This window comes from Bufo gargarizans, chromosome 8 (genome assembly GCF_014858855.1).
Source record: "Bufo gargarizans isolate SCDJY-AF-19 chromosome 8, ASM1485885v1, whole genome shotgun sequence".
Classification (NCBI taxonomy): Eukaryota; Metazoa; Chordata; class Amphibia; order Anura; family Bufonidae; genus Bufo; species Bufo gargarizans.
The window spans coordinates 140,517,733-140,625,698 of record NC_058087.1 but is presented as its reverse complement, the minus strand read 5'-3'; the positions used below and the strand labels follow the sequence as shown (position 1 = coordinate 140,625,698).

The window sequence follows — 107,966 nt, the reverse complement described above, 5'->3', positions numbered from 1 at the left end:
AGCCGATCTTTTAATTGCTTCTAAAATACATTGCACTATTCCCGTAGTGCATTGCATTTTAATCTCAGTGCTATACTAATATTGATCAGCAGGCGGCCCCAGAGAGGCACAGCCTGCTGGGAAACGCTGGAGGCAGGCTTGGGGCCCTGACCTGACTTTACTGGCGGGGTGCCGATGGGAGACAGAGAGTCCACTATCTCTGTAGCTACTTTCATATGGTGGGCGCCATTTCCCGCGGCATGTAAGGGGTTAAACGGCCGTTAGAGACGGAGCGAGGCTCTCATGTGAAAGCCGAGCCCCCGCTCTCTGCAGCATGGGGCAGTCATGCAGCACTTAGACTGGGCTGCCGTAAAAAAGCAGCGGCTCAACCTAAGGCCCCTTAGTGACCTCCGTAAAAAGACGAATGGATGGTCACTAAGGGGTTAAATCCACTGCAATACAGTTTTACTGCAGAAGAATTCAGGGGAGTGAAGGCAAATACTTTTTATAGGCTTTTTATAATCTTAATGATCTTTGTTCTGGAGATTTATCAAACTGGTGTAAAGGAAAACTGGCTTAGTTGCCCATAGCAACCAATCAGAATTCACCTTTCATTTTCCAAAGGAGCTCTGAAACATGAAAGATGAAATCTGATTGGTTGCTATGGGCAACTAAGCCAGTTCTACTTTACACCAGTTTTGATCAATCTCCCCCTGTGTCTTTAGTCTTGATGTGAGCCTGCTATCTGAAGGACGAGGTGCACAGTTTGGTTTGGACATCAATACCTTACGGGGCTGACTAAAGTATTAGCGTGAGAACAGCTGCAGTACGAATTGTCAGACACCAGCAAACGGCCCCCCGTTGATGTTTTAACACAGGAATTGCCTATCTGATCACAGTGACACAGTGAATGTCGTTTTTGGCAGGATTTAAAACACATAGGTCAACATATATGAAGCTTAGAAAGGGCAACAGAGGCTTAGCGTGGCTTTTGAAAACGTTCTTCATGTTGTATGGCAGCACTTCTGAACGTCTCTATATCACGTCCCATCTAATGAAAGGTGGAACAAACAGGTCGAAAAATCAGCTACAGGTTTACATATATATTATATATGGCGTTAGGGTGGCCACCCGGCCGCTATCTCACTGGCAAGGCCGGTATTTTAGTGGCCCTGCCAGTGTCGGTAGTTTTTTTCTGCCGGCAATATTGCCAGTATTTTCCTGTGCAGACTGTTAATAATGAGCGCTTCCATTGTGGACGGCTCATTAGTAAAGCCTTTACCTCCCCCAACTTGTGTTAATAAAAAAAAAACATCTCACCTCCTCCATTTGCTTGTGCCGCTGAGAACGCTCACTGCTGACTGGATGTGCAGGACAGGACCTGACGTCATCACGCCAGAGCGCAGGTCCTGTCCTGCACATCCAGTCAGCAGTGAGCGTTCACCGCAGAGCGAGCAAATAATTACTCTAACTGGGGGGGCACTAATGGGGGGCATTACTCTTACTGGGGGTCACTAATGGGGGCATTACTCTTACTGGGGGTCACTAATGGGGGCATTATTCTTACTGGGGGTCACTAATGGGGGCATTATTATTACTGGGTGGCACTAATGGGGGCATTATTCTTACTGGGGGGCACTAATGGGGGCATTATTTTTACTGGGGGTCACTAATGGGGGCATTATTATTACTGGGTGGCACTAATGGGGGCATTATTCTTACTGGGGGGCACTAATGGGGGCATTACTTTTACTGGGGGGCACTAATGGGGGCATTACTCTTACTGGGGGTCACTAATGGGGGCATTATTCTTACTTGGGGTCACTAATAGGGGCATTATTCTTAATGGGTGGCACTAATGGGGGCATTACTCTTACTGGGGGGCACTAATGGGGGCATTACTCTTACTGGGGGTCACTAATGGGGGCATTATTCTTACTTGGGGTCACTAATAGGGGCATTATTCTTAATGGGTGGCACTAATGGGGGCATTACTCTTACTGGGGGCATTATTCTTAGTGGGGGGGACTAATAGGGGGCATTATTCATTCTGGGACACACTAATAGGACCATTACTCTTACTGGGGCACACTAATGGTGGCATTACTATTACGAGGGGGCACTAATGGGGCATTACTATTACTGGGGGCTCTATGACAGCGACTTCACACTAGTGTTAAGCCACGCCCCCCAACCACACCGCCTTTGGGGTGTGGCTTAACTTGGCCGATATTTTATGTTGGGAAAGGTGGCAACCCTACATGACGTGCTGTTTTACTGTATACTTTTGCTGTTCTCCTTTAAAAGACTTAAAGGGGTTGGCCACTTTCTGGTTACTGTTGACCAATGTGTTTGTGAGATAATTATAAGGCACTTCATAATATAGCCTCTGTTAATATTCTGTGCCATTTTCTATATTTTTATAAGGTATGCTCCCTTGTTTACAAAATCTTGTGTTCTGTCCACACAGAGGTCCTGTCCGTAAAATGGCTGCTGATGGAGGATCATGTGACCAGGACAATCATGTGATGTCGCCCCCATTCAAACACACTGCACCTGAAGTCTACACTTGTTCTGTTAGGGGTTTATAGCAGGTGCAGTGTGTTTGAATGGAGGAGACATCACATGGAGGTGATTTGCCTGGTCACATGACTCTCCATCAGCGGCCATCTTATGGACATGACCCCTGTGTGGACAGCACAAAAGACTTTGTAATCCAAGGAGCTTATGAAATATAGAAAATGAATACTATGTTAGTAGGTGCCATATAATCATCTCACAAACACATTGGTCAACAATAACCAGTAAGTGGGGAACCCCTTTAAAATATATGAGGAGATGAATTCATACCTCCCAAGTTAAAAAAATATAAAAAAAAAAGGGGGTCAGGCTGTGGGTACCTCATAATGTAGTTTTTAGGTGCATATTGCATTAGGTAGCATAGCCCAATAAGCATCTGTACGCATCTTTTGTGGCCCCATTGAAGTGAATGTGTCCACATCTGAGCAGCAAAAAATGCGGCTCGGATGCAGACTCAAAGAATGTTCGTGTGCCATAAGACTGGTCATTCAGCCATGAGACATTGCAGGATAGGCCATCACCATCTGACCGTCGGGGATCTGACACACCGTCCCCCCAGCTGTTCTGCAGTATCTGACTATCCCTGATGTGGGACCTACATGTTGTACAGTGCTGCTTCCATGGATGGAGCTATGTATTTCCAGCCCTGAGTGCCGGTGCCAGAGCTTCTGCAGAAAACCCTTTTAAATACTGGAGTAAATGCTATTTGCTGGTTAAAAAAAACCCACAACACTGAATTTTACTTTTAATATTTTTGCAAACTTAAAGGGGTTGTCTCATATGAGACAATGGGGGCATGTCGCTAGGATATGCCCCCATTGTCTGATAGGTGTGGGACCCGCACCTACATTGAAAAAAAGAGCCCCGACAGTGGTGGAAGGCGCACTGCGCATGCGCAACCACCCTCCTTTCATTTCTATGGGGTTGACGAAAATGGCCGAGCGCTGGCTGGACTATTTCTGTCAGCCCGCTAGAAATGAATGAGAGTGGTGGCCGGTCTTGCGCGGTGCGCTCTCATTCACTACTATGGTGAGATCGCTTGGTGGTGGCCAGACCGGAGTCCTCCTGCCACCACTTTGTGGGGCTTCGTTCTCGATATACCGTAGGTCGGGTCCCAGTGGTAAGACCTGAACCTTTAAATAATTGGGGCATATCCTAGCGATATGCCCCATTGTCTGAGATGAGCAACACCTTTACCCTGCTTTCACACCTGAGCGTTTCTCAAACGTTTTTATGCGCGTTTTTTGTAATAGTAAACGCGCGTTTGACGCGCGTTTGTGTGATTGACTGCAGTGTCCTATGGCCACAAACGCGCGTCAAAACTCCCCAAAGAAGCTCAAGAACTTGATTATGCGTCAGGCGTTTTACAGCGCGATCGTACGCGCTGTAAAACGCCCAGGTGAGAACCATTCCCATAGGGAAGCATTGGTTTTCATGTGTTGAGCGTTTTACAGCGCGTTTGAACGCGCTGTAAAACGCTCAGGTGTGAACTTACCCTGCACCTTGGCTAGGCTTTAAAGAGGTTAGGCTTTTTAAACTGATGATCTGTCCTCAGGATAGGTCATCATTATATGATTGACTCCCGGGACCCCTGTTTGAGGAGACAGTTGCTCTCCGGTGAACTCTATGGCCTCCTTACTGTTTACCAAGCACAGCGCCGTACATTTGATAGCACCCATGCTTGGTATTGCAGCTCAGTCTCATTCGCTTGAATGGGACTGAGCTGTGTCTAGACCAAGTGACCGATGAACATGATGTCACTGACCTAGGGTAAGCTGCGAGAAGGAGCGCTGCTGCCCCCTCAAACAGCTTATCCATAGGGGCCACGGGTGTTGGACCCCTGCCGTTTAGATACTGATGACCTATCCAAAGGATAGGTCAGCAATATAAAAAAAGTTGTGAAAACCCCTTTAACCCTCAAACAACATTTATCACCTATCCAAAGTATGGGTAATAAATGTATGATCACTGGGGGTCTGACCATGGGGCCCCTGAGGCCCCTGTGCAGTATGAGCATGGTGCACATCTCCATTGGACTATTGGACTGATGGAGATAGCTGAGCTCTGTACTCAGCAGCCCCAGTCATTTAGGGAAATCAGGGACCCTTCTTCTCCTGATCAGGGGTCATTAGGACTCAGGAGCTTCAAGTGAAGCCTTTGTATATTCTGATTTGGCTGCTGAATGGTTAAACAAGCCCGTTTTATATTCATTCGGTTCTGCGGAGAACAAACACTCATCAACCTGTAGCAATGTCAATGCCATTTGCAGTAGTTTACCACCAGCATCTGCGTGCCTGCATCAAAGCCATTAATTCTTCCTCGGCTTACAAGATCTTGACAGAATGCAGCTGTCGGTATTTACTAGGAGTTCTGAAAACTGACAAATGAATTGAACCCTCCAGCCTCAATCACCCGGTTCGGGAGGCTTGCCAAAGCCATTAGATCACGCTCCCTCCCTACCAGCACGACTATAAAGGTCAAGTCACAAAATTTAACTACCCCCAGCATTTGTCATAGATTGCCAACAATGCACGACAGTACAATGTTTATCTACTAACGGGGCCAAAACCTGGTCCTCAGGCACCCTTGTGGGTGGCAATGTATGGATGAAAAAAAAAATCATCCATAATTCTGTCTTTGGACTATTTTATATGAGCGTATTCAGTCCATGAAATACGCTTTATGTGAGAGCCATATTTCCCGAGCTGACCACTGCTCCTGTGACAAGAACTCACGGCATTATAATGAATTATAATGCTGTGAATTCCAGTCTGAGCATGGTTGTACTGAATTGTATGCTGAACATTATGTGAGTACAAATCAGGAAATCCAAGATTGGGCAGGAACACACAGAATTATAAATCATAATGCAGTGTTCAATCCAGGAAATACTGCTCTCACACGGAGAGTATTTCATAGGCTGAATACTCTCGTGTGAAACTGCCCTTTGGGGCAGATCTGTAATCAGACTGAGTGCCCCTATGTAGGAGCACAGTGGTGCAGGAGATGGGAGTGAAGGTAAATGGGAGTATGCATTATGAATAAGAATGCTAGGAAGAGGGAGCAACATTGGGCAATTGAGAGTCACTGTCCATCAACAATTACTATGCTTTGGTTCTGGGCAAAAAAGTGGTGGGGTGTATGCCATATCCTCTACCATGGGCACCAAGAGAGCTGAGCGTGCCACTGTCTACTTACAAGGCTATTTTTATTTTGTGAAAAAGGTGAAATGCGTCTCATATCTCTTGAAGAAGATGTAAAAAGTCCTGGACAACTGTATCTGGATGGCAAGCCACATTGTAGTGTCCCACTAGGTAAATGTGGGCACTACACAAGGGTCAATTGGGCCACGTTGTCCTCCACCTCCTGTGGAACAGGGTCATTGAATTTTATATGATATTTTATGTGATTTTTCCTGTGTATCAGGCCTGTTAGGGGTAGTTCCTCCTCCTAGACAGTAGAGGGAGCTAGGGAACCCCTAGTATATATTGTCAGGTTGAGGACAGGAAAGAGGCAGCCTAGAGGGTGTGTAGTCAGTGTGGACTTTAGCCAGAGGAGAGCTGAGGAGCAGCTTCTGACATGCAGCTAGATAGCCCAGGCTCCTAGCTTGCCACCAGGGGAAGAGTTTGCCTTCTGAGAGACCAAGTTCCTATAAAAGTGCAGTGCAGAGACAAGGTTTATTCCAGCCAAACAGAGAGCTGAAGGGCAGAAGGATATTATACAGCAAGGAGACATATACCAGAGGAAGGTTTCCCTACCCAAGGATAAAGCCAGCAATAGGGCATACGGGCCTTGGAGTAAGCCAGACAGGATCTGAGGAAAAGTGCAGCGTGATCTGTAAGTGTGTATGCCCTCTGAGTATCTTGCAAAGACTTTGCCTGCCGTTTTATATAAAGCCTGCCTGTTACACTATTTTACATATGGAACCAACTAAAGACTGTAAATAGTTGAACTGTTTCAGTAAAAAGGAAGTTCTGGTTCACTACAGCCTTGTGTACCTCAATTATTACTACAATATATCGGTGTGCCACCGTTACCGGCACTGGCGTCACAAACTTAAAGGGAACCCGTCACCAGGATTTTGGGTATAGAGCTGAGGACATGGGCTGCTAGATGGCCGCTAGCACATCTGCAATACCCAGTCCCCGTAGCTCTGTGTGCTTTTATTGTGTATAAAAACCGATTTGATACATATGCAAATTAACCTGAGATGAGTCAGAACTTGAAAATATGACTCTTCTCTGATCACACAAGTAAGATATGACTCTTTTATGTTAATTTGCATATGTATCAAATCTTTTTTTTACACAATAAAAGCACACAGAAAGCTATGGGGACTGGATATTGCGGATGTGCTAGTGGCCATCTAGCAACCCATGTCCTCAGCTCTATACCCAAAATCCAGGTGACAGGTTTCCTTTAAAGGGATCTTGCCACCTGCACATTAAAAACCTGCAACACCCAGGGCACCTCACCTACCACCCGGCCTAGTCCCTATACATAGAGAGTGCCCCAGAGGATCCATGTGCCAGCCTCTCCATCACTGCTGTACGCCTGCCCAGGGTATATAAAAACTGTGAGTACCAGAAACACCCTCGTTTAGTAACTACCCCTGTGACCTCACCATCGCTCACCCTTCAGGGCTGCGTACTGCAACATGTTCTTACTCATCAGAATTCTAGGCCTGAACTCCAGAGGACCACTATCTCTGAGAAAGCCACCTAGAGAAAACCATCTCTACTTTACTGTACTCTAGAAGGAGAAGGAAAGAACCAAGAAGGTCCAGAGTCTGCATGGCCAAGCACTGGAGTATACTTACCAACATTTCACTTGGTAAAATCTGGGCACATGAGCCCCATCCACAGGAACACCCTGAACCCGCCTAGAAACACCCACTTATGGGTGGGTTTTTGTTTGCCCCACCTATTTTCAGCACAGGGCAGCGCAAATTTGCTGGGATTGTCCAGTTGGCAAATATCCTGCAGTCAAGTCAGTAAGGTATTTGCAGTTAAACATACAACACCAAGGGCACCCCAACTACCATCTGGCAGGAGTCCCAACATCAAGGTGTCCCCCCAGGGAAGAAAGGGCGAGCCCTCTTGTCACTGCCCGACCCTAGGAAGCATGGAAGCATCGGTGTGAGGATTGCCACTGTGAATGATTATTGCAGCCAGAGCCGCTACCACTCCTATCCTCCAGTCCTGCTCCTCTGGGGCTTGCAGTAGATGGATGCATCATTAGATGTATGTCGAGAGTTCTTCAGCTAGCTGGCGTATCTTGATGACATATTTCTTGCTGTGATATGACACCTGAAGAGGTATAGCCATTGGTATCGGTGATGTTTTCATGTGACGCACATGGTCTGCACTTACCGTATACAACATTGAGTGTGTTCTTGTAGGGCAGATCTGTTGATGATTGTCTCCAGTGTATGACAATATACATTTTACAGATGATCCCTGAGGGTCAGTGGGCTTTGTTTTCAGTATCGATGTCTAGTGAGGTCTTTCGACTGTCATGGCATTGTATAGTGCTCTCGCCATGATATCTGGATGAAGTGGCATTCAGACAGCACAATTATCACCAATCCACTGCTAAATGCTACGGATGACGTCCGGGTGCATTTCATATTGCGGACAAGAATAGGACATGCTCTATTTTTTTCCGGAGCTGCGGACCGGAAGATCGGGGCCGCGCTCCGGAAATGCGGATGCGGACAGCACACTGTGTGCTGCCTGCATCTCTTCAGGCCCCATAGAGAATGAATGGGTCTGCACCCGTTCCGCATAATTGCGGAACGAATGCGGACCCATTCTACGGACGTCTGAATGGAGCCTAAAACAGTAAGTACATTAAAAAAATTGGGCTGGGCATAAAATTATCAATAGATGGTTCTGCAAAAGTGGAACGGATATGGAAGACATACGGATGCATTCAGTTTTTTTGTGGAACCATTCACTTGAATGGAGCCACGGAATGTGATTTGCGGGCAAAAATAGGACATGTTCTATGTTTGAACGGAACGGAAATACGGAAATGGAAGGCATACGGAGTACCTTCCGTTTTTTTTTGCGGATCCATTGAAATGAATGGTTCCATATACGGTCTGTATACGGAACTCAAAAAACGGAACGTAATCATAAAAAAAGGCCTAAGGCACACAAACGTTTAATTTTTTTCCCCTTTACGTTCCGTTTTTTGTGTTCCGTATACAGAACCATTCATTTCAATGGATCCGCAAAAAAAAAACGGAAGGTACTCCGTATGCCCTCCGTTTCCGTTCCGTTCAAAGATAGAACATGTCCTGTTATTGTCTGCATAATGAACAAGGATAGTACTGTTCTATTAGGGGCCAGATGCTCTGTTCGCATTTTTTGGGGATCCGTTTTTTTTTCGGACCGCAAAATACTGCAAAAGCCATATGGTCGTGTGAAGGAGGCCTAAGACATAGACCTGAGTTGCTAGTGATTGGATCCAAAGGCAACTGCAAATGCAATTTTTCTCTTGGACCTTTGGGGCTCATTATGGCTTTATAGACTGGGCCCACCAGAGGATCGGTGGGCCAGTCCAACCCTCCCCCCACAGATCAAGTACAGTATTTATCACCGATCCATTGTATAGTTGATAATTGCTTCTGACCAGAATACCCCTTCAAGCTGTCTGCAAAGGCTTCTGCATTTGTGATCAAGACATTTTGCATACTCTTCAAGGCCATTTTAAGGCCTCATGCACCCGACCGTTGTTTTGGTCCGCATCCGAGCCGCAGTTTTTGCGGCTTGGATGCGGACCCATTTACTTCAATAGGGCCGCAAAAGATGCGGTCAGCACTCCGTGGGCTGTCCGCATCTGTTGCTTCATTCCGTGGTCCGCAAAAAAAATATAACCTGTCCTATTCTTGTCCGTTTTGCGGACAAGAATAGGCAGTTATATTAATGGCTGTCCGTGCTGTTCCGCAAATTGCAGAATGCACACAGACGCCATCCGTATTTTGCAGATCCGCAATTTGCGGACCGCAAAACACACAACGGTCGTGTGCATGTAGTCTAAAGGGAATGTGTCATCAGGAAATGCCATATTGTTTAAATCATGTTTTTAGAATTTTTGAATTCTTAGTGATTTCTTTTAATTTTTTTTCTCCATGTCCCTATCTATATTTAAAAAATAATAATCCTAAAATCTTGCAGTTTTCACACTGTCCACTAGGCCTAAAATATGTTAAGACTTTTCCTGTACTTTGAGAGCAGCCACGTGGCCGAAATATGGATGACATCCGTGTGCATTCCGTATTTTGCGGAACGGAACAGCTGGCCCCTGATAGAACAGTACTATCCTTGTCCGTAATGCGGACAATAATAGGACATGGAACCAATAATAGAGAATATATGGATCAAAATTTAAACAAACAACAATTCTACCACTCAATATATATTCAAATAATCAAAATTTTTATTAAACATTTCATAAATACAAAAATCTGGCTTCACATGATTAAGAGCATTTAAAATCTCATGGGTTGGAGTTGTGTAGTGTACGGGAGAGTAATACCCCGTCACTACAGAAGGGTCACTTGGGTACTGTCGTTCCCCCTGTATTTATGGGGAGGTTGGTATAAAACATCTTGTCAATGTACTGCTATGTATTTCCCTGTTACTGTGAAACGTGCATGTGCCGGCCGGCTAGGGTGTTATTCCAGCTCTGAGTCACTAGAGGGAGCTAGGGAACCCTAGTTTATATAAGGCCCAGTCAGGGAGTAGTAAGCAGGCAGACAGTGGGAAAAGGAGTCAGAGATGATCCTGTGTCTGAGTCAAGGCCAGGCTATGGGCCTGTGAGAGTAGTGCAGGCCTGAAGCCTGCCGACTAGGAGAGGGTAGTAAGCCCTGTAACCGGGTTCCGGATCCAAGGAAAAGGTTCCCCTCCTGAGTCATCATCCATTTTAGCTTAAACATCATAAGCAACCAGCCGGGACACGGAATACAACAGAGGCCAATCTGATAAAGCAAGAGGTACTCAAGATAACAGAGGAGGTACTAGATAAAGACAGCTTCAAGGATACGCCAGATATAGGGCATTAGACCTTTGAGAATAAGTCACATGTTTCAGGACCAGTCAGGAATAGTGTGCAAGCCGCCTGTACTGCATCTCCTGTAATTAACACTCTGTAAAGAACATTGCTATAACCGGCCAGTCTGTACTTCTAAGAACCAACTGTATTCAAATAGAAACCAACTGTCTTCCATGGAACTGCGCTTCCAACTGCGTCCATGTATGATTATCACTGACATTCAGTAAAGTTCCAGTTTTGGTTGGCTATCCCGTGGTTGCTTCATTCTTCTACATTACTATACACGGCGTGTCACCGTTTAATTGACACTGGCGTCACGAACATTAAATACCTGCCTGTTCCAGTATTTGCCCCAGATTGAAGACGACAGTGGATCCCAGGTTAGTGGGTTACTCTGCACTACAAAGCCCAGCTTTCTCTACTGACCCCCTGGGACACTGCAGTTGTATGGTGATATTAGTTCATCAATATAAAGTGCAAGTGCAAAACATATCCATAAGGTAGTATGAACAGTGCATACATATAGTATTATTGCTAACCACAGTATATAAATATCAGAGATATCAATGTTGCTACTACTAGACTTACAAATACTCTATAAAGTGCAAAAATTGTTCAATGGGCATCACAAGAATGTGTGTTGCATTGATGCCCAATGCTAGTGTTATGCAACAGATAGTACTGCAAGATCAGAACATTATACTGAGCTATACCAAAATACAATATATGGTTAACATAATGCAGTGCATACTGACCCAAGTTAAACACCACACCACCGCCAAACCGTACCCTGACGCGCGTTTCGCCATCAGCTTTTTCAAGGGGTTAACCTTTTTTATGGTATTCACCTGAGGGGTTAGGTCATGTGATATATTTTTATAGAGCAGGTTTTTACGGACGCGGCGATACCTAATATGTGTAGTGCATTTTATTTTTTTAATTTGTAAGGCTACTTTCACACTTGCGGCAGTGTGATCCGGCGGGCAGTTCCGTCGTCGGAACTGGCCGCCGGATCCGCCAATCTGCTGCTGCCTGAAAGCATTTGTGAGACGGATCCGGATGCGGATCCGTCTCGCAAATGCATTGCAAGGACGGATCCGTCTCTCCGCTTGTCATGCGGACCGACGGATCCGTCTTGTACATTTTTCGCATTTTTACCGATCTGCGCATGCGCATGCCGGAACGACGGATCCGGCATTCCGGTATTCTGAATGCCGGATCCGGCGCTAATACATTCCTATGGGAAAAAATGCCGGATCCGGCGTTCAGGCATGTCTTCAGTTTTTTTCGCCGGAGAAAAAACCGTAGCATGCTACGGTTTTCTCTTTTGCCTGATCAGTCAAAACGACTGAACTGAAGACATCCTGATGCAAACTGAACGGATTACTCTCCATTCAGAATGCATGGGGATATGCCTGATCAGTTCTTTTCCGGTATAGAGCCCCTGTGACGGAACTCTATGCCGGAAAAGAAAAACGCTAGTGTGAAAGTACCCTTATCAGTGATAAATGTTTTTTTTTATTTTTACTTTTTTTTCACTTTTTTTTTACCGTTTTTTGACCCAGACCCACTTGGTTCTTGAAGATCCAGTGGGTCTGATGTCTGTATAATACAGTACAGTACACTATATAGTGTACTGTACGGTATTTTCACTTTACACTTAGTCTGATCAGACTTCTGCCTTTAGCAGAAGTCTGATCAGCACCATGGAAAGCCGGAAGCCTGTGAAGTCGCCCGGTTGCCATGATAACCATCACCCGCTGCCACAACAGAGCAGCGGGTGATAGGAAGGGAGGGGGGCCCCCTCCCTCTGTGATACCATCAAGAATCGGGGGCTGAAAAGGCACAGCAGCCCCCGCTGGGAGAGGGAGGGAGCTCCCTCCCTGTTAACCCCTCCCATACAGTGGTCCGGTCCCTACGGACCGCGGCATGGAAGGGGTTAAATGGCTGCCATCACAGCACAGATGTCAGCCGTTTCAAGCAGAGTGTCAGCAATGTGCTGACACTCTGCTTGCAAACCGCTCGGCCATCCTGGAAATGAGGGGGGGCGGGCGGGCGGGATGATTGCGCGAGAGCCCGCCCCCCCCGGCACCGCCCGCACCTCCTCCCCTGATTGATTTCAGCAGGCACCCAGTTCCGATCACCGCCTGCCGCACGGCGGTGATCGGAAATACACATGACGTACCGGTACGTCATGTGTCCTTAAGTACCGGAACATCATGACGTAGAGGTACGTCATGTGTCCCCAAGAGGTTAAATTACCTGAACGAGCAAACTTTGCTCTTTCATCGGGTAATCAGCGGCAGTGTTATACTGCCAGATCATCGCTAACGAGCATTCATACGAGCGCTTGTTAGCGATGATCTTATGGATTAATGCAAAAAATGAAAACCAGACAATATACAGAACATGACAACCTCTTTCTAACAAAGCTAGAACCAGCCCTGTACTTCACATGAATCCAGAGATCTCCACATTCATTGCTAGATTTACTATATCAAGCTGGCAGCTCAAGAGGAGTGTCCTTTCTGCTGCAGCTCAGGGGGCTTGTCTCAGCTCTCCCTATCACAGCTCAGGGGGCGTGTCTCAGCTCTCCCTATCACAGCTCAGGGGGTGTGTCCGTGCTCTCCCAATCACAGCTCAGGGGGCGTGCCCATGGTCTCCCTATCACAGCTCAGAGGGCGTGTCCATGCTCTCCCTATCACAGCTCAGGAGGCAGATGAAGGATGAAACTGAGCATGTGCGGCCTTCTCAGTGAGCAGGACAAAGAAATTAGAAAAAAAATATGGTGGAATACTGTGTGACACAGTGGGGTAGGGCAATTTATTATGGGAGGGATGGCAATGTGGGGGACACTGCAGTGTGGGGGACACTACTGTGTGGGGGGCAGCATGGGGGACACTACTGTGTGGAAGGCAGCGTGGGGGACACTACTGTGTGGGGGCAGCGTGGGGGGACACTACTGTGTGGGGGACACTACTGTGTTGGGGGCAGTGTGGGGGAAATTACTGTGTGGGGGACTACTGTGTGGGGGACACTACTGTGTGGGGGACACTACTGTGTGGGGGGCAGCGTGGGGGACACTATTGTGTGGGGGCAGCGTGGGGGGCACTACTGTGTGGAGGGCAGCATGGGGACACTACTGTGTGGGGGGCAGCGTGGGGGACACTACTGTGTGGGGGACACTACTTTGTGGGGGCAGCGTTGGGGGATACTACTGTGTGGGGGGCAGTATGGGGGAAATTACTGTGTGGAGGACACTCCTGTGTGGGGGGGGGGGTAGTATGGGGGAAATTACTGTGTGGTGGACACTCCTGTGTGGGGGCAGTATGGGGGAAATTACTGTGCGGTGGACACTACTGTGTGGGGGGCAGTATGGGGGAAATTACTGTGTGGTGGACACTACTGTGTGGGGGGCAGTATGGGGGAAATTACTGTGTGGTGGACACTACTGTGTGGGGGCAGTATGGGGGAAATTACTATGTGGTGGACACTACTGTGTGGGGGGCAGTATGGGGGAAATTACTGTGTGGGGGGCAGCATGGGGGCCTTGCTATTAAGGAGGCACTGTAGGGGCCATTCTATTATTTCTGGGGACACTATACAGGGATTATTACCTGGAACACAATATAGGGTGTTATTATTACTAGGGTACTCTAGGGGACATTATAGCTGCTGTAGACAATATAGGGACATTTGGGGTAATTTATCAAACTGGTGTAAAGTAGAACTGACTTAGTTGCCCATAGCAACCAATCAGATTCCACCTTTCATATTTGAAAGCTCTTTTGGAAATCCAGTTCTACTTTACACCAGTTTGATAAAGGACTCCAATTATGTCTATTCCCCAATTATGTCTATCAGGGTCACTATTTTTTCAGCAGTATAGTACCTGGGGCATTGGGGGGCACAATGGGCACAGTATTAGGGGTGACAGCAGGATGACACTGTGGGGACACCAGGATGGGGAGGTTGATGGAAAAATTTAGAAATCTAACGTGTCTGTGTTACAAACTCTGTAGAGAGGAGATGCGGCTGAAAGAATTTCTCATGGCGGTCTAACGGAGGAGAAGAGGAAAGAGAAGGTCTACATGACAGGAGATGTCCCTGGATGTAAGAGGTATGTGGTCAAGTATTGGGGGGGTGACAGAGAAATGACCCACCCCGGGTGCCAAACACCCTGGCACGCCACTGCTGAGTCTGCCCTCACCTACTATGTCCTTCTCCATTCCCTTGTAGATTGTAAGCCCTCGCGGGCAGGGCCCTCTCTCCTTCTATAACAGTTTGCAACTCGTCTTGTTCATGTATATTGCAATTCTTTCATATTATGTATGTACACTCCTATTCATATGTACATCTCCATGGAATGAATGGCGCATTAATAATAACAAGCTTGTGGAATGCTTCCAGTGATAACCAGCAGAACTATGAATGCAGCTCTGTACTGTAATACAGGCCATAGCTCAGGACCAGTACAGAATAAAGAAATAATGATATGTATTTACCAAGTTAGGCCTCGTGCACACGACCATATGTATTTTAAGGCCAGCAACATATGTATGCCGTCTGTGATGCACCCGCATTTTTTGCGGATGCATTAAGGCTACTCGGATCCGTCATGGATCTTCACAAACGCATCCGTTCAGATAATACAACCGTCTGCATCCGTTCAGAATGGATCCGTTTGTATCATCTTTAACATAGCCAAAACGGATCCGTCTTGAACACCATTGAAAGTCAATGGGGGACGGATCCGTTTTCTATTGTGCCAGATTGTGTCATACAAAACTGACCTGTCCCCATTGACTTACATTGTGTGTCAGGACAGATCTGATTGGCTCAGTTTCATCAGACGGACATCAAAACGCCGTAAGCAGCGTTTTGGTGTCCGCCTCCAAAGCGGAATAGAGGCGGAACGGAGCCAAACTGATGCATTCTGAGCGTATCCTTTTCCATTCAGAATGCATTAAGGGCAAAACTAATCCGTTTTGGACCGCTTGTGAGATCCCGGAACGGATCTCACAAACGGAAACCAAAACGCCAGTGTGAAAGTAGCCTTAACTTTAATGGGTCAGCGGTACGCATTTTAAGGCCAAGTATAGGACATGTTCTATCTTTTTGCGGAACGGACATACAGATAAAGAAAGCACATGGCTCTTCCGTATGTCCATTCCGCAAAAAGATAGAATAGGTCTGCAAAACGCAGACCACTTCAATGGGTCCCTAAAAAAATTGCGGACGGCACACGGACCGCATCGCTATTTCGCAGACCGTGTGCATGAGGTCTAACTCAACTTTCTATGTTGCTACTTGTCTAAAATGGTATTCACGGGCGGACATACCCTTTCAATGATGTGTCCGTCCCCACTGTCAGGGTTTTTAATAGGTTTAAAGGAACAATGTCTATATACACACATATCAAATAATGAGAAAGATGAAAGTATTATTCCCCAGCCGCTTTGTACGAATAAAACATAAAAGGAATGTTCCTTTGTACCATACAAACGGTCGCTGCTGTAATAGATACATTCACATCAAAGTGCTCTTTGTAAATATTTTTTCGCAATCCAGGTAATCTTCAACTTATACCGTGAATGTGTTTGATGCTTGGCAGCCGGCTCGCTAGTATTGTAAACAAATGGGCAGACAACTGGCGCATTCTTCAGCCATTATTATGATCACTTCAAGGGAGTCTATTTTTGTAAGGATCCAGGCTGTGTATGTGAAGGCAGGCGGGGGTTAGGCTACATACAGTAACAAGTGCAACGGCTTCATCCTGACGACATACGTCGCTTGTGAACGCGGCTGACGCTGTAAAGCTGTCATCGCTACGATAATCTGACTTTCAACGTTCATATCAGGCTTTTCGCCTCCACTGGACGGCCTGACGATATGTTAAATGTTTCTCATTGCAGGATCCACTACAAAGTGCTAGGTGCGGCGTTGGCCGTGTGGATGAACAAACGGATCGCAGGTGGTGATACCTTTAAGTGGATATTGTACAAGTTTATTTCATAAAGGCCCGAGCATTACACGTCATGAGAACATTCAATCATCTATCAATATGTGCACTGATACTTAAAAAAGCAATACGCATTTCGTTCAGGTGACTGCTAAAGACTATCACTGGCTTCAGTGGTTGCATGAATTGGCCGTGAAAATGTAAGAACCCCATACATGTTACTGCACACTGATGAGGGGCAACACCCTGAAACAGCTGTCTGTGGATGGATAACTGGCTTAGGTCTTCCCCGTCACATCCTTAAAGCTTGTAAAAGAGCGGAATCTTGACATAGGGGCCACTTAATATGGTGGATTTGGTGATCTCTGTAATGGGGACACCCCTTTGCTCAGTTTTCCTTCCTTTGAGGGATATCTGGCTTTCACTGTGTTGAAGACCCATAACTGGGGCTCCACGGTTATTTTGCATATTACTATTACTGCATTGTCAGCTGAACCCACTGAGAATGGCAGGTTCGGTCGACAGTTTCATGTGTATGAGTATTTTCAACCAATCTTCTTGTTCCCCGTGGGAGATTTCTCCCCTCTCTACATTATACACGTACACGTTTAGTTGTTTTACGCAGTGGATGACGTTACGTAGAGTGTGTGGAACCAGACAGATTTGATTTTGGGATACTCCTACGGGCACTATCCTGGCAGTCCCCTGGTTATCACCCTTTAACCACTATACAGGGATCTGGACTTCGTTGTAGGGGAACCACCAGGCAGCCACTTCCTGGAGTACTTCTTACTTGTCATACACCGGCGCTTACACTGGTTTAACCTGACGCTGCGGTACCGCAACGGTATCGCCACCGCTGAGAATTAAAGAAATGATGTATGCAATATATCTATTAGGGTACTGCGCGACGTGCTCCCTGTCTACTTTCCCTACCTGTCGGCACTCAAAAATCCGCAGTATACAGTAATACAGAAACCCACAGATTGGTAAATACCTGATCCTGGGTGTTCATCTGTTTTGGCTACTTGTCCTGCGTCTTTTTCGGTTTTCTTTTTCTTTGGTGCCGTCCGGGATGAAGGGAAGTACAGGGGGCTGGACCCTATTGGTTTTTGTTTTATATGGAGCTTGTCCCAGCCGGTGGCACAGTTCAATTTTTGGAAAGGCCGCTTGTTCGTGCTCGCTGCGTGACGTCACGGCAGAAGCTACGGTAGGCTAGGAGGACCAAAATTACTCCAACGTGTTTCGAATAGTACGCTATTCTTCCTCAGGGATGCTTCTTCTGGCTCCTAGTGCTACTTTTAAAGGTCCGTATCTCCTCCCTTATTTAACCCCTCCACCCCTCGTGCATTGGTTTTATGTCATTCAAAGGCAAATAATTTAATCTCTGAATTTAACCCTGAAGGTACCAGAGTGTTAAGATTAAATATCCAGCGGCTTTCTGCTCTGGACAATTTTTTTTATAAAGATGAAAGGGGAGAAGATTTTATAAAAAAAATGCCCAGAGCAGAAAGCCACTGGATATTTAATCTAAACACTCTGGTACCTTCAGGGTTAAATTCAGAGATTGAATTATTTGCCTTTGAATGTCATAAAACCAATGCACGAGGGGTGAAGGGGTTAAATGAGGGAGGAGATACGGACCTTTAAAAGTAGCACCAGGAGCCAGAAGAAGCATCCCTGACGAACTATTCGAAATGCGTTGGAGTAATGTTGGTCCTCCTAGTCTACCGTAGCTTCTGCCGTGACGTCACAAGCGCGAACAAGCGGCCTTTCCAAAAATCGAGCTGTGCCACTGGCCGGGGCAAGCTCCATATTAAACAAAAACCAATAGGGTCCAGCCCCCTGTACTTCCCTTCATCCCGGACGGCACCAAAGAAAAAGAAAACCGAAAAAGACGCAGGACCAGTAGCCAAAACAGATGAACACCCAGGATCAGGTATTTACCAATCTGTGGGTTTCTGTATTACTGTATACTGCGGATTTTTGATTGCCGACAGGTAGGGAAAGTAGACAGGGAGCACGTCGCGCAGTACCTAATAGATATATTGCATACATCACTTCCTGGAGTAGTCTCTGTATGGTTGACATCACAAGACATCAGTGCCAAGCACCAAGGCATCAGACAAAGCCATAATCAGGGAATGGTAGAGTATGTGTAATCCAGTAAAGAGTCCGAGGTCAGGGCGGGTAGCTCAGGGTCAGTACAGAGATCAGACAGAGGTCAGATCAGGCAGCAAAGGGTCAGATCCAGAAAATGGGCAGTAATTGGTCACAGGCAGCAGACAGAATTATGGTGCACCTTTGCAGGGAACTAGCAAGCTATACAACCTATTGCTCAGGCACCCTGCTATAGGGAAAGGTGCCTTAAATGACCAAAAATGAGGGTGAGCATCAGCTGGCCTCAGAGGGAGCACACATGCATGCCCTACGGGCAGAGAAGGAGGGGTCTTGCCGGCAAGCAGGCCATAACCTGTGTGGAGGGACCGAGCTCCCCCAGCGGCCAGGAAGAAGAGACAGAGGTGTGTCCGCACCACCAGGAATGGGAACACTGGGCAGATGAGCAGAACGTGTATGTGTATGAGGGTAGTTGTGAGATATTTGGGAGAGACAGCTGTTGGATCTATCTGTCTTTAGATTCTATAAGCATCAATGTTCTCCAGTAAGATAGTGTAAATGTTACAGAGATGTAGCTAGGCCAACGTGGATCCAAATTCTTACCAAAGATGGCTGCATGCTGCACAGCTAAGTATTCCTTTCACAATGGACCAATTCCAATGCATGAACTAAAATCCAGTCTTTCCTGTGGGACTGCCAATACTACATATCCTAATCTATGCCATAACCATGTAAAAAACATCCATAGGGGTACATGTGGTACCGCTCATTTCCATTTGAGCCTGGAGCCTAATCTGAGCTGGAGATGTTCACTTCCATTGCTGATAGTTTAGCTCCTTAGTTGGGCGGTATGTGTGTATAGTGTATATATGGTGTATGTATGTGTACCATGTATATGGTGTATTTTTGTGTATTGCATATACAGTCAGGTCCATAAATATTGGTACATCGACACAATTCTAACATTTTTGACACCACCACAATAGATTTGAAATGAAACGAACAAGATGTGCTTTACCTGCAGACTGTCAGCTTTAATTTGAGGATATTTACATCCAAATCAGGTGAACGGTGCAGGAATTACAACACTTTGCATATGTGCCTCCCACTTGTTAAGGGGCCAAAAGTAATGGGACAGAATAATAATCATAAATCAAACTTTCACTTTTTAATACTTGGTTGCAAATCCTTTGCAGTCAATTACAGCCTGAAGTCTGGAACGCATACACATCACCAGACGCTGGGTTTCATCCCTGGTGACGCTCTGCCAGGCCTCGACTGCAACTGTCTTCAGTTCCTGCTTGTTCTTGGGGCATTTTCCCTTCAGTTTTGTATTCAGCAAGTGAAATGCCTGCTCAATCGGATTCAGGTCAGGTGATTGACTTGGCCATTGCATAACATTCCACTTCTTTCCCTTTAAACTCTTTGGTTGCTTTTGCAGTATGCTTTGGGTCATTGTCCATCTGCACTGTGAAGCGCAGTCCAATGAGTTCTGAAGCATTTAGCTGAATATGAGTAGATAATATTGCCTGAAACACTTCAGAATTCATCCTGCTGCTTTTGTCAGCAGTCACATCATTAATAAATACAAGAGAACCAGTTCCATAGGCAGCCATACATGCCCACGCCATGACACTACCACCACCATGCTTCACTGATGAGGTGGTATGCTCAGGATCATGAGCAGTGCCTTTCCTTCTCCATACTCTTCTCTTCCCATCACTCTGGTACAAGTTGATCTTGGTCTTATCTGTCCATAGGATGTTGTTCCAGAACTATGAAGGCCTTTTTAGATGTCCTTTGGCAAACTCTAATCTGTCCTTCCTGTTTTTGAGGCTCACCAATGGTTTACATCTTGTGGTGAACCCTCTGTATGCACTCTGGTGAAGTCTTCTCTTGATTGTTGACTTTGACACACATACACCTACCTCCTGAGGAGTGTTCTTGATCTGGCTAACTGTTGTGAAGGGTGTTTTCTTCACCAAGGAAATAATTCTTCAGTCATCCACCACAGTTGTTTTCCGCGGTCTTCCTGGTCTTTTGGTGTTGCTGAGCTCACCGGTGCGTTCCTTCTTTTTAAGAATGTTCCAAACAGTTGTTTTGGCCACGCCTAATGTTTTTGCTATCTCTCTGATGGGTTTGTTTTGTTTTTTTCAGCCTAATGATGGCTTGCTTCACTGATAGTGACAGCTCTTTGGATCTCATCTTGAGAGTTGACAGCAACAGATTCCAAATGCAAATAGCAGACTTGAAATGAGCTCTGGACCTTTTATCTGCTCATTGTAATTGGGATAATGAGGGAATAACACACACCTGGCCATGGAACAGCTGAGAAGCCAATTGTCCCATTACTTTTCATCCCTTAACAAGTGGGAGGCACATATGCAAACTGTTGTAATTCCTACACCGTTCACCTGATTTGGATGTATATACCCCCCTCAAATTAAAGCTGACAGTCTGCAGTTAAAGCACATCTTGTTCGTTTAATTTCAAATCCATTGTGGTGGTGTATAGAGCCAAAAATCTTAGAATTTTGTCGATGTCCCAATATATATGGACCTAACTGTATATGGTGTATGTATATGTAAACATGTGTCGTGATGGCATGTGTCCACCGTTGAGTAGGAAACCTGTTAAAAATGTGAATCCCACCCTTGAGTAAACTCCTTGGAAATACCTGGATTTCAACACTGGTTGCTACTTACTGTATATGTGCTCTGATTGTGTTTCTCTAGAATTATGACTAAGGTACAAACTGCTGTTCTGTTCATGTCTTCTATTGAGCACATTGAGTCCACACTGCAGGGAAAAAACTATGTAAACCTCTGTATTAGGGCTCGTTTACACGACCGTGTGAAGCCTGTGTCCGTGCTGTGGAAAGCAAATTGCGGTCCGCAATGCACAGGCACCATCCGTGGGGAAGGTGCATGGGGATCGCAGACCCATTCACTTGAATGGGTCCGCGATCCTTCCGTTCCGCAAAAAGATAGAGCAAGTTCTATCTTTTTGCGGTGCGGAAGCACGGAACAGAACCCCAGAAAGCACTCTGTAGTACTTCCGTAGTGTTCCGTTCCGCATCTCCGGATTTGCGGACCCATTGAAATAAATGGGTCCACATCCGTGATGTGGAATGGCCACAGAACTGTGCTCGTGTATTATGGATCTGCAAATGCGGTCCGCAATACGGCAAGGGGCATCAAACGTTCGTGTGAACGAGCCCTTAATGTGTTATCTTACAGCTAATTAGCAGCTAGTTTGAGTGTTTTAATTAAGGAGATGAGATTGGCCATGTAGATTTTCCAGATTCTTTGCCTATTAAATAAAGGCACACAAAGCCTGGTTACTGACAAATCTGTTCTTCTCAAGACAGATTGGTTAGTGTGAACCATGCCTCCACGGAAAACGGAGAAGACATGTTATAAAGATGCATGAAGCCGAAAAAGGCAATGGAATATACTGTGGTAGAGATTTATCGAGACTGACGTTCCCATATGCCAGTCTTAATTCCTGTGCACTGGAGTAAGATGCCCCTTATTTAAGATACTTCTTAATAAATTAGTTGCATCTCTGAAACTCCATGTGCCAGAAACTCAAATCTCCTGGCGTAGACTTGAGCTATAAGTTTCCCCAGTCTCTGGTGTAAGTTATGGTAAATCCAGTGAGCCGAGATAGGCTCTGCCCCCTTATATCGCTAATTTAGAAAAAGGGCGAGAAGTTAAAAAACTTGCAAATGAAGGCGCAAATATGGCATGCACCATAATTTTCAACTTTTTAACTCTACATTAAAGGTGCAAACATATTGATGAATTCCCTTCTGTGTTTTTCCCCCATATGAACATAGCCTTAGAGGGGTTCTCTGGGCTTTTGATATTGATGACTCATCCCCAGGATAGGTCATCATTATCAGATCGACGGCGACCGCCCGGCACCCCCGCTGATCAGCTGTATGAAGGGGAGGCACGTGCAGTGCACGCGTGCCATCTCACTTCTCACTTCCTGCTGCCATAAACATAGCAGCAGCGAGCAGGAAGAAATCATACAGCTCATCAGCGGGTGTGCCGGTTTCGGTCCCCCGCCGATCTGATATTGATGATCTATCCTGAGGATGGGTCATCAATATTAAAAGCCCGGAGAACCCCTTTAAAATACTGTGGCAAATTAAAATAAGGCAAACAAAAGAGAAGAGGAGCAAGATGAAAGCCAGGACCTGTAATGACTATAGGCGCGTATGACTTTTTAAAAGCACATGGGAGAAGGAGTTGTAGCCTATAGATAGCCCCCAGAAAAATGGCCAAGGTATCAGAATTATCCCAACTTATTACTACTAAAATATGTACAGCAATACAATTGATATCAATAATTCTGAAGAAATTGGGGAAAGACATTCACGAGGTCCACATGGAAACACAGGGGCCCGGATACTGCTGTGACACTGGAAACACCAGGGGTACACTAGTCTCAGCCATATAAATGTCACAGACAGCAATAGGGATATTACAAGGAATCACTCATAGAATATCACTATCTCACAATTATATGCAGACTTTTGGCTGCGACTAGTGTACACCTGGTGTTGCTTCCAGTGCTATAGCAGTATTAGGGTAAATGCACAGGTTCAGGATTTATGTGCAGACAATCGGCACTGAAATCCGCATGTGATTGCAGGGAAATCCGTGAGGACAATCCGCATCAATTGGTGCGGATTTACATGCAGATTTTACTAAGTGAATGGAGAAAATCAGGAAAAAGAAAATAAATTGATATGCTGCGGATTTTAAAATCCACACAGAAAAAAATCTGCATCATGTGCATGAAAATTCTCATAGAATACAATGTGCATGACCTACAGTGCGGATAGTCCGCACGCAAATCCGCACACAATCCTGATTGTGTGCATTTAGCCAGGCTCATTTGTTTCTTTTAGGCACTCATGTATTTCACCTAATTTCACCCTTTTTTGGAATAGTTGATATAAATTGTATTGCCGTATATTTTTTAGAAATAATAAGTTGTTATTTTTATGATACCTTGGGCATTTTTTTCCACGTTTGTATTTGGGAAGGAGAGCCGCGTCAGTCAGCAGCTCTCCTCCAATCAGTCCTTGGAGGAGTTGTTATGGATTTGCTGTGAAATTCACCGTGATATCCATCTGCAGCTGTAAAACTAAAATTCAAAAACGGTTACATATTTACTCAGGTTTAGGGATTAGTGGACCCGTGGATGTTCGGGTTCGCTGAGTTCGGCCGAACTTCGGGTTCGGGACCCGAACTCGAACCCGAACCCCATGGAAGTCAATGGGGACCTGAACATTGGTGCACTAAAATGGCTGTAAAATAGTCGTAGTAAGGGCTAGAGGGGTGCAAAAGGAAGCAAAATGGGGGTAAGAGCAGGACAGTTGCCCTGCAAACAAATGTAGATAGGGAAATGACTTAAAATAACATAGAATATAAAAAATAATAATCTTGAACTAGGAGGTGGAGGTCAAAGTGGAGTAGGAGGTTAAGGAGGCGGTGGACGTGGCGGTGTAGGTGGAAGCGGCAGTGGATGAGGTAGCCAACATTGTTTTTTCACGTTCGGACAATACACAGGCTGCAGAGCAGGCCAGCACCTCCAAGGCGTAAAGGGCAAGGTCAGGCCATGTGCCCAATTTGGAGACCCAGAAGTTCGTGTAGGCGTGTGCACACGTACTGTTCCACCATGTTGCTGGAATGCTGCCTCCTGCTAAGACGTTCTGTATCAGCTGGTGGTGCTGGTTGTTGTGGCGTGCTGACAAAGCTTTTCCATATTTCGACCATGCTAACCCTCCATTCTGAGGTGCTGGCGATGCCCCAGCTGCGTTGGCGACCTCTTCCTCCTCCTCTGCTGCCTTCGCCTTGTGCTTCCACTGTGTCCCCGCTGTCAGGTTTGAATGCCATCAGCAGCACGTCTACCAGCGTGTGCTTGTACTCGCTCATCTTCCGATCACGCTCCAGTGACAGAATTAAGGACAGCACAGTCCTTGTAGCGGGGATCCAGCAGGATCCACTCTTCACACACTGATAGCAACACCGCAGGAGAAATGCTAGCACAGGGTTCCAGTATCCGTAGTTTCAGGTGCTGCACATCTCGTATCTTCACAGAATATGCAGCACCTGAAACTAAGGATACTGGAAGCCTGTGCTAGCATTTCTCCTGCGGTGTTGCTATCAGTGTGTGAAGAGTGGGAGAAGAGGGTTGCATTGACAATCCAACACAATGGGCAGCACATTGAACACATTTTATAAGTGGTCAGAAACTTGTAAATAACTCATGAAAGAATAAAGTTACGTTAAAACCAAGCACATCATTGATGTGTCACATGACCCTCTTCCTATTGAAAAAACTAAAGTTGGATTCAAAATGGCCGACTTCAAAATGGCCGCCATGGTCACCACCCATCTTGAAAAGTTTGCCGTCTCACATATACTAATGTGCCACAAACAGGAAGTTAAAGGGAATCTGTCACCTGCTTTTACCATTTTAAGCTGGCACCATCGCTATGTTGACTAAAGAACCTTATTTCCAGCAGTCTTCTTTTTACTTTATTTCGTTTTGTAGTTTTGATATAAAAGCGCTTTTTATGTTATGCTAATTAGGGTCCAAGGTGCCCAGAGGGGCGTTTTTTTCACTCTCCGGTGCCCAGTGACGCCCCCCTGCAGTGCCCAAGAACGCCTCCTGATCATCAAATAACCTCCCACAGCCCCGGCAAACGGTTCCGCCCCCTCCCCACGTCATAGTCTACCTTATAGAAATGCCCCGTCCTTCTTCCTGTCTGCGGCCAGAAAACTCGCGCAGGCGCAGTACCGCCTGCGCGATCATCAACGTCCTGAGGGCAACAGCGCTCAGGTCACATCACTGGGCTCGGCGCATGCCCAGTGAGACTTTTGAGGCTGTTGCCCCCAGGAGGTTGATGATCGCGCAGGTGCAGGCCGCAGGCGGTACTGCGCCTGCGTGAGTTTTCTGGCCGCAGACAGGAAGAAGGACGGGGCATTTCTATAAGGTAGACTATGACGTGGGGAGGGGGCGAAACCGTTTGCCGGGGCTGTGGGAGGTTATTTGATGATCAGGAGGCGTTCTTGGGCACTGCAGGGGGGCGTCACTGGGCATCGGAGAGTGAAAAAAACGCCCCTCTGGGCACCTTGGACCCTAATTAGCATAACATAAAAAGCGCTTTTATATCAAAACTACAAAACGAAATAAAGTAAAAAGAAGACTGCTGGAAATAAGGTTCTTTAGTCAACATAGCGATGGTGCCAGCTTAAAATGGTAAAAGCAGGTGACAGATTCCCTTTAATATGACCAACCATTCACATTTTATTAAGGTGCATCCATATAAATGGCCCACCCTGTAGATCCGATTTCTCCAGATTAAATTTTCAACCCAAAGGCTGGAGGGTGGATATTACTGTCTGCAGATGACTCTGGAGAAGATCTTTTGACTGGGCTGAGATCAGAATATCATCCAGATATGGAATAAATAATATCTCCTTCTGATGAAGATGGCTTGAGATTTCTGCCACCAACTTGGTAAAAATCCTTGGTGTTGACGAGAGACCAAAAAGGAGGACATGAAATTGCAGATTAACCAGGCAATTTTTTTTAGAAACACCGCAAAAAGCAGGTACTTCTGATGACTGCCATGTATGGGTACAAGATAATAGGCATCTGCTAAGTCAAGGGTTATCATGTAACAGTCCTGAGCCAGCAGGTTGATGGTTGACTTGACAGTTTCCATTTTGAACTTTTTGTATAAAATGAATTTGTTGAGGTGTCTCAGGTTGATATTGGCTCGGAAAGAGCTGTTTGGTTTTTTCACAAGAAAAATTGGGGAGTAAAATCCCCTCTCTCCTTGATCCCGCGGGACTGAAATAACCACTTCTTTCTCCAGTAATAACACTATCTGGGCCTCTAGAAGATGATGATTTTGTTCTTTTAGTTTTTTGTTTACCGGGAATACATCTGGAGGGGGGAAGGAGAATTCTAGCTTGTAACCCTTAGGCCTCTTGCACACAAACGTGTGCGCCCCGTGGCCGCAAAGCACGAACACCGACCGTGGAGCAGCTGTAGTGGATCGCGGACCCATTCACTTTAGTCATGTGGGTATCTGCAGTTGCGATTGGGCGCTTGGGGTATTTAAAGGGAGGGGGCAACTCAGGATGACTACATCAGACCCACTTCCTCACACTGCTGACGACACCATGTAAGTTTCTGACAAACATTTTTTCATTGCCTGTATATGGTCTACCTCGGAACCTAAATTTAGACACTTATATATCTTAGGTATTTCTTTGTTGGCTAGCCCCGCATCTTGGGCGATATAAACCAGGGCACCTCTATCTATTTGTTCTGGTGCATGCCAGCTGGGAAGACCCATGTACTTATCCATGAGCCTTCCTACCCATTTGCCAACCTCAGGTATTTACTTACCTTAAACACTCAGCATCATGGGCATTCATCTTTCGTTGTCTTACTTACCTTAACCGCCGTCCTCTATCTCTATTTTTGCAGTGTGTATCTAGGCAGTCGAGTTCACCGACCATGCTGCCGAGTAACCGTATGTAAATTGCCTTTGGCAATCGTTTATCTATTCTGGGTCTGATGTCATGTCACAAAGGATTATTTATTTCTGTATTTATCTACGCACGTATCATTGGACTGGGACAGCCATAACCATTGGCAAGGGTCCCAGGACCTAGTATACCTACCACATATAACCCCCTGATGAACCCACTGGTATGGGTGAAACGCTTCGGGACTGTAGCTATCTATTTCAGTATATCCGTGTTTAATTGTGCGTGTAGTTGTTTGTATTAATAATTTTATCCTCTTGGTGTGCCCTGTACCTCTTGGATACGCCATGAGGGCGGTATACAGTGGACACCTTTTTACCTAATTCTTTCATTGTTGTGCTAGTTTCTCCGTCAGGACACCACGTATTACCTTTCTCCCTCCACCTGCCACCTCACCAGGGACAGCTAGGAATTTGAGAGTAGGTACGTGGACAGGGCGCCCCCACCACCAGGAGACGTCCCTGGGCAGAGGATCAGTTTAGGGAATTAGTGCTAGGGGTTCTTTCCCCGGCCCCCCGCCTCTATCCATCATTTATCCTGTATACCTGACTATACTCTGGCCTCTCCTTGCATTAACTGTAACAGAACCCTGTGTATATGTATATTCTTATATTTCTATTAAATAAATTTAGGTATCTAACTAATGAACAGGGTACCCTTGCTGGACTGGTTGTTTCATACACTAATACCCCGTTTTTGTATTTCTTGATATTTGTATTGCTGGACTTTCATATTTTTGTCTTTTACTATGGCTACATTCCTAACGGGAACTATCTTTACTGATGATCTGATAAATGAAGCAAGGGACGTCTTCTCGGATAGGGGCGTTCCCGCGCTGGACCAATCAGCATCAGGTAAACAGGTATTCAGTGATCTATACACCTATTATAAAGACAATATCAAATCCTGGTGGGAGATTAAGTCGCTTGAGAGTTATCTCGAGCAATAAATTGTACCACGGGGACTTCGTATTCGTATACGGCCCGGCGACAGAATCTCCTCACCAGGATTTTTGGTTAGATGGGAAGACACCCTGACTCATAACTCTCTGTCTCTTATGAAATTACTGTTGGATGAAGAGAGATTATTGTTTGAAAACACTTCCAAGAAACTGAAGGAACAAATTGACACGGCCCTTAAACTCAAGGAAGATCCAGAATTCGCCAGAAGGGAGGCATCCCTACAATCGGCTGTAGTCAGGTTCCAGGCGCTCATAAAAGAACGCAAGCACAGACAATTTGTGCGGGACCTGGGTGACTTTAGAGAAAATCGGGCCTATATTGCCACACAGAGTCAGGTGTCTGAATCCGAACCGTCATCTTCGGACGTAGACACTTCTGACACCGAGTCTCGACCAAAACCACGATACGTGCCCTTGAATCGGGGTCGCCCTGACTTCAGACGACAGGGCGGTCGGCGATGGCCAGGACAAACCAGTTATCGCGGCAGGGGCGGAGGCTATCGGGGTCAAGGGTATCAACAGCCCCTCCCCGTTTATCAACCGCCCCCTCCTTCCGGCCCTTCTCAAAACACCATATCTCAGCAGCCGCCACCTTCCGGTACCTCTGCTTCCTCTTCATCCTCCTCATCTTTTTTAGAGAAGGGGGTGGTCCCTTACTCGCTGCGGAATTGCTAAGAAAGGTGCCTGCAGATGATCTCCAAATCATCAATCTCTCTGCCCGGACCCTTCGCCCTGAAGAGGTGGAGGTCCTCAGGCGGGGACTGTCGTTCGTACCCACCACGGACTTCAGTATCTTCGCCTGGACTAAGGACCTCCACCTCTTCTGTAGGAGGCTCAAATGGCACAAGTTCTTTAAGAACTCCAACAGAGACACATGCCGAAGATTAGGTCTGGAAGAGACGGACTTTGGGGACCTGCAGGACCTTGTTGACCTCGACAGTGAGCATAACAGAACCCCTGGCACAGGCCCGTTTACCAAGTTAAGGCCCAAAAGTAATAGAATGCCACCCCCATCGAGTTCAGAACACATCGATCTATTCCTTCAGCTGGTCACACGAGATCTCGACCAACTGGGTTATGTGAGACCTAGGTCCTTTAATCTATCAGTTTCTGAGATGGAGGCACTTAGGTCATTGGAGAGGGATGAGACGATTGTGATCAAGCCATCCGATAAGGGTGGCAATCTTGTCGGGATCCACCAGTTCCACAAAAAGATAGAACATGTCCTATCTTTTTGCAGAATGGAAGTACGGGACGAATGGAAGTACGGGACGAAACCCCACGGAAGCACTTCGTAGTGCTTCCGTAGGGTTCCGTTCCGTGCTTCCGTTGCGCACCATTCCACATCTCCAGATTTGCGGACCCATTCAAGTGAATGGGTCAGCATCCGTGATGCGGAATGCCCATGGAACGGCGCCCGTGTATTTTACTCTGAAACACTGTGGCATTTCAGAGAAAGCATATATTATTTTTTTTAGAGTCTGGCATGGAGAGAATTGTCTGCTGGGTGGCCGATCAGGCCGAGCATGGTTAATCCATAGGGCAGCCATCCAGCAGACACGTCTCTTCTTGCCCGGAGCTGGATTACACCAATATGTACTGCAACAACGCCTATTACTGGCTGTAACATAGTGTCTTTTACCCATGTAGGAAAATAAAATAAAGGGAGGAGGTGTCATCCCCGTCACTTTGAAATACGGGTTTAGTATCTGATCATGGCCGCCATGTGTTTGGAGTTTGTTCTCCCTGTGTTTTTGTCGTTCCCTCCCACACTCCAAAGAAATACTAAATAAGCCCTAATTCCACACTTGTCTTAGAGAAATTAAGATTGTAAACTCCACTGGGAAAAGGGGCTGATGTGAGTGATTGCAGTCTTTGTACAGCGCTGTAGGATATGTTGGTGCTATACAAGCAACAGAATTTGAAAAAAATAAAATAAAAAAACGCAACAACAACTTAAAGCAAAATGGTTTAATGGCGCCATAGGGGTTAACACATTCAGATTCAAAAATGTTCCACTACTATCCTTAGACCAGAAATCTACACCGCCACCTAGTGACCGTTTATAAGAAAAGTTCTCACCATGACTGTAAGGCAGCCGTCTCCTCTCATATGTAAAGTATAAAAAGGTTTCCATTTTTTCACACAGAAATAATTCTCATTATATTCTCTTCTGTGTTTTTTTTTTTTAAGTCCTTTACCAAGTCCTTTCCTTATACGCGCTCTGATAAGTACACAGCGGCTCGGCATCCCACTTGTATGGCGTTCTTCAGCAGGAAATAAGCTGGGGCCTGCAGGCAACACAGACAAAAATTACTACTTCAAAAATGACAAGTAGTTTGATAAGCCCAGGTTTGTAGGCCAGCAGAGTGACAACCAACGTGGCTGCAGTTACAGACGGTATATGGGTTCTACTCAGCTTTCTTAGGCCCCCTTCACACAGACATCGCGGGTGAGGGGGGGAAGCGATGCAGGTGCGTTTAGGGAAAATCGTGCGGGTAGGCACGCAATTTTAGTCAGTTTTGACTGCGATTGAGTTCTGTTGTATAGTTTTTATTGCGCGGGTGCAATGCGTTTTGCACGTGCGTGAGAAAAAAACTGAATGTGGTACCCAGAACCGAACCCTGACTTCTTCACTGAAGTTCGGGTTCGGTAGATTTTATTATTTTCCATTATAACATGGTTATAATGGAAAATAAAAAAATCGCATTCTTTAATACAGAATGCTAAGTATAATGTCAATTGAGGGTTAAAAAATAATAAAAACATAACTCACCTCATCCTGTTGTTTGCGCAGCCGGGATCCTCTTCTTTCAGGACCTGCAAAATGACCTTTGACGTAATCGCGCTCACCATGTGGTAAGCGTGGTGACGTCAGCACAGGTCCTGCTGAATGAAGATAGAAGGATCTCAGCGGGGCCTGCGCGGACGTCACCAAAGGTCCTTTTGCAGGTCCTGAAAGAAGAAGAAAAAAAGATGATGTCGGCTGCGCGATCAAGTGGATGAGGCGATTTATGTTTTTTGTTTTTTTTTTAACCCCTCAAGGCACATTTTACTAAGCATTTTGTATTAAGAATGCTATTATTTTCTCATGTTATAAGGGAAAATAATACAGTAAATAGACTTTAATGGGGTCCGGGGTTGCTCATCCATATCATCTCCTAGCAACCATGTGTGAAAATCGCACCGCATCCGCTTGCGATTTTTCACGCAGGCCCATTTATTTCTATGGGGCCTGCGTTGCGTGAAAAACGCAGAATATAAAACATGCTGCGATTTTCACACAACGCACAAGTGATGCGTGAAAATCACTGCTCATCTGCACAGCCCCATAGAAATGAATGGGTGAGGATTAAGTGCGGGTGCAATGTGTTCACTTCACGCATTGCACCCGCGCGGAATACACGCCCGTGTGAAAGGGGCCTTAGACTTCTACCCAGCAAGGGAAGATTAAAAAGAAGGTCCGATCTACTTCAATCTTAGTCTGCTGACAATAGTTAGAGGGGTATTCCCATCTCAGGATAGTCTACTAGGTTGGGAAAGGGACCATTTTATAGCTCCGACCGCCTCTGGCCACTGCATCTGGGCCGGAGGTGTTCGAGGAGGGCCTATTCTAAAGATAGGCAGGGGTTCTAGAGGTGGGGCCTGTTTGGGAAGGGGGGGGGGGGGGTGTCATCTTAAGAGCTATATCTGCCTTTGCAATCATTTTTATTTAACTTTCAAAAGCACTTAAAAATAAAAAATGAACCAATTTTGCAAATAGTCTTAATCCCAAAGTATATGGCACTGGCAGAAAACAGATGAGCAGGGCACTATAATCGCATGCAAGGGCACGTGCTTGACTTATCTCCCCATCAAACTCTTCCTAGGTATGATTTTTCAATGGGGGCCTCCACCGATCTAGCATATATCACCTATTTAGTGGATAGGTAATAAATGTTTAAAGGGGCTAACCGCTATATTTATATTTATGACCTATCCACACATCCATTATCAGATCAGTGGGGGTCCGACTCCAGACAGCCCCGCCCATCAGCTGTTTGAAGAAAAAGCCACGCTCGTACGAACGCAGCCTTCCCTTCATTGTTTACCTGCTCGCCATCGCAACCGCGGCAGTGAGCAGGTGTAATTACGCCTCAGCCTTCCCAGTCACTTCTATGGGACGCTCCTTCCTGTGCACTTGAATACTACAGAGCCGCACCATTGAAGTGAATGGGACGGCTTAGCTGTAATTAGACCTGCTTACCACTGCGGTTGCAACGACGAGCAGGTAAACAATGAAAAGAAGGCAGCACTCGTACGAGCAGGGGTACCGGAAGTCAGACCCTCACTGATCAGATGCTGATGACTAGAGATGAGCGAATCGCATAAAACTACGTTCTAATACTGTACAGAGCAGGAGCTCCGGACAGTATTAAAATGTATTGGCTCCGATGAGCCGAAGTAATTACTTCACAAAGTTTTGCGAGACTTCGCATAATAAATTCATAAATGAATTTCTACTGTAAAAAAAACATTTCCTGATCTCGGGTTCGGTTGCAAGTGGTACCTTGGAACCAAACCTGAGTTCGGGAAATGTTTCTTTACAGTAGAAATTCATTTATGAAGTTATTACGCAAAGTCTCGCGAGACTTCGCGAAGTAATAACTTCGGCTCATCGGAGCCAATACATTCTAATACTGTACGGGGCTCCTGCTCTGTACAGTATTAGAACGTAGTTTTATGCAAATCGACCGGATGTTTCATTTGAAGTCGATTCGCTCATCCCTACTGAAGACCTATCCTGAGGATATAAATAAAGAGGACAACCCCTTTAGGGCAGGAATACCCTTTTAATTAAAAATTTCCTGCAGCTTCTAAAACACACCTATATGTTGCTATGGTAACAGACTAGAAACAAAACCTGTAGTCCGATTGTGACATATTACTATCTGTCAATCTCTCACTTCTTGCTAAGCTGCCATCATTTAGTAAGAATTAGGGGACTGCTTGAAGAAAAGTATGACTGCGAGTTTAGACTATACAGAGTTTACGTGTGGTCTGTAACCATGGAAACACATAGCCTGCGTAGTAGCTGTATACCAAAAATGACATTCTGATTATTTGTAAAGTTTTACTGTTCGTTCAGATGCATTGGGACAATACCATAAGATAGTTGGGAGAATGGACATGTTTCTGCTCTGGTTTCCATAGTATACAAGTCTCTTACCAGTTCTGCATCATGTTCCAGCCCTGTATCGTGGTGCTCCAGCTCCTCATCCCGAAACTTCTTGATCGTCTATAGACAAAAGGACTAAATGTTACCATACATTATGGGGGAGTATTATACTTTACCCAAAAGTAGATACAATAACTGGGAATGTATGTAATCAATTATGTTTTTTGGGGGAAACCATGCTCCCCCCCCTAATTTCCGTCCATCGTTGTATGAATACCTGTAGTAACTCCTTGTGCTTTTCAGGATCCCTCTCCATGAGTGCTCTGATCTGGTTGTTATAATGATTAGATATGCTCTCTTCTACGGCCACAGTGCAGGCCATTGCACCTTTCCTCCCCAGCAGAGCCGTCCCAAACCCTAAGGAAAAAGAATGAAATTCATTGTACGGGTTACTTAGAAGGTAGAAACATCTCATCTGTATCTTGTTCAATCTTCCTGACGTACAAACCTCAGGAGAAAGCAAATCTCAGCCTTGTAGGAGACGGTGTGGAGAACCTCCTTCCTGAGAGCTTATTTCTCTTCAGACAGATCCCTGGATTGATACTATATATTATAAGTACCAGTGACTGTATATTCTGTCTTCAAAGAACAATAACCCCTAAAGTTATAGTGACAGGCCATACGGTATTCTTACAGACAGGGGCGTAGCTATAGGGGGTGCAGAGGTAGCAGTCGCTACCGGGCCCAGGAGCCTGAGGGACCCAAAGACCCTTGTGCCACATAAGACACTAGCATTATAGAAAGTGCATATTGGTCAATTTACACCTCTGTCTGGAGGGAAGGGGTTAGGTTAAGAATTTGGCATGAGGGGGTGCCCTTTCAATGTTTGCCTCAGGCAGCAGGAAGGCTACGTGCTCCCCTGCCCCTTGCCAACAAGCACTGAGGGACGGGGCCCAAGCTGAACTCTTGCACCAGGGCCCATGAGCGTTTAGCTATGCCCCTGCTTACAGACACCACTATCAGCAGCTCTCCAGATTACATCTCCATCCATAAGGCTGTATTACACTGGCCGATAATCGCTAACAAGCATTTGCATGCTCTGAACCTGGACATATCCCCATTTTCACCCAGGCAGCCCCTCATTGGATGCTCTTATGCTCGCCCTTGCACTGTTCGGTATCGCACAAGTCAAGGGCTGTTTTTTTATACCTTTTACACTGCTAGGAGGAGGCTTCCGCCTAGCAGTGTTGCCGGTGAGGACAACGGCACTAATGGGCAGGCTTTAACTCTGCCCTAGCCTGTTTACAGGCTAGGGCAGCGCTAAAGCCTGCTAGTTAGTGCCAGTGATGGCAACTGGCTCACTGCTAGGCCGAAGCCCCCGCATAGCAGAGATCCAGTACGTCTCTGGATCTAATGAAAAAGGGTTAGGGCAGGGCGAGGGCGAGAATCGAAGGATCACAATCATCGCCTGCTGTTGGCAGATCGTGCTGTCTAATAGCGATCTGCCACCAGCAAACCACTAGACCAGGCATGCTCAACCTGCGGCCCTCCAGCTGTTGCAAAACTACAACTCCCAGCATGCCCGAGCAGCCTACAGCTATCAGTCTACAGCAAGGCATTGTGGGAGTTGTAGTTTTACAACAGCTGGAGGGCCGCAGGTTGAGCATCCCTGCACTAGACAGTATGGGGACGAGTGATGGCATAGGGATCGCTCCTCCTCATGCTGCGGAGGAAATCACTGCATGTAATAGCGGTCTCCTCCGCTAGCTAGCAAGCAATTGCCGGGATGGAACGCTTGCCTCCCGACAATCGCTTGCAGATCTGCCTAATACAGGCTCTACTGTACCTGTGGTTGTAACAATGGAGATATTTAAATCTTGTTAAGTATGTTGAGCTGGGAAGGAGGAAAACCACCCGACCGACATTTCACTGACAGGTTCCCTTTGAACTTGCGACCCACTGCTTCATTGTGGTGAAAAAGGACTTTCAATCCATATGCAAATAAACAGTTAAGTGCACTGAGGACAGGCCCAAGCCACTGTGTGCACCCGTGCTCCTCCTGCTTCCTCTGCCAACCCCCGTCCTTCCTGGTGAGATGACAATGCAGGAACCTGGTCCTGTCAATGAAGAAGCGGAGGGAGGGGTTGGCAAAGGAAGCCGGGTGCACTTGGGTCCGCCCTCGGTGCACTTGGGTCATTTGCATATGGATTAAAAGTATTCTTTGTCCTGAATTAAGTAACGGATCACTAAGTGAAAGGTATCATCACATTCAGCTAAGCTAGCCCTCTGCGCTCATCAAAGCTTTGGGTAAATTTGCACAAACCAAGCCCCGCTTTCCCAAGGCTGATGACAGCTATGGACAAGATAAGGCTAAACCACTGCTTTATAAATGGATAAAAGGACTCACCCAAAGCAAACCCGGCCACGTTCCAGAAGGGCAGCAGAGCCGTAGGCCGCACTCTGTTTGAAATCATTAATTCAGTAAACTTTTTCAAATGATCCTTCTCCTGATCCCACATATGCTGCAACAGAAAGACACAACTGCACATTACACTGCGGGAACGAGTGCAGGGAATTTGTGGCTTTAAAGGACATCTGGTAGCAGATTTGCACCTATGAAACTGGCAGACCTGGCATCTGTGTTGGTCCCATAAATGTGCCCGCATTGCTGAGAAAAATTATGTTTTACTATATGCAAATTTGCCTCTAGGAGCAACGGGGGCGTTGCCGTTACACCTAGAGGCTCCACTCTCTCTGCACCTGCCGCCCCCTCTGCACTTTGATTGACAGGGCCAGGTGTGATGACGTTTTCACTATCTGGGCCTATCAATCAAAGTGCAGGGGGCAGCAGTTGCAGAGAGAGCAGAGCCTCAGGGGGCGGGGAACCTTTTTGCTGCCAAGGGCCATTTAAATATTTGTAACATCATTCGGGGGCCATACAAAGTTAAAAATGTGACGGCTATATTTGGTAAAAAAAAAATCCAGAGCGCTGTATTGTTGCAGCCCAAAATGGCGCCTGCACACTAATATAAATATATATATAAAAAAATATAAAATTCCGCAGCACATCCAGAAAAAAAAACGTGAGTTTATTAACTCACTCTCCCTGGTCTTCTCGCCGCGCTGGACTGTGACCTTACGGCGCACAGTATCAGGTCATAGTGCGCGCCTACATGCTCTTGCAGGGCGGCAGAGAGCCAGGGGCCACATGAAACAATCCTGTGGACCGTATGTTGCCCGTGGGCCGGAGGTTCCCCACCACTGGTGTAATGGTAACACCCCGGATGCTCCTAGGGGCTCATTTGCATATATTAAAACTTTTAAAAATATTTTTATCAGCAATGCGGGCACATTTGAACATGGGACCAACACAGATGCCTTCAGCTGCCAAGCGCACATGTAACGGGTCAGCCAGTGTCATAGGTACAGATCTGCCCTTTAAAGGCTATAGTAGGTCTACCTTGCAGTCCCAACTGAAGTGAATAGTGGTTAATGCGTATACGTGTGCGATGTGGACGGTGAGAAGGATCCACACAAGGGGGGAGATTTATCAAGAGCGGCATGTGGTACGCCATTCTTGATATCCCCTGCGGTGCTGGAGGGTGCACTTAATTTATGTTGGGGGTACAGGTCTTCTCATAAATTAGGCGCATCCTCCGGGTGTCTAAACTGAAATCTTTCCTGGAGTAAATGAAGACTGAAATCTACGGTAGCTCGGAGCGGTCGTAGATTCCAGTCTTCATTTATACCAGAAAACTGGGGTAAAAGAAGATAAATGTTGTGGGCCAGCTGGCCCCTGCTCTTTCCCTCTTGTCAGAAAGTGGCGAGGGTGGCAAAGAAATGCCATTTGGGACTAGTCGCAACAGAGTTTAAAAAGTTGCAAACACGGGGTGTCCGTCTTTTTTTTCCCGCCACACAGCGTCTTATGTGTGGACAGGAAGTCAGTTTCTCCATTGATTGTTATGGGAGCATCAAAGTCAGTCTCATAGGAATACATGTCCACACATAAGACGCTGTGTGAGAGTGCTGGTCACATGACACAGCTGAGGAACAGAATGGAGAGGATAACTTACAAATACAGTCACTGGCACGACAATTACCATCACTGCTATTTACATCATGTACCTTTCTGACAGGCCAGAAGTGCTTCTATAGCCTCTTAGTGACCACCAATACACCTTTTTACAGCGGCCCAGTCTAAGCTCTAACGTGCAGCGGAAAACGGGGCCTCAGCTATCACATAAGAGCCGGGCTCCTGCTGTAACGGCCTGGACCAACAGAAGCGCCGATGGATGCTGCCACTAATTGCGACTGTGTCATCTAAGTGGTTACAGAGGGAAGGGACTCCCTCCTTCTCCCATCGGCACCCCACAAATGAGATTGCAGGGTGCCAATGTCTGTACATGACGGTACGGTCCTAATGAAAGTCCCAGCCATGCCTAGCAGGCCGTATCTTTCCTACGCAGCCTGCTGGTGGATATCAGTATAGCACTGCATTGCATTGAAATGTATTTTAGAAGGGATCAAAAGTTAGTCTATTATAGTCCTCTTGTGGGACTAGTAAATAGTAAAAAAAAATGTTAAACAGTTTTATATTAAATTAGAAAATTCCAAGTTAAAAAAATACACTTATCAAAAAAAAAATTATTATGTACCCCAAATAGATACCGATGTACAAGTCGTCCTGCAAAAAAAAAATCAAGCTGTTACACAGATCTTTAGGGTGAAAAATAAAATAAAGATATATTTTTTTTTTTTTTAAAGGGTTTTTATTGTGCAAAAGTAGTATAACGAAAAATATGTATTTGGTATCAGTATCATCATCTTAATCCAGAGAATAAAAGATAAGGAAATTACTGGTAAGTAATATGGTTTTCACAAATCCTCCATGACGGTACACCATGAGAGATGACCCGCCTCCATCCAGGTAGGGACAGGAAGAATAAATTTGACCCTCCTCTGGCTCCTCCTCAGTGTCTTTCTGACCCGACAGCCTAGAGTTTTTTTTATTTGTATTATTTTTAAAAATAAATAAATTGGGGGGGGGGGGGGGGGGAGGGGGGCGGTAACCCTCTCAGGGTTCAAGCAGCCAGATGCAATTTTTCTACCTTGGGATGGAAAACTGGTCCCTGGGACAACAGATCTTGCCTCCAGGGAAGAATCCATGGGCTCTGAACTGAAAGGAGCTTAAGAAGAGGGAACCAAGATTTATTCGACCATAACGGTGCTATCAAGATAACATGGGTTCTGTCCTGAAGAATCTTTTTTAGAACCCTGGAAATCAGACGAAAGGGAGGAAAGTCATATGCCAGATGAAAATCCCATTTTTGGAACAGCGCGTCTACCCCTATGTTCCCGTCGAAAGGGTTTACGGAAAATAACTTTTTGAGCTTCATGTTTTTTGCGGAAGCTAACACATCCACTTGGGGAGTGCCCCATCTGTCTGCTATCTGGAGAAAAAAACTTGTTCTTTTAGGCTCCATGCCATTGACCTTAGAGATACCATGCTTAAAAAAAATCAGCTTTTTTTATTTAGGGATCCCTTTAAGTGTACTGCAGACAGATGAATCTCTGCCCAGGAAAAAATTTTCTCCGCCATCCGATTTAGGCTTACACTTCTTGCTCCTCCCCTGCCGGTTTAGATGGGCTACTACTGTCGTGTTGTCTGATCTTACTTGAATGTCTTTCCCTTTTATAATTTGGGATAGAGCTTATAGAGCTTCCCAGACCAGGGTTAACTCCCTCAGGTTTGAGGATAGAGCCATCTGTTCTCCGGCCCACTGGCCCTGGAAAGAGAGATGAGAGCATTGAGCCCCCCATCCCCATTGCATCTGTTGTAACAATCTTTAGGTGCCTGGGACTCCAGGGAACACCCTCCCGCAGATGATCTGGAACTAGCCACCACTACAGAGACTGGTATACTGACAGGGGAACTTGAATTGTTTCCTCTAATGAATCCTGACCTTTGTTCCAGTTCTCTAGTAACCACTGCTGAGAAACCAGAGTATGGAAATGGGCCCATTTTACCGCTGGGATACATAATGTTAGAGTGCCCAGAAATTTCATAGCTTCTCTGATCGTACAAGCTGAACACCCCTGGAAGCTTGAAACTTTCTCTATTACCCCTGCCACTTTTGAGCGGGAAGGAAGGTTTTTTGATGTGTAGAATCTTACAGAACCCTTAAAAAGGTTAAACTTTGGGATGGACAGGGGTTAGATTTTTCTGAATTTATCAACCAGCCTGTTTGATAAAGAGTTAGACAGGTTTGGAACAGACTGTTCTCTAGAAATTCCGACCAATAGGAAATCATCTAGGTAGGGGATTACTATGATGTTCTGTCTTCTCAGGTGAGCCACCACCTCTATTATTACTTTGGTAAAAACACTCGGAGAGAAGGTAATCCCAAAGGGGAGGACTTGGAACTGAAAAGGGTGTAGATTTTTTCCCAGAAAAATTGCTATACGAAGGAAACATTGATCTCTTTCGCATACCGGAATATGGTAATATGCGTCTCCTAAATCTATCGAAGCAAGAAAGTCTCCTTTTTTTTAGCAGATTTATGGTGGATTTTATAGATTCCATCTTGAATTTCTCGTATTTGATGAATCTATTCAGACTCTTGAAGTTTATTATCAGACGTAATTTTCCATTATTTTTTACAAAAAAAACTTTGAATAATTACCTTTGCTGAAGAGCTGGAACCAGGATAATAGCCTTTTTTTTATTTTTTTTAATCAATTCTTTATTTTCATATTTTCAAATAATCAAGTAGTCAAATTGTATGGGATTGACATAACAAAATAGCAGTTACGGTTCATGTACATGCATCATACAATAGCAGGTAATTGGAGTTGCATAGATTACATACATGTGACCAAACATATAACTTAATAACTAGGCTAGTGAGACTTATAGTCCGGAGGAGGAGAGGTTGTATATTCTTTTCTTGTTTTCCCCAGTGTTCTAATGTCATTCTCAGTCCAGCCATGAACAGTAATGACAAATAATGTTTGGGCGCACAAAAGAGATAGAATTGTAAGAGAAATAAGGAAAAAGAATAAAAGTGAAATAAAGAAGAGAGAGAGAGGGGGGGGGGGGAGGAAGGATGGGATTGGAGGGGGGGAAAGGGAGAGGCCTTTCAGTGTCCATATCTAGGGCCTCAGCCTGTTATGTCTGAAGGATAATAGCCTTTTGAGCCAACAGATCCAAGATACCCTCCTCTACTTTTTCCTGTAGAAGAGCACATTTCTGAATTGAAGTTACCTTGAAAATACTTATGGGTGGAGAAAGACGGTAAGAAATATCGTAACCTTCTGATATAATATCTAGAACCCAAGGGTTCACGGTAATTTCTTCCCATTCTTTTGCAAAGAATCTTAGTCTTCCTCCCACCTGAAGCCTGGTGTCATTGCTTGGAAGCTCAGAATTTTTAAGGTTAAACAAGAACCCTCTACCAATCTTCTGACTTTTTCCCCTGGACCATTGTCCCTCCCCGTCAGATCTCTTGGACTGGAAGGAGGCTCCTTTCTTAGCATTCCAAAAGAAAAAAAACTTCCTTTTATTTGTTTCACAGGGAAAGGATTTTTTAAGAATCCGAAGCTTTTTCTAAAATACTTTCCAAATCTTAACCAAACATTAGGTTTCCGTGAAAAAAAAGACTGCATAGTTTCATCTTTGAACTGATGTCTCCCGTCCATGGTTTTAACCATAGAGACCTTCTAGCCACAACCGCTAACCCAGTGGTTCTTGCCGTCATCCTTACAGACTCTGCGGTGGAATCTGACAAGAAATCTACTGCCTTTAGTAAGAGAGGGAAGGAGTCCTTTAAAGAGTCATAAGGGGTGCCTTCTTTCATAAGGGATTCCAACTGTTGTAACCATCTTCTAAGAGATCGAGCGACGGATGTGGCAGCCAGATTTGGCTTGAAAAGGGCTGCAGCAGATACCCAGGTTTGTTTCAGACAGGAATCTACTTTTTTTTATCCATGGTGTGCTTTAAGGACCCCATGTCTTCAAATTTTAAAGGAAGTGCATTAGATCCTTTAACTAATTTTGAAAGGGACGCATCCACTTTTGGACAGGAGGTTAACAATGCTTCGTCCTCTTTACTAAAGGGAAGTCTACGTCTATTGTTTTTGGAATAAATAGCTTCCTATCTGGAGCCTTCCATTCCCTTTTTATTAGGGGTGCACCGAAATTTCGGCGGCCGAAAATATCGGCCGAGAATGCACCTAATCTGTTTCTGCCGATATTTTTACATATCGGCCGGAAATAGCGGGGAGGGACTGGGAGGAGGAGCTGGGGGCCGGTGCGTTCACTGTGCTCCGGCCCCCAGCTCCAGTAGTTATAAAATGTTGTACAATTAATAAGCATTCTATTCATTTGGCCCCCCTCTGCAGTATTACATTCAATACAGCCACATCCTACTCACAGGGCTGTGCTGGCCGGCCGGGCAGACGAGCGGCAGCATCACGACTGAAGTCACATGCCTGCGCCGCCTCCTTCATTCAGAAAGTAGGCCGGGCACATGACGTCAGTTGTGACGCTGCCGCTCCTCTGCCCGGCCGGCCAGCATTAAGATGACAGCCCTGTGAGTATGATGTGGCTGTATTGAATGTAATACTGCAGAGGGGGCCTCATGAATAGAATGCTTATTAATTGTACAACATTTAATAACTACTGGAGCTGGGGGCCGGAGCACAGTGAACGCACCGGCCCCCAGCTCCTCCTCCCAGTCCCTCCCCGCTATTTTGAAATATTTTCTATTAATCTATTAATTGTACAATGGGGGCTGTGGATGGCACTGTTATGGGGTGGGGGTCTGTGGATGGCACTGTTATGGGGTGGGTGGGGGTCTGTGGATGGCACTGTTATGAGGTGGGGGGGGGTCTGTGGATGGCACTGTTATGGGGTGGGTGGGGGTCTGTGGATGGCACTGTTATGAGGTGGGGGGGGGTCTGTGGATGGCACTGTTATGAGGTGGGGGGGTCTGTGGATGGCACTGTTATGGGGTGGGTGGGGGTCTGTGGATGGCACTGTTATGGGGTGGGGGGTCTGTGGATGGCACTGTTATGGGGTGGGGGATCTGTGGATGGCACTGCTATGGGGTGGGGGGTCTGTGGATGGCACTGTTATGGGGTGGGTGGGGGTCTGTGGATGGCACTGTTATGAGGTGGGGGGGTCTGTGGATGGCACTGTTATGGGGTGGGGGGTCTTTTAAAAGTATTTGGGCAAAAAGCCATTTTCGGTTTCGGTCAAGGGGTATCCTGAATTTTCGGTTTCGGACCAGAATTTTCATTTCGGTGCACCCCTACTTTTTATCAATTCATGCATGTTTATATGGCCTGGAAAAACCAATTTTTTCCTTTTGTTCCAGTCCACTAAACATCTCATCTTGGACTGACCTTTGAACCTTCTCATCTGAGAGGTTCATGGTCGCTCTGACCACTTTTATCAATTCTTTCGTATCCTCAGAGGAAAAAAAGAAAACTTTTGAATTCCGTATCAGACCCAGAGGAATCGATCGAATCTTTACTCTCTAACTCAGAGTCTTGTTCGGAGTCTGAGGAGGGAAAATCTGAGCAGCTCTACGTTTGGATGTAGTGGGACCAGCAACGGCCACGGGATTTTCAGATAGGGCAGAACACATTTCTTCTCTGATTACATCCCTTAACTCTTCCCTAATAGACAGAAACAGAGGGCGGTTTCCGCCTTGATCCGCGTGCCAAATTAAGCTCCACTCCCTCTGTGTGGGTCACGCATAACGGAAGTCTTTGCTGGAACGCACCCGACTTCCTGTGGCGTCATCACAAAAGCCGAAAGTATCGGGCTGCAGCAGGGAGCGCGCACAAGACCGGAGGAACTCACTGAGTGTCCGGACACCACATGGACCTCCACACCCGATGAGCAGAGCAGGAGGTGATGTGAGGATGCCCGGTACTTTGTGGACCGCCCAGCACCTCAGAAACCCAACTAGGGAATGGGTGCTGCCTGCTTCCCTCATGTGGTCAAGGCATAAAAGGTAAAACAAAAAAACAGCCGCCTCTGTCTGCCTCCACAGACGCGGACCCATATCAACTGCTATGAGGAATAAGGCTACTTTCACATTAGCGTTTTTTGCGGATCCGTCATGGATCTGCAAAAACGCTTCCGTTACAATAATACAACCGCATGCATCCGTTATGAAAGGATCCGGTTGTATTAGGTCTTCTATAGCCATGACGGATCAGTCATGAACACCATTGAAAGTCAATGGGGATGGATCCGTTTTCTATTGTGTCAGAGAAAACGGATCCGTTCCCATTGACTTACATTGCGTGCCAGGATGGATCTATCTTGCTCCGCACCACATCGCGGACAGAGAAACGCTGCATGCAGTGTTTTGTTGTCCGCCTCCAGAGAAGAATGGTGACTGAACGGAGGCAAACTGATGTATTCTGAGCGGATTCTTTTCCATTCAGAATGCATTAGAGCAAAACTAATCCGTTTTGGACCGCTTGTGAGAGCCCTGAATGGATCTCAGAAACGGAAAGACAAAACGCCAGTGTGAAAGTAGCCTAACTGTCTCCCACCTGGAAGGGATAGGAAGAAACTGAAGAGGAGCCGGAGGAGGGTCAAATGTATTCTTCCTGTCCCTACCTGGTTGGTGAAGGGTCATCTCTCATGGTGTGCTGTCATGGAGGATGAAAGGGAAAAATGTCTTGCTTATGCTGAAAAACTAACATAGCTAAATTTTTCACGTAAAAACTCAATGGTGGTATTGCTGTTTTTTTCCCATCCCCCCGAAAGAGTTAATAAAAGTTAATCAGTAAGTTATGTGTACTCCAAAATGGTGCCATTAAAAATTTCAACTTGTCCAGCAAAAAAATAAGCCCTCATACAGTCATATTGACGGAAAAAATAAAAGTTATAGCTCTTGGAATGCGACGATGAAAAGGTGAAAAAGAAAAAAACGTTTGGTCGATAAGGCCCAAAACAGGCTGGTCACTAAGGGGTTAATGAATAAGGCCGTGTCCACAGCTGCACTGCTGTTCCCAATGTAAATGATAACCATGCTGTACGGCCGGATCTGTTGCACTGAGGACATGATCAGAGGCCCACTATTGGGTTCTGTTGCCGCGTCCATCAATCTGACGGGAAGACTAGGAAGCATGGGAAGCCATCTGTCCCATCAGAAAAAAACGGATTTTGCGATAAGAGTCTCAGACACAGATATGAACAGGGCCTCAAAGGAACGGACTAAGTTACCTGAATGATGGGTCCCACAGAGGATCTGCCCAACACGGCCATCTGCCCGGCATAAATACGATTTGCTCCATATTCTCCGGCATGATCCACCCGTATGATCCGATCCAACAAGGCTTTTTCTTTTTCTTCATCAGTGTGAAGTCCTGAGCTAGAATGTCTGACGGACCCAGCATGGACCGTAGCACGGACTGTAGCACAGCACCGGCCCTTTATCCCTGGTAATGAGAAGAGACTGTAAGTGTAAATACAGTACTACCGTAAATATAGTGCGTAATATGAAGAATATATCATAGCCAGGCATAGGAGGTCCCCTACTAACAGGGGATCAGGTCACGGCCAACTGGGCAGGTGATCCCTCTTGTTAGATATGACCTCTGATCACAGGAGAACCCTACATTTGAACTCAACCCTAAGAACACGTTCACACAGAGTTGTTTATGCGTATTCTGCACCAAAATCCCTGTTCCCAATGCATGGGACTGTTTCCAGAAGTGCAGCAGGACAGAGTTTCCGCAGAAATAAGTGGTCTGTCACACGTTCAGGCAGAGAACACAAAGACCTGCTGAATGATAATGGGGATAACCCTCATGCGGATCCGCCGCAGTGCAAACTCAAAGCTGAAATCTGAGGGTTAAAATACACATTAGACTTTAATCCATCAAGTGAACGTAGTGTAAAAAAGGCAGAACCGTCACCGGTTAAAGAAGAACATCCCTGCAGATCTCTGCCACCGGGGACCACGGACAATAGGACTGGTTAGGAGAGGTTATTAATTGTCTCGGGTGACAAGCCCTGTTCATATTCCCTATTAGGACCTAGGGACACCATGAAGGGGTGTTCCACTGCTATAGGCCCCCCTCCATGTGACGGAAGGGGAAGCCTAGATGGGGCTCCCCAAGGTGATAGCAGCTGATCACCTGAGTCAGAGGAGATGAATGGCTGTCTTAGTGATACGTTACCTTAAGGGTAAGGCTCTAGGTACCTTCAGAGCATTTTTTTAGGATTGCATTTTACTCATTTTGGGCTAACCATCATTTTTTCAATTGGTCTCTATTAAAAATGTTCAGCCGTTTCAGAGAGACAGAGTTAAAAATCATTGTCTGCAAGCTGCCAGTTTCTGTATTCTTTGAATCCCGTCATCTGACGGCTCATGTGTAGTAGCTCTCATCTCCTGACCTAATAAACACTCATTATAGCTCAATTTTATCAAACTATGAAGTCAGGAGATGAGAAATAAGGGCTACACATGAGCAGTCAGATAATGGGATTCAAAGAAAACAGACGCCCAACAGCTTGCAAACAGACTGATTTTTTACCCTTGTATCTCATAAACGGCTAAACATTTGAAAATAGGATTTTTAGCCCAAAATGAATAAAATGCAATCATTAAAAAAAAATGTCCCCAAAGGTCCATTGCCTTTAAAGGGGTTTTCCTGATGACACATGGACTGTGCAGTACTTGATCTGACCTCTGGGACCTGCACCAATCCTGAGAGCTGTAGGGTCCGCAGCACTGGTTTAGCATTACGTCTCTTTAAGGGCTGATGCACATAACCGTGTGCTGGCCGGGTCCATTCAGCGGACCGCAATTTGGGGTCCACAGTACACGGGCATTGAACGTGTGCCCACCATCGGCGGACGCGGACCCATTCACTTAATTGGGGTCCACGATCCACATCCGACGGTCTGAACTGCAAAAAAGGTGGTGCATGCATTACTTTTTTGTGGTGCGGAGGCATGGACAGAAAACCCACAGAAGCACTCCATAGTGGTTCCGTGGGCTTACAATCCGTGCCTCTGTTCTGCACCGCATCATCGGAGTGGGTCCGCATCCGTGATATGGTGCGCACACAGCCAGTGCCTGTATATTGCAGACCCGCTGTTTGTGGGCTGCATTACAGGCAACGGCCGTGTGCATGAGCCCTCATGCCGCAGCCCCTTCACTCTTAAGACTGGCGCGAGTCCCAGAGATCAGATCTCCACCGATCGACCCCCTTTAAGGTCAAACTGGTTCCTTTACCATAGCAGTATGTTAGTTTTCCCCATTTAAAGGGAATGTCCATGGACATACAAATATAGCTGTAATCACATAGCGTAGTAGCTGGTAAGCCTTAGCTTGATATTACAGCCTCCGCTATGGGCGCTGATCTCAGGGATGGGAAGGATTAGGCAGTGGTCACTTACCACCCTTCTCTTCTGAGGGAATCACTATGGACTACAGGAGGGTAAACACTGCCCCTACAGCCCCAGCCCCCTCCATACCCTATGCCCAGACCCCCCCCCCCCCCCTGTGGTAGTCCTAGCAGAACTGACATGGCAGCCCCTCCACACAATACATACAGACATGAGCTAGTCACCTGGAAGGCAGGGGTAAAGCTGCCGGAGCCTCCACAGCCCTGCTGCCCGCTCCATCCTACTTTCTGCCCACGACCTTCTTTCTGACACAGGCCTGTTGCTGTCACATAATATTGGTCGCTCGGCCCTGACGTCACCGCCCTGCGCCCGCCGCTGCTAGGATACGGCCAAAGCGTCTATCCGTATTCTAAATTCTAGAGCTAAATCTGCGCTGAGCCCGTATGTCCGCGCTGCAGGCGCCATTTTGTTGACTGCACCGAGTCTTTCCCTTGCTGATAACAGGAGCTGGTTCCATGGTCCACACCCTCCGTTGCTATGGCAGCACACAACATCCATCTGCAGAAGGCTGGAGGCAGAGAGGGACTAGCAATGGACTGCAAGGTCCCCAGCAGTGACATTATCCCGGCAGTGGCTGCAAGGCTGTGAGTTGGTGGGGGTTTCTATAACTGACACATAAATAGACAGACTGATAGAGCTTCTGTTTAATTTAATTTAATTTAATAGTTATTTTTTATTTTTTTTATAGATAGTATATTATTATCATTATTATTATAATATTTTATTGGGACATTATCTAATGTGCGATCTTTGTCCTCTTTTGCGCTGTATTTCTCTGAACTGCACATAACATGCAAATGTCACTATGAAGTTCAATAAATCAATGAAATGTGATAGATAGATTTCATCAGGTGTATGTACGTGCTTATAAAGAATACTTAAAGGGGTTGTTTTAAGACGATAAAACTCCTTTCCAGACTGACAGTGAGTCCAGCTGTAGTAAAAACTGGAGATCAGCTGTTTTCAACATGGAGAGTCAACCCCACTAAGGGTACAGCCGGCCAAGTTAAGCTAGGGAGTTGGTTGGGGGGTTAACACAGGGTGTTAAGTCGCTATGTCATAATGTTGCTCCCAGTTTTAATAATGCCCCCATTAGTGCCCCCAGTAATATTACTGCCTTCATTAGTGCCCCCCAGAATAGATAATGCCCCCCATTAGTGCCCCGGTAATAGTAATGCCTCCTTTAGTGCCCTCCAGAATTAATAATGTCCCAATTAGCGCCCCCCAGAATTAATAATGCCCCCATTAGTGACCTCAGTAATAGTAACACCATCATTAGTGTCCCCCCAGAATTAAAAATACCCTCATTAGGGCCCCCAGTAACAGTAATGCCTCCATTAGTGCGCCCAGAATTAAAAATGCCCCCATTAGGGCCCCCAGTAATGCCTCCATTAGTGCGCCCAGAATTAATAGTGCCCCCATTAGTGCTCCCAGTAGTAGTAATGCCCCCATTACTGCCCCCAGAAAGTTAATAATACCCCTGTTAGTGCCCCCCAGAATTAATAGTGCCCGCATTAGAACCCCCAGTAATATTAATCCCCCATTAGTTCCCCCAGTAATAATGATGCCCCATTAGTGCCGGGGGCAGGAGGTAAAGGCTGTACTAATGAGCACTCCGCAATGGAAGCGCTCATTGGTACACAGTCCTTATTAGGAAAATACTGGCAATTATTATTACAGGCATCGGCAGGGACACTAAATTACCAGCCGGGTGGCAACCCTAGCCGCAGCACCAGTCACATGTGTGCCACCACAGGAAGGAGTCTTAGTTAACTCCGAAACGCGTCTGGTGAAGGATAATCCCATGAAACTATACATACAATTTGGATATTGAAGCGCTTCAAGTCGACCATAAGGAGAGGGATCGGTATCGAAAATTTGGTAGGAAAAATCGAATACGGACAGCCGCAGTGACAATTGATTAAAGCACCTGTGCAGGAACGAAACCACATCAAATCACTGAGACGGCACTCCTACAAGTTATTACCGAAGATCCCTGAACCTACCTCCTGGAAGCTATACCACTGCCTGTAAGCGTACTACACGTGGGATGCCACGCTAATCGCAGCACAGTCGGCACAACTCCACAGAACTGTGAGTAAAAACCAGTGCCGAACTAAGTGTATATACAGACAGTGGGATCTGAGACATCGATAATTCAAAGCAAAGGAAACACGAGTAACTATATTATAAGACCTTATCTGATCGCATTGAACTTTTTCTTTACAAATTCCGAATACCACGGACTGTGTCAAACTTCTTGGCAATCAGCCTCGCTGGATGAGTGATGCAAATCGGACATACAGAGCTATAGGAAGGTTTTGCTAGGATTTTATTCCTCTGGGATCATTTATATGATTTTATATCTTAGTGTTTATCCAATTATTGTTTTTATTAATTTTATAAGCAATATTAAGTCTATATAGCATGCAAATATATGTTTAATTATGTTTTATGTGTCACAATACACAATTTTTGTTTGAATAAAAATGTATTGTCCACATAAATCTCCCATGTGTATTTAAATGCAGGTGTGCCCTACTACCTTTTTATCTATATATTACTTTTGAAGATTGCGTGTAATCTTCCCTGTAGGTGCACCCATTCCAATTTTTGTTCAAGAGGTGAGCCTTCTCCATACATATATAATGATAGGACATGTTCTATTTTTTGGCGGAACGGAAATACGGACACACGGAAACGAAATGCACACGGAGTAACTTCTTATTTTTTTTTTTGGAGACCCATTGAAATGATTGGTTCCGTATATGGTCTGCAAAAAAAACCAGAAAGGAAACGGAAGGAAAATGCGTTTGTCTGATCAGCAATACCAGACACAACCCATGCACAGATATGGGGCTGTTTTTTTTTTTTTTCCCCATCATAGACAACCCCCTTAAGGCCAGTTTCAGCGTAAAGATTACCTTGTTGAACTGACCTGCACTGAAATTCCCAGTTCTTGCATATAGATTTTGTTGAGGACGTTGGTGCCTCCGAATTTAGGCCCCTTTCACACGGGCGAGTATTCCGCGCGGATGCGATGCGTGAGTTGAACGCATTGCACCCGCACTGAATACCGACCCATTTATTTCTATTGGGCTCTTCACATGAGCGGTGATTTTCACGTATCACTTGTGTGTTGCGTGAAAATCGCAGCAAGCTCTATTTTGTGCGTTTTTCACGTAACGCAGGCCCCATAGAAATGAATGAGGTCGCATGAAAATCGCAAGCATCCGCAAGCAAGTGCGGATGCGGTGCGATTTTCACGCACGGTTGCTAGGAGACGATTGGGATGGGGACCCGATTATTATTATTTTCCCTTATAACATGGTTATAAGGGAAAATAATAGCATTCTGAATACAGAATACATAGTAAAATAGCGCTGGAGGGGTTAAAAAATAAATTAATTAATTTAACTCACCTTAGTCTACTTGATCGCGCTGCCCGGCATCTCGTCTGTCTCCTTTGCTGAACAGGACCTGTGGTGACGTCACTCCTGTCATCACATGTTCCATCACATGATCTTTTACCATGGTGATGGATCATGTGATGACCGGAGTGACGTCACCACAGGTCCTGTTCCTGCAATGAATGCTCACCACAGGTCCTGTTCAGCAAAGGAGACAGAAGAGATGCCGGGCTACGCGATCAAGTGGACTAAGGTGAGTTAAATTATTTCTTATTTTTTTTAACCCCTCCAGCGCTATTGTACTATGCATTCTGTATTCAGAATGCTATTATTTTCCCTTATAACTATGTTATAAGGGAAAATAATACAATCTACAGAACACCGATCCCAGACCCGAACTTCTGTGAAGTAGTTCGGGTTTGGGTACCAAACATGCGCGATTTTTCTCACGCGAGTGCAAAACTCGTGCGGAAAAATCACGGGTGTTCCCGCAACGCACCGGCACATTTTCCCGCAACACCCATCTGAAAGAGGCCTTACTCATTGCATGAATGAAATCTACTGTAAATGGACTGGGCGCCCTGCTCATTTTTAGCCCTGAGAATAAGGCTATGTTAACAAGGAGATCTGGCTGCCTGATCCAGCGCAAATGGCGGCAGTCAGCCGGACAAAAGAAAATTGCATGCAGCGGTTTTTGTCCGGCCGGGTCACCACCGGACCTTATTGCAGTCAATGGGGATTTAATGGTGAAGTAGAGGATCCGGCAGGCAGCTCTGTCCGAGAACGGCCGGCCCGATCTGTGAAACGTGAACAAGGCCTAAGGTTTTGTGAACAAGACAATAGGGGAGATTTATCAAACTGGTGTAAAGTAGAACTGGCTTAGTTGCCCATAGCAACCAATCAGATTCCACCTTTCTTTTTGTGTTTTGTGATACAGTCAGTTCCTATCTGATCACGCGTCTATTGTACTGGGCTCACATGTGGACGTCAGCCATCAGATAGAGACTGGCTCCGGCTTCATGCACACGCCTGTATTTTCCGTGCTGATTGGATGCGGACCCATTCATCTCGATGGGGTCGCAAAAGATGCGGACAGCACACTGTTTACTGTATGCATCCGTTTGTCCGTTCTGTGGCCCCGCAAAAAATAAAAGGTGTCCTATTCTTGTCCGTTTTGCAGCCAAGTATAGGACATTTCTACAGGAGTAAAAAAAGAAATGGCGGCATGCCCTTGGCCGGGATCCGCGTTTGCGAAAAGCTTACAGCCGCGTGCATATGAGCCCTCAGTCAGTTCGGATCAAGGCAGCCAGGATATGTCCGGGAGATGCAGCCGACACACGGACCTTGTGTACCAGACCCAGCATAGTCTTTGAATCAGTCCTTACATTGATCAGGATTTTACCGTGGCCATGGCTTCCTGAGACCAAAATCCAGCACTGGGCGTCACACAGTCATGAATATGGCGCACATTACCATTATCCCAGTGTTCTTAGTCTTGAACCCTTGGCAAAATTGATGGGATCAGTGCACTTAGAGGGCGTTCACCCGGCTTTTACGTCATAGTAAATACACAAATCACGGATAGGACACAAATCAAAGGAAACATCGGCTGTAAACCTGTAATAACTGTGGCTTATTGTGCAATTTGAAAAAAAATTGAGGTTAAAGTGGCCGGCCCCTTAGGGACTGTGCTCGCATGAAGTTTGCACTGACCTCGTTTACCACTTAAAAAAAACGGAAGAATAACTGCATGCGTGTTTTTTTGTCTACCTGCATTTTTTGCAGCATTTTTGTGGTCTTTTTTTCCGAGCATTTTTTGCAACGCCCTGTAAGGCATCCTGCAGACGACCATACCCACACATGACCGTATCAGCAAAACACAGGTACTGGCCGTGTGCATCCCGCATTTTCCCTTCTGCATGTCTTGCAGTATGTTTCAAATGTGTATTCTTGTCCGCAAAATGGACAAGAATAGGACATTTTTCAATTATTTATTTTTTGTCTGTCCGCATCTTTTGCAACCCCATTGAAATGAATGGGTCTGCATCCAATTTGCAAAAAATGCGGATTGGATATGGACCTAAACTACGGTTGTGTGCATGAGGCCTAAAGAAGAAAATGTGAAAACCCCTGAAAAAGACGCCAAGAGCTCCAGCATGCTGCGTTTTTTTAAAAGAAGCCAGAAAGCCAAAAAACACCATCTAATGAACAAAAACACCAAAGGCAAAAAAAAAAAGAACGCTTGTGTGTCCCGTGTTTATAATTTCCCATAGACCATCAGCTAACATCTACAGCTGGTGTTTTTACCGCCCAAAAAACACCCTTAAAGGGAGTCTGTCACCACATTTTAGCATGTTAGACCATTAAAATAGGGTTATGTGATCCAGCCAGAACATAAAAACGGTACCTTTGTGGTAGAAAACGGACTTTTCAATTTGCAGAAAACGAACTTATAAGATTATTTTCGGAGCCCTCTCAAGTGCCCAGGGCGGTCTCTCAATCCTCGGAGCCCCAGGCAGGCACCTCCTAAACGGCTGATAACCCCGCCCTCCGTGCGCCTCTGCCCGCCCGTTTACTCCCCTCCCCTGTCCCTTTCCACTGCGGCTGTGCGGTCCAAATCGTAGCGGGCGCATGCGCAATAGGTATTGCGATGCCCTGCCAGGAGCGGGCATCGCATTGCGCATGCGCCCGCTACGATTTGGACCGCACAGCCGCAGTGGAAAGGGACAGGGGAGGGGAGTAAACGGGCGGGCAGAGGCGCACGGAGGGCGGAGTTATCAGCCGTTTAGGAGGTGCCAGCCTGGGGCTCCGAGGATTGAGAGACCGCCCTGGGCACTTGAGAGGGCTCCGAAAATAATCTTATAAGTTCGTTTTCTGCAAATTGAAAAGTCCGTTTTCTACCACAAAGGTAGAAAAAAAAGCCAACAAAAACCTATGTGTGAACCCATCCTAAAGAAGGTGTGATTATTTTATATGTTGTATTTCATGGTAACTTTTTAAGATACCCCATTTTTGGGAATTTGTAACATATTAACGTTAAAATGTATTCAATTGCAGAAAGTATTATGTTGCTATAGAAAGAAAAGAAGCTGGGTTTAATCTGTCTGTAAATCAGCAAGATTCAGATGGGAAACATCGACTGTACCAGGTACGTGTGGATTCTCACCCACAGCACAATGTTATATTGCATTTTTATTACCGGACATACAGAAGAATGGAGGACTTTACTGTATTCTTTATTCCCTATTGCTTATATATTTTGATTTGAAAAACAAAACTGAAATCTTTGAGGTGGAGGGAAGAAAAAATATTAAATTAAAATAATATGGTTGCATAAGTGTGCACACCCTTAAACCAATACTTTGTTGAAGCACCTTTTGATTTTATTACAGCACTCAGTCTTTTTGGGTAGGAGTCTATCAGCATGGCACATTTTGACTTTGCAAGATTTGCCCACTCTTTTTTGCAAAAACACTCCAAACCTGTCAGATTGCGAGGGCATCTCCTGGGCACAGCCCTCTTCAGATCACCCCACAGATTTTCAATCAGATTCAGGTCTGGGCTCTGGCTGGGCCATTCCAAAACTTTAGTCTTCTTCTGGTGAAGCCATTCCTTTGTTGATTTGGATGTATGCTTTAGGTCATTGTCATGCTGAAAGATGAAGTTCCTCTTCATGTTTAGCTTTCTAGCAGAAGCCTGAAGGTTTGGTGCCAATATTGACTTGTATTTGGAACTGTTGATAATTCCCTCTAGCTTAACTAAGGCCCCAGTTCCAGCTGAAGAAAAACAGCCCCAAAGAATGATGGTGCCACCACCATGCTTCACTGTGGGTATGGTGTTATTTTGGTGATGTGCAGTGTTGTTTTTGGGCCAAACATATCTTTTGGAATTATGGCCAAAAAGTTCAACCTTGGTTTCATCAGACCATAACACCTTTTCCCACATGCTTTTGGGAGACTTCAGATGTGTTTTTTGCAAAATGTAGCCTGGCTTGGATGTTTTTCTTGGTAAGAAAGGGCTTTCATCTTGCCACTCTACCCCATAGCCCAGACATATGAAGAACACGGGAGATTGTTGTCACATGTACCACACAGCCAGTACTTGCCAGATATTCCTGCAGCTCCTTTAATGTTGCTGTAGGCCTCTTGGTAGCCTCCTAGACCAGTTTTCTTCTCGTCTTTTCATCAATTTTGGAGGGACGTCCAGTTCTTGGTAATGTCACTGTCGTGCCATATTTTCTCCACTTGATGATGACTGTCTTCACCGTGTTCCATGGTATATCTAATGCCTTGGAAATTCTTTTGTACCCTTCTCCTGACTGATACCTTTCAACAATGAGATCCCTCTGATGCTTTGGAAGTTCTCTGTGGACCATGGCTTCTGCTGTGGGATGCGACTAAGGCTGAGTTCACACCAGCGTTCAGCCTTTCCGTTCTCCTGCTCCGTTATAGGAGCAGGAGAACGGAAAGGACGGATTGGGCACATAACTGAGGCCCATTATAGTCTATGGGGTCCGTAGGCTCCGCTCGCCTCAGTTATGTGCCCAATCCGTCCTTTCCGTTCTCCTGCTCCTATAACGGAGCAGGAGAACGGAAAGGCTGAAACGCTGATGTGAACGAGGCCTAAGAAAATTTCAGGAAAGACCAACTAGAGCAGCTGACCTTTATTTGGGGGTAATCAGAGGCACTTTAAATGATGGCAGCTGTATGCTGACTCCTATTTAACATGATTTTGAATGTGATTCCTTAATTCTGAACACAGCTACATCCCCAGTTATGAGAGGGTCTGCACACTTATGCAACCACATTATTTTAGGTTTTTTTTGTTTTCTTCCCTCCACCTAAAAGAGTTGAGTTTGTTTTTCAATTGAGTGGTACAGTTTATAGGTCACATTAAAGGTGGAAAAAGTTCTGAAATAATTTATTTTTGTCTCATTTTTTTACAGCACAGAAACCTGACATTTTAACAGGGGTGTGTAGACTTTTTATATCCACTGTATACACTAGCAGAAGGACCCGGCTTTGCATGGATATATTTAATCTATTTCATTTAATGTTTCTGTGTGTCGTTAAAAGATATTGACAGTATCTCCCATAAGGGTGACCTCTACAGCATCCTGCCCCCTTAACAGTGAACTCCACAGCCCCCCACCCCTTAACACTGACCCCACTCAAAGTTCCTTGCTTCCTTAAAATGGGACCTCCACAGCAGCCCACCCCTTTAACAGTGAGTTCCACAGCACCTCATCCCATTGACAGTGACCTCCACAGCACCCCGCCCCTTAACACTGACCTCCATAGCCGACCGTCCCCTTAACTGTAACCATCACCATTCCCTGCCCCTGAACAGAGACCTCCACAGTGCCCCCCACTTTAACAGTGACTGCCACAGTATCCCGCTCCCTTGACAGTGACCTCACAGTACCCTGCTGCCTTAAAAGTGACCTCCACAGCAGCTGCCCCTTTAACAGTGGCCTCCACAGTCCCCTGCCCCCTTAACAGTAACATCCACAGCGAATGCCCCTTTAACAGTGACCTCCACAGTGGCCGCCCCTTTATTAGTGACCTCAACAGTACTCTTACTGATGTATTGTGATTATCCATATTGCTTCCATTGCTGGCTGGATTCATTTTTCTATCACATTATACACTGCTCGTTTCCATGGTTACGACCACCCTGCAATTTATCAGTGGTGGTCGTGCTTACACACTATAAGAAAAAGCGTCAGCTTCTCTGGTGGCCAGGACCATGGGAGCTCACATAGGCCGGTGCTTTTTCCTATATTGTGCAAGCACGACCACCACTGATAGATTGCAGGGTGGTCTGTAACCATGGAAACGAGCAGTGTATAAAGTGATAGAAAAATGAATCCAGCCAGCAATGGAAGCAATATGGATAATAACAATACATTAGTATGTGGCTTGTAATAACTTTCTCTACTTGATAAATGCCACTTACTGAAGTGAGACAACCCCTTTAACAGTGATTTCCACAATAACCCGCCCCCTAAAAGTGACCTCCACAGCAGCTGCCCCTTTAACGGTGACTTCCACAGTCCCCAACCCCCTTAACAGTAACCTCCATAGCTCCCGCCCCTTTAACAGTGAGCTCCACAGCGGCCCGCCCTTTACTTGTGACCTCCTCATTACTCCGTCTTGTTAACAGTGATTTGCATAATAACCCTCCCCCTTATACGGCTTTTCTCTTAGCGTCTGACGACAATCGTCCAATCGAATTCCTTTTCTTACAGGGCATTATTGTTTTTAATTGACAGTATATAAAACCCCCACAGCATTAGTATACACTTAAAGGGAACCTGTCATGTGGATATTTGATTATAATCTAACTAATTATATACAATCATTAACTACTAAAAAGTGCCTTAGATGTATTCACTTACTGGTGTGACAGATGGTTACCTCATAATATACACACAAAGATGCCACATGCCGCATGCTAATGAATTGATTCGAGTCCAGTGTGATGTCATTGAGTCCAGCGTATATTTAATTCAGAGCTATAGCCACTCCCCTGCCCACCTGCTGCTGATTCCTATGGAAACAAACTGTCATTCAGCAGCAGGTGGGCGGGGAGAGTCAGGAGCTCATGAATATTCATGACTCATCATTATCAGCTGGAGCTTTTCAATACAAGATGTTGGCAGATTGACTGGATCAACTAAAGAAAGTGACCCAGCATTTTGCTAAGAGAATCAGTCACTTATTTATGTTGATCTTAGTTAGGACACCATAAAACTGGTGACAGGTTCCCTTTCAGGTCATGTGAGTTACATCCGCCTCTACAACAACATTGGCTAAGCGTCGCAATAAAAATCATATTGACTCACACATCAGCCGTCTTATACTAAGAATGTCCTTCGCTGCCTATAGCAACCAATCAGAGCTCATATTAATGACCTGTAGCAAAATAGAAGCTGAGCTGTGATTGGTTGCTATATACAACCTGATGAATATCCAGGATAACTGCCACAACAGACAATGGCTCCTGGAGTTTGGCAAATAATTGGAAAGAGCAGGGGGAAAATTTCCACTCAAAACATAGGGCCAGATTTATCATTAGCTCAGGTCAGAATAATGGAGTGAAAAAGTCTCAAAAAAGTCCCAAAGGCTAAAACTGCGCACAAATTTGCGACTTTTTTCTGCTCTGCACTATGCTCGCCAGTTTTCTGAAAGTGGGCGTGTTTTCTTATGTAAATGAATCTCTAGACAGATTTACTATTGGGACTTTTTTAAAAAGTCGCAAAAAAGTCGCAATTTCACTCCAGTGAGGACCATGCTTATCTTATGAGACTTTTTAATAGAACATGCGACTTTTTCATAAAACGTGCGACTTTTTCATAAAGATGTGCGACTTTTGTAAAGCTGCTTACTGACGGATAAACTGCTACCGTCAAACCACATTTATTACAGTCTTAAAGGGCCGATCATAAATCTGACTTGGCTAAAACTGACTTTAGCCATATGTGAAAGTGGAGTGAGCTGTCAGAGTCATGATAAATCTGGCCCACAGTCTCAGCTTTATATAATAGATATGTGTGTGTGCGTGTATATATAATATGTTTAATTTTTTTTATAAAACCAAAAACAAGCTCAAAACCAGTTTTAAATTTAATTTTTTCACATTAAGTTAATACATTTCATTTCCTAAATGGATAAGATACAAAATCACAGTTTTACTGTACAAAGGATACAATAACAGAATTGTTTGCCTTTAATCCTGCTACATTGTTTGCCTTTAAGAGGATTGGTCGTCTTTCCAGACTTGTCTACTTTAGTACTGTAAGTGGAGCATCTTTTCTTAGAACTTTGTCTTGTATCATTCATCTGTTATTCCTCCTGGAAATGTATAACTAATTGTTGGTTGTATTATATCAAAAATGAACATGCCAAAAAGCGAGCAAATGCCATGGGTGGACATAGCTTGGCTGCATGTGGGGTCACACTGATACTTTCCGGTCATTGCTGAATGTATTGAACTCTGTAGGGACACACCCTATTGACAAGGAGAATGGTGATACTCCGTTATATATATGTTCAATTTTAGGAGATAAAACAGAGGAACGGCACATTGCAGAGTTATAAATAAAGCTACTTTAAAGGGATTTTCCAAAATCTTTAAATGATGACCTATCCTCTGGGTAGGTCATCAGTATCTGATTGGTGGGGGTCACTGGTGCCCACAGTAGCGCGTCTGTCTTCTTTCATCTCACCAAGCACAGCGCCGTACATTGTATAGCGGCTGCGCTTGGTATCACAGCTCATCCCCATTCACTTCAGTCTGGCTGAGCTGCCTAGGCCACGTGACCGAAGAATGTGACGTCACTGACCTAGGGTGAGCAGCGTCTTCAAACAGCAGATCGGCAGGGGTCCCGGGTGTCAGACCTCCACTGCTCAGATACTGATGACCTATCCAGAAGATAGGTCATCAGTAGGGATGAGCGAACCCGTGGAAGTTCGGGTTTGCCCGGTTCGGCCGAACTTCAGGTCAAAGTTCGGGTTCAGGACCCGAACTTGATCCTGAACCCGGACCCCATTAAAGTCAACGGGGACCCGAACTTCATTTTACTATTTTCCGTTATAACATGGTTATAACAGAAAATAATAGCATTCTTAATACAGAATGCTAAGTAAAATGGCCATTGAGCGGTTAAAAATAATAAAAAACAACTCACCTCATCCACTTGATCGCGCAGCCGGTATTCTCTTCTTTCGTCACCGCAGGTCCTTCTATCCTCATTCAGCAGGACCTGCGATGACGTCACCGCGCTCACCACCTGGTGAGCGCTTGATGTCATCGCAGGTCTTTTTGCAGGTCCTGCAGAAAGAAGAGGATACCGGCTGCGCGATCAAGTGGATGAGGTGAGTTGTTTTTTATTATTTTTAACCCCTCAATGGCCATTTTGCTTAGCATTCTGTATTAAGAATGCTATTATTTCCCTTATAGCTATGTTATAATGGAAAATAATACACCCGAACACCGAACCCGAACTTCATTAAAAAAAAAGTCCGGATTCAGTTCTGAACTTTGCGGTTCAGGTTCGCTCAATCATCAGTTAAAAAATCTCAGAAAACCCTTTTCAAATCTGGAAAATACAAGTATTGTCTATACTACATAAAGTAGTCAGAAGAGCTGATAGACCCTCTGATTCAGCCTGCAGGACGACCTAAACGGCACCCCCCCCAGAGACTGAAAGAAAACCTTCTGGATAATAAACTGGAGGCCTCCCTCCGATCCTACACTGGAGGAGGATGGAACAAGAAGGTGGAAATAAATGCAGATCACAAGCAACAAGTGCAGAGGAGAATCCGAGAGAAAATGTCCTCGTTCACCATCCCTGTAAGTCACACAGCTATAATGTGCGTAAGGGATCCGTAATCAAAATAGGGCGCGCTTCCGTGATGTCATCACAGGCCCACTGATGTGCGAATACACACATTAAAAGTCAATAGGGGTCATTTATTAAGTTTAACGGCCATGCGACAATATTTAGTCACACGGTGGTTTTACGCTGTGTCCGGTAGTCAGGTGGGACTGGGGCAGAGCGGGGGCGTGTCCTGGCAAATTTACTGATATTTATGCCCTGGAAACAGGTGTAAATGTTTCCACCAGGAACAAGGACTGCCTAATTTATGATGAGGTGCATGCCTTGTCAAAAATTAGACGATTCTTAGAGGCAGCACAAGGGGGAAAGTAAGATCGGCGAAGAGTTATAGTGAACCCACCCTTAATACAAGCCACTGACTAATGTATTGTGATTGTCCATATTGCTTCCTCTGCTGTCTGGATTCATTTTTACATCACATTACACATTGCTCCTTTCCATGGTAATGACCACCCTGCAATCCATCAGTAGTGATCATGCCTGCACACTATAGAAAAAAAACCTCTGTCCTATTTGGTGGCCGGGACAGTGGGAATGTTCATAGGCTGGTGCACGACCACCACTGATGGATTGCAGGGTGGTCGTAACCATGGAAATGAGCAGTTTGTATAATGTGATGGAAAAATGAATCAAGCCAGCAAAGGAGGCAATATGGCCAATCACAATACATTCATTTTCTCTACATGATACAGGCCACTTGCTGAAGTGACACAACCCCTTTAATGTGCCCCAATGAGTCTAAGGCTCCATTCACACGTCCACAAATGGGTCCGCATCCATTCCGCAATTTTGCGGAACGGGTGCGGACCTATTCATTCTCTATGGGGACGGAATGGATGCGGACAGCACACAGTGTGCTGTCTGCATCCGCAATTGCGGAGCACGTCGCCGATCTTCGGGTCCGCAGCTCCGCAAAAGATAGAACATGTCCTATTCTTGTCCGCAGCTTGCGGACAAGAATAGGCATTTCTATGGGGGTGCCGGGCTGGTGTGTTGCGGACCCGCAATTTGCGGGTTCCGCAACACATCACGGACGTGTGAATGGAGCCTTAGGCCTCATGGACACAACCGTATTTTGTTTCCGTGTCTGTTCTGTTTTTTTGCTGATAGGATGCGGACCCATTCATTTCAATATGCTGTCCGCATCAGTATGTCCGTTCCGTTGCTCTGCAAAAAAAATAGTGCATGTCCTATTTTTTTGTAGTTTGCGGACAAGGATAGGCATTATTACAATGGATCCGCAAAAAAAACGGATCTGCAAAAAAACCGGATGCCATACGGAACGTACCGCAAAACACATACGGTCGTGTGCATGTAGCCTTAGGCGACTTTCCCTCTTGCGTTGTTGTTTCCCGGTATTCAGATCCGGCAGAGGATCTCAATAATGGAAAAAAAAAAACGTTTCTGTTTAGTTCTCCTGCATTCTAAATGGAAAGAGATCCGTTCCGGATGCATCAGGTAGTATTCCGTTTCTGGCAGTATTTAGTTTGGTGAACAGATATAAAACCGATGTGAGCTGCGGTTTTGTGTCCGGTCATAAAAATGGGAAAAGGATCCAGCACTAAAAACAATGTAAGTCAATGGTGACGGATCCGTTTTTTATGGAGCCTAAAAAAACTGCTCTGTCCCACATTGACTTTTATTGTATTTAGTGACGGATCAGTTTTTTTTCCATTTTGATTTCACACAACCGCGTCCAAACGGAATGGATGCATCCTGATGCGCAAAATCAAAACTGATCCGTTTAATTCCGATATTGAGATCCTCTGCCGGATCTCAATACTAGAATTAACAACGCAAGTGTGAAAGTAGCTTTAGTCAGCGGCCGCTGCTGATTGTTGGGTTTTTAGCTGAAGTTCCCCTACTGTCGGCAGTGCCGCTGTCATAATTACACAACCCGCTAAAGCATAACTAGATTCCAGCTGGCCATGTACTGAATCGTGCGTCCAACTGCTGGCAACCTACAGGCACGTTCAGCTGAGGATAAAAAACATTACATATAATTCCCCTAAGAAGAAATCCATGTGCACGGACCCTGTATGGCAGCTCATATAATCCCTATGACCTGTAGGCACTCCATATAATGCCATATCATGCCTCCATGGGGCACCATGGTCTTCTCTATAAGCAACGCCACTGGGGGTCCTGCGTAATATCTCACCCAGTGGACCATGATGTGTAAGGCTACTTTTACACTAGCGGCAGGACGTGCATTGCCGTGCTGTGCCGGAGCTCCGCTCCATCCCCATTATAGTCAATGGGGACGGAGCGGCGGTCCGGTGGCACAGTGAAATAGCAGCAGGACGGATCCGACAGGGTGAATAGCTTGTCGGATCCGTCCTGCCGCTAGTGTAAAAGTACCCTAATACAAGTACAAAGGTACAAATAGAGACGTATTAAGGGAACTGTAAAATGTCCCTTCGGCTTTTGTTTTCTGTACTAATCATGCTTAGCTACATGCACACGACTGTTGTGTGTTTTGCGATCCGCAAAACACGGATGGCGTCCGTGTGCGGACAGCCATTAAATAACTGCCTATTCTTGTCCGCAAAACGGACAAGAATAGGACAGGTTATATATTTTTTGCGGACCACGGAACGGAGCAATGGATGCGGACAGCATTGAAGTGAATGGGTCCGCACCAGAGCTGCAAAAACTGCGGCTCGGACCAAAACAACTTTCCTGTTCATGAGGCCTTATTCTGTATTTTTCAGGAGCGTTTTGCAAGAAATGATGTTTTTCTCAGAGGCATGAACTGGAAAGGCAGGTAATTATTCCTTCTAGATCATGGCCGTTCTCCAGGGAATTAAATGTAGGTAAAATCATTTCTCATATATATTTTTGTAATTAATTCGTATTGAAAAACATCTGAATACATTTTATACCATAACGCAATATGTAGATGCTGTAATAAGTAATGTATGCCATCGAGCAAGCCCAGTCTGAGTTTACATGTGCACAGAGAGCTGGGTCTGTCACACAATGAATCCTTATGATTAATGTAAAAAATGAAAATCATGCATGACAATCCAACACTAGAACCAGCCCTGTACCCCACATGGACCCAAAGATCTCCCCGTTCAGATTGCGCTGCTGAATTATTTCAAGCTGGCAGCTCAATGAGGAGCATGTCCCTTCTCAAGAGGGCACGTCCTTTCTTCCTGCTGCAGCTCTCTCCCTATTACAGCTCAGGGGGCATGTCCTTTCTTCCTGCTGCAGCTCTCTCCCTATTACAGCTCAGGGGGCATGTCCTTTCTTCCTGCTGCAGCTCTCTCCCTATTACAGCTCAGGGGGCATGTCCTTTCTTTCTGCTGCAGCTCTCTCCCTATTACAGCTCAGGGGGCATGTCCCTTGCCAGAGGGCATGTCCTTTCTTTCTACTGCAGCTCTCTGCCTATTACAGTTCAGGAGGTATTCCACGTGGAAAAAATAAAAAAAGAATGGAGACAGCACATCCAAAGTTTGGAATTTATTCCAGATGCAGCATTTTGGCTGGAGAGCCTTTGTCAATCAGCATTTTGCATTGGGAAGCTTCCCTCTTCCCCAGGAGACGGGCACCCAACCCTCATTACCTAGGACTGCTGTTCATCTTGTTAGATTTCAGCTAAGGGGGTATGTCCTTTCTGCTGCAGCAGTAACACTTTCTAACAGAAGATATGGCTGGTGGCAGTTGAAGGACTGAACTAGGCATCTGCGTCCACCTCAGCGAGGTGGACGAAGACATGGGGATAAAAAGAAACGGCAGGTGCCGCTATAGAGATACATTTTATTAATTGGCTTGTCTTAAAGGGAACCTGTCATCAGCTTTATGCTGCCCATACTAACAGCAGTATAAAGTAGAGACAGGTGAGATGATTTCAGCGATCTGTCATTTTCAAAGTTAAAAGTAAGTGGTTGCCGAGAACCAACATCACAATCATTGCAGACTGGGCCTGGAAAAGAGTCACTGCCACCTGAGAAGAGTCCTGGTTATTCCTAATCTCCTGCTGATGACTGACAGTCTTCTACCTAGTTTTCTCTCTAGGAGAGAACTGCCAATCATCAGCAGATGGGGAGAGAGCAGGAGATTATGAATAACCAGGACTCTTCTCAGGTAGATTTGTCTCTTTTCAAGGCCTGGGCTGCAATGATTATGATGCTGGTTCTCAGCAACCTCTAACTTTTAGCTCATGAGTGACACACCGCTGACATTAGCATTTCTGTCACTACTTTATGCTGCCCTCAGTACGGTCAGCATAAAGTTGATGACAGGTTCCCTTAATGCCTCATTCACACGTCAGTGTTTGGTCAGTGATTTCCATCAGTGATTGTGAGCCAAACCCAGGATTGGAGCCTACACAGATATAAGGTATAAAGGAGAGATCGGCACCTGTTCTGTGTTTAGAGCTGCACCTGGTGTTGGCTCAAAATCACTGATGGAAATCACTGACCGAACACTGACGTGTGAATGAGGCATTATCCTCCAAACGCCAAAAAAACTACACAGACATGTATCGATGGGAGTGATGACAATCTCAGTACAGCGCTGCAGAATATGGGAGCGCTATATACACTCACCTAAAGAATTATTAGGAACACCTGTTCTATTTCTCATGAATGCGATTATCTAGTCAACCAATCACATGGCAGTTGCTTCAGTGCATGTAGGGTTGTGGTCCTGGTCAAGACAATCTCCTGAACTCCAAACTGAATGTCAGAATGGGAAAGAAAGGTGATTTAAGCAATTTTGAGCGTGGCATGGTTGTTGGTGCCAGACGGGCCGGTCTGAGTATTTCACAATCTGCTCAGTTACTGGGATTTTCACGCACAACCATTTCTAGGGTTTACAAAGAATGGTGTGAAAAGGGAAAAGCATCCAGTATGCGGCAGTCCTGTGGGCGAAAATGCCTTGTTGATGCTAGAGGTCAGAGGAGAATGGGCCGACTGATTCAAGCTGATAGAAGAGCAACGTTGACTGAAATAACCACTCGTTACAACCGAGGTATGCAGCAAAGCATTTGTGAAGCCACAACACGCACAACCTTGAGGCGGATGGGCTACAACAGCAGAAGACCCCACCGGGTACCACTCATCTCCACTACAAATAGGAAAAAGAGGCTACAATTTGCACAAGCTCACCAAAATTGGACTGTTGAAGACTGGAAAAATGTTGCCGGGTCTGATGAGTCTCGATTTCTCTTGAGACATTCAAATGGTAGAGTCCGAATTTGGCGTAAACAGAATGAGAACATGTATCCATCCTCTGATGGCTACTTCCAGCAGGATAATGCACCATGTCACAAAGCTCGAATCATTTCAAATTGGCTTCTTGAACATGACAATGAGTTCACTGTACTAAAATGGCCCCCACAGTCACCAGATCTCAACCCAATAGAGCATCTTTGGGATGTGGTGGAACGGGAGCTTCGTGCCCTGGATGTGCATCCCTCAAATCTCCATCAACTGCAAGATGCTATCCTATCAATATGGGCCAACATTTCTAAAGAATGCTATCAGCACCTTGTTGAATCAATGCCACGTAGAATTAAGGCAGTTCTGAAGGCAAAAGGGGTCCAACACCGTATTAGTGTGGTGTTCCTAATAATTCTTTAGGTGAGTGTATAAATAAGTAAAATAAATCAAACCAAATCTGTGTTTGTTTTCTAGTGACTGGAAGGTCCACTCTTTAGGTATCGACCAGAGCTCCAGCCAAGCCGTGTCACATGGAGAACTCAAAAGGCTCATTTCATCTGCTGCAAATCTCATTGTGGCCACTGTAAGTAGCAACTTCTTCTTCAAGGAATTTCCCCTGTGGGGGGCGCTGCAGCGCAGTTGAGCAGCACAGATGGATCGCCGGTGATCACCCTGTGATCAGTTTGTCATTGAGAAGCCCTTCTACCAAAAGGGGACTGTCCAAAGCCAACAACTCCATTCTAAGTGTTTGATTTATCTGTCCTTCAGGTTTCCTAGGGAATACTCCTTGCAACTGCAAACCATACCTGGCAGTGCCCAAAAAGATTTTGGTCAGTTGCCTAGCAACAAGCAGGAGTAGTCACAGTTGATCCTCGTATCCCTGGTACCAGCACTTCTACTTATGCATAGTGCAGGAGAAGATGGCCGCTGGCCCCCAGGGGTGGTGTGTGGGGTATTAGGTATGTGAGGGCGATCTGTGGGCTTTCCATTCAGGGTAGACTAGACCAGGGGTCAGCAACCTCCAGCACTCCCGCTGCTGTGAAACTACAACTCCCAGCATGCAAGCATACTCATCTGTTCTTCTAGGTCCCACAGAAGTGAATGAAGCACTCTGGGAGTTGTAGTTTCTAAACAGCTGGAGTGCCGGAGGTTGCTGATCCCTGGTCTAGACAACCCATACTCCAGGGGTCCTTCTAATGAAATCGGTGGTAACTTTTAGTTTTTTAGTGGAAACATTGTGCCCTATAGAGTGAGAGCTGCCATCTAGTAAATGGAGTGCCCCCCTTTATTAGTTCAAAATGCTGTATACAAGCTCTGATTCATTGGACCATAGCTATTACCATAAAATATTAACTTCCGTGTGCATTCCGTATTTTGCGGAACAGAACGGCTGGCCCCTAATAGAACAGTACTATCCTTGTCTGTAATGCGGACAATAATAGGACATGTTCTATTTTTTTGCGGAACGGAAATATGGACATACGGAAACGGAATGCACACGGAGTACCTTCTGTTTCTTTTGCGGACACGGAAAGAAAATACGTTTGTGTGCATGAGCCCTCAGATTGAACACAGGTGGACATCATTTCACTAATTATGTGACTTCTGAAGGTAATTGGTTGCACCAGAGCTTTTTATGGCAATTTTCTGTTTTCTATTTCTAAACAATAGTTTTATTTATATATTTTTCTCATTTCACTTCACCGACTTAGACTATTGTGTTCTGATCCATCGCATAAAATTCAGATTAACAAAACATTAAATTTAAGGCTGTAATGTAACAAAACATGAAAAAAAGTATATAAAATAGTTTTGCAAGGCACTGTAGTCTACCCAATGGGGGTCATTAATTAAAGGGGTTGTCCAGGTTAAGAGGTGAACCCCGTTTTCACCCAGGCAGGCCCTCTGACATGAGCATATATGCTCCGATGCTCTCCTTTGGCTTTTTCTGGAGATCCGGTAACATCACTGGCACTAATAAACGTGCTTTAGCGCTGCCCTAGCCTGTAAAACGTTGGTCCCATGTCCATATGTGTCCGCATTGCTAAGAAGAATTATGTTTTACTGTATGCAAATGAGCCTCTAGGAGCAACGGGGGCGTTGCTGTTACACCTAGAGGCTCCGCTCTTTCTGCAACTGCCACTTTGACAGGATCAGACAGTGAAAACGTCATCACACCTGGCCCTGTCAATCAAAGTGCAGAGGGCGCGGCAGTTGCAGAGAGAGCAGAGCCTCTAGGTGTAACGTCAACGCCCCCTTTGCTCCTAGAGGCTCATTTGCATACAGTAAAACATCATTTTTCTCAGCATTGCAGCACATATGAACATGGGACCCACACAGGTGCCTTCAGGTGCTAAGCGCACATGTAACAGGTCAGCCAGTGTCATATGTGCAAATCTGCTGACAGATGTCCTGTAAGGTTATAGTCACATTACCGATATTACATAGAATCATAGAAGATTGACAGCCGAAAAATCCACAAATTTATGGATGGATTCTACATGTTTTTTTTTTTTTTCTAATAAAATTGGACTTTTAATTGCATCACAATATACCCTCCTATATATATATATGATGAAGCAGTAGTGGGTCCAGCTGTTGTCATGTCCGCACGCCCATCATCTCACTGTATCACCAGCAGCCCTCTATATCACATTGTATCCGTGCAGCACGCTTTACCGCCATTGAGTGCTGAGCTGTAATTACCCATTTGTTTCTATGGATGCTGGATTAGCGACACAAAGCCATGATAATGCGGCATGTCAGTTGGCCTTCATTTCTCTTACTGCTGGGATTTGCAGCCATGGCTACACCTACAATCTCTGTATATACTCCAGGTGCCAGCAACAAGTGACAATGTAGATTATGAAATCGCCGTCCACACCACAGCCAGATTTCAAGAAGAAACTACGCCCTCCATGTTCATACGACTGTATGGAGAAAGTGGCAGAACAAAGACACTTTCCCTTGAAAACCCTTTGGCCGCCACCATTACCTCCAGTGCTGACCGGGTAAGTCCTGTTATAATAGAGCAATAATTCAGGGATGAACTCAAGCGGATTTATAGGATTGGGACCTCCTACCCCTCCCTTGCAGTGGTTGCAGATGCTGCTCCATTCAATCTCGTTAGCAGAGTATGTGTCCTAGTTGTCTTCTCAACTATGGAAAATAATAGCATTCTTTAATACAGAATGCTAAGTGTAATGTCAATTGAGGTTTAAAATATAATAAAAACATAACTCACCTCATCCACTTGATCGCGCAGCCGGCATCGTCTACTTTCTTCTTTCTGCAGGACCTGCAAAAGGACCTGCGATGGCGTCAAGCGCGCTCCACGTGGTGAGCTCGGTGACGTCATCGCAGGTCCTGCTGAATGAAGATAGGAGGACCTGTGGTGACGAAAGAAGAGGATACCGGGTGCGCGATTAAGTGGATGAGGTGGATTCTTTTTAACCCCTTTCTTCTTTCAGGACCTGCAAAAGGACCTTTGACGTCATCGCGCTCACCACGTGGTGAGCGCAATGACGTCATCAAAGATCCTTTTGCAGGTCCTGAAAGAAGAAGCAAGAAGACAATGCCGGCTGCACGATCAAGTGGATGAGGTGGGTTTATTTTTATCTTTTTTAACCCCTCAAGGCACATTTTACTAAGCATTCTGTATTAACAATGCTATTATTTTCCCTTATAACCATGTTATAAGGGGAAATAATACAGTGAATAGACTTTAATGGGGTCCGGGGTTGCTCATCCCTATCATCTCCTAGCAACCATGCGTGAAAATCGCACTGCATCCGCACTTGCTTGCGGATGCTTGCGCAGCCCCATTCATTTCCATGGGGCCTGCGTTGCGTGAAAAACGCAGAATATAGAACATGCTGCGATTTTTCACGCAACGCACAAGTTATGCGTGAAAATCACCGCTCATCTGCACAGCCCCATTGAAGTGAATGGGTCAGGATTCAGTGCGGGTGCAATGCATTCACCTCACACATTGCACCTGCGCAGAATTCTCGCCCGTGTGAAAGGGGCCTTAGACTTTGAATGGAGCGTCAACGGGAGTGTGCAAACGGTGCTCCATTCAAATGGGGGAGACGGAACATCTGTTCTTGTAATCAGCGGAGGTCCCTATGGTGAGACTCCCATAAATGTGACATTTATGACGTATCCTCTGGGTAAAGGATCATGCACATGACCATGGATTTTGTCCGCATCCGGTCCACCTGTTTTGCGGGTCGGATGCGGACCCATTCACTTCAATGGATGTCCGTTCCGCAGCACCCACAAAAAAAATAGATCATGTCCTATTCTTGTCCGTTTTACAGACAAGGATAGGACTTTTCTATAGAGAACAGGACATTCCATTATGCTAAATGCGTAACGTACATTGCCGGTATCTGTGGTTTTGAAATCCGCAAAAACACCAACATAAAACTTCGTTAGAAAACTGTGCTCCGTACAGTATTAGAATGTATTGACTCCGATGAGCCAAAGTTATTACTTTGTGAAATCTCGCCAGACTTCGGGTAATAACTTCATAAATTAAGTTCTACTGTTAAAAACCTTTTACTGAACTTGGGTTCGATTCCAAGTGGTACCTCGGAACCGAACCTGAGTTCAGGAAAAGGTTTTTAAAAGTAGAAATTATTTTTGAAGTTATTACCCGAAGTCTCACGAGACTTCGCAAAGTAATATCTTCGGCTCATCGGAGTCAATACATTCTAATACTGTACGGAGCGCTCGCTCCGCACAGTATTCTAACAAAGTTTTCTGCGAATCGACTTTATACTGTCTCAGCTAATTGCTGTCATTTAGAATTCATATTCATTGTATTCAGTGTTATAATCTGCTATCCACAATACTTTATGTACTTTGCTGCCATCTAGTGACCATTGTTATGTTTGCTTTTATGAAGTTATCTATGGTTGTAAGTTTTATTATGTCAGAAGCTGGAGTAGATTTCTAGTGTACATGTTGTAAAATGAGTCAGGCCGCTGAGATCCCACCCGTGGTCCACCCACACCTCGTCCACTTTTGGAATAGTGTCAGGATGTCAGAAAAAGCTAAAAAGTTGCAAAACGGCACATTCAACAAAACTTGCATCTTATCTATGTCCAAAAAACTAGCATAGAAAATTAGAACATAACTCCACTATCTCTGGCTCCTTACATTACCCTCTGTGAAAATGAGCGATGAGGTACATGTAGAAAGTGAGTTTAAGTGGAGGTAATTTTGCTACCTCCATCAAAGCCACTTGGAGACCTCTCATATAAAATTCTCCATGTGGTTCTTCTACCATAACATTTTAACTTCTCTCCTAAAGGCTTTTACTTTTCATGTCAAGACAAAGGATGTTGGAGAACTGACTGATTTATCTATGGGAATTAATACAAAAGACAAAGGTAGGTCTATGTGATCATGCTAACTTGACCAACTATTCTGTTCAAATCTACCACAACTAATAAGGGCTCGTGTACAGTAAAGGGTAATGGCAGGCTTCTGGTTCTGTGCTGCGGATCCATACAACATGGATCTGTAAGGCTACTTTCACACTTGCGTTCGGGGCTCCGCTTGTGAGTTCCGTTTGAAGGCTCTCACAAGCGGCCCCGAACTGATCCGTCCAGCCCTAATGCATTCTGAGTGGATACGGATCCGCTCAGAATGCATCAGTCTGGCACCGTTTGTCCTCCGCTCCGCTCAGCAGGCGGACACCTGAACGCTGCTTGCAGCGTTCGGGTGTCCGCCTGGCCGTGCGGAGGCAAACGGATCCGTCCAGACTTAAGATGTAAGTCAATGGGGACGGATCCGTTTGAAGTTGACACAGTATGGCTCAATTTTCAAACGGATCCGTCCCCCATTGACTTTCAATGTAAAGTCAAAACGGATCCGTTTGCACTATCATGAAAAAAAAAAAATAAAAAAAAATAATTTAATTTTTTTTTGTTCATGGTAATGCAAACGGATCCGTTCTGAACGGAGCCACCGTCTGCATTAATATGAGCGGATCCGTTCAGAACGGATCCGATCGAACGCTAGTGTGAAAGTAGCCTTATACGAACAGATACATAAGGCCTTTATTTTGTAGCCACCGATTGGGGAAAATTTTCGCTTAATCATTTCTAAGGCAGAATCGGCAGTCAGCCATGTTGGATTATTTTCATGTTTGACTTTGATTCTTGGCTGCTTCTAGACTTTCCAGTCAATAATGAAGAATCACTTTAAGGCCCCTTGCAGACGAGCGTTCTTCCCGCAGTGAGTCCACATTGCAGCTCCCGGCCTGACCTCCCAGCACTGACGGGGGTCACATAGCATTATATTGATTTCTGATGCTATGTAACCCTTAGGCCCCTTTCACACGGGCGAGTATTCCGTGCGGATGCGATGCGTGAGTTGAACGCATTGCACCCGCACTGAACCCCGACACATTCATTTCTATGGGGCTGTTCACATGAGCGGGGATTTTCACGCATCACTTGTGCGTTGCGTGAAAATCGCAGCATGCTCTATTTTGTGTGTTTTTTTCACGTAACGCAGGCCCCATAGAACTGAATGGGGTTGCGTGAAAATCGCAAGCATCCGCAAGCAAGTGCGGATGCGGTGCGATTTTCACGCAAGGTTGCTAGGAGACGATCGGGATGGAGACCCGATCATTATTATTTTCCCTTATAACACGGTTCCCTTATAACAGGAACAGGACCTGTGGTGACGTCACTCCGGTCATCACATGGTCCATCACATGATCCATTACCATGGTAAAAGATCATGTGATGGATCATGTGATGACCGGAGTGACGTCACCACAGGTCCTGTTACTGCACACAGCAAAGAAAGAAGCCAGAAGAGAAGCCGGCTGCGCGATCAAGTGGATTAAGGTGAGTTAAATTAGGCTACTTTCACACTAGCGTTCGTCGGTCCGCTCGTGAGCTCCGTTTGAAGGGGCTCACGAGCGGACCCGAACGCAGCCGTCCAGCCCTGATGCAGTCTGAATGGAGCGGATCCGCTCAGACTGCATCAGTCTGGCGGCGTTCAGCCTCCGCTCCGCTCGCCTCCGCACGGACAAGCGGACAGCTGAACGCTGCTTGCAGCGTTCGGGTGTCCGCCTGGCCGTGCGGAGGCGTGCGGATCCGTGCGGATCCGTCCAGACTTACAATGTAAGTCAATGGGGACGGATCCGTTTGAAGATGCCACAATGTGGCTCAATCTTCAGGCGGATCCGTCCCCCATTGACTTTACATTGAAAGTCTGGACGGATCCGTACGAGGCTATTTTCACACTTAGCTGTTATATGCTAAAATAATGCAGACGGATCCGTACTGAACGGAGCCTCCGTCTGCATTATTATGATCGGATCCGTTCAGAACGGATCCGATCGAACGCTAGTGTGAAAGTAGCCTTATTATTATTTAACCCCTCCAGCGCTATTGTACTATGCATTATGTATTCAGAATGCTATTATTTTCCCTTATAACCATGTTATAAGGGAAAATAATACAATCTACAGAACACCGATCCCAAACCCGAACTTCTGTGAAGAAGTTCGGGTTTGGGTACCAAACATAGTGATTTTTCACTAGTCATTTTTGGTTTTTGTCAACCACTGAAGAAGGAGTTGTAGTTCACTCCGAAACGTGTATGGTAATTAATCCCATGAGAAAAAAGCACGGAACCTGTGGATATAAAGCGCTTCAAGAAAGGGATCGGTGATTCTTCGCTTCAATATAAAGAAAAGCTGGATACTTGCTGTTTTATGTTGAGATCACTCTCCCTGGTGTAAACTAATCTTGCGGACTTGAACTAAACCGCACTGAAGATATCTGTTACCAGGCTATCTCCAGAACAGCACAGCGACATACAACCACCGAGGATCCCGAAAGTTTGCTCAGCATTACCGCAACAAGTCAAATCGCATCGCACCGCAGCCTACAAAATCTTCACTATACGTGGGACGCCACGAGTGAGAAAGCAAAACCGAATCACTGTCGTTTGGAACGCTACATTTCTGTTAAAACTGTTACTTTATTAATCAGAAAAACAAAAGGGAAGGGGGACTAACCTATATTAAAATTCTAGGACACCATCCATTCAGTATAGGGTCGATATGAGGACCTATAAGCCGCATACACGGTAAATGCAGCTGCGGATGGGGTCACTAGAAATGCCGCAGGCTAGTGCTATACTGCAAGTGAAAGCAGAGGGCCATGGGGCCGTGCTAATTGATTCCACAGAAGTAAGCACTAAGGCGCGGTCAGTGTGCTCTGAATCACTACCAGCTCATGGATCCCTCGACTAAAGTTATGGATAGACTAATCCAGTGATAAACATCTGCCTGCAGAAGCCGATCTCAATTGAATCCATCCGTTCATGTGAAACGGATGTCTAAGAATCGGCCCTGCAGACACGAATCACTGGATCTAAGCTAAGCTGGGTGAAACAGGCAGATCTGGATTGCTGTTGCTCATCTAACTGCAGAGGGCTGAGAACCGCAGACCTCAACTGCAGTGTGAGCGCAAAGCAGATACAAATGAACATTGATTCATCCCCACACCACACTCAACGCGTTTCGCCATAAGGCTCGTCAGGAGCGTGTATCTGTGGTTCGCAGGATAAATATTCAAAGCTGCTGAGCCTCCATTACAGAGGCTGCAGCTGTAAGTACGAGGTGGCCGAACGCGGCCGCTCAGGTGCACAGAATATGAGGAGAGTCCTCCTCCCCTCAACTGAGCCCCGCCTGCAGAACGGCCAATGAGGATGCAGGAGGCACGGCATCGCCGCATCATCCATCCCGCCCCCATTGTGCCGCCCCCTCTATGAGACCGGCCCAGATGAATGTAATAACATTCTACATTAAAGTTAGAGTAAATATATACGGCGACTTACTACCCTGGCAACGTTTGTATAGCTCCGATCGGGACAGGGATCATGAAGTGGCAAGAACTACATTGTATTTTATTTCATTTTATTTATTTTATTTAATTAATTGAGGACATCAATTGGTGGTGGTGGAGACAATACAGGAGGGTCAGGAAAGACCCAGCAGCATTTTTACTAGACGGCAATACTGTGATCAGGCTGATTTAAAGGGGCAGTGTATGGTATGATGTGGTATAAGTAATCCACAACCAATAATTACACTATCACACCCCTGGTATCTCCTAGCCCCCTCAATTGCCTAGGTGATCTAATGACATAGAGTCATTAGTAGTCCATGCCGCTGAGACACACGGATCGTGGGCAGTATGTCATCACCCCTAATGTTCCCCCGTTGCACCTCAGCTCCAGGGATCTAGAGAAAACACACAAAGGAATTATACTCATTTAGTCCCTGGGGCTGGAGCGCACATAGGCGGTAAATCCACTGTGTCTCTTTTTGCAATAACCGCCTATCAAAGTCGCCTCCTCTTGGCGATCTTCTGACCACCTCCACAGCCTGAAATTTGATGACATCCACATCACCGTTGTGCATGGTCGATATGTGTCTAGCAATCGGGGTATCCGCCCCTTTGCGGATGTCATTTAGATGTTCTGCTATTCTTCTACGGAATTCTCTTGTGGTTTTACCCACATATTGCTTTCCGCAAACACAAGTGGCCAAATATACCAGGCCTCTTGTTTTGCAATTGACAAATGATCTGATAGTAAATCTCTGTTCGGTGACGCTACAGATAAATGTAGCGCCAGTCTGGATTGCAGGGCAAGCCACGCAGCTGCCACAGCGGAAGGTCCCTTTGAGGCTGGTACTCAGCCATGTGGATGTAGTCGGGCCCTGAAAAAAGCTGTGCACCAGGCGATCTCTCAAACTACGTCCACGTCTGTACGTGATTAGAGGTACATCGCCTATCATATCCCCAATATCTGGGTCTGATTTAAGAATACCCCAGTAGGTCGTCAGCAAGTCACGCACTGTGTTGTGTGCTTCATCATATGTGGCTATGATGCGCAACTGGTCCATTCCAGCCGATCCCGACCTAGGGGTAAGGAGGGCATCCCGACCAAGTCAGAGGGTGGTGGGAAATTCAAACCCTGGAAACCTATATCCAACATCAAATAGTCCCCAGGGGTATGCGGATTCCCTTCCTTCCGTCCAACAGAATTCAGTCCCCAGAGTTCCGTAAGAAGTGGGAAAAAGAGGCCGTTGAGAGCTCCCTCAGACTTATGGCATTGTTGCTGGAGGAGGAAAAGGCCCTGCACACTAAAAACACCACATTGTTGCAGGAGCAAATTGCAGAAGTGAGCAAATTCTCCAGTAACTCTGAGTTTACGCGTAAGGAGGTCTTTTTGCAACAGACGGTGGAACGGTTTACGGCCCAGCTTAAAGAACGTAAGCACTCTCAATTTTTGAGAGATAAAGCTGATTTTAAAGAAGGGCGCATTCTCGATTTTGCGACTAAAACTGCAAGGACCCTTGAGGTTGAGACAGAACCCTCATCCTCTGAGGGGGAAACTGAATTGGAAGGTACCTCCTACCAGAATAGCCAATACCCCATCTTCCAACCCTCTAATAAGGGATCTAGAGGAAGGGGAGGCAGAGGTAGGAACCCCAGATCACGGGGAGGTTTTTTAGGGAACCAAACTACGAGGTCCTACAGTCTCAGAAACAGCAAGAACCAATAGTACACCATCATAGAATGGGTGCAGCTGATTACGAGACTGTAAACCCTCTAGGAAAAAACAGGTCCAGGGACAAGTTACAAATTATTAACTTGTCTGATAGGTCACTTACGGAGGTAGAACTGGAACTACTTAGCAAGGGCCTATCATTTGTTCCCACCTGTTCCTTTAGCTCCTTCGAATGGGTCAAGGATTTGACCTTATTCGTGAGGAAACTTAAATGGAAAAAATTCTTTGCTACACATAATCAACAACAGTGCAATGAATTGGGTGTGGACATAAATGACCTGCCGGATATCCAACTACTGGCATCCCTTATGGAGGAAGGGAGTAGGGAGATTGGTGAGGGTCCATTTACGGACCTCAAATTGTCCTCTACTAAAAACCCGCCCCTTAGTGATGGCACACCACCTGACATTTTTCTCAAGGTCGTCACAGACCAACTGAGAAAGCTTGACACATTGAAGGGGACTGAGTCCAATCTCCGGAAAAGGGAGATTGAGGCCCTAATTTCACTGGAACGCGACAACTCCCTTGTCATTAAACCATCGGACAAGGGAGGGAATATTGTCGTAATGAACTGTGACCAATATAAGATCATGTGTCTGAACATTCTCAGTGATGAATCATGTTATCGTGTGCTGGAATCAAATCCTACTGAGATGTTCAGGAGGCAATTGAAGGACCTCTTGGACACAGCACACGATCATGCCCTTATCAGTAGATCTGAATTTGAGTTTTTGTTTCCCAAACATCCCCAGATCCCTTGTTTCTATGGGTTACCCAAGGTGCACAAGGGACTTACCCCTTTAAAGGGACGTCCTATTGTGTCAGGGACTGGGAGTTTGACACATCCAATCAGTACATACGTGGATAGGATTTTACGACCATTTGCGGTGTCCCTATCCTCGTATGTACGTGATTCTATGGATGTAATCAAAAAATTGGAAGGAATACATCTTGGTGAGAACGTTATGCTGGCCAGCCTGGATGTTGAGGCCTTGTACAGCTCCATACCCCATGATAGGGGGTGTGGAGTTGTGGCCTCTTTACTTAGTCAACGTGGCACCCATTGCTGGCAGCATAACGAATTTATTCTTGAACTAATGAAATTTATCCTTGAGCACAACTGTTTTATCTTTGATCATCGCATGTACCACCAGCTCAGGGGAGTGGCGATGGGGAGCCCCTGTGCCCCGACCTTCGCCAATCTCTACCTGGGCTGGTGGGAACGTGAAGTTGTGTTCGCGGATAATCAGAGATGGGCTGACCACATTAATTTGTGGTTACGCTTCATCGATGATGTATTGATTTTATGGTCTGGGAGTGTTGAGGACTTCAATCGGTTTGTTTCAGACCTGAACATAAACACTATGGGATTATTTTTTACATCAGAGATCCAGGAATCTCAAATCAACTTTCTGGATTTAACCATCTTCAGGGACAGGATGGGCAATATTGGCACACGGCTGTTCCGCAAGGAGACTGCAACAAACAGCCTCCTTAGTTGGGACAGTTGCCACCCCCTGCCCCTGAAGAGGGGAATTCCAAAAGGGCAATACCTTCGGGTAAGGCGTAACTGCTCCAGTATGTCGGATTTCAGAACGGCATCCAGTGATCTACGAACCAGATTTAGGAGTAGGGGGTACCCACAACATGTACTAACTAAAGCGTACCAGCATTCACTGGCACAAAACCGGGATGCCCTCCTTACCCCTAGGTCGGGATCGGCTGGAATGGACCAGTTGCGCATCATAGCCACATATGATGAAGCACACAACACAGTGCGTGACTTGCTGACGACCTACTGGGGTATTCTTAAATCAGACCCAGATATTGGGGATATGATAGGCGATGTACCTCTAATCACGTACAGACGTGGACGTAGTTTGAGAGATCGCCTGGTGCACAGCTTTTTTCAGGGCCCGACTACATCCACATGGCTGAGTACCAGCCTCAAAGGGACCTTCCGCTGTGGCAGCTGCGTGGCTTGCCCTGCAATCCAGACTGGCGCTACATTTATCTGTAGCGTCACCGAACAGAGATTTACTATCAGATCATTTGTCAATTGCAAAACAAGAGGCCTGGTATATTTGGCCACTTGTGTTTGCGGAAAGCAATATGTGGGTAAAACCACAAGAGAATTCCGTAGAAGAATAGCAGAACATCTAAATGACATCCGCAAAGGGGCGGATACCCCGATTGCTAGACACATATCGACCATGCACAACGGTGATGTGGATGTCATCAAATTTCAGGCTGTGGAGGTGGTCAGAAGATCGCCAAGAGGAGGCGACTTTGATAGGCGGTTATTGCAAAAAGAGACACAGTGGATTTACCGCCTATGTGCGCTCCAGCCCCAGGGACTAAATGAGTATAATTCCTTTGTGTGTTTTCTCTAGATCCCTGGAGCTGAGGTGCAACGGGGGAACATTAGGGGTGATGACATACTGCCCACGATCCGTGTGTCTCAGCGGCATGGACTACTAATGACTATGTCATTAGATCACCTAGGCAATTGAGGGGGCTAGGAGATACCAGGGGTGTGATAGTGTAATTATTGGTTGTGGATTACTTATACCACATCATACCATACACTGCCCCTTTAAATCAGCCTGATCACAGTATTGCCGTCTAGTAAAAATGCTGCTGGGTCTTTCCTGACCCTCCTGTATTGTCTCCACCACCACCAATTGATGTCCTCAATTAATTAAATAAAATAAATAAAATGAAATAAAATACAATGTAGTTCTTGCCACTTCATGATCCCTGTCCCGATCGGAGCTATACAAACGTTGCCAGGGTAGTAAGTCGCCGTATATATTTACTCTAATTTTAATGTAGAATGTTATTACATTCATCTGGGCCGGTCTCATCGAGGGGGCGGCACAATGGGGGCGGGATGGATGATGCGGCGATGCCGTGCCTCCTGCGTCCTCATTGGCCGTTCTGCAGGCGGGGCTCAGTTGAGGGGAGGAGGACTCTCCTCATATTCTGTGCACCTGAGCGGCCGCGTTCGGCCACCTCGTACTTACAGCTGCAGCCTCTGTAATGGAGGCTCAGCAGCTTTGAATATTTATCCTGCGAACCACAGATACACGCTCCTGACGAGCCTTATGGCGAAACGCGTTGAGTGTGGTGTGGGGATGAATCAATGTTCATTTGTATCTGCTTTGCGCTCACACTGCAGTTGAGGTCTGCGGTTCTCAGCCCTCTGCAGTTAGATGAGCAACAGCAATCCAGATCTGCCTGTTTCACCCAGCTTAGCTTAGATCCAGTGATTCGTGTCTGCAGGGCCGATTCTTAGACATCCGTTTCACATGAACGGATGGATTCAATTGAGATCGGCTTCTGCAGGCAGATGTTTATCACTGGATTAGTCTATCCATAACTTTAGTCGAGGGATCCATGAGCTGGTAGTGATTCAGAGCACACTGACCGCACCTTAGTGCTTACTTCTGTGGAATCAATTAGCACGGCCCCATGGCCCTCTGCTTTCACTTGCAGTATAGCACTAGCCTGCGGCATTTCTAGTGACCCCATCCGCAGCTGCATTTACCGTGTATGCGGCTTATAGGTCCTCATATCGACCCTATACTGAATGGATGGTGTCCTAGAATTTTAATATAGGTTAGTCCCCCTTCCCTTTTGTTTTTCTGATTAATAAAGTAACAGTTTTAACAGAAATGTAGCGTTCCAAACGACAGTGATTTGATTTTGATAGGTGGAACGTATACCATATATCAGTTATACCAGTGAAGAAAGCAAAACCGGTATCACCTGAAACAGTGAGTAAAATCATTCCGGTTCATGTCTGCAAGTAGGCAGTGAAACTATAGCGGTACTGTTGCGATTTTGGCCAGTGGTAATTTAAAACCACACATGACTCAAGTGACTATCCTCTTTACCCCTGCCAGAGACATTGTCTGAGTCCATTAACTCTTAAGAGAGACTGCTTTTTATAATAATTCAATATTTCATTTAACCCACTATTGGATGACATATATTTTAAGGATGTTATATGTTTTAAGGATTTTTTTGTAATTTTAGTGTGTTCAATAATATTATATGTTACAACCTTCAGGAATAAACATTTTATATACCAATTCTCCGTGTGGTATCAAGTGGTGGTGTGCCCTACTACTTTATCTGCTTTTTTCAATTGTTTTAGAGAATTGGGTGAATCCTCCTGCAGGAGCACCCATACCACTCTTGAGCAGCTGGTGAGCCCTCTCTAATACTTGAATAGTGATTTTTCTCACTCCAGTGCAAAACGCATTACAATGTTTTGCACTCGCATGGAAAAATAGTGCATGTTCCCACAACGCACCCGCACCTTTTCCCGCAACGCCCGTCCGAAAGAGGCCTTACAGTTCTGGAATGTATTGGATAACACTGGCAGCGCTGGGAGGTGAGGCCGGGAGCTGCAATGTGGACTGGCTGCGGGAGGAACGCTAGTCTGCAAGGGGCCTAAAGGGGTTGGCCACTTTCTGGTTACTGTTGATCAATGTGTTTGTAAGATGACTATATTGCACTTAGGGGGTCATTTATTAAGACCGGCATTTTAGATGCTGGTCTTAATAACCCCTATATCTGGAGGTGGATCCCCCGAAGTTATGAAGAGGCGCCGCCCTCTACATAACTTTGGCGTATCCAGCGCCAGTCTACATGTAAGACCGCTTCCTTGCTGTCTTATAGTAAGACCATTTTCTAAGCCTAAAACAGGCGTAGATAATGATGAATGAGACGGGCCTCCTGGCCCGTCCACTTCCCCGCCCGCGCCACTCCCACTTTTTTAGACCTGCCGTGAGCCGGGAAAAGTTGCAGATTATGGTGCAAACAATCTTTGCAATGCAATCTGCGCCAGAAATACACCTCATATAGGTGTATTTCTGGATAGTAAATGACCCCCCATAGTCTTTGTTGATATTCTGTGCCATTTACAACATTTCATAAGGTATGTCACATGGTTGGTCAAGTCTTTTGTGCAGTCCACACAGAGGTTATGTCCCTAAGATGGCCTCTGATGGAGGGTCATGTGTCCATTTAAACACACTGAACCTGCACTAAACTCTCACGCTGAGTTCACACCTGAGTGTTCGCGATGGAGCGCTCTGTATGCGCGATTGTACCGGCGTTTGCAATCGCGCATACAGAGACAAGCGAACGCCCATTGTCGCGCGTTCCCGAAAGTCTATGTACGGGAACGCGCGACAAGACGCCCCAAAGAAGCTCATGTACTTTTTGGGACGTCGGGCGTTTTACAGCGCGATCGTACGCGCTGTAAAACGCCCAGGTAAGAACCATGCCGATAGGGAAGCATTGGTTTCTCCTTGTTGAGCGTTTTACAGCGCGTAGGAACGCGCTGTAAAACGCTTAGGTGTGAACCCAGCGTCAACATTGCAAGTGCCGATGGCAGATGTGGAGAAGGTCGAGTGATGTGTCTGGAGTTATTTTTGCCTGGGCACATGACCATCCATCAGTGGCCATCTTATGGACAGGTCTTCTGTGTGGACAGCACAGAAGATTTGCCCAGCATAGGGACATGACTTATGAAATATAGAAAACAGCACAGAAAATCGACAAAGTTTATATTAGTAAATGTCATATAGTCATCTTTCCTACACAAAGATGCCAGAAAGAGGACAACCCCCTTTAAGTAGACCAGAAGGCTTCATGTTCTTTGTTATCACTGCCCCAAGGCGTGGATGATCTTACTGTATCGGGAACAGAGAACATTATCATTGCTCTATATCCAGTACACGTGTCAAAATTCCAGTATAAGGTGTATGATAGAGACCCCAGAACCATGTCTCTGGATGTGAAAAACATGAAGCGCCTTGTCACATTTTGAACAAGCTGTGGTCTGTTTAGTCTCTTCTTTATTCAGTGTAATTCATACAATGGACTGATATGCCATCAGCTGTGTACTAGCAGAAGCTAACATGCATTTATTTCTGTTTCTTTCAGCTTGCATTTGGTATTGCATGAAGGTTATTGTAAAGAAGGGGACACAAAAGTACATATTTCCATATAACAATTGGTTTTCCTCATGTAAGACTATCAACGCACAAGTAATGGGACACGTTCCTGCAGCCACCAGAACGCACACTGCAGCAGACCAAGGTGACCAGTAGTCATGTGAAAGAGATGGGTGGCCATATTCTTAGCAGCCATGTTAAGTGTTCATTAGATCAGTTCAGAGATAGGGTTTCACATGAGCTGTCAGCTAACAGGACTCAGAAGTGATAGTCTGCAAACAGATTTTAACCCCTGCAGCTCAAAAATAGCGGAACATTTTTAATAAAGACCAATCGAAAAAAAAAAATATTGTAGAGATGAGCGAATCGAAGTTGACAAAGTGGAATTCGATCCGAATTTCAGGAAAAATTTGATTCAGAATTTTTCCTAAAATGGCTGCTGCACGTGTGAAAACATGGGCAAGGAACTCTGGGAAGGCGGGATCACTCAGATTGACATGCATGCAGCCAATCAGCAGCCAGCCAGCCCTGTGATGTTACAGCCCTAAGAATACGGCAGCCATTTTAGATTCTGACATTTTCCAGCGTTCAGGCACAGACGTGAGAAGGCACTAGGGACAGCAATTGGAAAAACTTGATTGTGAAAACCCCACCAGAAAAAATGATTTATAAGTGCAGAGAAAGGATAGGGAGGAATCATTTCACAGCATCTTAGTGCAGGGAGAGACGTCAGAAGACGCTAGGGACAGTCATAGGAAAGCGATTTGCAAGTGCAGGGAAAGATTATCTGAATAGCCATTATACAGCTCTGTCATTCCAGCTATTTGTTCTTGGGGTGCAAGTTCTATGCCTTTAGTGGCTTATATCTGTGGAAAAAGAAAAATCTATATGCACTTTACTGCTGCAGTTTTTTCCGGTGAAATCGTATACGGGCGTATTTCAGTACTACAAGAAAAACAGATACGCACTTCACTGCTGCAGTTATTTCTGGTGAAAGCTGTGGGGGATTAGCTCTCTTTCGGGGGTCATTCTCACAGATATCTTCGCCAGACACCAAGTTTAAGGTCCAAACACTGTGCTTTATTGCGGCACATCCGCGTAAACATAAACAATTATACAAAAGAATAAACACTCGCCCAGCTGAGCTCTAACTAAACATAACATATCCCTGACTCACCTAAAGCACCGTTCACACACGGACATAACATGCGGCTTTCCCAGCCCAATGTCCATCAGCTTCCTGGCTGTACAGAGCACCGTTCACACACGGTCTCAAGTCCAGTACCTTTATGGGGGAGTGTGGCCCAGTAGTCCTCCCGACTCCGGTCTTGTGACCCTTGCGCCTAGGTGTCACGGCGTCCCCTAATGTTCCGGCTAGCACCTAGCCCCGTGGGCGCTCAGCCAGCCTGGCTGAGACCACTCGTACAGAGCCTCCAGCAGGACTCTGTTTCACAAAGACTCTCTCCTTGACTGACAGTCTGGGCTGGCCACTTATCCCAGACTGATTGCATCACCTGGTGCTGCCTCAGACCTGATGACTGACGGGGAAGACACAGAAACTCTTGCCATGAATCTCCCCTAGCAGCTATGAGGCCAGTCACTGCCTCACAAAGCGTATAGGGGCATATTTCAGTACTACAAGAAAAATAGATACGCACTGCACTGTTGCAGTTATTTCTAGTGAAAGCTGTGGGGGATTAGCTCTCTTTCGGACGTCTTTGGGGGTCAGGCTGGTCACTGCCTCACAAAGCGTATAGGGGCGTAGTTCAGTACTACAAGAAAAATAGATACGCGCTGCACTGTTGCAGTTATTTCTGGTGAAAGCGTATAGGGGCGTATTTCAGTACTACAAGGAAAATATATACGCACTTTACTGCTGCAGTTATTTCTGGTGAAAGCGTATAGGGGCGAATTTCAGTACTACAATAAAAATATATACGCACTGCACTGTTGCAGTTATTTCTGGTGAAAGCACATAGGGGCGTATTTCAATACTACAAGAAAAATACATACGCACTTCATTGCTGCAGTTATTTCTGGTGAAAGCGTATAGGGGCGTATTTTAGTAATACAAGAAAAATATATATGCACTGCACTGTTGCAATTATTTCTGGTGAAAGTGTATAGGGGCGTATTTTAGTAATACAAGAAAAATATATTCTCAGTTCACTGTTTAATTTTTTTCCTGGTGAAAGCGTATAGAAGGGTATTTAAGTACTACAAGAAAAATATATACGCACTGCACTGTTGCAATTATTTCTGGTGAAAGCGTATAGGGCGTATTTCAGTAAAAAAAAGAAAAATATATGTGCACAGCACTGTTGCAGTTTTTTCTGGTGATAGCGGATAGGGGTGTATTTCAGTACTACAAGAAAAATATATACGCACTTTATTGCTTCAGTTATTTCTGGTGAAAGCGTATAGGGGCGTATTTCATTACCACCAATGTGGTGGCCCAGCCTGCCGCAGCAACCGCTGAAATCGCCCAGTGGCACGCCGCACCCGATTTCAGGCAGTCAAGGCTCCACCACCTCAGCCTAAGGGAGCTGTCTGTCCTTCTCATCATCTGCTGTTCCTGATGCTCCTGCTCCTTGTCAGTCATTCCGTCAGCAATCGATTACTGAAGCGATTGCCAAGAGACAACAGTGTGCGTGCACGCATCCAGTGGCGCAAGTTGCTGGTGCTTCAGTCCCTCCCTTTCCAAGTGGTTGACTCTGCACCTTTCAGAGAACTGATGGCTTGTGCCGATCCGAGGTAGGGAGTCCCAAGCTGTAATTTCTTTGCCAAAAAGGCAGTACCAGCCCTGCACAAACATGTAGAACAGAAGGTGGGCCAGTCCTTAACCCTGTCGGTGTATGCCAAAGTGCACGGCAGTGCTGATGTGTGGAGCTGTAACTACGGTCAGGGACAATACATGTCTTTTACGGCCCACTGGGTGAATGTGGTTCCTGCACTGCCACAACAGCAACTTGGCCAGGTCACGCTGATTTTGCCTCCACGTTCTCACGCCGTTGGTCCAGAGACAATGACCGCCTTTCTAACTTCGATGTCAGCCAGTGGCAGCTCATGCGTGACACCTGCCGTTTGCTCAGGTCCTTTGAGGACGCCACGTTATTTGTCAGTCGCCAGGACTACGGGATCAACAACGTCATTTTACTGCTTCATGTCCTGGAACAGATGCTGGTAAATCTGGCTGGTCAGGAAACTGGAGACATGGCGCCTAGATCTCACAGGCACATGAGCCCTGTGGGGGCTAAACTGGAGGAGGAGGGGGAGGAGGACATTGGAACACAGGCAATGTGTAGAAAAATGGGTGGTTTTTCTACTCAGCTGACAGGACAGGAGGAGCAGGAGCAGCCAGAGGAGCTACAAGACGATTAGGGAGACAGGAGGACCCAGACACACTGTGGCAGTATGCAGTGGAGATGGAGGCAGGGAGTCCCTCCGAGTCACTAGGCCAATGCATGCTCACTTGCTTAGGTAGTGACAGCCGAATTGTCACCATTCGGCAGAGGGATGACTTCTGGCTCTCCATCTTGTTGGACCCTCGCTACCGGTCCAGAATGTTTTTTTTTTTTTTACACCCGCTGAGAGGGAGGACAAACTGAACTACTACAGAGAAATCCTATGTAGTCAGTTGGCCGCTGCCTATCTGCTCCATCGTCCATCCTATCGCAGGTCTGACTGGGGGGCTCTCTGCACTCACTTTCCACTGCCATGGCTGCTGGGGAGGGGTGGTGTCAGCAGCAGCCTGAGTCTACAGTCGCTGATGAGTAGCTTTCTTCACCCCCATAGTAAAGAAACTGCTCACCAGCAGCAGCAGTTAGACCTGGAGCAGGACCTGAACCAGCAGTTGGTGGCATACTTTGACAGCACCCTGCCAACCCACATTGAAGATCTGCTGGACTACTGGGCAGCAAAACTTGATTTCAGGCCGCAACTACCAGAGTTTGCCCTGGAAAAGCTGTCCTGCCCGGCCAGTAGTGTGGCATCAGAGCGGGTGTTTAGTGCAGCGGGGGCCATAGTTACCCCAAGGAGAACTCGCCCTTCCCCCCAAAATGTGGAGAGATTGACCTTTTTCAAGATGAATCAGGCGTTGATCATCCAGGATTTCCACCCACCAATGCCTGATGCATCTGAATTAGATCATCCATGCCACCTCACCCAAACCTTGGCAAAAGGGAACAGTTTCTTCTGGCTACCTGCCTACTTGGTGGCCTTCTCCTGATGCTGCCAACTCCATACTCGGTCATTGTGCCACTCGGTGGCCTTCTCCTGATGCTGCTGCCACCACCTTCAGGCTCGGTCATTGTGCCACTCGGTGGCCTCCTCATACTGCTGCTGCCGCTACCTCCAGCCTCGGTCATTGTGCCACTTGGTGGCCTCCTTATACTGCTGCTAACTCCAGACTTGGTCATTGTGCCACTCGGTGGTCTCCTCCTGATGCTGCTGCCGTCACCTCCAGACTCGGTCATTGTGCCACTCAGTGGCCTCCCCATACTGCTGCCATCATCTCCAGACTCAGTCATTGTGCCACTCGGTGGCTCTCTCCGGATGCTGCCAACTCCAGACTCTGTCATTGTACCACTCGGTGGCCTCCTCATACTGCTGCCAACTCCAGACTCGGTCATTGTGTCACTTAGTGGTCTTCTCCTGATGCTGCCGCCGTCACCTCCAGACTCGGTCATTGTGCCACTCGGTGGTCTTCTCCTGATGCTGCTGCCGTCACCTCCAGACTAGATCATTGTGCAACTCGGTGGCCTCCTCATAGTGCTGCCAACTCCAGACTAGGTCATTGTGCCACTCGGTGGCCTCCTCATACTGCTGCCAACTCCAGACTTAGTCATTGTGCCACTCAGTGGCCTCCTCATACTGCTGCTGCAAACTCTAGACTCTATCATTGGGCCACTCTGTGGTCTCCTCATGCTGCTTGAACCTCACCACTATGTCATAGGTCCACTCTGTGGACTTCTCATGCTGTTCCCACCCTCCCCACTTCATGACTGGTCCACTATTTTGGCTTTCAGCCTGGCTGACATCATCATTTATTTGACCTTTCTTCTGATCTGTCAGAAGGAAGGAAAAATGAGACGCACAATGGATCCTGTCTGTGTAGCAGCTCTAAGGCATGTTTGGTCCCATCAGAATTGGCTTATGATTTGGTAGCCAAAAGCAGAAGTGGGTACAAAACACAGAAGACATGCAAATATTCCATTCACGTGTCATCTCTGTTTTAGATCCACTCCTGTTTTTTTTTGGCATTAGCAATACTGATAGATTATATAACAAAGGTGTAGTGAAGGCGTATGCTCCACAGACAGGATCCGTTTTTTGTGGGTTACTGCTCTGACGGTTCAGAGGAAGGGCAAATTAATCAGTGACGTCAACACAAACTTACTGCTGACACCCTCTCCACTCTGTCGGGGGCTCTACTTGTATAAGCGTTTAATAGAACCGGTTCTGTAGACATCTATGGAATCAGCCGAAGACGGTGTAAAAGGAGTGCGCTTCTTCTTGATGCTAACATTGATCTGTAAGGGTCTATTCACACGTCCGCAAATTGGGTCCGCATCCGTTCCACAATTTTGCAGAACAGGTGCGGACCTATTCATTTTTAATGGGGTCGGAATGTGCTGTCTGCATCCGCATTTGCGGATCAGCACTTCCTTTCAGCAAAAAAATAGAACATGTCCTATTCTTGTCCGCAATTGCAGACAAGAAAAGGCATTTTCTATGAGAGTGCGGGCGATGTGCGGTCCGCAAAATGCGGAACGCATATTGCCAGTGTCCATGTTTTGCGGATCCGCAAAACACATACGGACGTATAAATGGACCCTTAGGCTGAGTTATTTGGTCAGTTTTGGCCCCGTGACTGCTCAAGTAAGTGAAGTATGCAGTAATTCTAAGGGTACATGCACACGTCGAGGATTCATGTGCGGAACATCCGCACTGAAATCCGCAGGCAGATCTGTGCGGTCAATACGCAGATTTGCATGCGGATTTGCGTGCAGATTTGGTGCGGATTTTCCACATGCGGATTTTACTAAGTGAATGAAGAAAATCCGGTCAGGAAAAATAAAATAAATTGACATGCTGCGGATTTTTAAATCCGCACCGCAGGTCAAAATCCGTGTGGAAAAAATCTGCATCGTGTGCACTGAGAATTTCAAATTTTCATAGAATACAATGTACATGACCTACAGGGCAGATTTTCTGCGCGGAAAATCCGCACGCAATCCTGATCGTGTGCATTTAGCCTCAGAGTGACGCCTGTCACCTGCATGTCATACTGGCTCACAGTATTATTTCACTACCACAGCGACTCTGTCATGGAACCATGAACCAGACGTGCAACAGAGATAAGTGGAAATAAGAAGGCTTTATTGAAAAGCAAGCTGTAAGCAAAAGTCCAAACGGATGGCTAAACCGAAGCAGGGTCTTGCGTAGACAGAGGTCAGGAACCAGAAGGGTAGTCAGACGGAGCCTGGATCAGGAACCAGCAGGGTAGTCAGACGAAGCCAGGATCGGGAACCAGCAGGGTAGTCAGACGAAGCCAGGATCAGGAACCAACGGGGTAGTCAGACGAGGCCAGGATCAGGAACCAGAAGCAGCAGCAGTCTTAGAAGCATGTGAACACAGGAGGACCAAGCAAGGAACTGAAGCCACAGACCTCCTATATATATGAGCTAGGCATCCAGCTCCTCCCAGTGGGAAGGAGAAGCCGCAGGGTTGGAGGCTACAAGAAACCCAGAAACCAAGATGGCCGCCAGCACATGTCAAACGAAGGAGAACAGTGAGAAGGTAAGACCATGACAGTACCTCCCCCTCAAGGGCCCCTCCTCCGCGGAGTAAGGAACGGTTTCTGAGGGAAGCGTGCGTGGAAGGCTCGGAGCAAAGCAGGAGCATGGACATCTGCGGAGGGAACCCAGGAACGCTCCTCTGGACCATAACCACGCCAATGGACCAAAAACTGCAACCGACCGCGGACCAGGCGTGAGTCCAGGATATTGCTCACTTCATATTCCTCACGATTGCCCACTTGGACCGGACGGGGCCGAGGAACCGAGGAAGTGAAACGATTACACACCAATGGCTTCAACAGGGAGACATGAAACACGTTGGAGATCCGCATGCCAGGAGGAAGCGCAAGGGCATAGGCTACCGGGTTTACCCTGCGAAGCACTCGGAAGGGACCAACAAAGCGAGGCGCCAACTTGGGAGTGGGCACTCGAAGGTTGAGGTTGCGGGTGGACAACCATACACGGTCTCCGACCTGGTAGGAAGGAGCGGGCGCTCGTCTGCGATCAGCCTGGAGTTTCTGGCGCTGCGCAGAGACCTCAAGGGACCTCTGGATCTGTACCCAAGAAGCACGTAGGACGGAAAGGTGATCCTCCACAGCCGGAATATCCTGGGGAGAGAATACCTCCGGTAACACGGCAGGTTGGAACCCATAATTGGCCATGAAGGGAGACGTCCCAGAGGAAGAGTTCACCGCCGTGTTCCTGGCAAACTCAGCCCAAGGCAGGAGGTCAACCCAATTGTCTTGGTGATCGGAGACATAGCAACGAAGGAATTGCTCCAAGGCCTGATTGGATCGTTCTGCGGCCCCATTGGACTGAGGGTGGTAGGCCGAGGAGAAAGAGAGATGAATCCCCAACTGGGAGCAAAAGGCGCGCCAGAACCTGGACACAAACTGACTCCCCCGATCCGACACAATCTCCTTGGGCAAACCGTGCAACCGGAAGACCTCCCTGGCGAAAATCGTGGCCAACTCTTGTGCAGAGGGTAACTTCTTGAGAGGAACACAGTGGCACATTTTGGAAAACCGATCCACAATCATGAGAATGACCGTATGGCCTCGGGATGCAGGGAGGTCCACAATGAAATCCATCCCCAGGTATGACCATGGGCGCTCCCCGGTGGCTATGGGTTGCAAAAGGCCCAACGGAAGGTGCCGAGGGGACTTACTCTGGGCACAAACGGAGCATGCCGCTACATATGCGGCAATGTCGGAACGTAGAGAAGGCCACCAGAACAGACGTGAAACAGCCCAGGACAGCTGATTCTTTCCAGGATGCCCCGCGGCCTTGGAGTTATGGTAGGTTCGCAACAATCGAGTGTGCAACTCCTCAGGCACAAAACACCTGCCGTTGGGTCTCCCAGAGGGAGCACCAGATTGAGCCGCCAAAATCTGCTCACCCAGGGGAGAGGTCAGGCTGGTGCGAATGGCGGCCAGGATCTGATTCGGAGGTATGACCGAAGTCGGAATCGACTCCTCCCCGGACAGCTCGGAGTACTGCCGTGATAAGGCATCCGCTCTGATGTTCTTGGAACCGGGTAGGTAGGAGACCACGTAATTAAAACGTGACAAGAACAGAGCCCATCTGGCCTGACGTGGTGTCAATCTCTTGGCCTCAGAAAGGTAGGTCAGATTCTTGTGGTCCGTCAGGATGAGAACCGGAACCACCGAACCCTCGAGCAAGTGCCTCCATTCTTTAAGGGCCTGCACGATGGCCAATAACTCCCTGTCACCAATCTGATAGTTGCACTCCGCGGAAGACAGTTTCCGGGAGTAAAACCCACAGGGAAGCAGAGGACCCTCGGGTGTTCTACGCTGAGACAGAAGGGCGCCTACTCCCGTCTCAGACGCGTCCACCTCGAGGACAAAGGGCAACCCAGGGTTGGGATGCGACAGAATCGGAGCCGACACAAAGGCGGACTTTAGAGCCTCAAAAGCTCGGATGGCCTCGAGCGGCCAGACCTGGAAATTACTGCCCTTCCTGGTCAGATCCGTGAGAGGCTTGGCTAGCATAGAAAAGTCCCTGATGAACTTCCGATAATAATTGGCGAAGCCCAAAAAGCGCTGCAGGGCACGGAGACCACTGGGCTGGGGCCACTGTAAGACAGCCGAAACCTTCTCAGGATCCATGGAGAACCCCTCAGCGGAAATGATGTAACCTAAGAAGGTTACCTGGGATCGGTGAAACTCGCATTTCTCAAGCTTACCAAACAGCCTGTTCTCTCGTAACCGTTGCAACACTCGTCTGACATCCATAATGTGGGCCTCCATGGATTCAGAATATACCAAGATGTCATCCAAATAGACCACCACACACTGCTGCAACAGGTCACGGAAAACATCGTTGATGAATTCCTGGAAGACTGCGGGCGCATTGCACAACCCAAAGGGCATAACCAAGGATTCATAATGACCGGTCCTGGTGTTAAACGCGGTCTTCCACTCATCGCCCGCCTTGATCCTTACCAGGTTATATGCCGCTCTCAGGTCGAGTTTGGTAAAGACCGTGGCCCCTTTGAGGCGATCGAACAGCTCGGAAATCAAGGGTATCGGGTAAGCGTTCTTGATCGTGATGCGATTGAGACCCCTGTAATCGATACAAGGCCTCAACTCACCGCCCTCCTTTTTCACAAAGAAAAATCCAGCCCCTGCCGGGGACGAGGATTTGCGAATGTGTCCGCGTGAAAGCGCCTCCCTCACGTACTCCTCCATGGCCTCATTCTCCGCTACCGACAGTGGGTAGACTTTGCCACGAGGAGGAACGGCACCAGATTGTAACTCTATGGCACAATCGTATGGGCGGTGCGGAGGTAGGGCAACCGTGCGCACCTTATCGAATACATCCCGGTACTCTTCGTATTCAGGAGGCAACAGAGAGTCCGAGGAAGTACACAGCAACTTGACAGGCCCATGGATGCAACTAGCCCCACACTGCGGTGACCACGAGAGGATCTCGGCCGATCTCCAATCGAAAGTCGGATTATGCTTCTGGAGCCAGGGGTACCCCAAGACCACCGAGTAGTGTGGAGACGAAATCACCTGGAGACAGACCGACTCTCTGTGAACGGCACCAATGGCTATCCCCACTGGAAGGGTCTCATGAGTCACGTGTGGCAGCAGAAGGGGTCTGCCGTCTATCGCCTCAAGAGCCAGTGGGGAACCTCGAGGCTGCAGAGGAATGGAATTGGCGGCAGCGAACACACTATCAATGAACAAACCACCAGCACCAGAGTCCACCAATGCCTGGGTCGTCACCGAGCCCCCGACCCAGGAGAGGACAACAGTGATCAGTGGTTTGTCAATACGGGAAACCGGGGACGAGGAGACTCCACCCAAGATCTGCCCCCGACAGGATCTCAGGTGCGAGCGTTTCCCGGACGGTTCGGACATGCCAACCGAAAATGCCCACCGAGACCACAGTACATGCATCGGCCCTCGCGTCTCCGGAGTACCCTCTCCCCCTCGGACAGGCGAGCAAACCCCAGCTGCATGGGTTCACCCCCAGACAAGTCATCCCCAGGAGGCGTGGGAGGAGAGGGAGGCACGGGTGGGACAGCAAACGTAGGCGCCAATCTGTTAGAAGGCCTCCGCAGGCTCTCCTTAAAGGAAGGTCTCTCCCTGAGTCTGGTGTCAATCAAAATCAGGAAAGAAATAAGAGACTCGAGCTCCACTGGTAGGTCCTTAGCTGCAACCTCATCCTTCAAGGCATCCGAGAGACCATGAGAGAAAGCAGCGACCAGAGCCTCATTATTCCAGCCCACCTCTGCTGCCAGGGTACGAAACTCAATGGCGTATTCAGCTACGGATCGTGAACCCTGTCTGATGGACATAAGGAGCTTCGCAGCAGAGGCAGCACGAGCCGGCACATCGAATATCTTCCGAAGAGAAGCAACAAAACCGGAAAACTCGGCAACCACCGGATTGTTGTTCTCCCATAAAGGGCTGGCCCAGGCCAAGGCCTTGTCCGAGAGCAGCGAGATCAAGAAGCCCACCTTTGATCTCTCAGTAGGAAAGGCATGTGGCAGCAACTCGAAATAAATGCCCACCTGGTTAAGGAAACCTCGGCACTGAGTTGGCTCTCCCCCAAAGCGCTGTGGAAGGGGGGCAGAACCGGTCATACCCCGAGACACCGCAGGCGCAGCAACAGGTGTCGGGGTAGACTCTGGCGCAACAACCGGAGCGGCAGTAGGAGCGGGCCCAGGAGCGACAACCGACCCATCGGCAACGGAAGCGAAATGAGCCGTGCGTTCAAGCAGGGTTTGCAACGCCACAGCGAACCGACCCAACAGGTGATCCTGCTGATCAAGTCTGGCAACCAGCGTAGGTAGCGAGGATGGCCCTGTACCGTCAAAATTCATGGCTTGGTCCTAATGTCATGGAACCATGAACCAGACGTGCAACAGAGATAAGTGGAAATAAGAAGGCTTTATTGAAAAGCAAGCTGTAAGCAAAAGTCCAAACGGATGGCTAAACCGAAGCAGGGTCTTGCGTAGACAGAGGTCAGGAACCAGAAGGGTAGTCAGACGGAGCCTGGATCAGGAACCAGCAGGGTAGTCAGACAAAGCCAGGATCGGGAACCAGCAGGGTAGTCAGACGAAGCCAGGATCAGGAACCAACGGGGTAGTCAGACGAGGCCAGGATCAGGAACCAGAAGCAGCAGCAGTCTTAGAAGCATGTGAACACAGGAGGACCAAGCAAGGAACTGAAGCCACAGACCTCCTATATATATGAGCTAGGCATCCAGCTCCTCCCAGTGGGAAGGAGAAGCCGCAGGGTGGGAGGCTACAAGAAACCCAGAAACCAAGATGGCCGCCAGCACATGTCAAACGAAGGAGAACATTGAGAAGGTAAGACCATGACAGAGTCCCTATGCGTGTTACTGCAAGGCAGTGTTCTACACCCCTATAAAGGCTCTCTGCAGCCAGGAAATAGCCGTCGTTAAAAATCTGGCGAACCGGCCGAATTATTATAATTTTTTTTAATTTGCTCATCTTTAATTTTTAGCCCAAAATGAGTAAAATACAATAAAAAAAAAACATTTCACTGCTTTATTCATAAACACAATATATGACTATAAAGACACCTGTAATATGTTAGCTTATAAGCATAGAAAAACCATGCATCACTGCGCTCATCACATGGTCCATCACATGATCCACCAACATGGTGCTGGACCGTGTGATGGACCATGTGATGAGCACAGTGACGTCACCACAGGCCCTTTTCCTCACAGATGAAGTCAGAAGAGAAGCCGGGCTGCGCGAACAAGTGGATTAAGGTGAGTTCAAAAAAATGTAACCCCTCCAGCCCTATTGTACTATGCATTCTCTATTAGGAATGCTATTATTTTCCCTTATAACCATGTTATAAGGGAAAATAATACAATCTACACAACACCTAACCCAAACCCAAACTTCTGTGAAGAAGTTCGGGTTTGGGTACCAAACATGCCGATTTTTCTCACACGCGTGCAAAACGCATTAAAATGTTTTGCACTCGCCTGGAAAAATCGCACATTTACCCGCGATGCACCCGCATCTTCTCCATGACGCCCGTGTGAAAGAGGCCTAAAAGGTCTTACTATATTGAGAATACAGTTTTTTTAAAATAATTACTGGTTTATTCACAAATCACAGGCACAATATACGATTATAACTAAACCAGCAATATTTATGAACTTTTTAAACCTAAAAACATTATTCTCAATATGATAAGGATATTGACTTTTATTATGAGTTAAACGTGTAAAAAATTAAATATCTGAAGATAAAAAACCTGGAAGTCGTCTCTCCCAGGTCTCATCTCATCTCATTGATTGGACTCCAGTCGGCTCTCACTTTACTCCAATTAGCTCTTGGAGATGTCATTAGTCTAGGGGTTCACATACTTTTTCCACCTGCACTCTGAATGCTTACATGGTGTGTTCAATAAAAACATGGTAACATTTAATTATTTGTGTGTTATTAGTTTAAGCAGACTGTGATTGTCTATTGTTGTGACTTAGATGAAGATCAGATCACATTTTATGACCAATTTGTGCAGAAATCCATATCATTCCAAAGGGTTTACATACTTTTTATTGCAACTGTATATGACACCTAGTCTGCAGTCAGTTAGAAAATAGCCTGAAATATACAGTGTTGCCATAATTCCTTTGATAAAGAAATTATTTACAGTGTGTATTTTACTGTTGCTATATGTGTGCATATTTGTGTTGCCTAGTACAATCCTATGTAGCGTCCTTATCAAAAGCCTCACCCTCCTGTCCCTGTATAATGAACAGTTTATAATTTGACACGTTTTTCTCTATTTTCAGATACCAAAAACTGTCAGACGAAAAAAGATAAGTGTAGGCCAACCACAAGTAAACCACAAAGCAGCAAGAACATTTCCTGTCTTGTATCATCTAAGAAAGTGGAGTTTCCACGCACTCATGATGGAAAACTAGAAACTTCTAAGAAAGAAAGCGACAAAGATTTAGATAGTTGGAAGATAAATAACAAGAAGTCAATCCAGTCACCAAGAACAGCTGAAGGAAACACATCGAAAACTAGAACATTGATAACAAGATATGGTTCGTCAGAGACAAGACCTCCGGGCATTCCTAGCTCTAAAAAAGCCACATTTCAAGTATCTTCAGGAAAGAACAGGACAAGCAAAGATACATCTGATCAAGTCACACTGATGACGGAAAAACATTCTACCACTATAATGTCAGATGGTAGCAAGGCTCAACCTCTACTTGGTGAGGACACCATGTATAACATAACATCTAGTAACACAAGTACAAAGAAAGATCTGACCATACAGAGTAATATACAGCCTCCGAAGTACAGACGAGCAAGCAGTCCAGCCAGCTATGTGTTCTTCGCTCTTGAAAACAAAGAGTCATCAACCATTGATCAAGTGAATGAGTGTACCAAGAGATATTTACAAGATGGTTCTAGTGGTCCAAAGTTGAGAATCAGAAGAAGAGCATTCTCTGAGATGACAAACGTCGAGTCACAGCGTTCTGGTGAAGGCAAAAACTATATTAGTTTTAATAAAACATCTTCACAACTTGCTTTACTTCAAGAACTTCTTTCAAATTCTGTAAATAATATGACTTCTGGGTCACTGGACTCTCAGCCTTTTTCAAGCCGTAAGAATAGTGAAGAAACAAGAGCTCAATGTGGAGCAGATGATGAAGTCCATGGAGACCATACACATAAGAATGACTATGACAAATTGTGCTCTCAGCTGGATTGTGCAGCTGCAAAGACATCTGGTTACATCTGTTCATGTGGAGAGCACAGCGGCTACGAGACAGACTCTACATTAGATGAGGAATTTATCTTTTCAGATACTTCACTGGATCTAAGCCTGTCAGATGACGATGTTTCTGATTCCTCCTCCAAATTTGATGTTTTAGGCAACTGTCCAGAATACAATAATGAGGAAGATAACCTTGACGTGATGGTATGTAATTTAGAGATCCTGAACAGTCTTAACACTTGCGTGACTCCACGTGAGCTCCAGAGGGAGCTGTAGAATCAGTGTGCACCACCTGTCAGTTCTGGCGGTCATCCCACTGAAGACCACAAAAAAAATAAAGTGGGGGCTTCTCCTATATAATATATACCAAATATGTGTAATAATATCCCTTTAAATGCATGCCTGCTATTAAAGGGGTTGTCCAAGTTATATTTATTGATTAGTAGAAGGACCTGGCTTCGCACGGGTATATTTCATCTATTTCATTTAATGTTTGTGTGTGTGCTGTTAAAAGATATCTACAGTACCCCGCCCTTTTAACAGTGACCTTCACAGCAGCCTGCCCCGTTAAGTGATTTCCACAATAACCCGCCCCCTTAACAGTGACCTCTACAGAGCTCTGTTCCCTTAAAATGTGACCTCCACAACACCCCGCCCCCTTAACAGTGACCTCTACAGCACCCCGCCCCTTAACACTGACTTCCATAGCGGACCGTTCCCTTAACTGTGACCTCCACAGCAGCCTGCCCCTAGGGTGGACAGCGGTCCCGTTTTAGGCCGGATAGTCCAGCTTTCAGACTTCCTGTCCTCTGTCCATCGCAGGGCCTGGACGGACACATGGATGTTCTTTTGAACAGCTCACTCTCAGACAGCAGCACTATGCTGTCTTAGCGTGAGCTGCAGGAAGAAAGTCACCCTCCCTTCCACCCCTGCAGCTGACAGAAGTAGATTTTTACCTTAATTTTTTCAATCCCTGTTGGCTGCTTAGTGGGAGGGGGTGTGACCTGACTAGATCGGGCCGTAACTTAGCGGGATCTGGGGGCAGGGTTTTAAGTCCGTCTTTTGTGGGTGGCCTGAATAGCCACCCTACCTGCCCCAGAACTGTGACCTCCACAGCACTCTGCTCCCTTAACAGTGTCATCCACAGCGCCCTGCCCCTTTAAGGCCCCTTTCACACGGGTGAGAATACCGCGTGGGTGCAATGCATGAGGTGAATGCATTGCACCCGCACTGAATCCGTACCCATTCACTTCAATAGGGCTGTGCAGATGAGTGGTGATTTTCACGCATCACTTGTGCATTGCGTGAAAATCGCAGCATGTTCTATATTCTGCGTTTTTCACTCAACGCAGGCCCCATAGAAATAAATGGGGCTGCATGAAAATCGCAAGCATACGCAAGTGCGCATGCGGTGCGATTTTTACGCAACGTTGCTAGGAGATGATATGGATGAGCAACCCTGGAGCCCATTAAAGTCTATTCACTGTATTATTTTACCTTTTAACATTTTTATAAGGGAAAAAATTAGCATTCTTAATACAGAATGCTTAGTAAAATGTGCCTTGAGGGGTTAAAATAAATAAATTAATTAACTCACCTCATTCACTTGATCACACAGCCTTCATCGTCTTCTTTCAGGACCTGCAAAAGGACCTTTAATGACTTAATCGCGCTCACCACGTGATCTTCTATCTTAATTCAGAAGGACCTGCGCTGACGTCACCACGCTCACAACGTGGTGAGCGCGATTATGTCATCAAAGGTCCTTTTGCAGGTCCTGAAAGAAGAAGAAAGAAGATGATACCGGCTGCGCGAACAAGTGAATGAGGCGAGTTAATTTATTTCTTTTTTTTAACCCCTCAAGGCACAGTTTACTAAGCATTCTGTATTAAGAATGCTATTATTCTCCCTTGAATATTGTGTGCGCACTCTTATGGGTTTTCCGCAATGCACCCAGGAGGCATCCAGAGCAAATTCGGGATGCCCGTCTAAAAGGAGGCCTAAAGTTGACCTGCAGCAGTGAAGAAAAATGGCTGGGTTGTTATGGAAACCTGGTGTAAAACTATGTGTATGTGGAGACTAAGGGCCTGCAAGCTTCTATTGGCTTATAAGGGGCATGTGACTGTGTGTATGGCAGTTGGGATATAAAGTTGGGATATGAAGAGAAAGACCTGCAGGCTTCTATTGGCTAATGTTGGTCATGTGATGTGCCATATTTGCATTTTTTTGGGAATATCTCAGGAATGGTACGTGCTAGAGAGCCGAGACCCGGTTTACAACCTTCCCGGAAATCTACTTTAGCGGACATACATAAATACATACACACACTCAGCTTTATATATTAGATTACCTATTCTCCGGATCGCTCCTATAGAAGTGTATAGGAACGAGCCGTCTGTAGATGCGATGGCGAGCAGGTAAACAATGAAGAGGAGGCAGCCCTGGTCGGTGGGGGTACCGGGTGTCAGACGCCCCGTCGATCTGATATTGATTACCTATCCTGAGGATAGGTCATCAATAAATATAACTTGGACAACCCCTTTAAAGAAGTATTCCTGTTATTTCAAGCTATTCTCTATCCACACAATAGGGGATACCTAGAAGATTGGTGGTGGTCCTACAGCAGGGGCCTCTCACTAATCATGGGTGACCCTGCAAGGCCCCCCAAAATGAATGGAATGGCAGATTGGGCTGAGCGCTCTACTCTGCCATCTCCAGCAGTCCCATAAGGAGCGGCAGTGCGCTTATCTAACTTGTCGCTCTTTTCATTTCAGTGCCTGCCTTAGGTACAGGCAGGGGTGCACCACCAATGAGGCCAGGTGAGGCGATCGCCTCAGGCACCAGATAGGGGCAAGAGGGGGGGGGGAGGGGCGGGCAGCCGAAGGGCCATGGGCTAAAGGTAAGGGGTTAGGTTAAGAAATTGGCATTAGGTATGAGGGGGGGCGCTGTTTCAGTTTTTGCCTCAGGCAGCAGAAAGGCTAGGTGCGCCCATGGGTTCAAGGCCCCTATTTTAATGGTCCCACCTATAGGACCCCCACCAATCTAATAGGCTTTTCCTATCCTGTGCATAGGTAATAGCTTGAAATAACTGGGAATACCCCTTTTAACGAAAATCGTGTTTTTCTTTATTCTAGGAAAAATCCAAGCATCAGATTCACAGGCAGAGGAGAGTGGAATCTTGTAGTGAAAATTCAAGTGTCTTTCAGCGCTCATTAGCCGCAATCAACAACGGAGACGACAGAACGCTTAGGATTTTGTGCCAGTCCCATTTCTTTTTACCTAGGTATAATATATCCTATGATATATCTTATGTTACTACACATATAAATCATGTAAAATCAATAATCACATGACTGTAGACATTCTCTGGTTTATGTTGCAATGTTGACGTACCAAGGGCATGCATGGAAATGTATATACACATAATATATCTAGTGTTGTGTATAATCAATAACGCATTATTTTCAGTGTAACAGATGAAGAAGGAAAAACACTTTTACATCATGCGGCCGAACAGGATAATCCAAGTATTTGTCAGGTACAATGAAATGTCTGTTCTTAAAGGGCATTTCTCAGCAGATTTGTACTTATCAAACTGTCTGACCCGTTACATGTGCACTTGGCAGCTGAAGACATCTGCGTTGGTCCCATGTCCATATGTGCCCGCATTGCTGAGAAAATTATGTTTTATTATATGCAAATGAGCCTCTAGGAGCAACGGGGGCGTTACCATTACACCTAGAGGACCTGCTCTCTCTGCAACTGTGACGCCCTCTGCACTTTAATTGACAGGGCCAGGGTGGGAGGAGCTATGAACTATCTGGGTGTTGTTAGGGGCAGTGCTGGAGCTGTGGCAGAGGAATTCCATCATGGGTTTGGTTGGTAACAGCAACACGAAGTGCTACCTACAGGATGGAAACAAACCACAGGGATTGGGTTACATGGTCAAAAAAAGTCAAGAGGGTCCAAATTAAAAAAAAAAAAAAAAAAGCACGGGGAAGATGTACATGAGGTAAGCACCTACATGAGTATACATTAAAAACTTAAAACACCATAGTAATCCTGGAAAGCCCCTTTAAAAGGCTCATGCACACGACCATATGAATTTTGTGGTCCGCAAAAAATACAGATGACGTCAGTGTGCAGTACTATCCTTGTCCGTAATGCAGACAATAATAGGACATACGGAAATGGAATGCACACAAAGTATCTTCAACTTTTTTTGCGGTCCCATTGAAATGAATAGTTCCGTATACAGTCCACCAGAAATCGTGTGCATGAGCCCTAAAGTGGTTTTCCAGGATTATGCCTGTTTTTATCCAGCCCCTGGAGTGTGTGATACCTGTTGAATAAGGGTCCATTCACATGTCCGCAATTCTGTTCCGCATTTTGCGGAATGGAATTGCGGACCCATTCATTTCTATGGGGCCGCACAATGTGCTGCCCGTATCCGGAATTGCGGATCCGCACTTCCGGGTCCGCAATTCCGTTCCCGGAAAAAATAGAACACGTCCTATTCTTGTCCGCAATTGCGGACAAGATTAGGCATTTTCTATTAAGTGCCGGCGATGTGCGGTCCGCAAAATGCACACGGACATGTGAATTGACCTTAAATCCTATTCACGTTCTCCCTGCCACTCCGGTGTCCTGGCTCCGTTCAGTGACCTTCTAATCCCCGTTCTGTTTCCTTTCGGACAGGGTCACGTGCACAGATGCAGCTAATGACTGGACTCAGCAGCATGTCACTGCTATGTCACATGCCGCTGGGGGACACGTCACTGCTGAAATCACTCATTGGCTGCATCAGCGCACTTGACCCTGTTTGGAAGTAAACAGACCGGGGATCAGAATATCACTGAACAGAGCCAGCAGTGATTTTTGTCCAACCAAATCCCGCCATATTTGCCGATTAGCGGCCAGATCTCCATCCGACCCCATTATAGTCAATGAGGCCGGCGGGCATCCCAGTAAAATCCAACACTGCCGAATCCAGAGAACTCCATGCTCTGCCTGCCGTCAGTGTGAAAAAGGCCTAACCACATTTTTCTACTGTATAATACAGGTGCTCTTGGACAAAAATATTGGCCTGGTGAACATGGACCAGCGGGACACGTTTGGGAAGACTGCTTTACATTATGCTGTAAAAAAAGGAAATCCCAAAACTATAAAGACGCTTATGGACAATGGTGCAAACTTGGAAATCTGATGAATATCTGTAAATAGGTCAATTATAAATGCGACACATTTCATGGTTTAACATGTAGTTTTTAATGTCGCCAGGTATAGGTGTTACTTCTCACATTACAATCCATTAGTAAAAGAGTGCCCCCATATCAATTACTTTTAAAAATTCAAGTTCTGTTTGCAAATCACATCAGTCTGAGGCATCTGGTCACATTTATGTCAGAAATTCCATCAGGATGGGAAAAATAACGCAGCATATTTCATTATTCTTCCTGTCGCAACGATGGACCCAATATAAGTCAGTGGGGTCTATGGGACGACTCTGGTGATACAGAAGTCTTATTTTTGTTTTTCTGCCCCTGGGACAGAAAACGGCAGCTATACTAATAAGCCTGAAATATACTCTGCATTGTGATGTCACACATGTGTTTCTATAGAGGAGATGATAACTGGAAATGTGCCCACCGGCTCCGGTCAAACTGTGTTGTATCTTTTGCTGCCATTTGGTCTTTGCAGTGATCCACTGTAAATAAGTAATACATTAAACATTTTGTGATTTTCCTTGTTTCTTACCAGTTAGGTATGATCGTCTGGATTGCCCATGGCTATTTAGGTCCATTATCACTCTCGGCTGTGCCATAGATCAGCGTTCCCTGACCAATGGCTTGGAAGACCCCTGGGCACGCTGCAATGGCTCCACACATGGTGGCAGTTTTAAACAGGAACTGGACTTTCCACAAACTTTGCATAGATGAACAGTACACGTGACTATAAGACACTTTGTTATATATGTCATTCAAGAAAAATTACCCTTTTCCACTTGTGAGCAGCTTCTTCTCCTCCCCTGCCTTCTGTAATGATCATTCATTCTTGATTCACTGTGAAAATCCATCTTGAGAAACTAGATGGATCACCAGCTCACTAAGGATTGAGGTTACAAGCTGACTGCAGAGGTCTATGGAGAGGGGAGGGGGAGGAGTGAGCTGCTGCAGGGAGTCAAAGGTAGAAAGACACAGGGACCTTTCTATCTCACCCGAAAGCTACATGCACACGACCGCACTGTGTTTTGCAGTCCGCAAATTACTGATGCTGCCTGTGTGTGTTTCGTTATTAGCGGAATGGAATGGGCCGCCTATAATAGAAATGCCTATTCTTGTCTGCTAAATGGACAAGAATAGGACATGTTCTATATTTTTTTTGCAGGGCTACGGAACAGAGCCACGGATGCGGACAGCACTCCATCTTTTGCGGCCCCATTGAAGTAAATGAAATATGCGGCTCAGATGCGGACCCAAAGAACGGTTGTGAGAATGAGGCCTAATGCTGAAATTAGAGCTACACTGCTCATTACTGCTGTATAATGTCCTCTGTGCTGCTGCTCCACCAACTAGCTCAGGGGAAACAAGGGAATTCCAATTAGGGATGGAGCCTGCAAAGGGGGAAGTGGCGAAAAGTGCAAGACAGAAACCATATCATAGTCAGAAATGGTGCTCGTCCTCATGTATGCAAACATGTGACAGCTTAGGACTGTTTCACAAGAACATGATCGACCCGGAAAAACTGTGTGTGTCTGCTGGATCTCCCGGGCTGACCGTGCTAGCCTGAACTGACTGTATCGTAGTGTTTTAGGTTATGAGGCAGTCAATTTATATCTGATTGCGGATCTATTGTACTGAACTCACATGAACTCCTTATTAAAAAGGGGTTGTCCCCATCCCCCAAAGGAAGATCCCAGGTAATCAGCTGATCCTGCTCAATGGAGATCCTTACATCCTGAGGAAGTTGGCGCACGTGAGTGCTCCACATGGACCTTGCTAAATTGTATTGCCTTGTTATTGGTTCTCCACAGCGCTGACTGTAAATGGCCTACATTGGTAATTTTTGGAGCCTACATGTATTTTTTGGCATCAGGTCGTTGCTCCATACTTTTTATGCTCAGGTATTGTTCTGTAAAGTCTCCAATAACAGATGATCATCTTATCAATTGTTTGTTGTATTGCCCTCTTTGTCCCCTGATGAACCTTTATCAATCTACTTGGGGAAACGCGTCTGCGTTCAGGGTATTATTTCTTTTAAACTTTTGGTAGGGCCTCTAGGGGCATATTAGGCTTAGGTACGAGGACAGAGGGCATCCACCATCAGGGTGTGAATCTTGGCTGATCCACTATCTATGTAGCCCTTATTGCCCAGTTTATCACCGATTATCGGTATAGCAGTGCTACATTGGGATATACAGTGATAGGTAAATCAGAAAGGATAATCCTAAAACATAACATTTAATTCAGTATGCAAATATAAAATCCTAAATATAATGTGCGAAGACGAACATTGGGATACACGGTTAATAACCACTAATGCCAATGATTATCCCAAAAAATAGATACAATAATTTAAAGTGCACGGTGGCACTGAGTAACTAGTGTGTCCTACCGGTACCCAGGGACGGTCATCAGATGCTACACCACACGATGTATTGATAGTTGCTCATCCTGTATGGATATCCGGATAAACATCAGGGAAAAATAAAAAGGCTGGCAATAATACACGTGTGCAGGGTCCCTATACGGTCCCTATAGCTGTCTAGCCAGTCAGCCCTGATACTAACGGTATGGTAGCAGCCTGACCACAGGGCACTCGTCCTTATAAAGGACGACTCCGTCTGGAACATGTCCCTCAATCTGGAATTCTATATGTCCCTAAAAATGCATGAATGAAAAAAAATCCCTACACGCATGTTTCTCTGCCAGGACATGGAGCAGTTCATCAGGGGAGATGAAAATCAAGCTGATCGATCCCTAGATGAAATGATCAATCCTACAGACCAGAAATGACACGGTCAGTCAGCTGGTCTTGAGGTACGCTAAGATGGTCGGGTCCTCCGTGGGCTACCTCATAGATAAGAGGTGAAGGAATAATGCAGTATATAGATAAATATGCCTGCACATGTAATCTGGTTTCAAGGGCGGGAAGAAGGGCTCAATTTCTTTTCTGATTCTGCAACCCCGGAACATGCCTGTGTTCACCAGATAGGGACAGACCAGCGTAGCTTTAATCCCATCTTTGTCTGCAGCCTTCAGTTCATGGCTGAGAGACTCATGGAAACCCACAGCACCAAACTTGCTAGCACAATAATCCTCTACCCCTTCTGTGCTGAACAAACCAAGAGAACTGGCAACTGTAACAATATGGCCGTGATTCATTTCCATCATTTTGGGAAGGAATGCCTTTGTGGTCCAGAAGTGTGCATGGCAATTAACCATCATAGTCCTTTCAATCAGTTCATCTGGGCTTCATCTAATTCTCAATTTTACACCAGTATGAGGGTTAGTAAGACCGCAGAGTGCACCTGTCTTTGTTTTTGTCATGTTATTTTGACTGCTTATCACATCCACGCAATTGCTATCTTGTGTAGGATGTCCATTGTGGTACTTGTGGTCCGCTGCAGGCATCCTCCATTGTATGCCATTAGCAACGGGCCACAAGTGCAGGATCTGCCCCCCAGTATAGATGCACCACTGCATATGGGGTTGAGCACTTCCTGCTTTTTAATACCACGCCAATTTGTAGTTTGTATTTTGAATTTTTGGAGGTGTAGAAACTCCTAGTCTGAATGTGCCTTAATTTCCATCCACAGGCAGCATTCTGGTGCACATGTGAGGCCCGGGCTATATCAGCCAGTCTTGGGTGGGGCTCAGAGCTCTCTGCCTCCTCCCATTGTATGCATGGTCACATGCTGGAGGTTACTGGGAGATTGCTTTGAGTCGGACCTTGCGCACCTGTAATTCGCCCACTGGCTCCTGGTATTGCCCATACGGCCCAGGTAGGTTTAGCGTTAGGTTCCCGAGCTACTTGAGAAACCTTGGCGCGGTGCTCGGGCTCAGACATGTCCTCCAAGCAGGATATGTTGGCTAATTCTCAATTTTACACCAGTAGGAGGGTTAGTAAGACCACAGAGTGCACCTGTCTTTGTTTTTGTTATGTTTTGAGAATATACAGTGATAGCCCTAAGTGGGCTCTTTTTATATAATATATATTAAAAGTTATGTTTTAATTGGTTTTGGCTTTCTGTGATAATAATCAGCTGATCAGCCTGGCTACTGAAACCACCAGTCATCAGTATCACACGTGACTATTCAAAGTCAGTGGTCAACCGTGTAGTTAATACTTGATTATATCATTTTCCACACAAGTGGGACTCTAAATCCTTAACCCTTTCAAACCTGGGCCAGTCTTCTCCCTCCTGCCCAGGCCATTTTTTCAAAATCTGACATGTGCCACTTTATGTGGTTAAAACTTTTAAACGCTTTTACTTATCCAGGCCATTCTGAGATTGTTTTCTCGTCACATATTGTACATATTTATTAAAAAATACCAAATTTACCAAAAATGTGGAAAAATTAGCAAATTTCCAAATTTTAATTTCTCTACTTTTATAATAGATAGTAATAACTCCAAAAATTGTTATTAGTTTACATTCCCCATATGTCTACTTCATGTTTGGATCATTTTGTGAATGCCATTTTATTTTTTGGGGACGTTAGAAGTCTTAGGGTACTTTCACACTAGCGTTATTCTTTTTCAGTATTGAGTTCCGTCCTAGGGGCTCAGTACCGGAAAAGAACTGATCAGTTTTATCCTAATGCATTCTGAATAGAAAGCATTCCGTTCAGGATGCATCAGGATGTCTTCAGTTCAGTCTTTTTGCCTTTTCAGGATGGAGATAATACGGCAGCATGCTGCGGTTTTATCTCCGTCCAAAATTCCGGAACACCTGCCGGATCCAGCATTTTTTCCCATTGAAATGCATTAATGCCGGATCCGGCCCCGAGTGTTCCGTCATAACAGATACGGCATTGCAGTCTGTGCATGCTCAGACCACAAAAAAATATGAAAAACAATAATTGCCAGATCCGTTTGTCCGGATGACATCCTGATCCATTTGACAAATGCCATAAGTTTGCATCTTGAAATGTTTCTAAAAAAAAAAATTCAAAACCCACTTTTTAAGGACCAGTTCAGGTCTGAAGTCACTTTGTGGGGCTTACATAATAGAAACCACCCAAAAATGAGCCCATTTTAGAAACTACACCCCTCAAGGTATTTAAAACTGATTTTACAAACGTTAACCCTTTAGATGGCCACAAGAATTTATGGAAAATGGCGATGAAATTTCAGAATTTCACTTTTTTGGTAAATTTTCCATTTTAATAAATTTTTCAGCGCAGACCGCGGCACATCAAGGGTTAATACGCCGGCATCTGTGTTTTAACAGATGCCGGTGCATACAGCAGGGGTCCGGCTATCAGTCACTGCTGGACCCCTGCCACTGATCGGGTGGGCGGAGCTCCTGCACCCGCCCGATCAGCCCTCCGTTATAGTACGGCGCAGGGCAGCAAGTCATGTCCCGCTGCACCGTACTATTACGGCGCTGGCCGGGAAGGGGTTAAAGGGGCAGTCTCACTTTAGAAAATGGCAGGTATCATGTAGACAAAGGTAATTAATACAAGGCACTTACTAAATGGATTAGGATTGTCTTTATAGGCCCCTTAAACTTATTTTTCAGTCACTATACACGGCTCGCATCCAGGGGTTATGGCTAGGGCTGAGCGAATCGAGATGGTTGTTATGCTGTTTCCGTGTACAGCATTAAAATGTATGGGCTCCGTGTAGGAAAACTTTGTCTCGCCAAAGTTGCACGAGACTTAGGAATGCCGAAGTCATTTACTGATCTGCGTATTTAAAAACATTTCACAATAGGAATCCAAAGTCGGCTTGGTACTGAGGGACAGAAGCCAGTACAGAAGCAAATTTCGGATTCCTATTTTTAAATAAGCAGATAGGAATGCCGAAGTCATTTACCAAGACGAGGTTTTCCTACACGGAGCACATACATTTTAATGCTGTACGGAAACAGCATTACAAACGTTTTTAACGAATTGATTTAGCTCAACCCTAGTTATGGCCATCGCTGCAGTTCAGATACAAGGTGGCAGGATGGGAGCTGCTGCACAGGCATGCCCATCCACGGTCCCAGCCACCAGACAGGTCAGCTCTCTTTCCTATAGTGTGCAGGCACGGCCACTGCTGCTGGATTGTAGGGTGGTCATAACCATGGAAACGAGCAGTGTATAATGTAATAGAAAAATGAATCCAGCCAGCAAAGGAGGCAATATGGACAATCACAATACATTAGTAAATACCTTGTATTAACTTTCTCTGCATGATAAATGGCTTTTGCAGAAGGGAGACACCCTCCATTAAATATTCTCATGATGTGAGAACCCCTTTAAATTACTTTATAAATTATTAATATCATTTTACACAAGAAACAACAGGAACCGTATCAAGTACATTTTATTTCATGACCTCAACAATAATGTTCTTTGGCAGACATATGTTTACATTTGTTGCTCCCCCCATGTATTTTAATGACATGTAACAATTAAAAACAACGAAAAACCAACAAACTGTAATAAACTAGAGCACTACAAGTTCCCTCTCGTCTGTCTGGCCGAGTACATTTTTTATAATAAGTCGGTCTCACCTTACCCCCTGTCCCCTGACATTCCCATGCTTCCAGGTCTCCCATCTGGCTGAGCAGTCATTTCCTGTGTAGAGAGACTGGTGGGGAACCAGGAAGCACTTGTGCCTCGGTAAGGTGAGTATTACTGATTTTATTAATTTACACTGGGGATGAGTGAATCGACTTCGGATGAAACATCCAAAGTCGATTCGCATAAAACTTTGTTCCAATACTGTACGAAGCAGGAGCTCCGTACAGTATTAGAATGTATTGGCTCCGATGAGCCAAAGGTATTGCTTCGCGAAGTCTCGCGAGACTTCAGGTAATAACTTCATAAATTAGTTTATACTGTAAAAAAAACTAATTTCCTGAACTCGGGTTAAGTTCCAAGCAATAACCTCGGCTCATCAGAGCCAATACATTCTAATACTGTACGGAACTCCTGCTCCATACAGTATTGGAACAAAGTTTCATGCAAATCAACTTTGGATGTTTCATCCGAAGTCGATTCGCTCATCCCTAATTTACACCATTGTAAGCAATTTTTATTTTTATTTTACACCATTTTGAAATATTAAAAAGGCAGCACAATCTCTTTAAAGGGGTTGGCCCATCTTGTACATTGGGGGCATATGGTTAGGCTATACCCCCCAATGTCTGGAACGGAGTCCGCAAAGTGAAGGAAGGCGAGGTCTTCCTCTATTCATTTCTATGGGACTGCCGAAAACAGCCAAGAGCTGGCTCAGCTATTTCTGTCACCCCATAGAAGTGAATGGACCAGTACCCGCG

The 107,966-nt window shown here is 45.9% G+C and overlaps 2 protein-coding genes across 2 annotated transcripts; one reads left to right on the top strand and one right to left on the bottom strand.

Annotated features, from left to right (window-relative positions):
* Positions 1-30,205: 30,205 nt before the first annotated feature.
* COQ7 (coenzyme Q7, hydroxylase) lies at positions 30,206-47,156 on the bottom strand. Its single transcript, XM_044303855.1, has 6 exons — positions 47,012-47,156; positions 44,655-44,869; positions 35,815-35,929; positions 33,685-33,824; positions 33,459-33,527; positions 30,206-30,540 (listed from the first exon to the last, which is right to left on the bottom strand). The coding sequence occupies exons 1-6, from the start codon at positions 47,064-47,066 to the stop codon at positions 30,463-30,465; spliced, it is 672 nt and encodes a 223-aa protein (XP_044159790.1). The 5' UTR covers positions 47,067-47,156; the 3' UTR covers positions 30,206-30,462.
* Positions 47,157-47,324: 168 nt separating this feature from the next.
* LOC122945443 lies at positions 47,325-101,482 on the top strand. The gene is made up of 9 exons (XM_044304511.1): positions 47,325-47,431; positions 53,315-53,405; positions 67,669-67,842; positions 70,152-70,230; positions 81,407-81,562; positions 94,533-95,674; positions 98,605-98,753; positions 98,939-99,008; positions 100,533-101,482. The coding sequence occupies exons 1-9, from the start codon at positions 47,325-47,327 to the stop codon at positions 100,674-100,676; spliced, it is 2,112 nt and encodes a 703-aa protein (XP_044160446.1). The 3' UTR covers positions 100,677-101,482.
* The last annotated feature ends 6,484 nt before the right edge of the window (positions 101,483-107,966 follow it).

Bases quoted from the DNA above. Each gene is read 5' to 3' on its own strand.
- COQ7 (XM_044303855.1), bottom strand. From the start codon at position 47,066: ATGGAGCGGGCAGCAGGGCTGTGGAGGCTCCGGCAGCTTTACCCCTGC. The intron at 35,930-44,654 runs GTAACTTAGTCC...TTTCTGTTGCAG, and splicing joins CTGTGGGACCCATCATTCAG to CATATGTGGGATCAGGAGAA. The intron at 33,528-33,684 runs GTATTCATACAA...TTTTGTCTATAG, and splicing joins AGCACAAGGAGTTACTACAG to ACGATCAAGAAGTTTCGGGA.
- LOC122945443 (XM_044304511.1), top strand. From the start codon at position 47,325: ATGGCAGCACACAACATCCATCTGCAGAAGGCTGGAGGCAGAGAGGGA. The intron at 67,843-70,151 runs GTAAGTCCTGTT...TCTCTCCTAAAG, and splicing joins TTACCTCCAGTGCTGACCGG to GCTTTTACTTTTCATGTCAA. The intron at 99,009-100,532 runs GTACAATGAAAT...TGTATAATACAG, and splicing joins ATAATCCAAGTATTTGTCAG to GTGCTCTTGGACAAAAATAT.